The 112,500-nt window shown below is 33.9% G+C and overlaps 7 protein-coding genes and 1 long non-coding RNA gene across 11 annotated transcripts in view; 4 read left to right on the top strand and 4 right to left on the bottom strand.

The window, feature by feature from the left end:
* The window catches only part of dnajb12b (DnaJ heat shock protein family (Hsp40) member B12b), a 17,183-nt gene extending 12,539 nt beyond the window's left edge, over nucleotides 1-4,644 (top strand). The window contains exons 8-9 of the mRNA XM_058794021.1: nucleotides 2,576-2,720; nucleotides 3,791-4,644. Coding sequence (XP_058650004.1) covers nucleotides 2,576-2,697 — 122 coding nt within the window. The 3' untranslated portion in view covers nucleotides 2,698-2,720; nucleotides 3,791-4,644. The remainder of the gene's footprint in view (nucleotides 1-2,575; nucleotides 2,721-3,790) is intronic.
* A 1,429-nt stretch (nucleotides 4,645-6,073) lies between these two features.
* On the bottom strand, nucleotides 6,074-7,765 carry ddit4 (DNA-damage-inducible transcript 4). The gene is made up of 3 exons (XM_058794698.1): nucleotides 7,602-7,765; nucleotides 6,824-7,022; nucleotides 6,074-6,725 (listed from the first exon to the last, which is right to left on the bottom strand). Exons 2-3 carry the CDS (start codon nucleotides 7,002-7,004, stop codon nucleotides 6,238-6,240), a joined length of 669 nt encoding a protein of 222 aa, XP_058650681.1. The 5' UTR covers nucleotides 7,005-7,022; nucleotides 7,602-7,765; the 3' UTR covers nucleotides 6,074-6,237.
* Nucleotides 7,766-18,215: 10,450 nt separating this feature from the next.
* On the bottom strand, nucleotides 18,216-20,752 carry anapc16 (anaphase promoting complex subunit 16). Of its 2 annotated transcripts, none has more exons than XM_058793897.1 (4): nucleotides 20,644-20,752; nucleotides 19,837-19,985; nucleotides 19,373-19,447; nucleotides 18,216-18,611 (listed from the first exon to the last, which is right to left on the bottom strand). In XM_058793897.1, exons 2-4 carry the CDS (start codon nucleotides 19,976-19,978, stop codon nucleotides 18,502-18,504), a joined length of 327 nt encoding a protein of 108 aa, XP_058649880.1. In that variant the 5' UTR covers nucleotides 19,979-19,985; nucleotides 20,644-20,752; the 3' UTR covers nucleotides 18,216-18,501. The 2 variants fall into 2 exon arrangements, with proteins under 2 accessions (XP_058649880.1, XP_058649879.1); XM_058793896.1 differs by having other exon boundaries at nucleotides 20,640-20,740.
* A 259-nt stretch (nucleotides 20,753-21,011) lies between these two features.
* ascc1 (activating signal cointegrator 1 complex subunit 1) lies at nucleotides 21,012-30,387 on the top strand. Of its 2 annotated transcripts, none has more exons than XM_058794697.1 (10): nucleotides 21,012-21,095; nucleotides 22,010-22,134; nucleotides 22,228-22,327; nucleotides 23,447-23,544; nucleotides 23,992-24,170; nucleotides 25,032-25,165; nucleotides 25,256-25,375; nucleotides 27,169-27,287; nucleotides 28,242-28,315; nucleotides 29,634-30,387. In XM_058794697.1, exons 2-10 carry the CDS (start codon nucleotides 22,020-22,022, stop codon nucleotides 29,748-29,750), a joined length of 1,056 nt encoding a protein of 351 aa, XP_058650680.1. In that variant the 5' UTR covers nucleotides 21,012-21,095; nucleotides 22,010-22,019; the 3' UTR covers nucleotides 29,751-30,387. The 2 variants fall into 2 exon arrangements, with proteins under 2 accessions (XP_058650680.1, XP_058650678.1); XM_058794695.1 differs by having other exon boundaries at nucleotides 21,022-21,095; nucleotides 22,007-22,134.
* Nucleotides 30,388-32,653: 2,266 nt separating this feature from the next.
* Nucleotides 32,654-35,089, top strand: LOC131551625 (uncharacterized). The gene is made up of 3 exons (XR_009273808.1): nucleotides 32,654-32,765; nucleotides 33,644-33,743; nucleotides 34,867-35,089. It is a non-coding gene; the product is annotated as an uncharacterized LOC131551625 (long non-coding RNA).
* Nucleotides 35,090-40,471: 5,382 nt separating this feature from the next.
* Nucleotides 40,472-82,815, top strand: LOC131551639 (testican-2-like). Its single transcript, XM_058794721.1, has 10 exons — nucleotides 40,472-40,707; nucleotides 65,154-65,199; nucleotides 73,861-73,975; nucleotides 76,304-76,409; nucleotides 77,982-78,126; nucleotides 78,342-78,455; nucleotides 79,542-79,760; nucleotides 80,051-80,113; nucleotides 81,401-81,538; nucleotides 81,652-82,815. Exons 1-10 carry the CDS (start codon nucleotides 40,546-40,548, stop codon nucleotides 81,798-81,800), a joined length of 1,257 nt encoding a protein of 418 aa, XP_058650704.1. The 5' UTR covers nucleotides 40,472-40,545; the 3' UTR covers nucleotides 81,801-82,815.
* Nucleotides 82,816-86,783: 3,968 nt separating this feature from the next.
* Nucleotides 86,784-95,732, bottom strand: sar1aa (secretion associated, Ras related GTPase 1Aa). The gene is made up of 7 exons (XM_058792609.1): nucleotides 95,567-95,732; nucleotides 91,139-91,208; nucleotides 90,404-90,523; nucleotides 90,245-90,310; nucleotides 89,973-90,076; nucleotides 89,769-89,900; nucleotides 86,784-88,447 (listed from the first exon to the last, which is right to left on the bottom strand). Exons 2-7 carry the CDS (start codon nucleotides 91,194-91,196, stop codon nucleotides 88,331-88,333), a joined length of 597 nt encoding a protein of 198 aa, XP_058648592.1. The 5' UTR covers nucleotides 91,197-91,208; nucleotides 95,567-95,732; the 3' UTR covers nucleotides 86,784-88,330.
* A 1,992-nt stretch (nucleotides 95,733-97,724) lies between these two features.
* ppa1a (inorganic pyrophosphatase 1a) overlaps nucleotides 97,725-112,500 on the bottom strand; it is a 15,700-nt gene continuing 924 nt past the window's right edge. Inside the window, exons 2-11 of one of the 2 annotated variants that reach the window (XM_058793900.1) lie at nucleotides 112,388-112,452; nucleotides 107,226-107,279; nucleotides 104,792-104,911; nucleotides 104,495-104,581; nucleotides 103,355-103,481; nucleotides 103,156-103,283; nucleotides 101,810-101,895; nucleotides 99,470-99,539; nucleotides 98,903-98,942; nucleotides 97,725-98,307 (exon numbers count right to left, since the gene is read on the bottom strand). In XM_058793900.1, coding sequence (XP_058649883.1) covers nucleotides 98,276-98,307; nucleotides 98,903-98,942; nucleotides 99,470-99,539; nucleotides 101,810-101,895; nucleotides 103,156-103,283; nucleotides 103,355-103,481; nucleotides 104,495-104,581; nucleotides 104,792-104,911; nucleotides 107,226-107,279; nucleotides 112,388-112,452 — 809 coding nt within the window. In that variant the 3' untranslated portion in view covers nucleotides 97,725-98,275. The remainder of the gene's footprint in view (nucleotides 98,308-98,902; nucleotides 98,943-99,469; nucleotides 99,540-101,809; nucleotides 101,896-103,155; nucleotides 103,284-103,354; nucleotides 103,482-104,494; nucleotides 104,582-104,791; nucleotides 104,912-107,225; nucleotides 107,280-112,387; nucleotides 112,453-112,500) is intronic. The other variant, XM_058793901.1, reaches the window with a different exon arrangement.

The raw sequence follows: 112,500 nt of genomic DNA on the forward strand, positions 1-112,500 counted from the left end.
CACTCTCACGCACGCATGCACACACGCACGCAGGCACTCATGCACGCACGTGCACACTCACGCACACATGAACACACACACACACGCACGCACTCTCTCACACACTTACTTACTCACTCCCACTCACACACTCACTCACACACTCACTTACTCACTCACTCTCACTCACACACACACTCACTTACTCACTCACTCCCACTCACACACTCACTCACTCACTCACTCACTCACACACTCACACACACACACACACACACACCCTCACCCACTCACTCACTCACTCTCTCACTCACACACACACACACACACACACACACACTCACCCACTCACTCACTCACACACACACACACACACACACACACTCACCCACTCACTCACTCTCACACACATGTTCGTTTTTGTGAAAAGTGGGGACTCTCCATAGGCGTAATGGTTTTTATACTGTACTTACTGTATGTGCTATTGCCCTACACCAACCCTACACCTAAACCTACCCCTTACAGGAGACTACAGGCATTTTTACTTTCTCAAAAAAACTCACGCTGTATGATTCATAAGCCTTTTGAAAAATGGGGACATGGTGTAATGTCATTATACAAATTTATGTCCTCATTTGTCACAAAAACGCGCACACTCACTCACTCACTCTCTCACATACTCTCTCTCTCTCTCACACACACACACACACACTGTCAAGGTCCAAAAATGGAAAAAAAATGTCAGTTCTTCTGAAGTAATATGATTGGTCATGTGAAGAACAAACCAACCCAAACTGAAATCATTATGAGTTTAAGTCCACTTGAGGTCTCAAATATTCACCATGTTCATGCAAGTTTTTTCACATCATGACAGCAGTTTTTGCTCTTATATATATTTTTTGTGGGTAGGTAAGATTTTTTTAAATGTTTTTTAAAGAGTCTCATCTGCTCACCAGGGCTGCATTTATTTGATCAAAAATACAGTAAAAATCTGAAATATTATTATAATTTAAAACAGCTGTGTTCTGTTTAAATATCTTTTAAAATATAATTTATTTCTGTGATGCAGCTGTGTTTTCAGCATCATTACTCCAGTCTTCAGTGTCACATGATCATCAGAAATCATTCTAATATGCTGATTTGCTGCTCAACAAACATTTCTGATTATTATCAATGTTGAAAACAGTTGTGCTGCACAATATTTTTGTGGAAACCGTGATGCATTTTATTTTACAGGATTCACAGATGAATAGAAAGTTCAAAAGAACAGCATTTATTTGAAATAGAAATCTTTTGCAATATTATAAATGTCTTTACTGGTACTTTTGAGCAATATAATGTGTCCTTGAAAGTATTTATTTACTTAAAAAAAGGAAAAATCTTGCTGACCCAAACTTTTTGAAAGGGAAACAAACATTCACTAAAGTGAATCATACAGGTTTGGAGCATGAGGGTGAGTAAATGATGACAGAACTGATGTTGTTGGGTGGACTGTGCCTTTAAGAGCTTGTAGTAATTGTGTAATCATAACTGCGCGAGTTCAGCCAGATGATTCCAGACTAAATGCCAGTTTAAAGCAGAATCAGGTGAGTCTCTCTCATGACTCACTTCTGTGTTTGTGAACTGAAGCTGATTCGTTCACAGAGAGCCGGTCAGAACTGGCTGCTTTCTCACTTCCTTTAATGTCATTCGTCTCACGTTCGATGAATCAGCTTGAGTTCTGGAGATATTTGAGGGAAGTTTACACCCATTTCACTGGATGATTCACTCATGTTTATTCCCAGCATTTCATCATCTGAGTCGACTTTTGACGTATCCTTTTAAATTCTGTCATGATTTGCTAATTTATGCCCATTTGTGACACGTGCTGGCAAAATGAGTTACATTTTCAAAAAAAAAAAAATTTTATTTTTACATTCTCTATTAAAAGACCTTCAAAATGATGTATGATTAAAATCAGCAAAGTCAATTTAGAGAAAAACTGATTCAAAATTTTCTGAAGGTTTCAAAGCAAAATCACCCAGCAGCATTACATCTTTTCTCCCACTTCTTTTCTAGATTAATAATCACAATATAGCTATTGTTGTTTTATCTTTGTTGTTATGAATAAGAACCGATGCAAAAAAATAAACAAATATAAGAAAGAAACAAGTGTATTACCTACTTTTTTCATTTTACATCTAAACATAAGCATTCAAGTAAAAAAAAATAGTAAAATGTAAAAATCACTCAAGTGTGTTCATTAAAAATAAGTTGATTATTAAAACTACAAAAGCAGTTCAATCAAGAGCAGCGAGTGATTCCCTCTTTTCTTTTATTGTTTGATTAACATTGAGACAGACGGATCTAATATAATATTACACATCCCAAACGTTCACTTAAGACGTAACAGATTATGTTTGTGTGAATACTGCTGTAAATCTGTGTGTGTGTGTATCAGGATCGAGCGCTTCAGATGAGAGTACTCTTCTCAGAAAACATACAGATAAAGATACTTTTAGATGTTTAATTGCTATTTAGAGCATTGGGATCGCTAGACGAGGGCTTAATGAACTCATTTTTGTGAAAACCTCACCTGTGTGTGTGTGTGTTTCAGAGGAGGGTCTGCTGTACCGTGCGCGGTATTTCGGGGACAGTGATCTGTACCAGCGGGCTCAGCGGATGGGAACCCCGAGCTGCTCTCGGCTGTCTGAGGTTCAGGCATCTTTACACGGATAGATGAAGCATCCCTGCACTACCTGGTGAGCGCCGCATCCGTCCACACCTTCACCTGACCTCTGAGTCCTGCTTCACTCACATTCACACGACTTTGCTTTCAGTTCATGCGTTCCCTGGGAATCAAACAGAACACTAACATGCGGTAGATAATCAGTGAAGATTATTGAAGCCGCCTGACACAACAACAACACTGGGTTTTTTTTTCTTTTAGTTTTTTCAACCAATGCCAAACTGAGTGTGTGAAAACTGTTTATATTTTCTTTGCAGTAGAGCGGAAAATAAGTAGGAACAATAAGTAAAAAATCAGGAAATTGATTTTTGACTTCCATCAACAATAAACATATTCAATAAATATGAATAACTGTAAAAACAATATATATTTATTAAGGTTTAGTAATAAACTGAAAAAGAAAGTCACCTGGAAAAAAATTTGAATATTTTTGGAAATATTTTTTTTGGGGGGGGGTATATATATACATATATATATGTGTGTGTGTGTGTACACTACAGTGCATTCAGAAAGTATTCAGACCCCCTTTACTTTTTTCCAATTTTGTTATGTTGCAGCCTCATACTACAATTGTTTAAATTATTTTTTTTCTCATTAATCTACACTCTGTACCTCATAATGACAAAGTGAAAACAGAATTTTAGAAATGTCTGTTATAATGTTATATATAATATAATTTTTATATTTATATTATATATAATCTTTATTTTTATATATAATGTATATATGATATGTTACTAATTATGCATATATATATATATATATATATATATATATATATATATATATATATATATATTTATAAGTACTGGTTGGTTTGGTTCAGTGCTTTGTGAATCCCAAAGGAGGGAACGAATGAGAACAATTCTTCCCAAACCACTGCTTGGAAAAGTGGGTCAGTGTTTGTGCTGCAGAAGTTACACACTTCAGCTTTGAGCAAAAGTATCATTTTTGAACGTCTGCTTGGTGTTTTGTGCATTGTGAAATGTTGCATTTTCATCACAAACAATTAATTAAACAATAGGTTATTCATTTTTCTTCAAATAAATATTATTAATATATCAATATTTGTTTTCTGCACAGGTTCCAAAAACAATCTCTCCAGTCTGGAATATGGAAGAACGCCATACGGATTGTAAATACATTTGTTCGAAAAACAGGGCTGAGCATTGCAGCAACTACTGAACTTGACTAGAAAGACTTGCTGAGGGCTGAAGGTGTGTGTGTGTGTGTGTGTGTGTGTGTGTGTGTGTGTGTGTGTGTACATGCATGCATGCTAAGGACCATGTACGTGAGCAAATGTGTTTGTGTGTGTGTGTGTGCGTGTGTACATGCATACTAAGGATTGTGTGTGTGTGTGTGTGTGTGTGTGTGTGTGTGTGTGTGTGTGTGTGTGTGTGTGTGTGTGTGTGTGTGTGTGTGTGTGTATGTGTGTGAAATCGGAGCTGGTGTTTTCGACTCCTGTGGATGAAGGACGTTTCCTCGCTGTCTGAATGTTCTGGCCTGGATTAAAGTTCATGGTGATGTTTCTCTAAATTCAGCCTCATTTTCAGCTCTGGCAGGAATCAACAATCTGGTTCTGCATTATGAAACAGACTGGAGATCCAACGACAATATCTGCATATATTTATTTGAGTTTGTTTAGATCGAAATCATGTCTTTTTAATGATTTATATTTGTATGTTTGAGATTTATCTATGCAGGGATCCTACTGATTAAATTATTGCGTATGCGTCTGACTTTAACTGTTCTGCGTGTTAGGAGTAACTACGGCTGCTGTACACAGGTGATATTTATTGAAGGATTGAATAGGAATATTTATTTCATATGAAGTTTTATTTTCTACATGACTTTAGTGGAACTATTTCATCGCTGACAGCGACTACACTGCAATTATTTCTCTCTGAATACAAATAAAGATTGTACGTGCCACTGTCCACCGAGTGGGTGTGTGAGTTTGCATGAGTGTTCTAGACACATGATTCAGCTCAGTGTGGCATCAGCTGACGTCCTGTGTTTCTGCACGTTCGCAGTCACCCGTCTGGAGAAAAGGAAAACCGGTGTGTGGAATATTGATAAAAACAGCTGAGAGAAAGACATGCTCTTCACTTAAAGGAATAGTTGACCCAAATATGGACTAATAATGAACTATTATGAACACTCTCAGGTCATCCGAGGTTAGGATGAGTTTGTTTCTTCATCATATTTGAATGTCTCAGCAATGGATGCTCTGCAGTGAATGGGTGCCGTCAGAATCCAGACAGCTGATAAAAACATCACAATAATCCACACCACTCCAGTCCATCAGTTAACATCTGGAGAAGACAAAAGCTGAAACAAATCCATCATTAAGATTAAAAAGCATTAAAAATGTCTTAACGCTGGATTTGTTTCAGCTTTTGTCTTCTCCAGCTGTTTGGACTCTCGTTCTGACGGCACCCATTTAGAGCATCCATTGCTGAGACACTGATGGAATCAAAATGCATTATATTTGTTAGATTCCTTCTGAAGTTGGTTGATTGTCATGTGTTTTAATGCATGATACTGTCTAAAGGTGTAACAATGAATAGATATTTGTGAGATCATACTATGCATCAGAAGGTGCATTACAAAGCATAATTAATGCATTATCTTTATAATGCAATATGCTGTAAAATAGCATATTTCTTTAAAATTGTATTTGGATAGCACATAAATATATTGAGCAAAACTAAAGTACTTCGTCAGTGAATCAAATCACATGAATTAAGTAATTAAAGCATGTTGAAGACTTAGAAAAAAAAAAAAAAGTCTGCATGGAGCTGCAATTAAAATACTGTAAAGTAAATAATAAAATTTCTCCTCTTCCTGATTCCCAGAGAATGCATAAATTGATAATGCATGTGTCGCCATTAATGCAACTCAAGTTGCTTTAGATAAAAACATCTGTTGAATGTCTAATATATAATGTAGATGTACAATTGCGGTCATTGGCCTAATGCAGCAAAGTAAAAACACCACACTGATAGTTTCTTTAAAAAGATAATTTATTTTCTGCATTTCGTTCAAGTACAAATAAAAACAGAACCCATTGTATTTGAATATCAAATAAATAAGATGCATGGAATATGCATATGATTGTTTAAAAAATTAAAAGCACCTCTTCCATTTGATCTAAGGGAACAATAACTGCATCCACACACATATCTTTGAACAATCCGGCACTTGAATAACAGAAAAGCATCAAGTTTGTTACATGGAAAATAGCTGCCACATTTGGTTTCCATAAACCTGAGGTAAACATTTCAACAGCAGCCCGAAAACTCCTGCTTCACTAGAACGTCAGCAAAAGTGCAACAGAAACAGACCGAACTGTATTACAAAGTCTTTTTCTTTTTTTTTTAAATATACCCTACATCTGCATTACAAATGCCTTGCAAGTTGGTAATTCACTGCTTTAAACAGTCATACAACGATCAGGCCTCTCATGAGACCAAAGCGCTTCATTTTAAAACCTAGTAAAAGTTCATGACATGTACGATCAGTCAGGATCAGCATTCTTCAATCAAAAGCTCTTCAGAGCAGTATAGTTTTCTTTTAATAACTCTAAATCCAGTGCTCAGTTTAAGTGCACGTCTAGCAACCGGAGACGAAGGCGATCTGCCAGCGAAAAGCCCCTGGATTTTTGGCCAAAAGCCCTGGGAGTCGAGCCTCAGCACAAGTGTGAGCTGGAAGGTGGGTACTAGATATGGGTCAACTGAGATTTCTGCCACAGCTTCACAGCTGCCATCCTGCTCCACGCAAAGGTCAACAAGGGCACCGCGAAGGCCACAGGGCTCGCTGACCGACAGATGCACCAGCTCCTGGCCGATGTGCTCCAGGAGTTTCTCGGGAATCAGCAGCTTGGAACAGTGCAAGACGCCGTCTTTGGCGTCGGTCAGGTTAAGTGCGATGAGCTGCACCACTTCTTTACACAATGCCTCTTCGGTCGGGTCAAAAAATAAGTCTGATTCGGACAGATCGGCTAGGGATATGGAACCTGCGGGAGACGAATGCAAGCATGCATTAGACTCGAGAACTTAAAACACAAGTTGGAAAAGGTATGCATGGAAACTTGTGCAAGAAGTGCATGTTTACCTGCATCTGATGCATCGTCTGTGCTGCTGTGAATGTCTGAATCGGAGTCCAGGCTTTGGCTGCTGTGCAGTTTCTGCATCAGTTTGCTCCAGGACAAGCGTTTGGATGGAGCGTCAGATGTTGGTGTGGATGGGAGACTGGTGTCTTCAGATGAAAGGCTGGAAATCAGCTCCTCGTGCATTGTTGCGTCTTAGAATGACTGTAAAAGATAAGAAGATTTGGTGTTATTCTTCATGCATGAGACACAAGAGCAGCTGGTGCATTGACAAAAAATTTTTATTTTTGGGTTAAGTACAAATGTGTAAAAATTCTTAAATCAAGATGCATTTACAAGCAAAGTGACTACAGATAAAGTCTTGCATTCTGAAAAATGTATTAAGTTTATTCTTTTGTATTGGAAAACTACTTGATGCATAGAACAAGACAAGAGTCTGCCAATAGAGTGAGAAAAATTTTCCTTTTGAATCAAGTTTTTTTTTTTTTTTTTTGGCCCCATTAACAGGTTTCTGTTGTTTTAATAAGCATAAACTCACTAAATATTGAGGGGGTTTTTTTTCTGAAAACAATGTAAAGTCACTAAAAATGCTTGCATAATTGTTCTGGAAACTAAAAACATGCATCAGCCAGTTATTTGACTCATTTTGCAGTGCTGATGTCATTAATATTGCAGCAAATGGTGATGATCAGAAATGCAGCATACTTTTGTCTTGCATTGTACTCCAAGGTTTCAATAAAGACAATAAAAACAGCACTGAAAATCATCAAATAAGACACTCACCGATATTCTGTACTGTAGATCCTCAGGTGTGATGAATTGTCGCTAGTTTCCCGCAGATTAAATAGTGCGTAACAAAGACAAGCGACCAACAAAGCCGTGTAAAGCGGAGTAAGTGCAGCAGCTGTTAGTATCTGCAGTCAGTCCTGCAAACACTGACGTAACCCTCTCTGCGCCTGCTTATATACCCGCTGGCGCTGGCCACGCCCCTGCGAGTTTCCAGCCAATCGGCGTCTATGTCACGTCTTTCGCGTCCCAAGTTCGCCTGGTAACAAGAAGCAGAGCTGGTCAATGAGAGTGTGGCTATTGTGTGCTGAGAAGGAGGTGCATTTCTCACATCACCTTTTGTCTTTAGCTCTGGACATGCAGTGGCATATCTCACATTTGTTTGTGGTTTGATTGGACGATTTAGTGATTTGCATCTCGAATCAAAACAGAATTGTGAAATACTGACTCTATGCGTTTTCACTGAGTAGCCTACGTGCTGGAGCCACACGATGACTGATGACTTTACTAAATAAACACACTGAGATCCATGCAGTCAAATGTTTCCTTATCCAATAATTCATGCCTGCTGGATTTAATATAGGTTTGTGGCATGAGATACTTTTGGAAAGCTGACATATGCTTCATTGTACACAACTTTTGCTGTTCTTCATGCAACTTTTATGACCTCATAACTGTACTTTTAAAAATGTATGTGTCACATTGCCAAACTATTGAAAATGCTGTGACTAGTTACACTGAAAAAAAACAAAATGCTGGCATCTAAATGAACTGGCTTTATTCAAAGACCTAAATGCACTTATTTATACCAACAAAACTAAGTTTTATAGGTTAAATAAATTAGAAATAGTTAACACTTTTTTAATATAGTTTATAAGACCTACAATGTAGAATTTTCCTTATATTTGAATCTAAAGTATTGTTTTAAAAAGTCTTAATAACACACTTGAACACTCTTTAAAACTAAACCCAAGTAAAAACACCAAAAGTTCACTTTAAAGGGGTCTGAATTTTCACATTTGTACTTCTGATGTGAAATGGTGACTAGTTACAATAATAATACAAAAACGGTAACTCAAAACCTCTAAAACAACTGGTTTTATTCAAAGACCTAAACAGATTTGCATATTATTGTAAATAAAGTAGAAATAGTTAAGTTAACACTTTTTATTGTTTATAAGACCTAAAATGTAGACTTTTCCAAATATTTTAGTGTAAAATATTGATTTTAATAACACTCTTTAAAACAAAACCAAACTAAAAGCACCAAAAGTTCACATTCAGGGGTCTGAATTTTTGGGGAGTTTTCACGTTTGTACTTTTGATGGTGAACACTTTACTAAATGGTGAATAGTTGCACTAAAAAACAAAAATGGAAACATCTAAAACAACTAGTTTTATTCAAATCAAAAAATAATTTAATGTCTCGACCTACATACACTGTACCAAGAAAACTGAATTTTATGGGTTAAATATAACAGTAATGCTTTTTTATAGTGTAAAAGAGATAAATATACACTTTCCTTAGTGTTTTTTTAATCTGAAATAATAATTTAAAAAGTCTAAGAACACATTAACCCTGTTTTCACATTTTAACCAAACTTAAAGTACTAAAAGTGGTCTGAATTTGTTGGGAGTTTTCACATGAAATCCCTGAAACTAACACACTTTGGTACATTAGAAAGCTCCATCAAACTTAAAAACTAGTCTTCACTAGAAAGAGTTCATAATAAAGCAAGATGTAATTTGATTAAAACTTTGTCTTTGCGCTAAAGTGGCTGGATTTGGCCGTGCAGTAAAGTGTGCATCGCTGCAGTCGGGGGAGGTTCATGAAGGGTTAAAAGTTTCCTAGTTTAGAACGAGGCCTGTTGCTGGTCAGCAGAGACCGTCCCACACGGACAGGCACATTCCTGTCTTCTGTTTACTAGCCAAGGGTGTGTTTTCCCTCAAATCCTGCTGCAGCTTTTGCATATAATGCATTTGATTCAGTTCAGCCGCGTGAACACACAAACATTAATGGGCCTCAGAATGTCTGTCAGAAGAGTTTTCCTGCGTTAAATGAGTGGTAGACTATAGCGCACGTTTATGTGGTGCTTTTAGAAAGAACGGCTGTTTCTTCACACCTCAGCAGAACTGGGCTTGACGACAACTGAAGATCTGACCTCTGCCAAATGTGCCTTAAAGACGCTTAGTGAATGAAAAAAACACCTCAGTTCTAAAGAAGGATGCAATTTTAGCATGTATTATCACAGCAGATGATTTTTCTGAGCATTAAATTACAGTCACCAGTAAATACATGATTTATTTACCTTTATTTCTTATTTACAACATCTCACAATTCTGACTTTACGCCTCGTGATTCTGACTTTACGCCTCGTGATTCTGAATTTACTTCTTGTTATTCTGACTTTATATCTCGTAATTCTGAATTTACTTCTTGTTATTCTGACTTTATATCTCGTGATTCTGACTTTATATCTCGTGATTCTGACTTTATATCTCGTAATTCTGAATTTACTTCTTGTTATTCTGACTTTACATCTCGTGATTCTGACTTTACATCTTGTGATTCTGACTTTATATCTCGTGATTCTGACTTTACGCCTCGTGATTCTGAATTTACTTCTTGTTATTCTGACTTTATATCTCGCAATTCTGAATTTACTTCTTGTTATTCTGACTTTATATCTCGCAATTCTGAATTTACTTCTTGTTATTCTGACTTTATATCTCGTGATTCTGACTTTACGCCTCGTGATTCTGACTTTACATCTCGTGATTCTGACTTTACGCCTCGTGATTCTGAATTTACTTCTTGTTATTCTGACTTTATATCTCGCAATTCTGAATTTACTTCTTGTTATTCTGACTTTATATCTCGCAATTCTGAATTTACTTCTTGTTATTCTGACTTTATATCTTGTGATTCTGACTTTACTTCTTGTTATTCTGACTTTATATCTTGTGATTCTGACTTTACGCCTCGTGATTCTGACTTTACATCTCGTGATTCTGACTTTACGCCTCGTGATTCTGAATTTACTTCTTGTTATTCTGACTTTACATCTCGTGATTCTGACTTTACATCTTGTGATTCTGACTTTATATCTCGTGATTCTGACTTTACGCCTCGTGATTCTGAATTTACTTCTTGTTATTCTGACTTTATATCTCGCAATTCTGAATTTACTTCTTGTTATTCTGACTTTATATCTCGCAATTCTGAATTTACTTCTTGTTATTCTGACTTTATATCTCGATTCTGAATTTACTTCTTGTTATTCTGACTTTATATCTCGTAATTCTGAATTTACTTCTTGTTATTCTGACTTTACATCTCGTGATTCTGACTTTACATCTTGTGATTCTGACTTTATATCTCGTGATTCTGACTTTACGCCTCGTGATTCTGAATTTACTTCTTGTTATTCTGACTTTATATCTCGCAATTCTGAATTTACTTCTTGTTATTCTGACTTTATATCTCGCAATTCTGAATTTACTTCTTGTTATTCTGACTTTATATCTCGTGATTCTGACTTTACGCCTCGTGATTCTGACTTTACATCTCGTGATTCTGACTTTACGCCTCGTGATTCTGAATTTACTTCTTGTTATTCTGACTTTATATCTCTTGATTCTGACTTTACGCCTCGTGATTCTGACTTTACATCTCGTGATTCTGACTTTACGCCTCGTGATTCTGAATTTACTTCTTGTTATTCTGACTTTATATCTCGCAATTCTGAATTTACTTCTTGTTATTCTGACTTTATATCTCGCAATTCTGAATTTACTTCTTGTTATTCTGACTTTATATCTCGTGATTCTGACTTTACGCCTCGTGATTCTGACTTTACATCTCGTGATTCTGACTTTACGCCTCGTGATTCTGAATTTACTTCTTGTTATTCTGACTTTACATCTCGTGATTCTGACTTTACATCTTGTGATTCTGACTTTATATCTCGTGATTCTGACTTTCGCCTCGTGATTCTGAATTTACTTCTTGTTATTCTGACTTTATATCTCGCAATTCTGAATTTACTTCTTGTTATTCTGACTTTATATCTCGCAATTCTGAATTTACTTCTTGTTATTCTGACTTTATATCTCGTGATTCTGACTTTACGCCTTGTGATTCTGACTTTACATCTCGTGATTCTGACTTTACGCTTCGTGATTCTGAATTTACTTCTTGTTATTCTGACTTTATATCTCTTGATTCTGACTTTACGCCTCGTGATTCTGACTTTACATCTCGTGATTCTGACTTTACGCCTTGTGATTCTGAATTTACTTCTTGTTATTCTGACTTTATATCTCGCAATTCTGAATTTACTTCTTGTTATTCTGACTTTATATCTCGTAATTCTGAATTTACTTCTTGTTATTCTGACTTTATATCTCGCAATTCTGACTTTACATCTTGTGATTCTGACTTTATATCTCGTGATTCTGACTTTACGCCTCGTGATTCTGACTTTACATCTTGTGATTCTGACTTTATATCTCGTGATTCTGACTTTACATCTTGTGATTCTGACTTTCGCCTCGTGATTCTGAATTTACTTCTTGTTATTCTGACTTTATATCTCGCAATTCTGAATTTACTTCTTGTTATTCTGACTTTATATCTCGCAATTCTGAATTTACTTCTTGTTATTCTGACTTTATATCTCGTGATTCTGACTTTACGCCTCGTGATTCTGACTTTACATCTCGTGATTCTGACTTTACGCCTCGTGATTCTGAATTTACTTCTTGTTATTCTGACTTTATATCTCTTGATTCTGACTTTACGCCTCGTGATTCTGACTTTACATCTCGTGATTCTGACTTTACGCCTCGTGATTCTGAATTTACTTCTTGTTATTCTGACTTTATATCTCGCAATTCTGAATTTACTTCTTGTTATTCTGACTTTATATCTCGCAATTCTGAATTTACTTCTTGTTATTCTGACTTTATATCTCGTGATTCTGACTTTCGCCTCGTGATTCTGACTTTACATCTCGTGATTCTGACTTTACGCCTCGTGATTCTGAATTTACTTCTTGTTATTCTGACTTTACATCTCGTGATTCTGACTTTACATCTTGTGATTCTGACTTTATATCTCGTGATTCTGACTTTCGCCTCGTGATTCTGAATTTACTTCTTGTTATTCTGACTTTATATCTCGCAATTCTGAATTTACTTCTTGTTATTCTGACTTTATATCTCGTGATTCTGACTTTACGCCTTGTGATTCTGACTTTACATCTCGTGATTCTGACTTACGCCTCGTGATTCTGAATTTACTTCTTGTTATTCTGACTTTATATCTCTTGATTCTGACTTTCGCCTCGTGATTCTGACTTTACATCTCGTGATTCTGACTTTACGCCTCGTGATTCTGAATTTACTTCTTGTTATTCTGACTTTATATCTCGCAATTCTGAATTTACTTCTTGTTATTCTGACTTTATATCTCGTAATTCTGAATTTACTTCTTGTTATTCTGACTTTATATCTCGCAATTCTGACTTTACATCTTGTGATTCTGACTTTATATCTCGTGATTCTGACTTTACGCCTCGTGATTCTGACTTTACATCTTGTGATTCTGACTTTATATCTCGTGATTCTGACGTTACGCCTCGTGATTCTGAATTTACTTCTTGTTATTCTGACTTTATATCTCGTAATTCTGAATTTACTTCTTGTTATTCTGACTTTATATCTCGTAATTCTGAATTTACTTCTTGTTATTCTGACTTTATATCTTGTGATTCTGACTTTATATCTCGTAATTCTGAATTTACTTTTTGTTATTCTGACTTTACATCTCGTGATTCTGACTTTACATCTTGTGATTCTGACTTTATATCTTGCAATTCTGAATTTACTTCTTGTTATTCTGACTTTATATCTCGCAATTCTGAATTTACTTCTTGTTATTCTGACTTTATATCTCGTAATTCTGACTTTATATCTCGCAATTCTGAATTTACTTCTTGTTATTCTGACTTTATATCTATAATTCTGAATTTACTTCTTGTTATTCTGACTTTATATCTCGTAATTCTGACTTTATATCTCGCAATTCTGAATTTACTTCTTGTTATTCTGACTTTATATCTCAATTCTGACTTTACGCCTCGTGATTCTGACTTTATATCTCGCAATTCTGACTTTACGCCTCGTGATTCTGACTTTATATCTCGCAATTCTGACTTTACTTCTTGTTATTCTGACTTTATATCTCGCAATTCTGACTTTACGCCTCGTGATTCTGACTTTATATCTCGCAATTCTGACTTTACGCCTCGTGATTCTGACTTTATATCTCGTAATTCTGAATTTACTTGTTATTCTGACTTTATATCTCAATTTACTTCTTGTTATTCTGACTTTATATCTCGCAATTCTGACTTTATATCTCGCAATTCTGAATTTACTTCTTGTTATTCTGACTTTATATCTCGAAATTCTGACTTTATATCTCGTAATTCTGACTTTATATCTCGTAATTCTGAATTTACTTCTTGTTATTCTGACTTTATATCTCAATTCTGAATTTACTTCTTGTTATTCTGACTTTATATCTCAATTTACTTCTTGTTATTCTGACTTTATATCTCGTAATTCTGAATTTACTTCTTGTTATTCTGACTTTATATCTCGCAATTCTGACTTTACGCCTCGTGATTCTGACTTTATATCTCGCAATTCTGACTTTACGCCTCGTGATTCTGACTTTATATCTCGTAATTCTGAATTTACTTCTTGTTATTCTGACTTTATATCTCAATTTACTTCTTGTTATTCTGACTTTATATCTCGCAATTCTGACTTTATATCTCGCAATTCTGAATTTACTTCTTGTTATTCTGACTTTATATCTCGAAATTCTGACTTTATATCTCGTAATTCTGACTTTATATCTCGTAATTCTGAATTTACTTCTTGTTATTCTGACTTTATATCTCGCAATTCTGAATTTACTTCTTGTTATTCTGACTTTATATCTCGCAATTCTGAATTTACTTCTTGTTATTCTGACTTTATATCTCAATTTACTTCTTGTTATTCTGACTTTATATCTCGCAATTCTGACTTTACATCTCGTGATTCTGAATTTACTTCTTGTTATTCTGACTTTATATCTCGCAATTCTGAATTTACTTCTTGTTATTCTGACTTTATATCTCGCAATTCTGAATTTACTTCTTGTTATTCTGACTTTATATCTAATTCTGAATTTACTTCTTGTTATTCTGACTTTATATCTCAATTCTGAATTTACTTCTTGTTATTCTGACTTTATATCTCAATTTACTTCTTGTTATTCTGACTTTATATCTCGTAATTCTGAATTTACTTGTTATTCTGACTTTACGCCTCGTGATTCTGACTTTATATCTCCCAATTCTGACTTTACGCCTCGTGATTCTGACTTTACGTCCATAGGTTTATATATTTCCATGTAGCAGACACACAAATAGTGTCATAAGTAGTGTTTGTTCAATCATTATTGCTCATACACAGTATTATAGAAATGTGGTTACTTTGGGGAAAAGCTTTGGCAAAAATACTCCTCAGTATTTATCTATAACTAGGTTGCGAGTTTAATCCTAAAACATGGTGAACTGGAGGGGGACTAAAATTGCAACACCAAGTTGCTTTGGATCAAAAACATGTTGAGTAAAGCTCATTTACAGCCATATAATGATCCTTATGACTTCTATGAAATGCTGCAATAATAGCTGGAAGGTTTCCTGGTTAAAACTTAAAGCTGTTTGTCAATTTGAATGAAAACCTTTGACCACTTTATCTGTGAATAATAAACCGTTTCTTCAGGACAAAGAATTAAGAAACCAAAGCAAATAAAGTTTCGAAAGCTCAAGAAATCTATTACGTGAAGCTCTCTCTCAGAGACTGACTGAAGTTTCACTAGCTGGACTTTTATTTAAGTTCATGCACACATTCCTACGCATATAATGCAATGGAGGTTTGTTGGACGGAAGCCAAACTTCACAGATGTACTTCAGCAGAGGAGGACAAACAGTTCTCTCTGAGTGTAGGAGGAACCGCAGAAACACAGAGACACGTGTTCCCCGTCCAGGAACAAAACATACCCTCCCACTTCATTTACATCTCGCAGTACTGAGGATCATATATTTTATGGGCATTAAGCAAATGACCCAAATCTTGCCATGAAATCAACAACAGAACTCAGTCTGTTATTCTACTGAGAAAAGAGCAATGTTTGTGCAATATGCAAATCTGAATATATGCATAAAAAACTGTAAAAACATGTTCAACTCATGTCACAACAACAAAAGCAATATTTTGCATAAAAAAGAAGCCTATTTGAAAAACCATAAGGATTATCTTCTAAAACCCATTTCACATATATTATTTAAAATGTATTTATATCAATACTAATTAATTAATTTATACTAAATACAAACTATGTAATTATATATATATATATATATAATTGTATTTATATTAAATACTAAATAAATACTACAATATATATACATACTACTACACACACACACACACAATGTAAATTTAGGAAAATTATTTAATAAGTTCATAGAAGTGAATGTAAATTAAACATATTATTATATATTAGTACATATTAGTATATATATATATATATATACACACATATACATCACTGCTTTTGTTGTACTAAAGGAATAAAAAAATCTAAAATCAGTTTTCATTATAAATCTTAGTAGTCATAAATTTCAAATTTTTCCAAATTTTTTTCCATTCCCATTTCATGCAAAATATAATTTCTTTCTTTTTGCTGTGAAATACATTTTTCATGAGCTCCACCCTTTGTTTCCGGCATTAGGACCCAGCGGTAGAGTTAGAAATATCCTTTTGTTGAATACAGAAGTGGACAATCAACATCTCAGCTAGAACAGAACAGAATGTTCAGTACTTTCATTCAGAAACATCTCTGCTGCCTGCTTCAATAAAGGCTGATAAACATCTACTGACGTTCAGTGGTTCATCAAGCATCTGCAGGAACTCAAAGCAATGTTTACACAAGGCTCACATTGCATTGCTTTCCCTATCCAACTCAAGTTTTAACACGAACTTTCACTTTTATTCTTATTTCCACATAAAAGCAGTAATCTCATTTTATGTGATGAACAGGAGAGCTTTGACTGAATGATGTGCTTGTTTTTCTGTAGGAGCTTCAGCTCAAGGACAAAGACTGAGGCTCTTATTTTTTTATCTCCACACAGCTGTCTGGTGTTCGGTCGGTTTGTCCTCCCCCACTCTGTGTTCCTGCAGGACCGTGTGCCACACGACTCCCACGTCTGTCTCTGAAACAAACTGAGTTTTTCACACACATGCTCAGTTGACTAAATAATAACTAGAGAAAAAGCTAATGAAAGCACACACTGACTAAAGTCACTGAAAAACATTTTTGTACTGGTAAAAATGTAAATATGGCACACTTTTGACTTTGCAAAAACACTTTGAATAACAAAATGCATTGACAGGCGCATGACTTGAACTTTCTGAGAGATTTTAACATGGCAGGTGAATAATTGAAAAATCGGGAAAGAAAAGGTGGTTCAGAAGCGGAGCAAGTTTTGTTTACAAAAAAGAAATAAAATAAAAAAAATACAATATAATAAAATAAAAAACAAATAAATAAAATAACCAAATAAAAAACTAATTAAAATGCAATAAAATAAAAATAACCAAAAAAACTTTTGAATTTGAATTGCATGTAATATTTTCATTACACTATTTGGATTAGAGTTTTAACATTAATTTATAAACATAATGTGATGCATATTTGTCAGTCATACATGAATGAAGCAGGTCAGATTTCTGTAATAGTACTAATAAACTCAATGTGTTTTAAATACAGAATAACCAGGTATATTTATTTGTTATAAATGTGTTTCAATCTCATGTATTTTAACTAACTGAATATTGCTTGTTCCACAGATAGTCATATTTAAACCATGTTCATACTTTTAACTGAATAAATGCAATTGTTTTTGCAGACAACAGATTTATGCTGATTCTAAGCAATTTTGAATACATGTATTAATCATTAGGACATTATGTAAAGATATTTTGTAAATTTTCTACTGTAAATATATCAAAACTTCATTTTTGATTAGTAATATGCATTGCTAAGAACTTCATTTGAACAACTTTAAAGGAGATTTTCTCAATATTTAGATTTTTTTGCACCCTCAGATTCCAGATTTTCAAATAGTTGTATCTCAGACAAATATTGTCCGATCCTAACAAACCATACATCAGTGGAAAGATGATTTATTTATGATGTATAAATCTCAATTTCAAAAAATTGACACTTATGACTGGTTTTGTAGTCCAGGGTCACAAATGTATTTAGTTTTTTATATAAAATCAAATGATGCATCGCATTACATTTACTAGTTTCTTAATTTTAAAACTCTATAATCCAATATGCAATTCAAATACATACATTTTATTAATTTATTGAGCACATTAAGAAAGTAAATAAAATCAATGCAGATTTCATGTTAAACTTTATGTAGATTTGAATGCACCTGTGATCATCATTTAAATTAATTCATGCAACATTATAAATTGTGCTTCAAAAGGCTTTTATTGTACATGTATTCAGAGTTCATACATGTAAAAATCCTCACTGTGAAAACATGGGGTTATTTTAAAGTATTCCTAAGACTGTATCCAAAAACACAATACATATTTACACACATGATCACAAACACTCAATGTTGGTGATTATAAACCAGTGCAAAACAACGTACACCTACAGTACATTCATAAGAACTTCAGCTCATTTCATGGGGAAAAAAAACAATGAATATGTTTACAAGCGGAGAAACTGATCCGTCCGTTCTGAATGCAGTCATGAGGTTGTGAATCCCAGGAGCTGCTCGATGGGTTTATATTTCCATTCGTCTGCCTCCAACTGCTCCACCAGTCCAGCCAGACGCTCCATCCGCGAAACCTGCTGATCTGAGATCAGAGACAATCCAGATCAACCATCGGTAAAGCTCAAATTCTCATTCAAACTCTAATGTGTACAGAACTTTAAAGGAATATGTCACCCAAAAATGAAAATTTGCAGAAAATGTGCTCACCCTCAGGCCATCCGAGATGTAGTTTGTTTCTTCATCAGATTTGGAGGAATGTCTCAGCAATGGATGCTCTGCAGTGAATGGGTGCCGTCAGAATGAGAGTCCAAACAGCTGATAAAAACATCACAATAATACACACCACTCCAGACCATCAGTTAACATCTGGAGAAGATTTTAATGTCTAAAATAAGAGTCCATAATCCATAATAACGCTTCCTCCAGTGAAAAAGTGTTCTGGTGTGAATCAGGAGAGAAATCTGCAGATCAAGCAGCGTTTACAAGCCAAAACAGCTCTAAACAAATGTGTGGCTGGATTTTGATGTGAGAGACAACAGCAGATGCACTTTTTCACTGGAGGATAAGTTATTATGGATTATGGACTCGTATTTTAGTTAAAAACATCTTAATGATGGATTTGTTTCAGCTTTTGTCTTCTCCAGATGTTAACTGATGGACTGGAGTGCTGTGGATTATTGTGATGTTTTTATCAGCTCTCATTCTGACGGCACCCATTCACTGCAGAGCATCCATTGCGGACACATTCCTCCAAATCTGATGAAGAAACACACTCATCCTAATCTCGGATGGCCTGTAGGTGAACTATTTAGATGTGTTTTTTCAGTTTTTATTTGAACTCACCATGTTTAACCTGCTTCAGTGTGGATGCAACTTGATAGCTGAACACAGACTCGCATAAAAACCTATCAGATCCATCTGTGGAAAAAGCAAATGTTGCATGCATTGGATCAGCATTGTGAAAATCCTGTGTAACGAACATGCAAACACACATAGGTCACAGAGTCATGCTGTTCTGAGCAACTGCTCCTTTTGTTTCGGTCTCTGCTGAGCTCATTAACTAACAGACGGGAATGACCCCTCGTAACAGCCCCGTCCTGCGCGGGCCGCTGGGCAAATGACCCAGAAACCACGCTCAGATTCGAGACGGATTTCAAAAACAAAAGAGGCTCCAGCGAAAGACCTAAACTGGGAAAAATCTTTCCATAACAGTTTATATAACAGGCATATGTGGCAACCGGATGAGCTTCAGAGGGACAAAAATGGTATTCAGAAATGCTAAACAAAGACGGAAACGGCACACACACCCTCCATCATCTCTCCAGCTCCTTTAGGGTAGGTGTAGAGCACTTTTCTGGGCGGGATGAGCTCCGAAGCGCTGAAGCCGGATCCGGTCACCGAGCTGCCGCTGACTCCTCCAGCCGAGGACGAGGACGAAGACGCTGCCATTCACAATCTACAGATCACACATCACACAAAAACTACATTAAAACACCAGAATATGCCAGTAAATACAGTTCTGCTGATGCACTGAATGAGTTTGTGAACTAAACAATACTACTTTAGTTTATACAAGACTATAGATTACAGATTGATCATCTAGAACTATTCAATCTCTGCCACTGTTTGGGCAAAACCTGGTTTTCTTATACACATAGTTTGTTCTGTTGACTAAATAACTAATAAACAGAGAAAATTGTATGAAAAGTGTATAGAAATTATGTTTAAAAATGTGTAATGCAGTATTAAAAACGTAAACACGACACTTTAGGGCTTTACAAAAGCTTCACGCTTTGAATAAAAGGCATTATATAACAGCCTATAGAAAAACACTATACACACAGAACAATCAAAGAGACACAAAATACAATATTTCATTATAAGAATACTTTTTAACTTTGACATTTTAATTAAAAATACAACACATTAAATGGTATTGACAATTTGAACACTCAAAAGCAACACAAAAGAACAGCAAATCATGCGCCATTATCACTACTCCACACTTAATTACAGTTTCAAGAGCAATATATACATATATATATATATATAAATAAGCATCAAAATAAAGTTAAATATGTGTTAAAATCGTGTAGTATTTGTTGATAACCTGCGTCACCCGAAGCAGCCGCTGTTGTTTCTTCTTCGTTTGTTTACGTCAGTTTGACGCTGATCTGACGTCAGAGCGCCCCCTAAAGTCGCGGCGTGAAGAGGCAAACATGATTTTTATTTCATTTTTAATTTACTATATTTATTTGGACTTTGGGCGTTGTTATTGTACATAATGTTTAAAATGTTCAAATTGTAAGAAAAATATGTACTAAGACGTATCTTGACTGTTAAAATTGTATTAAAAGTACAATAAAGTTAATTTCTCTATGATTTAAATGCTTAGTACATATTTAAATATGATATACATGAAATATATTTCATTATAACATGTTAACGAATATATTATATATTTTTTCCTCTCAGCTGAGGACTTTTAAGCGTGACGCTGGAAGCGGAAGTGAGCGCGGAGTCTCGTCTTCCGTCCAGTTTCATGCAAACAAACAACAGCTCGAAGGTAGAAAGATTAATCATTTAATAATTACCATTCATGCTTTCTTGCGAGTTAATGTTCTTTTTTGTTTTTCATTGGTTCTGAGTTGTTTCACCGTCGTTCTGTGGTTTATTAGTGTTGAAGCAAAGTTCAGCCAGTCATCAGTTGAAGCACATGCACGCAAATATGATAAGATATGAAATATATTTCTGTATTTATAAGACATTTAAACGTCTTTGTGCTGAATTTCAATATTTTCTCCCGTGAGCTGCACATTTTCAGAAGATTTCATGAACAGACTCTTGTTGTCAGTTTTTTCCCACCAAAATGATGTTCGTGACGGTTGTGTTTCCGTGAAAATAGCATAAAAAATTAATAAATTGTTTGGTAATTTTTACTGATGAGTCTAGATAAATCCTTTTTGTTCTGATAATTCTGTAATCTGCTGGTTTTGTTCAATTAATATGAAATGTCATATGTTTTTAAACTGTAAGTTTTAGTGGCTTTCATAAATATTTACGACTCAATTTAGCAGCAAACGAATTAAAAAATAAATTGACTGTATATATTTATACTATATTAAATAGATAAGCCCCAGTCGAAAATATAACACATTAAATATTTTAAATTATTATTATGTTTTTAATTTTACAACTGTTTTGAATTTGTTTTTATTTTACTTATTTTACCTTTGTTTTAATTTGTATTTATCTATATATTTTTTCCTTAAATCTAGTGTTTTATTGAATGTTTTCAATCTACTTGGGAACGTGTTAAGTAAAAAATTAACCAGTTAATGTAACTTTCTCTTTATTGTCTTTGATATGAAATTCTGCAATAATTTAATCAGCAATATTTCGGTCCAGTGCTGTTACACTTAGTTATGCCTCATTAACTTCTGTGTGTAAACGAACTGTGACGTCTTCCGCATCCAGCAGTTTGTTTGTGATGGAAGTCTTACGGCCGGCTCTCATTAACATCAAGGGGAGAATTTACAGGAAAAATCCAGTTCAGGAGGAATGTTATGAAGAAGAAGAGGATGATTATTCATATTCGGGAGAAGGTTAGTGATTTTTAAACTGAATATCAGTCAGTTCCACTGCCATCTATTCATATGTGTCTTTAGTATGTCGTCATATAATGTGTTGTTCCACAGCGGCTGAGCAGTGTCTGGACGAGCCGTGTGACGCATACGACATCGAGCAGACGGACCGAGGCTTCCGCTGCGCCATAGACGTGCCCAGCGTCCTTTACAAGTTAGTATATCTTCTAGATCACTCTCACACTTATGTGAGCCAGTTTCCATCATGGAGTTATAAAAAAGGTGACTTTGACTTGCCAAAATTCTGATTTTATTTCTTGCAATTTTTTTACTTGTTGCAAGTCAGAATTGGTAGATTAAATGCATCAGTTCGTACTTTCTTTCTCGGTTTATAACACATTGGGTGTTTATATTTTGAGTTAACATCTAAGCAATTCTGAATTACATCTTGCAATTCTGACTTTCTCACTGAATTATAAATTTGGAAGAAATAAAGTCATAATTACATGTTATAAATATGAAGATATAAACTTGCAATAAAGAAAAAAAAAAAATCTAAATTGCAAGATGTTAACTCAAATTACAGAATATAATCTCAGAATTATTTATTTATTTATTATTTATTTATTATTTCTTCCAAATTTATATTTCGCTATTTTGAGTTAAGGTTTTGCAATTCTGAGATTATATTCTGTAATTTGAGTTAACATCTTGCAATTTAGATTTTTTTTTTTTCTTTATTGCAAGTTTATATCTTCATATTTATAACATGTAATTATGACTTTATTTCTTGCAGTTCTAAGTTTATATTTAGCAATTTTGACTTAACATCTTGTTTTTCTGACTTTATAACACACAATTCCAACTTCATTTTTCACAGGTTTATATTTCACAATTTTGAGTTACCATCTCACAATTCAGACATTTTTATTCACAATTTCAAGTTTATATGCCACAATGTTTGAGTTAACATCTCACATTTTTTTCTCAGAATTGCAAGTTTATATCTACAGGTTTATGATGCAAAATTTTGACTTTATTTCTTCAGAAATTGCAAGTTTACATCCTTGAATTATTACTTTTTTTTCCTATAAAATCTGGATCTGTTTCCTTCAAGAAGTGTTTTGCTACATTCCATTTCATATTTGATGCACAAAATCACATATTGCATTCACAAAATGAATAGTAAAGAGAAATAAAGTAGGAATTGTAAATAGTAAAAATATATATATTTTTTTCATTCAATGGCAGAAACGGTCTCCCAGCAGCTTTTCAAATGCTTCTTGGCAATTTTTTCAGATCTGAGTTTAACCGTGTTCTTGTGTTTTCTCAGGTATATTATCGGTAAGAAGGGAGAGACTCGTAAACGACTGGAATCGGAGACTAAAACTTCCATCAGCATCCCGAAACAAGGCGTGGAAGGACAGATCGGTGAGAAACAGTGACTTGAACAAACCCCTCGGCCCTGAACTATTAAAGTAATTCATCCCACAGCATTTGTGCTGATCTCAAACCCCCAGGGAATTAATAAAAAAAGCATCTGCCAAATGCATAAACGCTACTGAACTGAAAACAACTCATAATGCCTTAGCTACTGAATAGAAACCTGTATTGAATGATGTCTGTGAGTTATGCATGCTCAAACCACATTATCTTGAGAAACATTTGGCATGTTTCGGTTAGCGTTAAATGAATGTGCATGATGCCTTGTGCAACTAAAAGTGTTCCTGCATAAAAATAAAGGTGCTTCAGGGGTCAGAATGTTCTAGCAGCAGGATGTTATGACAGCAGCGTGTTCTTGTGTGCAGCGGTGAGAACTGTATGTTCTTCCTGTGGTTTTATGGCAATGCACTTCTGTGTGTGTGTGTGTGCGCTCAGTAATCACAGGTGCACACAGAGCGGCCGTCGCCTCAGCTGTAACCCGCGTTGAGGTTTTGATCGACAGCTTTCGGAGGAAGCAGCCGTTCACACACTTCCTGTCATTTGCACTAAACCATCCTCAGGTGCAGCAGGGCTTCCTGCGCTTTCGAGAGCAGGTGCTGGAACGCTGTGGACAGGTGAGAACATTTACTCAAAGTCCACACGCAATCAGAGTCGACCTCACTTACTTCATTAATAGTTGCTTCATGCAAGAATTCAATACGGCATTAATATAACCATAAAATAATAGAGGCATATTATATTTTTATATATTAAATATTATTTTATTATTGATAGTAGTTAACACAAATTTAGTAAAAATAATATAGGGTTAATGTAATAAAATAATGTAATAAAAAGGCTTGTTATAAGATTCATATTATATTATAATATCATGTAATATCATATAATAAAGTTTACAGCAAAATTCACCCTTATTTACCTTCTTAGTTATTGTTCCTGGTCTTATTGTTGCCAGTAGTTAAGACATAAATGTAATATAATATTAATTTTAATATATATTTTTTTATTTAAGGTTAATATAATTTGATATAATAAAATAATGTAATTAAAATGTATAATATACAATTTATATTATAGGATAATATAATATAATTAAATATGATCTAATAAAATCAGAACTCATTCTATTTACTTCCTGGACTTATTGTTACTAGTAATGTAATTGTAATTATTATATTTATATTATCAATATAATACTAATGTTATTGTATTCTTATCTTATTGTTGCCAGTAGGTAATGCAAGAATTTAGTGTACTATTAATATAATAATTTAATAAGTATTATATATATTATTTTGCAAGGAATTTAATGTAATTTACTGTAATGTCATTTAAAAATAATATAAGGTCAACAGCAAAATTCACTCGGTTTACTATTTTCTGAATTCTTGTTCCTGGTGTTATTGTGAAAGAGTTATAGTAGTTATCTATTTGTGGATTTCCTCTTTGAATTGGTTTTAATGTGTGTTGTGCAGGACGCAGGCGTGGATGAGAGTATTTTTCAGAAACCGGCTAAACTCCACCTGACCGTCGGTACTCTGGCCCTCCTGAACGAACAGGAAGTGACACGCGCGAACAAGCTCCTGCAGCAGTGTCAGGACGTTATCAGGTCATAAAGCATCAGAACAGACCACAGGGATGGTCAGCAGAATCAATGCGCTGGTTTGTGCTCATAGATCATGCTGCTTTGTTTCTACAGAGATATAACTGAAGCAAAACCACTTCCTGTGGAGGTCAGAGGAATTGAGTATATGAATGATGACCCGTCGATGGTGGATGTTCTGTATGCCAAAGTAGCTGTTCAAGATGGATCTGACAAGTAAGATACAATTCATTACCTGGTATACAGGTGCATCTCAATAAATTAGAATGTCGTGGAAAAGTTCATTTATTTCAGTAATTCAACTCAAATGGTGAAACTCGTGTATTAAATAAATTCAATGCACACAGACTGAAGTAGTTTAAGTCTTTGGTTCTTTTAATTGTGATGATTTTGGCTCACATTTAACAAAAACCCACCAATTCACTCTCAACAAATTAGAATACTTCATAAGACCAATAAAAAAAAACATTTTTAGTGAATTGTTGGCCTTCTGGAAAGTATGTTCATTTACTGTATATGTACTCAATACTTGGTAGGGGCTCCTTTTGCTTTAATTTCTGCCTCAGTTCGGCGTGGCATGGAGGTGATCAGTTTGTGGCACTGCTGAGGTGGTATGGAAGCCCAGGTTTCTTTGATAGCGGCCTTCAGCTCATCTGCATTGTTGGGTCTGGTGTCTCTCATCTTCCTCTTGACAATACCATAGATTCTCTCTGGGGTTCAGGTCTGGTGAGTTTGCTGGCCAGTCAAGCACACCAACACCATGGTCATTTAACCAACTTTTGGTGCTTTTGGCAGTGTGGGCAGGTGCCAAATCCTGCTGGAAAATGAAATCAGCATCTTTAAAAAGCTGGTCAGCAGAAGGAAGCATGAAGTGCTCCAAAATTTCTTGGTAAACGGGTGCAGTGACTTTGGTTTTCAAAAAACACAATGGACCAACACCAGCAGATGACATTGCAGCCCAAATCATCACAGACTGTGGAAACTTAACACTGGACTTCAAGCAACTTGGGCTATGAGCTTCTCCACCCTTCCTCCAGACTCTAGGACCTTGGTTTCCAAATGAAATACAAAACTTGCTCTCATCTGAAAAGAGGACTTTGGACCATTGGGCAACAGTCCAGTTCTTCTTCTCCTTAGTCCAGGTAAGACGCCTCTGGCGTTGTCTGTGGTTCAGGAGTGGCTTAACAAGAGGAATCGACAACTGTAGCCAAATTCCTCGACACGTCTGTGTGTGGAGGCTCTTGATGCCTTGACCCCAGCCTCAGTCCATTCCTTGTGAAGTTCACCCAAATTCTTGAATGGATTTTGCTTGACAATCCTCATAAGGCTGCGGTTCTCTCGGTTGGTTGTGCATCTTTTCTTCCACACTTTTCCTTCCCTCAACTTTCTGTTAACATGCTTGGATACAGCACTCTGTGAACAGCCAGCTTCTTTGGCAATGAATGTTTGTGGCTTACCCTCCTTGTGAAGGGTGTCAATGACTGTCTTCTGGACAACTGTCAGATCAGCAGTCTTCCCCATGATTGTGTAGCCTAGTGAACCAAACTGAGAGACCATTTTGAAGGCTCAGGAAACCTTTGCAGGTGTTTTGAGTTGATTAGCTGATTGGCATGTCACCATATTCTAATTTGTTGAGATTGGTGGGTTTTTGTTAAATGTGAGCCAAAATCATCACAATTAAAAGAACCAAAGACTTAAACTACAGTCTGTGTGCATTGAAGTTTCACAATTTGAGTTGAATTACTGAAATAAATGTACATTTCCACGACATTCTAATTTATTGAGATGCCTGTATATATGACAAACCTAATAAAAATGACAATATATAGATTTAGTCTATCTGTAAATTTTAGTGTCTTGCTCAAGTTTAGTCGACTGATGGATTAGGAGATAGAAAAGTCCATTGACCTGATAGAAAAACAATGCAAGTCTGTGCGATCAGCTCATTACTCTCTGTGTGTGTGTGTGTGTGTGTGTGTGTGTGTGTGTGTGTGTGTGTGTGTGTGTAGGCTCCAGCAGATCGCGGACAGGCTCGTGGAGTGTTTCGCAGCAGCCGGTCTGATGGAGCGGGAGCGAGTGAAGATTCACGGCACCGTCATGAACACACTGTTCCGGAGAGATCCGTCAGGTGAGATGGCCAACACAAACACGTCACTGATCCCAGATCACTTTCAGATAACACCTCCTTGATCACGATCACAGTTACTGAATCAAGCAGATGCCAAACCATCAGGAACAGATCTAAACAGACCAACAGCGTGTTTATCAGGGGTTTTTTATCAGAATGATTTTATGTGCTTTTGTCACTTTTATTGGTATTTTATAAATGCTCCTATTGAGCGTTAATTTTATTTCAGGCAACATTTCTAGTTTTTGTTTAAGCTGAAGTACAAAAATGGCTAAAACTTAAAGCTAACTATAAAACAAAAACTAATAAAAATGACAAAAGCACATAACAAAATCAGTAAAATCAAAACTATTAAAATATTTTTAGTTAAATCTGAAATAAAATATAAATATTGCATGGAAAAACTAAAATATAAATATCTGATGACAGATCCTAACTTATTTTAGTTGCAGTTTTTGTTTTACATTTATTTTAATTAACAATAATAGTTTTAATTTGTTTAAATGCGAGTATTTATACTTTTTTTAAATGTCTATTTTATCTAAGTTTTAGTAATGTTTGGACTTATTTAACTTGTTTAAACGTAAAACTTAAACTAATGGGACGGACTGTCAGGAATGGCGTAAACAGACTAGCAGTGTGTTTATCAGGAGTTTGTTTGTCAGAATGTTTATCATCGTCGTGAGTGTCTTCATCTCCGTCACACAAAGCTCTCATTCTGCTCTGCGGCACGAGGCCAGGGTTTGACCTGTTAGTGTCCGTCTGTCAACAGTTCTGACCGTTGTTCTGCTGTGTTCATGTTGACGTCAGCCGTCGCTGTGCTGTTTGCAATTTAGTAGCTGAGTAATGTTATTCAGAGCGCTGAACACCACGGGGCGCTTACAAACACAACATGATGACCACATCTCATTACATCTGATATACAGACTCTAACCTGATCTGTGTTTCTCTCAGCGGAGGATAAAGGAGCTTCAGCAAGACCCAACGCTAAAGATCGAGAAGCTTTTAATGCCAAAAACATCTTACAGGTGAGAAATGTAATCAAAAGATTTAGATTTGAAATAAATGCTGTTCTTTTGAACTTTCTATTCATCTGTGAATCCTGAAAAATAAAATGCATCACAGTTTCCACAAAAATATTGTGCGGCACGACTGTTTTCAACATTGATAATAATCAGAAATGTTTGTTGAGCAGCGAATCAGCATATTAGAATGATTTCTGAAGATCATGTGACACTGAAGACTGCAGTAATGATGCTGAAAATACAGCTGCACATCACAGAAATAAATTACAGTTTAACACATATTCACATAGAAAACAGCTGTTTTAAATTGAAATATTTTTACTGTATTTTTGATCAAGAAAATGCAGCCTTAGTGAGCAGAAGAGACTCAAAAACATAAAAACAAAATCTCACCGACCCCAAACTTTTGTATACACTTATAGTTCACATTCAATATAAAATCTTATGAATCCAGACACACATGATTGCAACACGAGAGGAGACCTGATGTAACAGATATAAATAAAGTATTTCACAACTCACACTGATGAGTAATAATTTCTCCCCTTCAGAGTTTGTTGTTGTGTAAAAAAATATAGCAGTAATTGCAGTAAACACATCTGCTGTTACAAAAACTATGGCATTACCATGGAAAATTCATGGTATCCTGATAATACCACAGTATTAAATGATTATTATGCTCATGTGGTGGTATATTCTGTATGTAATATAAACTAAATTCACTATTCATGGTGCTTATGTAATACTCCATGCTGTTACCATGGTACAAAAACACAGTTTTGTATTATATGTCCAAATTAGCCTGTTGTTTGCACAGTATGTGAACACAAAAACACAAGTGAGGTTTCTTAAGCTGTATCTGTCGCCCCCTGATGGCAGGCCGTGGAACTGCAAGTTGTTTTGTAAACACGGTACACTCTCTCTCTCTCTCACACACACACACACACACGCACGCACGCACGCACACGGGCTGTGTCCTAGAGCAGGAGCAGCTTGTCCCGTCCAGAAGAGGCTACGCCTACTTTCTCAGAACTTCTGTTCCCATTATATGGTGAAAACCATTCTGAGAATCAAATCCAGTAAACAACTTCCTTCGCTCTTTGTTAACATCTGCTCTCTGGTTTTCGAGCGCAGAGTGCACAAACAGAAAACTCGCATATGTCATTAAATCGCTCTGAAGTGTCACTTCTGAATCCCCCATCATCTGGTTTCCATAGTAACAGCTGATTCTGTCATGCAAATGTTTATGAATTTCACCCAGAATAATAATGGGCTTGTAAATGAAGCCGTGAGCCTAAACTGAGACTCTGTTTCTCTGCAGATGTTCGGCGAGTTTTATTTCGGCGCGTTTGAGCTGGATTCGGTTCAGATCTCTCAGAGGTTCTCCACTGACGGCACGGGATACTATTCCTCGGCGGGACACGTCACATTCTCATGATGGGACACTAAAACACTGCTCTGGACTTTGCTGATGAATGCATCACAATTCTCTGTTTTGCAATTGAATTATGCATTAATAATCAATGTTATGCACTGTAAATATTAATATAAATAACATAAAGAGCATTTTAATGGAACGGTTTTGCGTGTGCCCTTGAGGGCAGGATCATGTCATGAATATTTCTGGGCCTTTTCCCTGATGTTTTAATTGCATATATTTGCAAAGTGTTTTTAGTCTTTTTTTAGGAGAGTGCTAGCATACATAGCAATGAAAGCAACACTTTTACTGATGTGTTTGTGCAGCATGACATTGATGCACATTATGTGATGATTGAGTTTGTCATCTTTAAGTGAGCTTTATAATGTCACTGTGTTCAGAGTAATGTGGTGTCGTAGGTGATGCTGATGGTTAAAAATCTAAATGAAAGCAACTGCTATAAGATCAAAATACAGCATAATAAAGACCCAAGAGTCTGTGCACTACAGTGAGTTTGATCTCAGGTAAGTGTGTTAGAAAATACTCTACTTTAAAGGGTCCTTTCAGGGATTTTTTTTGGGGGTCTCTTTTGGAGTTTGACCTTTCCTCGTCACTCACTGCTTTCATTATATGGAGTAAAAACACTGAAGAAAGAACATTTGGTGAGTAAATGATGAGTTTGTTTTTATCTCTCAGTTTCTATAAATGCCAGGATTCCAGAAGTTTTAAGGGCTGAATGTTCTTCAAGTTTATCTTTTTTTATTTATTTTTTTAATGAATTTTCATAACTTTCCCAGTCGTTCATGATTTACTGCATAAGGAATAAGTTTATAATTTTAAAACATTTAATTATTTATAAATATAATATAATGTTTTCAATAGTGTATAATATAAAAGAAATTCTCAATTTCTATCCAATGATATATTTTAAGCATAAAAAATGTATATTCATTATACAAATGCCCATGTTTTATTATAAGGATATATAATAGGATTTACTGGGTAAGGATATATATTTATATATAAGGACATTTCAGAGCTTGGCATAAAACCGTATATATATTCATGAATGTTTTATTCATTAAAGATTGTATTAGTTTGCATTTTCCAGATCTAAAAATGTTTAAAAAGAGGCTCCCAGGTTTTTAATGATTATGGGAATCCTGGTTCTTTTTGAGAGAGTGAAATAAAATAGGAACTCTTTGTTTTCTAGTTATTTTAGCTGATTTTAATGCTTGTTTTGTCATATTTGAAGTCATCTTGAGGCCCAGTGACTGAGAAGCACTGTTTTAAAGTGTTTTGTTGTGTTGCTGTCAGTCAGTGTCCAGCAGGAGGCGCTGATATGGACCACAGACACAGAAAGCTCTTCAGGTTAATGTGCTGTTTCCTTCACAAGAGACTGTGTTGCATCAGCATATATTAGGCTAGTGTTTGTGAGGTTGAATTATGCCTGATAGCACACTTCACACTAATACATATGATTTATTACGGCATTAATTTAATAGAATACATCCATGTTTGGAAGCGTGTTTCAGATTTGTGTGTGTATATATATATATATATATATAAGCTGATAGTTCAGACTTGGATGTAGATGTATGATGCACTTTCTTGGCAAGTTGCTTAACAATCCTAAAAGGCTTTAGCTAGAATGATTTTGGCATTGTTGGGGACATAACCCCTGCTAAAAAAAACAAAACAATAGAAGCCCAATTGAAAAAATCACAGAAATTCCAATGGTTTCCATTAAAATACCATTATAAACCATTAGCTTTTTCCAGTAAAACCATTACAAAATTCCTTTTTGTAGTGTGTTTTGGGCATTTTTCCAATAGAATCCATCACATACCAGTAGACACCATTATAGTTTCCATTAAAACCAATACAATTCCCATCATAACCGTTAAAACCATTACATTTTCTATTGTTTTTTTCAGCAGGGAAGGCAGACAACAGACATTTAAAAAAAAAAAAAATGTAACATTATTTTTTAAAATCAAGATTATTGCTAAAGACAATTTAGTAGTTAGTGGCTGTTATTGGTAGACACATGTCAAAGCGTCTCGACTAAATTCTACAGCCTTGAAAATCATAACAAGACACTTTGGCTATTATGGTTCTCTCCTTAAATGTAAAGAGATCAAACAACAGATTAATGAGTATATCCAAATTTCACAAAAAGCTTATGGACATTATTATAATAGGCTACAAGTCAGAAGTGAGTTGCTGTTTTTGTCTCTTCATTCACTTGTTTTATACACAAAGACATTTTGATGAGATTATTATTATTATTTTTTCAATGTTCATCTGATCTCATTTTGTAAGTGACTTTTGCTTTCTGTTTTAAAGATGTTTATTTTTTGGATTGTTTGACCACTCAAAAGAGAATATAGGAAAATATAACTTCATTTGTTTCCTGCTAGCTGAATTTATGCTAAAAATATGGCTGCTACACTTTCCTATAATAAAACCATAATTTTCTTAAGGGATTTGTATTTGTGTATACTTTATTTTTATTTTTTTATAACTGTACTGCCTTAATTGTTTGATGTTTTGTACCATTTAATAATAAAAATTGACTCGTGAACCCGCTCCGATCCGAATCAAAAGATTCACGAACCAGCTCCGACGTTCCGTTCTAAGTCAAATGATTCGCGATCCGATTGGAGCGCGTCGAAGTAGTGAATCATTTTGCGACGCAATGGTTTAAATGATTTGGAGCTTCAAACAGCTCATTATACGTGCTTTTTAAAATCATCACGAGCGATGTAGAAATCTGGTTTTTGCTAGTGAATCGCTTGAACTGAATGATCGAAGTCTGATCGATTGATACGAGTTTGAATCAATCGAAGCGGATCGTCCGTAAATGACTCACTCAATTGAATCGGTTCGTCTGTTGCTCCACTTTTCGCGTCTTCAGTCATGTTTACACGACACTGTCAGAACTACTACTGACTTAACTCGCTAGTTTTATGACATTAACTGACATAAGCGAAAAAAAATCAACTGAAAGCATCCAGTCTCTCTACCATTGAAGTGAATGTTCAGTTTATTAGTATAAATATTTGAGAAATTGTTGTATCTGATTGTATTAGTCTATATATAGAGTGATAGTCAATGTAAAAAGAGCAAATGGGAGAAGCAGATGAACACAAAACAGCAGAACAACATAAAGTTAAAGAGGGTGAACTTCATCATTCAGCTGCTGTCAAACCATTAATATCCAAAATAAAAGTTTTTGTTGACATATGTGTGTACTATGTATATTTATGTATATATAAATACACACACTCATATTTAGAAAATATTTACATGTATATATTTATATTCATATAATTTTTTAATATTATATATAAATATATTTAATACATAAACATAACATATATTTCTTATATACATGCATGTGTGTGTATTTATATATAATAAATATACACAGTACACACATATGTCAACAAAAACTTATTTTGGATGTGATTAATCGCGATTAATCGTTTCACAGCACTATTTTAAATACATAGTCTACCTTATATGTTCTTACTCCACACATGTATTAAATGTGCGTCCTTGAATGTGCACAGTTTTCTAGCATATTTACTTTAACTTCTCAGGTAATATCAATGGTATGACCCTTTTCAGCCAAAATGGATACATACACACATATTTAATTGTTTGATCAAAATGATTGATAGGTGCAATTTAGTAGTCGATGGATATTGGAAGGGAAATGTCATAGTAGCTCAATTCTAAGCCCTTGCATATGCGTCTTTACATTAAATAAAAGCCAAGGGAAATCTGCCAATACATAAACCCACACACACTTAGCATGCAGACAGAGCTGAATCTGCACCTGAAATGCATCTCTTTCAGTCTCGCTCTCTCTCTCTCTCGTGTGTGTGTGTGTGTGTGTGATAAAGGTCAGCACGATGATGTCATCATCATCATCAGAGCCCGAGAGTCTCCTGAGAGCATGAAGAAGAGAGAGACTCGTCCTCCTCCGCCTGCAGTCGCTCATTTGTAAGTTAATGAGATTTGAGCTCAGATTCTCTTCTTGTCGCAGAAGAGCTGAGATTCATGCTAATGAAAGCAGACATAAGTCAGCCTCTTCAAAGACTCTCTAATACTTCACATATTTGGAAAGAGTTCCACTAAAAATGCTTGTTTGCCAGGATGTAATTAGTGGCTCGTTATAAATGGACCAAATGCACCACATTCAGAGCAAATGAGATCATGACTTTAATAAAGACACGACTGCATTACTGTAAGTGACAGGAGACTGAGGAAATCTGGCTCTGAATTATATACACTTGCTTACATTTTTAGCATTTAAATATTTATTAAAAATGATCAAACATTTATAATAAAAAATATAATATTTGAATATTTTACAAAATACTTTAACTCAATTTCTATCCATTAAAATATGAAAATATTTTAGAACTTGGCATAGAAAAATGCGCATTCATTATACAGATGCAAAGCCTTTTGATTTTATTAATTGAAAGTTGTTGTTGTTTTTTTCTCCCAGAACTAAAAATCTTTTTAACCAATGATTTGGCATGACTTTTCCAGAGATTAAAAATATTTTAAGAAAATAATTTAATATTTTTTTAAAGCATGATATCATCAATATTATTCTATCCAATAAAATATTTTAGAACTTAGTATAGAACAAAAATATAATAATTACACAGATGCATAGCATTTTATGATTTTATTAATTTGTATGATTTTTTTTTTTTTTGAATGAATGAATTTGCATGACTTTTCCAGTTCATTATTTACTGGATAAGGATACAAATATTTTTAGAAAATAATTTTAATATTTTTAAAAATGATATTTTTAATATCTTTCATTTATAATGTTAAAAAATTAAAAAAAATTAAAAATACTCAACTTCTATCCAATAAGAAATATTGTAGAGCTTAATTGGCATGAAAATGTATATTCATTATACAAATGCCCATAGCGTCTAAAAATGTTTAAATTGATCGTGCAAATCCTTGTTGGAAGGGATGAACTAAAATAAGAAATACATTTGATTTTTAGTTGTTTTCAGCTGATTTTAATGCTTGTTTTGTCGTATTTTCAGGTTGTTCCTCTGCTGGTTAATTAGTGATTAACTCTCTCTTTCTTCAGTCGTTTCAGGGGACTTGAAGGAGATCTGGGACTAAAGAGATTCACTAATGTGCACAGTATTATGAATGTTTTGAAGGCGAGTGGGCTGGTTTTTGAGCAGGTCCTCTGAATGTGTGCGTCAGATGTCTGTGCTCGAATCATGACTCAGATCTGCTGAGTTTCTCCTCGTGGGACGCAGAAATCGCCTGAGAGGCGTCAGCGTTTCCCTCGACTCACTGATGATCACGGCCTGAACAAAATAAAACACTTCGCTTTCAGAAACACAGTTTATATGCAGATCTGTCTGACTGGCTGCGTGTGAATGCATTTCTCTCTTCTTCTTTTTTTTATACATGGTTTGATTTATCAACATGCTGGGAAGAACAAAAGTACATCAAAGTGAAATTAGAAAATGCAAATGCGATATAAAGTTGTTAAATTTGTTTTCATTCTTTGCATTCTATTCACACGCACACACACATGTATATGTATATATATATATATATGAAATATCTTTTTTATTAATATACTATTACATCCAATTTCACTTTATGTGGTCATTTTTATTAAAATTATTTGTATTATTTATTGGTGTTATAAATGTTTATAATTTTTTTACTCATTTTTATTTTAGTTTTAGTTATTTTATTACTTCAAGTTAAATTTAAAGAGAAATGTTGCTTCGCCTAGTTTAATTTAAATGTATTTTGTTTCCAGATTATCTATTTTTATATATATATATAAAAAAATTTTTTTTTCAGTTTTAAGTATTAAATGCTTTTATGGTTTTAGTTTTAGTCTTGGTTCGCTACAATAATCCTGATTTATTCATGTTTATAATAGCATAATACCACTACACTGTAAAAAAAAAAAGAAAAAAAGTTGAGCCAACTTAAAATTTTAAGGCAACCAGCTTCAGCAAGTTTATACAACAAAAATGTGAGAATCTCCCACAAAAATAAGTTGAGCAAACTTGCCTTAAAATTTTAAGTTGGCTCAACTTTTTTTTTACAGTGTACTTACTTCTAATGTAGTATGTTAGTTGACATCTATGAGAACTTTGTGTGATACTGTGTCTCACAATGCAATACACTAAACTTGATCTTCTGTTTCCAGCGTGACTAAAAGAAAACTCAGGTAATTAAAGCTGCAATTTTTCAACATCTAGTTCTTCATTTGATATTTGATCAGACTGCAAATAGATTTAAACATTTGGGATGTTCATGCGTTTCACTAATTGAATCAGAATCAGCCCAAAGTTGATACGTTTTTGCACAAACTTAGGTTAAATGCAAATGACTTATATTTATTTCTGACAAGTCACTGAATTACACCTGCTGTGTGATACTGCATTCAGTATCGCTTACTATTTATAACATAATTGGTGTGTTGGTGGACAGATCACAAGTGTCAGCTGACAGATGTCCAGTTTTTTAACTTATGGTTCTGCCGTTGTGGATGGGTGCCGCTGTGAGACTGAGTTTGTGTTTGTGAAGGTCCAGCCCATGACTGAACACGGGTGAGTAACTCATGAGTCACTGCTGCCCACAGCAAACCCTCAAAGATGCTCTGTTCAACTGCTCAAGCCTCTCAGAGCTGTTTAGCACCCTGTCAATGACTGAACGCACCGCAGCACTCTTGCATCGTGCCGTTGAGTTTAGCACCGAGTCAGTAATCCGGTTCATCAGGACTGTAAGCGTGAACGGTTATCATAGTAAATAAGCTCCGGTAGAAAGTGAGCAGAACATCTGTGTGGTTTGGCTTCATCTTACAGAAATGCCCTGTGTGATATCATATCACATCCTGATGAAATCTGCAACTGTGTTCTTCCATCAAAAATATTATGATTACAGTTCAGAATTATGTTCCACATCGGTGCCCTAATATCTGAACATCTGGGAATTGGATACAATAGAATTAAACAGTTTTCCTGTTGTTTCATTGATGTGTTTGATAGTTCAGATAATGCGCAGCTTTAAAGGTGATGGTGATGTTTGTGATTTGTCATAAACTAGTATTTATTGCAAAGGCAGATCATGTACACTCTCAGAAATAAAGGTACAAAAGCTGTCACTGGGGCGGTCCCTTTCCAAAAGGTACACTTTTGTACCTATTAGGTTCAAATATGTACACTTTAAGTACTAATATGTACCTTTAAGGTACCAAAATGGACCCTTTAGGTACAAATACCTTTTGAAAAGGTACCGCCCCAGTGACAGCTTCTGTACCTTTATTAGTATTTTTTAAATTCATTTTATAGTATTTTATAGTGTGTATGTTTGTATGTGTGTGTGTGTGTGTGTGTGTGTGTGTGTGTGTGTGTACACACACACACACACACATAATGTTATGTATATATATATATATATATATATATATATATACACACACACACACACACACACATAATGTTATTGGAATGTATTTATGCACACACACACATTTGCACACATATACATATATATATTGAATTTATTGAATATATTGAATTTATTACTATTATTATTACTATATAACACAATATATAGTATATATATATATATATATATATATATATAATGTGTGTGTGTATAAATACATTCCAAAATACACAAAAATGCTAAAAGAATAAATACTAAATATCTTACTATATATTGTGTTATATAGTAATAATAATAGTAATAAATTCAAAACACCCAATAAAATATTAAATATTCTATATAAAGAAATATTAATAATAATATGTGTATAGATAGATAATTATATGAATACTTAAAACACCCTTACATAATACATACAAATATATAATATTGCACACATACTCAAAAATACACTAATCATTTCTCTCTCTCTCTACACACACACACACACACACACACTATATAAATTCACCATTCTATAGTGATTTGACTATTTAGACTTGTAGTGTAAATATGTGTACATTACATTTAAATATGAACGTATTTACACTACAAGTTAAAAACAATAACTGCATGAGTCGAGCTGTCATCCCAGATCATACTGACAAATCATTGTGGATATTAGACGATCAGGGTTTTGCAGGATTTCTTCTCCCATGGAGGCCACACTCTCAGCTCGGGTCTTTATGTTATAGTTGAATGTAATGAGCAGCTGAATTTCTCTTTCATCATTTGATGGTGTCATTGATTTTCATCATGTCCTCCAGGTTTGCAGTGAGCCGTATGAACTAAATGATGTTTCTCTTTCAGCTGAATAATACCGCCAACAGACGCTTTTATTTCATATAGAGAGGCAGTGAACTCCAACCTGATTTCACATCTTCCCACTCAATAAATGAGCGTTGAGTTAAGGCCGTGGGCTTCTTCTGCCCACTTGCAACCTCCACCTCTCATTCACAGCGCTTCTGCAAACCTCAGAGTGTTTCTCGTTTATTATCTTTGATGAAATGCAAGCGCTTTATAGTCGCACATCATGTCACAGAAAATCCATTCACATCTCTTTATTATCAAAGAGCTGTTGATGTCTGCTTGGTTGAAATATAATATTGTGGATTTATTGCCAATTAGTAAAAGATTCAATTAATAGCTCACATACATAAACCAAAACTGTACATTTTGACACCTGGAAAGAGTTTGAATTACTAAACGGCCTATTCGGCAACGGATTGCACTGTTGCACATAAAACAGGATTATTTGAAAATTTTGAAAAAAAGTATACAAGTGAATATGATATATCTAACAATTCTGACTTTATCTTGCAATTCTGAGTTTATATCTCGCAATTCTGAGTTTATATACACATAACTTAATTTCTGAACTTTATTTGTTTTGTTTTCTTTGTATGTTTGTATGGATTACCTGGGTTGTTACCGACATCCGGTGAAAATTTCAAGTCAACAGCACCTTTAGAAATATATAGTGAGAAAAATGGTGACGTGTTCAATGCTTATTTTACCCGCTGTATCATAATTCTGAGTTTGTATATCTTGCAATTCTGAGTTTATATATTTTGCAATGCTGTTTTTTTCTTCTCAGAAATATGAGAAAAAAAGTCTAAATTGTGAGATAAAAGGTCAAATTGACCTTTTTTTCCCATTTCTGTGTGTTTCCTTAGAAATATGCTGTGTAAACAGACATTTGAACTGCAGAATAATCTTTAAACTCCTGTAGATTACAGAATGTGAACGTGTCTATTTCACACACACACACACACACACACACACACATGCTGGATCTGTGTGTGGATGATAGTAACACACTCTCACATCGTCCACACACACACACACACACAGCTCTTCAGCATCAGGCGGGGAAATGACAGTATAATCTGAGATTATTGAATCCTCATATGCTCATTAGACTAATCTCTTGAGTATTCCACTAATATTCCACTAAAAATAGATGAACTCGGAGCTGAAATCATCTGTTTCTGCATGCATGAGATTGTGAATACCCTGGTTTGGTTTGGGTTATTCTTATGGTACTGTGGTGGTACCGTGGTAAAATGATGGTAAATGAGGGGGCATTTGATATAACAGGTGCCATTTGTGTTCCTAAACTTCTTATGCTCACTAAAGCTGCATGTCTTTGTTGACCAAAAATACAATAAAAACTGTAATACTGTGAAATATTATTACAATTTAAAATAAATATTTGCTAGGTGTATATATTTAAAAATGTATTTTTTCCTATGAAGACAAATCATATTAGTATGATTTCTGAAGAATCATGTGACGCTGAAGATAATGATGCTGAAAATGTACCATATTTGATTATATTAGTTTTTACAGTATTATTGATCAAATAAATGCAAGCTTTGGACTTGATTAATGATGATCTTATTCATATCCTACACTCTCAGAAATAAAGGTACAAAAGCTGTCACTGGGGCGGTACCTTTTGTGCCTATTAGGTTCAAATATGTACACTTTAAGTACTAATATGTACCTTTAAAGTACTAAAATGGACCCTTTAGGTACAAACATGTACCTTTTGAAAAGGTACCGCCCCAGTGACAGCTTTTGTACCTTTATTTCTCAGAGTGTATAATGGTAAAGAATACATTGAGGCTATTATGTTAAATATCTAAAAATGGTGTTATTATTATTATTTTGCATTTTTAATCCAAGACAGTTTTTCCTAAATGTCAACATTAGCTAATTGATGTATTTTTTATTTATTTATTTTTTATTTCGCATTATTGATTGCTGGAATTTATGTTTTATGATTCCTGTGGCTTTGCTTTTCTGTTAACTTTTCTATCCATTATAGGCACCCCATTTTAAAGAGACAGCAGGTGGGGGGAAAGTTGAATTGATATGTGATATCATGTTGATTTTCTGGTTTGTAAATGGTTGTTAATAAAAAAAAAAAAAAAAAAAAAACATTCGCTAATTGATGACAAATCGAATTGATCTGATCAAAAGCGATAGTAAAGACATTTATAATGCTACAAATTATTTAAAATAGGCTAAAAACCGTTAATTGGACTTTGTTCATCACAGAATCCTGAAGAAATTAATCACGATCAGCATAAATGGATGTATTGGTTTGCTTGAGGTCAGCGGCGGGAGCGCGCAGATGCTGTTGACGCAGCTCTCTCTCTCTCTCTCTCTCTCTGTGTGTCTCTCTCTCCTTCTCTCTCTCTCTCTCTCTCTTCAGTCCGCTCGTTGCGCGTCACCTGAGCAGACATCAGACCGTCGCCTCGGTTCTCCGGTGTTTATTCGTGAGAAGCGGCTCATGATGCGAGGTTTATCCGTTCTTCAGCTGCTGCTCGTGACGCTGAGCGCGAGAGAAGCGCGGGAGATCGGCGGCGGGAATTTCTTGGAAGACGAGCAGCAGTGGCTCTCAACGGTGCACCGGTACAGCCGCACCGTCAAACACTGGAACCGCTTCAGAGACGTGAGTTATCCGTTTAAATCACAACTCAACGAATATTCTGACTTAACTGCAACATTGTAAGGGTGTGTTTTTAAAGTCCGTTTTCTTTATCGACAAATATCCATAAAGTCTTGACTACAAAAATGCTATTGAACGTTTACCGTTACTGACAGGAATAAATATTCCGTTCGTTGACCCTAAAAGCGGGGCATGTTGTCACAGTGAAAACCATATTGGCACTGATTTGAGAATAGTTTTATTTTTCTGTGTGGAACAAATGCCAAAACATGCGAATTTATTACGTATTTTAGGCTGCCAGAACAATGTCAAAGTCATACAACAATTATAAAAAGGAAAACAATAAATCAGTTCATCATGTTGAATTTTTGAATATTTTTTGTTTGTTTGTTTGAATATTGATGTATGTCGAACAACAAAAAAGCTGAGAGAAAACCTGATGTAGACATATAGGTTATAGATCTTGTGACAACTAGCCCCGGTCTCTGCTATTCTTCTGCAATGCAAACTTCAGAATGAAGTGATCTATCTATCTATCTATTTATCTATCTATCTATCTATCTATCTATCTATCTATCTATCTACAAATAACAGTCTTGTCTCCCGTTGTGTTGCTTTGATGTTCATATTCATTTTAGTCTTCAATTAAAGATGCACAATATATCGATTTGAAACATCGACCCACGTATTTTTACTTAATTAAATCGATTAAATTCGATTACATTTAAATAATTTAATGAAAGTAAAATGTATTTACTGATGTCTGTCAATCATGAATATTAATAGCCTATTCAATATATTTAGTGGACTCTCATTTCTCGATTACTCATCTACAGTAAGGGGAGAGTCACTTTTTGACTTTCCCAAATTGTGTAAATCCACTTCGTGTTCAGAGTATAATTTTTTTATCCACAGTAATTTCACACTTGTCTAGTACAAATATGTCGCTTTGTTTCATAAGTGTATACGTTTTTCTTAATTTACCCTCAAAAATTGGAAGTGAAATGTGACAACATGCCCCGTAGGTGGGGTACATTGTAACATCTGAGGGGCACGTTGTAACATGACCATATTGCACCCTAAAATGTTATCTGATCTTATGAAAAAAATATACAAATATACAAGACAAACTAAAATATTTTGTCAATAAAATAAAATAATTATTTATTTTAAATAAAATAATGGCGTTTTTTAATAATTAAAAGTAATCTGATTTTTGAGTTTGACAATGAAAATATTGCAACCATGCCTGGGACGGCCCACATAAACGAGCCAAAATGCTTTACATGTCTTGAAATAATCAATTCTGAACATTAACCAATGATTGTCAGTCTTTATTCACCTGTTTCTTGTCATTTCTCATTAAAATGTATTAAAGTAAATAGTGTGAATTACATCTCTAATGTCATAGAATAGCACGGCAGGGCAGATTGTAACGCAGTGTTACAACATACCCCGTCTGTGCAACTTTAATTTAAAACCGGTTAGTGTCTTCTGCTAGTTATCGAGGCATTAAAAAACGATCTAAACTGATAAATAACAGATTGGAGATTAAAATAATAGCAGATTTGTCTAATTTTAAATTAGTAATAAAAACTGAGATGAAAAATGTTCAGCGATATCTTCAAAAGAAGATATCTTTTGAATTTTGGCGCACTTTTTTTCTCTATACAATGTTGATATGGTAACTAGTAAATACCGTAAATTTTGTTATGCTAGCATGTGTGGAAATATTTCAAAAACGTGTGTTACGACTAACCCCGCCTTACTTTGTGCCCCGCGCTCCCCTACCTTTAATTTATAGAGACAAAAATACTTTAAATGTTACTTTTTCATTAGAACAGATTTGTCCATCTTTCAAAATGTACATAATAATGTTGTGATGCCTAAATGCTGATAAAACTATTAATTTAAATTTTTAATGTTTTTTAAAAGGTAAAATTTTTAATAGTAACAAATAATATGCAAATAATTATCCAATAGTCATTTGTGACCAGAATTTAAATGTTAGTGCATCTCTAATTTTAATCCATAGAATATAGTTTTGATCAGGGTTATGGTTAACAAAAACTAAAACCATAAAAAAAAAACACGTTTTTGTTACTTGAAATAAACGTTGACGTGAAACAAAATACACAAACACTTCATTTTCATTTTTGTTTGAGTTGAAGTACTAAAATATAAAAAAATAAACTAAACTAATTAGTAAAAATTTATAATTACTGTATAGAAAGACAATAACATGACAATAACACTGCTCACCTCAACATCATTCGAGATCATAAACGCAATTCAGTATATGAAAAATGGCAGGAAATAGATACAGATAACCTTGTTTTTGCAAGAGTAATGTATGCTAATAATAAACATACTAAATTAATGAGCTGTTACTCTGAAAATGATTTTTTTGCCAGAGCAGTGAGTACACATTCCCTGCTCTTTTCCACACATAATCTCAGCTCATCTCTGTTAGGAAGAGAGAGAGAGAGAGAGAGAGAGAGTGGGAAACGAGTGAGAGCTGGTGAGAAATGACAGCTGAAGTCTCGTCTGCTCCCTGAGGCTCTGCTGTCTGGATGAGTTAGCGCTACAGAGACAGACATTGTGTGTTTTGTGTTTATTTATTTGTGAGAAAGACACCTTGGGAACCGTCCGTCAGTGCAGGACTGACTCAGGTGACAGAGATTGTGTGTGCGTGTTTATTTATTTGTGAGAAAGACACCTTGGGAACCGTCCGTCAGTGCAGGACTGACTCAGGTGACAGAGATTGTGTGTGCGTGTTTTTAGAGCAAGAGTTTTGGTTTAGGCTGTGTAGTCGGTCTCTGGTAACCTCATCAGGTTAGCAATGATGTGATTAGTTAGCTGAAGGACTGCGTTATGGTTCTGGCATCGACACACTACGGGTTTTATTGTCTTGTTTGGGTCCATGCTTGTCTAAAATGAAACATCAAACTCATTTCTGACTCATCATTCTGATCACCTACAGAATGAACAGGTTTGTTTCTTTCTTAGTATAGTTGCTAAACACCATTTAAATCTTATAGAGCCATAAAGACAGTATGACCATCCAAGATGTAGATGAGTTTTTCTTCATTAGATTTGGAGAAATGTGTCATTGCGTCACTTGCTCAGCAATGGATGCTCTGCAGTGAATGGGTGCCGTCAGAACGAGAGTCCAAACAGCTGATAAAAACACCACAATAATCCACACCACTCCAGTCCATCAGTTAACATATGGAGAAGACAAAAGCTCAAACAAATCCGTCATTAAGACGTTTTTTTTACTAAAATAAGAGTCCATAATCCATAATAACGCTTCCTCCAGTGAATAAGTGTTCTGGTCTGAATCAGGAGAGAAATCTGCACAGATCAAGCAGCGTTTACAAGCCAAAACAGCTCTAAACAAATATATGGCTTGATTTTGATGAGAGAAACAACAGAAGATGGACTTTTTCACTGGAGGAAGTGCTATTATGGATTATGGACTCATATTTGAGTTGCAAACGTCTTAATGATGGATTAGTTTCAGCTTTTGTCTTCTCCAGATGTTAACTGATGGACTGGAGTGGTGTGGATTATTGTGATGTTTTTATCAGCTGTTTGGACTCTCATTCTGACGGCACCCATTCACTGCAGAGCATCCATTGCTGAGACATTCCTCCAAATCTGATGAAGAAACAAACTCATCCTAATCTGAGATGATCTGAGGGTGAGCACATTTTCAGCAAATGTTAGTTTTTTGGGTGAACTACTTGTTTGCATGTTTATGAACTATTCATCAAGCATATTTACCTTTGAACTAACTTGGGCTCAAATGCTAAAACACAAAGGTAAAGTAACAAAGATAGAAGACGGCTCATTTATGTTGCTTTCTAAAATACTATCTGCCACTAGAGAGCTGAATACACAAGGATATGTTGGCGCATGATTAATGTTGTATGAATCAATGAACCTCGCATCTTTCTGTTCAGTCTTTCACGCTGGTCAGAGGTGAAAATTGGAGTGTTATAATGTAAATTACGAGCTGATGCATTGTGATTCATTCGTCGCACACTTGCCATATGCCAGTCTAGAGGTGTGTTTGTGTGATTAATGCTTCTGTGTCTGTGACAAGTTTATTAACACTCCTAACACTGTAAACAGTTTATTAGCCTCGTGCTACTCTTTAAAGTTAAAGCTTCACGTCTACAAAATACACTTGAGACTTACAAGACTTGTCACAGCTGAGGATGAGCATTTGAATGCATGGGTTTGTTGCGTTTTACCTTTTTGTTACTGTCAGGGTTCAAAATGAAGTTTTTGCCACACTGCCATTGGTGGGCGAATTAAGTATTTCTTGCCAGCCATGAAACTGTATTTTGCATGATTTATGCTCATGCATTTATCTTGCAGTTTAGGGATTTAGATTTAGGTATTTTTTTCCTTGCAACATTGCAGATATAAAAGAACTGTCACAAAGCATGTTATGTTTAACGTTATGTTGTTTTTATGTGAAGTTATTTTGTTAAGTTTTATGTCATTTTGTGTTGTTTTGTTACATTGTGCTTATGTTTTGTGTTACTGTTTTACATTATGTTGTTTTGTTGCGTTTAGTTTTATGCTGTTTTCCTGTTTTTTTTTTTTGCAAATCAAAGGAACTATTTTTGAAAATTTCCTCATTCCGACTCATTTTGCCAGCACGGGTCACATTTATGTTTAATGCTGTGCTATGTTATTAATAAATAAAGGTATATGAGGAATATTCCTCAAGTGTAATAACTTCAGGCATTCTGGGTAAGATTCTGACAATAAACTTTAGTAGATTTAGTTGATTTGAACAACACGTGTCTCTTACATCAGTGACACGGTCAGATTGTTATTCTTACAGATTTAAACCATGTGATATTGCAGTTTACCAGGCAACTTGCGAGTAACTCTGTTTTGTTTACTCTACAAGCCAAAGCCAATTTGATTTGCATTTTGCTGCATGCTAATTTTGGATCCTGCGCTATACTACTATATTATACTATACTAGAAATGCAGCAGTATTTTGAAATCTGTCTGCTTCAGGTGATTCACTGAGGGAAAAAGTTGACTCCATAAGCAGCTGACTGATGCTCCTGTCACGTTATCTCCTGATTTTGCATAATGTGATGCAAATCTCAAACTTCAGAACAGATTCCAGCACAATTAGCTGAAGCTGCTGAAGGGAAGCGTCACTCAAACGTTACGGCGCAGACTGAGTAATATCTGTGCACTGAAGCAGTGACTGATTAATAGCTCTGCAGCACGGCATCATTGTTATTAATAACAGCACTATTCCTGAGACAGTCGTTAGGAAAGCAGCGTCTCATCACGATCAATTATGCCAAGAAGAATCGTATTATCTTGCAGTCATGTTTCAGACAGATTTCTTGACTGATAATGCGGTGTCTTGCAGTTGTATCGCAGAAAAATATGGGGAATATGCTGAGAATGATTTGTTGCAACTGCTGTGAATAAATTAGATGAAGGGTATTTTGTTGCCTGCAGCTGTCTAATTCATGGTGTAAATACTAGAGAACATATTATAACTGATTTTGGCCATTTTGTTTGTAAATGGGTTTTTGAATGATAATATTGTGGTTTTGCTGATGCTGTACAGCAAGTTGAGGGAACTAGTCAATTGAGTTTACAGTTAATCTGCTCCTCTGAACCAGACAGAACAAACCATGCACAATCGCATTTGCATCTTCTGTAATGTGGTGTATTTCTGAGTGAAACAGAATATCTGAGGAAAAATGCAGTTTGAGAGTTATTGTCATTAGAAGCAATTAATTGGACGAAGATAAAGGTTCAAAGGGCTGTGTATCATTTCGTATTAAATTCAAATTGTCATTTTTTGTACAAGAAAATGTAGTAAAAAAAGATTTAGTAATCATAAAACAGTACGAATTAGATCGTTAAAAAAATATAATATTTAAAGACTATCTTAAAAGAGTTAACTGGAATGATATTCAAAATATCTCAATAGTTGATGATGCTTTTTAAAGTTTTATTTCTTAAAGTAGTGGACAAAATTGCACTGCTTAGACAGGTGAGAGTTAAGCAAAGAGATAGGACGGATCAGAAAATATTGGAAATATAAAAAAAACAGGAATAGGGCTCTCTCGATTTATAGGAGTACTAAGAATCAGGAAGACTATCTAAAATTTAAATAAAAATATAAAGGAGGCAAAAGGTAATTTTATTAAGAACAAATTCAAGAAATCAAAGAAGATCCTGAATCTCTGTGGAAGGTGTTGAATAGGTTTCATTCAATTGGTAAATCAAAATTTTCTGTATCAATGGTAGGTTTAGATATTGATGGCAAGATAGAAATTGATAAAAATAAAATTGCTAATAAATTTAATTTATTCTTTTCATTAATTGCTAATAGTCTATTTGATAAGCTTCCTCTGTCCAAAGGAAATTATGGGATTGATTTTGTTAAGAGATTTTATTCAAAACAAGGGTGTTGCCAAATAGTTTTTCTTTTGCTAAAGTTAGTGTAAATCAAATTACTAAAATGCTTGCAGAGCTTCAAGTGTCTAAGTCAACTGGGCTGGATGATATTCCAGCTAGATTCTTAAGAGATGCTGCAGATATTATAGCTCCAACTATTACATTTATTGTTAATCTTTCCTTGGAAAATGGTCTATTTCCATCAGCTAAAATCATTCCGTTATTCAAAAAAGGTAACAGATGTGATCCTGGAAACTATCGTCCAATCTCCATTCTTAGTGTGGCCTCAAAAATTTTAGAAAGAATTGTGTATAAACAGATGTATGAGTATTTAAGTAAGAGTAGTTTAATTTATGATTTTCAGTCAGGTTTTAGGAAATCTTATTCGACTGATACTTCTTTACTTTATTTAACAGATTTTATAAGGAGGCAGATAGATGAAGGTAAAATGTGTGGTATGGTACTTTTAGACCTCCAGAAAGCATTTGACACTGTAAATCATTCAATACTTTTAGACAAGTTAAGTGTCATGGGTTTTTCATATAAAGTGATAGCCTGGTTGAATTCTTATTTAACCGGGAGAGATCAGAGGGTAGATATTGATGGGGTTCTTTCTGAGGAGTCCCACAGGGAAGTGTTTTAGGCCCTCTTTTGTTTCTTTTATTCATAAATGACATGCAAGCAGTTTGTGATTGTAATTTGTTTTTATATGCTGATGATTCTGCTTTATTAATTTCAGATAAGGATGTTGGTAGGATAGAAGTGAATTTGGTGAGGAGCTTTGTAAGGTAAGAGACTGTCTCTCTGAAAACAAACTGATGTTGCATTTAGGTAAAACAGAATCCATTTTAATTGGGTCCAAAAAGAATTTGAATAAGGTTTCTAAGATGTCTGTTAAGGTGGGGGATTGTTTAATATCAAATAGAACTTCTGTTAATTATCTTGGATGTGTCCTTGACAATGATTTAAGTGGTGTAAGCATGGCTATGAAAGTCCTGGGTGAGGTCAATGCTAGAACAAAATTTCTTGCCAGACATGTTAGTTTTCTTGGTAAACAGATTATAAAATTACTTGCATCATGTTTAGCGTCATGTTTAGCATCATGTTTAGCATCATTTCAAATATAGGCACTTTTTCTAGGGTAAATGAGCAACATTGTTATAAAACTAGGCAAAGTCTTATGGATATTACATTATGTCGTTTTAAAACTACGTATTTAGAGATTCTGCAGATATTGTAGCTCCAGCTATTACATTTATTGTTAATCTTTCCTTGGAAAATGGTATATTCCCATCTGATATGAAGTTAGCTAAAATCATTCCGTTATTCAAAGAAGGTAACAGATACGATCCTGGAAACTATCGTCCAGTCTCCATTCTTAGTGGTCGTAGGTCTTTTAGATATTCTGAAGCACTTTTGTGGAATAAGTTCTGGATATTAAAGGTATTTCGAAGATGGTTAGTTTAAAAACTACGTGGTTATTTGTGACTGTAAATTTTTGTAAATGTGGAGTTTTGTTGTAATTTTTGTATTTATAATGCAGTGCCAGTGCACCTGTTACTGGGAGTGGAGTTTGTGCTTTACATCAAGGACCACAATGGAAACAAGTTTTATTTTAAACTTTATTGTGTTATCCTTGACGAATTGAGTGCATTCACTACTTTTTTGTCAAATAAAAAGAAGAAGAAGAAGGCCTAAAAATGTCTTGAATCAGAGCAGAAAGTCTTAAATTCATAGAATCATGGCATTAAATGTTGCACGCACTGCCAAAAAAATTAATATCTTCCTCAGTAAACTCAGTCCTTGTTTATCAATATCTCAATATCCTTAAATCATGATACATTTGATGCATGAAATGACATAAAATAAGTCTTGTTTTATGAGAAATTGTTCTTGATTAAGCCAAGAAAAAATATGTGAAATGAAAACTTTTCTCTTTGAATTGATTTGATTTTTCTGAGCCCCTTAGCAAATATTTGTTCTTGTTTTTATCATAAACTCACATCATTTTGATCAGTTTCTTATAAAACAAGATGTATTATTGGCACTTTGCTTCTGAAGTAATTTGATTTAAGAATCATTAGACATTTGGAAATGGAAAACAAGACCAAAACATTGAGAAAGAACCAGTTTTTTTAGGGGTTTTTTGCAGCGTGATCAGAAGATAGAGTAAATGTTATTTCCATATTCTAGAGTTTTTGTAAAATCAATTGAAAAGTGATGAATGTCTATTGAAAGTTGTGTGTTTCAAACTTTGAAGCGTTGCTGATAGAAGACGTTTACATTTAGAGACCATATTGACATACTGTGTGCAAAGATTTTAAAAGGTCTTACATTTTCCTTCATCAACCTGCAGAAACCTGGATTAATCTTTTGGGATAGTATTGCTCATTCGTAAGTCTCTTTGTATAAAAATTGCAAAATTGAGTTAAGTAATTAATGTATTGCACTTTTTAACTAGAAAAGTTTGACAAGAGAATCTTTGAATGTTGGCTTGGCAAAGGCTTGTTTGAAAGTTTTTGAAGGTTTATAGATCAGTAAATGCCATCAGTGTGTTGTGGCCAATTCAGATTCCAACTTATGACTTGAAAAAGAGCCAATTTAATTGTTGTGGTACATGAAAGAGAAAAGAAGGTCAATGCAAGCAGAAAAGCGTGCTGAAATCACACCGATAGAGACGCATGTTTGTGGTTTTCCTCTGCGTCAGACCTCACTGTAGGTGTTGAAGTCTGTGCTCTAGGGTTTTGTGTGTGTTAATGAGAATCTCGACTGCTAAAGTGAGTCATTACTTAAAGCCTGATTGTCTTTTTGTGTTTGCTGAATCAGTTGTGAGATGACTTCATTTTGGGATCGTGTTTCTCTTTGTGTCCTCATAATCTGCTGGTGTGTCCTAATTGTGTTGTTTATGAATATGTTCTGGTGTGGCATCTGCTATAAACTGATATCCCAGCATATGTTGTGTTCTTCTGTTTGCTGTTAATAACAGCTCTGATGCTTTAGGACCTGTTGTCTGGTTCTCTGTAAGATTTAACCCTGGTTATCCTGGTCCCAAAAGTAGACGTGGTGATATAATGTCGTTTAGTGACAAACTAAACCGGCATCACCCATGATGAAATGTCAGTGATGTTTTGTAGTATGTTTCAGAATCTAGGTTTAAAAATGACCCTGGATTAACGTTTTGCCCATATATGGTAAACGGTTCAGGAAGTGGGTGTGGCTTGAGCTGTGTGTAATTGTCCTCCTCAAAGCTTTACTGGTAACTGGGGGTTTATTTTACATTCGGGGCACATTATAGACAGAAGAACAGAAATCTTGTAGCTGTCAGAGACAGTGGGATGGCCTTGTCTTATCTTTTAGTTGTTATGGCAACCATAGGGATGTCTCAAGTAGGGTTGGGTAAGTTTTAAGGGTACGGACCGAATTGTGTCAGTACTACCGAGTATCGATTCACGTTAAATCATTCGGTACCAAATTTCGGTACCTGAGAACGCATTTGGGCGCTTACGAGAGAGAGAGAGACAGAGAGACCCTGTGACTTGTCACCCCTGCAACTTCTTAAAACACAACACACAGGGCAAACCGAAATGTTCTGAAGTGTGTTTACATTTCTAGGGTCATATGGTTTGTACAGTATAATGTACGTCTTTATATATTCTATTTACTGACAAATTTAAATAAAACAATTAAATGATAAAAATAATCACTACAACCACATTAACGATTTAATTGTAGAAAAAAATAAAATTATTATTAAAACTTTTTTAAAGGTATATTCACACAATTTTTCTACCATGTATTAATTTTAACAGTAAACCTCTGTTTGTTTGCCAAAAAATAAAAGGGTTTCATTTTGATTTGATTAAAAATAAATAAATGTTTCATGCCTTCATTTGATTATCAGAAAAAATAAAACACAAGAATTTCTGAAAGAACAAAAAAGAAAAAAAAAAACGTAGGGTCCTGTTGTTCAGAATGTTGAAATTGAGAGTTTTGGACTTATTTTTTCACTGAAATAAATGTTTTTGTTATTACACAGAGAGTAAAGTACCGAAAAAAGGTACCGTTGGGTACCGGTACCGAATTTCAGGTGCCGATACCGGTACCGTACCGGTTCAAATGTGAACGGTACCCAACCCTAGTCTCAAGTGTTGCTAGTGTTTTAATGGCATCGATTTATAATAAGGTCCTAATGCATGCATTAACTAGCTATACGTTTGTTACAGTATTTATTAACGATCTTTAGAACGGCTGTATCTGAGTGCATCTCATTACGCTTTCATCAACTTAACATTACAGGTTATAATGTTTATTGTAGCTATATGGCGTGTGTCGCCAGCTTGGCTTATTGTAGTTCTAATATACTGATATAGGTAAATCATTATGAGTTGTTATGTGTAGTTGTGTCAATGTTATGTACTGGCCATGTCATGATTGTCCAAGAAGAATTTCCCAGAAATGGGACAATAAAGTATATTCAATTCAATTCAATTCAATTCAATATGGGCGCTTAGCTTTTCTTGTTGTTTAATACACTCGGCCAAAATCTCTGATATGAAGCGCTATATGCACAGGATATTTAAAACGTACGAATGTATTGGCTACAACTAGACGGCAAATGTAACTCTTCTCCACTCTTCAAACACACAAAACATTTGCCTTTAATTAGCCAGACAGTGTTTAAGTAAAGAAAACGCTGTTCTTATTCAAACATAAGTTATTTATTTACACTTGCATTACGAACAAGGCTGTGCGCGGCGCTTCATTCAGGCGGGGAGAAGTTACGAGGTTTCGGAATCAATATTCAGAATCGATTCAGAATCGTTGAAGAGAGAATCACGATGCATCGGAGGATCGATTTTTTTCTCCCACCCCTATTTGAGACGCTCTGATTTTTCTAAAAAATGATTTTTGGAGAATCAAGTAAAGCTGAGCTGCTTCAGTCCAGCAAGGAAATATTACTAACAATTGCAAAGTTATTCAAAGTGATTCATATTTTGCTGTCAAACAGACTGTATTTTATTTATTCAGATGCAAACTCGTGTTCTCATTAGATCTACAGCATGCCAGTTTGTTCAGGAAGTTAATGTGGATGTAAATGCATAAACTCTTGCTTGATGGTGCTTAATTCTTAATGATGCATCTGCTCTCAGAACCTGGCCTTTAAAGTTTCATCAGGAGCCTTTCACCCGTCTGCAGCTCTCAGAAACGCTGTATAAAACCGGCACACATACTGAAGGGGACATTGAGGAGTTGAGCCGCAAGCCGTGTTTGTCCTTCTGCATATGCTTGCAGTCAGACAGCAGGGGATTGTGGGTAATTGCTCTCGCTCAGGGTGATGTGGCCGATGTGTCTGCCCTCCACTGCCCACATGTTTGCTGCACTGACGCAGGTTAAAGGTCGTTTTAAAAGGGACGCGTCCTGGTTTCAATATATCGTATAGATAATACACATTAAAGCAAGTTTTTGGCATTTTTATGCACATTTTATGCCTGTTATTTAATTATTTTAGACTGAAACAGAGTATTCTGTCAAATAAACAATGTAAGACTAAAGCATCTGTCAGGGTTTGGTTGGACAATGAAAAGTGTGTCTGTATGACAGGTGCTTGGAAATAAAGATGAATTTATGACGTCCGCTGAAAAGAAAGTTCTTTCAGAGGTGAAATAGGTTGTTACATTTTTATTCAAGATTATGCATTTTATTTCATATCAATGCATGTTTTTTTTTTTTAAATGATGCTTTGATGAATCATTCATAGTAAGTTCAGAAACATGAGTTTAGAAAATTAATAGAATAAAATTAATTAATAGGATATGTTTTAACTTCATGTCGACTTTAACAACTTAATTAATTTGTTTTTTTTTCCAGTTGTGCTACTTTTAAAAAAAAAATCTGTTATATTTTTTCAGTCCAGTTTTACACCTGAAAAAAAAAGGAGTAAATTGTAAATTTCACAACTAATTTTTAATTAAAATGAAAAGAAACAGCAAGTGACACATTGAATGTTTTTTTATTTACAACTTAAGAAAATATATATATATTTTTACAGTTTACATATGCAGTTTCCAGTGAGTTTTTGAGAGAACATGTGTAAATGTAGTTGTCATTTCACTTTAGGATTGGTGTTGTATAGCAGGAGGTCTGTTTATCTCACTGTGCTTGTTGATTTTTATTATGTTCGTGCATAAAGACAGGTTATTGTTAGCTGAAATGCACCATTTAGTAAGCAATGGATAGTAAACACACACACACACACACGCACTATGATCCACATCAGTTTGTCAACACACATTAGCATAATGTCACACACACTCTCAGATTCATGCATATGCAAGAAATAGCTTTGCTTTTCAGCAGCCAGATTTGTGTGTGTGTGTCAGCTTATTAATATTTCCAGAGACAGACAGTAATAGTTACACAGATATCTGGCATATTGGCTCTGTTACAGAACCAGAATTGCAAGTGCAAAAACATACTGGATATATAGTCTGGCAATTCAGTGTTAGTATGTGGTCCTGTTGAACATGCTTTAAGGAATATATTAGAACAAGAACAAGCAAAAACTCACTTAATTTTGACTTGTTTTTTCTGAAAACAAGACAATAATTTTTTTTTTTTTAGATATCTTGGCTGGAAACAGGACAATTATTTTTTGCAGTGTAGTTCACCCAAAATTACAATTAGCTGAAAATATACTCATCCTCAGGCCTTCAAAGATTAGGATGAGTTTGTTTCTTCATCAGATTTGGAGGAATGTCTCCGCAATGGATGCTCTGCAGTGAATGGGTGCCGTCAGAATGAGAGTCCAAGCAGCTGATAAAAACATTTAAAAGATAAAAAGACGTTTTGATCTAAAATACGAGTCCATAATCCATAATAACGCTTCTCCAGTGAAAAAGTATTCTGGACTGAATCAGGAGAGAAATCTGCAGATCAAGCACCGCTTACAAGCCAAAACAGCTCTAAACAAATATGTGGCTGGATTTTGATGTGAGAGACAACAGGAGATGGACTTTTTCACTGGAGGAAGAGTTATTATGGATTATGGACTTATATTTTAGTTAAAAATGTTTTAATGATGGATTTGTTTCAGCTTTTGTCTTCTCCAGATGTTAACTGATGGACTGGAGTGGTGTGGATTATTGTGATGTTTTTATCAGCTGTTTGGACTCTCATTCTGACGGCACCCATTCACTGCAGAGCATCCATTGCTGAGACATTCCTCCAAATCTGATGAAGAAACACACTCATCCTAATCTTGGATGGCCTGAGGATGAGTATATTTTCAGCAAGTTGGTTGCAAACCTCAGTATTCTTGCCATTAAAACAGTGTTATTATTCAGGTAGAGGGATATAAACATGCCAGAAGTTTAACTTACTTTAACAGACTTGTAGCAAGACATTCACTTCTCAGAGTAAAGGAGTTTTTGATTTGTTGTGAGTCAGATCTGATAGGATGTCAACATGCGGTGGATTATTTCACAGTCTTTTCACTGGACCGAGCCGCTGTTCTTTTGACAGTGAAAGCCTTTCTTGTCTGTTTCTTGTGAGCAGTGTATAACTGCGGTCTCATGCGGTGAAGCATTTTGTGCAGCGTTCAGATCTGAAAGTCTTCATTTGAAACCCTCTCGGGTGTCAGATCGGCTTTCAGATAGCTGGGAATAATTTCAGGCGGTGATATGATCTCAGACTGAAGTCGTGAGACACAGACGGATCTCCAGGTATTTCGTCTTTTGAAGAATCGTAAATCATGCCTGACGTGAGCGCGTGGCTTCAGAATATCAAACCTAATAAAGGAGCGCTTCTACCTTTCTCCTGGAAGTCTTTTATGTTCAGGTCTTCTCTGACGCAGCGGGTTCAGGAAGTCTTTGTGTTTTATGTGTTAGAGCTAAAGACACATTACCCTCAGGATGATGCTGCTTTAGTGCCTTTGAGATAAAAATGTTTTAGAGGAAGTTCTCATTTAAATGATTTAGTTTGATGTTTGTTCTACAGTCATTGAAGGGGAAGTGTTGGACAAGCAGGGCCAGTATTTCCTGTAGAATTAAACAGAAATAAAAAAAGAATGTAATAATTTTTTATTTATTTATTTATTTATTTTGTCACATGACATCATTAAGTGAATCCAGGGATGGATGATATATACAGTATCAGGTTTTATTTGTTTGTTTATTTATTTATTTTTGTACATTTTATTGCTATGGTTATATTCCCTAATTTTATATCATCAGCAAAGATACAGCAATAATATAGCTAATATTCATTGTATCACTCAGCCCAAGGTGAATCCTGCCAAGCAGTGCCATTTTTAGTATAATTGAGATTATTTTATAATATATAATATATTTATATGATTTTTATTAATGTTTTGAATAGTTTTTATTAATTAAATTTTTCTCTTTTCATTTTAGTTTTAGTTAAAGTTTTAGTAATTTTGCCATGTGTTTTGTCATTTTATTATTATTATTATTATTTTTTTTAAATATATAGGTTTATGAAGTTTTTATTCCTATTCATTATAATTTTACTTTTAGTACAGTGAGAAATGTTGACTTGGGAAATACCCGAAATAATTATCTTCTTAAATATTTGACTTTATTTTGGCATTTATTTTATTTCAAGTAATGAAATTTAAAAATTAAAAAAATATTTCACATAAAAAAAATTTATGGGCTTAATTGTCTTGTAAATCATGTGAATTCAAGCAGTTCTTATCTGTCCTGGTAGACTTTATTTTCTTTGCTATATATATATATATATACAGGTGCTGGTCATATAATTAGAATATCATCAAAAAGTTGATTTATTTCAGTAATTCCATTCAAAAAGTGAAACTTGTATATTATATTCATTCATTACACACGGACTGATATATTTCAAATGTTTATTTCTTTTAATTTTGATGATTAGAGCTTACAGCTCATGAAAGTCAAAAATCAGTATCTCAAAATATTAGAATATTACTTAAGACCAATACAAAGAAAGGATTTTTAGAAATCTTGGCCAACTGAAAAGTATGAAAATTAAAAGTATGAGCATGTACAGCACTCAATACTTAGTTGGGGCTCCTTTTGCCTGAATTACTGCAGCAATGCGGCGTGGCATGGAGTCGATCAGTCTGTGGCACTGCTCAGGTGTTATGAGAGCCCAGGTTGCTCTGATAGTGGCCTTCAGCTCTTCTGCATTGTTGGGGTTCTCTCTGGGGTTCAGGTCAGGCGAGTTTGCTGGCCAGTCAAGCACAGTAACACTATGGTCATTGAACCAGCTTTTGGTACCTTTGGCAGTGTGGGCAGGTGCCAAGTCCTGCTGGAAAATGAAATCAGCATCTCCATAAAGCTTGTCAACAGAAGGAAGCATGAAGTGCTCTAAAATTTCCTGGTAGATGACTGTGTTGACTGTGGACTTCAGAAAACACAGTGGACCAACACCAGCAGATGACATGGCAGCCCAAATCATCACAGACTGTGGAAACTTCACAATGGACTTCAAGCAACATGGATTCTGTGCCTCTCCACTCTTCCTTCAGACTCTGGGACCTTGATTTCCAAATGAAATGTAAAATTTGCTTTCATCTGAAAAGAGGACTTTGGACCACTGAACAACAGTCCAGTTCTTTTTCTCCACAGCCCAGGTAAGATGCTTCTGACGTTGTCTCTGGTTCAGAAGTGGCTTGGTAGCCCTTTTCCTGAAGACGTCTGAGCGTGGTGACTCTTGATGCACTGACTCCAGCTTCAGTTCTCTCCTTGTGAAGCTCTCACAAGTGTTTGAATCAGCTTTGCTTGACTGTATTCTCAAGCTTGCGGTCATCCCTGTTGCTTGTGCACCTTTTCCTACCCAAATTCTTCCTTCCAGTCAACTTTGCATTTAATATGCTTTGATACAGCACTCTGTAAACAGCCACACCTTTCAGTAATGACCTTCTGTGACTTACCCTCTTTGTGGAGGGTGTCAATGTTCGTCTTCTGGATCATTGTCAAGTCAGCAGTCTTCCCATTATTGTGGTTTCAAAGAACAAGAGATACCCAGAATTTATACTGTAGGGATGGTCATTTATTCAAACTCAAATGTAAATATTCTAATATTTTGAGATACTGATTTTTGACTTTCATGAGCTGTAAGCTCTAATCATCAAAATTAAAAGAAATAAACATTTGAAATATATCAGTCTGTGTGTAATGAATGAATATAATATACAAGTTTCACTTTTTGAATGGAATTAGTGAAATAAATCAACTTTTTGATGATATTCTAATTATATGACCAGCACCTACATACACACACACACACACACACACACACACACATATATATATATATATATATATATATGCACACACACACACACACACACATACATAATTTTTTTATATATATATATATTTTTTTCTGTTTTTTGGGTTAACGTGGCAGAATAACTTTGTATGTAGATTTGTATGTCGTATGAAAGTCACATTACCTGATTACATGATTATGTTTATTTCTTTGAGTGGCATTTAGTTTTGATCTTTGCATTTTTGTATTTTAATCCTGTTTTGAGTAAAATGTGAAGTTTGATTCATGCTTTTGGGGCTTGAAACCATGACTAACATTATACAGTAAGTGGGAGCCAGGGAAAAATCCATCCTGTGAAAGTAGTGAAATGTCATAGCTGCTCTTGCTAACTGATTATTTCTGGTTCAGACTGTATGTGAATGGTGATGATGATCTGCAGTGCATCAGCAGGATCTTCTGCACAGTGACTTTAGTTGGATTTCTAGTCTCTTGTTCCTGTGGAGTTGGAAGCAAATCTAAAAGAGCAGCTGGCAGCTTCAGACTGTGATGTTGATTTATTCTGGCCACATGATAAGAGCCGCAGGCCGGAGGTTGTGTGGATTCTGCCCGGGAGGAGTCAGACACGCGCTCGACTGAAGAAAATGTCCAGTTTCATGGTGCTCGTATGGCCGGACTGATATGAAACCGTGGTCTGTGAAGAGCCTTAATGCATTTCTGACAGGATGCGGCAGCAGGTCTTTTATTTCTCAGGCCATGTCTGTCAGTAAATGGCAGCGCAGCAAGAGCGAAAGCGAATAGAGAAAGAAAATAGAGATGGGGAAAGTGAGTGAAAAACTCTGCAGGGTAGTTGTGACAGTGTTTCAGAAAGAGATGTGATGCACACTTATACTCTGTTCTAAAACACAGTGAGCCGCCTATATAGACAGCATTTTAAAGCAATTCAGGACACTGAGGCTGTTCCAAAAGATTCTTTTAAACTTTTTGTTAAATTACATTACAATGCACAAGCATGCATTTACATTCCATTTACATTTAGTCATTTAGCAGAAGCTTTTATCCAAAGCCACATACAAATGAGGAAAATGGAGGCAATCAAAATGAACAAAAGAGCAATATGCAAGTGCTATGACGAGTCTCAGCCTAACACAGTACACATAGAAAGGATTTTTTAAAATGATATAATAAATAAAAAGAAAACGGACATAATAGAAAAAGAATAGAACAAGTTAGTGTTAGAGGCCTTTTGCTTTTTGTTAATTGTATAATAAATAAAAAGAAAACAAATAGATAGAATACAAAAAGAATAGAGAAGCTAGTGCTAGTTTTTTTGTTTTTTAAAGAAAACAAGCAGATAGTATATGAATATGTGATGTTGTCTGATTTTTGAGACTTATTTCGGTCAAATTCAAGGCAGCATCACATGTAAGCTTGCGCATTGCATTCCTGTAGCTCAAACAGTAGATTATGGTGCATGCAACACCAAGGTCATAGGTTCAATTCTCAATGAATCAGTAATCAAACATATACCTTAAATGCAATAAAATTAATTTTAGATAAAAGCATCTGCCAAATGCATAAATGTAAAACAGGGTTATTATAGTTAACTAAAATTGAAATTAAAACCTAAAATAAAATACTAATAAAAAAATTACAATTATTTAAAAAAAATTAAACCTAAAATTAACAAATTAAAAAAAGAAAATTCTAATCTGAAATGAAAACATTTTCATTACTCGAAATAAATAATAATAATAATTACTCGAAATAAATAATAATAATAAATAATAAATCTCAACTGAAATAAATATATTTCCAGGGCAGTATCTCATTTTAATTTAGTAGAACTTGATGTACTAAAATAACTAAAATTGAAATAAAAAATTATAAAAGCTATATAGACATATTTTAAAAAACCCTACTGAAAATGATAATAATACACAAAAATACAACTAAAATTTTAACTAAAATTGAAATGTAAAATAAAAAGTGATTCAAAATATGAATAATAGCATCTCAGTAATACTAAAACAATAACACTGATGTAAATTGTAATGCATTGCAAAATGCTCTATAAAAGTGAAGGAAGTTCTTACTAAGTTGTAGTTTATTAAATGCTGAAATATATATTAAATATAAATTCTTATTAGTGTTTCACAAATTAATTATGGGTGAAGTTGACTTCTGAGGTTGTATTTCATTTAGGATGCTGTCTGTGTAGACTGACCTGATGTCGGAGCAGAGGTAATCGCACGAAAGCTGCAATGAAAATATTATTTTCTCTGAGAATGAAACCACAACAAAAGTGTTACTGCAGAGAGCAGCGTTTGGGGAGAAAAAATCTTGCCCACTTCACAGATCACAGGCTGACAGGCAGAGAGGCTCTTTTGAGTCTTGAAGAGTGACGTGTAGCGTCTCACTGCCAAAGCAATTTGTGCAGCGCTGCATTCTGTGCACGAGGCTTCATTACAGGAGCTGCTGGGTCATCGGCCCGTCACTCAATCTTTCAGTCATCCCACCCATTTAAAAACAGATCATTCAGTTTTTTAAGTTTCAAACCCTCTGCTTGTGACTCTCGAAAAACAAAAATATTTAGATTTATGTAGTTGCATTGAATATAATACTTCCATCTATTTGGATTACACAGTTTTAACCCAAACACAATAATAATAAACATAATGTGATGCATATTTGTCATGTATATTGTAATAGATTTCTGTAATTGCACTAATAAACTGAATGCGTTTAAAATTCACAGTAATCAGGTTTATATGTTTATCATCAATTACGCCATTTTTTTTCAATATAATGAATTTTATTTTAACTGAATATCGTTTGTTTCACAGCTAGACATATTTTAAGCATGTTCATTATTTTTTTAACTGAATGAAATATATATTTATGAAAATATTTATTGAACAGATTTGTGCTAAATGTAAGCAAGTAAAATAAATGCATGTTGAAAATATGATTATTTAAATAAAATCAATGACAAATGTCTGACAAAATCATGCATCACTTTAAGCTTATTAGTTTATTTATGTTAAAACTGTGTAATACAAATAACATAATAATGAGTAAATAATGACAATGTTCATATTTGATTGTATGATTCCTCAAAGTATCGTGAGATTTTATTTTATTTTAGCTGACTTCAGAGTTGCAATTCCAATAGAAATTTAATATGCTATATATATATAATTTTTTATTTTATATATATATATATATATATGACGTAGGTCTGTGTTGCCTATTATTATTATTATTATTATTTATTTCGAGTAATGAAAATGTTTTCATTTTAGATTAGAATTGTATTTTTATTTTTAAAATTTGTTAATTTTAGGTTTTAATTAAAAAAAAAATTGTCATTTTTTATTAGTATTTTATTTTAGGTTTTAATTTCAATTTTAGTTAACTATAATAACCCTGTTTTACATTTATGCATTTGGCAGACGCTATATATATATATATATATATGTATATATATGCATATCTATTCCATATCTACTATAATATTACAAAATATAAAATATAATATGTTGTTTGCAAAAAAAGTATTTTGGCCAGAATAAACTTTTTTAAAACTATTTTTGAATGGCTATCAATGAAAAAAAGTGGCTTTTTACTCACATAATGATGTAGTTATAGCATCCATCAGCAGCAACTAAACCTGGCCGATTACTCAGCACATGTTTGGACATTTTGTGATGTCTGGACACCCGTATTAGCAGCAGCCATTGAAAACCACATATTGATGGAGCACTAGTGTCAATCTGTCTGTTTTTGGTTTGTTTTACGTTATGTTCATTCTCCAGGGCTTTGTCTGCATCTAACTGAACAGTGCGGCTCCTAAGCGCTACAGAATCACAGATTGATTGTGTTGGCAGACTGTGAATGTCGGTTTAGTATGCATGTGCAGCGTGAAGCATGCAAATTTCATTGGAACTAAATTTCAGCTGAGCTTCCCAGTAGGATTCGCTCCAGGAGCTCGACAACATTATAATGAGAAGCTGAGCTGAAGTGGAACTGCTGTCAGTCTCTTTGTGTCTGATGATGACACGTTCTCTGTTCGTTCTTCAGCTTCTGATTCAGTCTACAGACGCCGGTTCTTCTGAAGGGCAAACTCACGTCTTACACGAGTAGAGTTTTGAGAAAAACCCTGAGCATCTGCAGAGGGACTGAGAACGTATATTATTTTTTTCAATTTCATTAATTATTTATATTATTTATTATTTTCTGTTTATTTTATTCCTTTTTCCAGTTCAATATCAAAAAACAAACAAACAATTAATTTGACTTTTTGCTGAAAATCCACTCTTCTGCAGCTCTGACTACAGTTACAGTACTTTTAAAATGTGTTCAGTCTTTTTTGTAGCTTGAAATGGTCATTGATTGGAAAAAAAAAAAAATCTGCATCAAGAGTCTTCAAATATTTATTGTTTCACAGTAAAAAAAACAAACAAACAAAAAAATATAAGATATAATAAATAATAGCAATATAATAATACATAATAATATAATACAAGGATATAAGTATATAATGACAAAATGTAAATTTTTGATCGAGTGGTTCCTTAAAAAATATTGTAACATTTTATATTATTTTTATTCCATTTCATTTCATTTTACACATGCAATTCCGCAAAGTTGAGGATATAATAATGAGTAAATAATGACAGTATTTTTTTTTATTGAATGATTCCTTAAAATATTGTAAAATATTTATTTTATTTAACTATTTCTTGAATTATTGTAAGTTTTGATATTTATTTTATTTTGACTTCAGAATTGCCAACCCATTCTCACTCCCAACTCGTCACATATTGAAGCTTGGTCAGGACCACTTGGCGTCGCTTTTTGACGCTCAAGGTACCCTTTAGCGTCATTTTTCGACTTGCAGGGTCCTCCATTGCTTTAAATAGGAAACCCTTAGCGTCAATATGCCGATGCCATACTGGGAATTTTATCGTCATAATTAAATTATATATTGGGTAATAACATTGCCATTATTGCATATATGTTGGGGTGTGATTTTTCAATGTAAACAGCCACAACAGTTTTATTTATATTACATTATTTACACATTTATGAGCACATAACCCAACCCCTGTCCCTAACCCTACCATTTGTCAATAAAACACAAGATATAACAGGCAAATACAACTACCGTCATAATTTACTTAAAAAATATTAATATTGCAAGTCTTCCGAGGCAAAACAATTGATTTGTGAGAGGAATAGACGCGATCGCCGTCTCAGTCCGTCGTTAAGCTCATCCTGTATGCTGCAGTCTGTGAGCGAAATCAAAAAATGCCACCAGAAGAAGCCTTACGTCAGCCTTGGTTGTGAAATGCTATTGGCTCTTGTGTGTCTCGTGACAGATTGCGTCATGCTGCGGGACGGGAGTATCTTTTTGAATGAGATGTGAGCACGTTAACAGAGCGGGATCATTTTCAGCAATTAAAACCTTATGTTTTTCTCTCTTCTTCTCATAAAGACTTCGTATGGCTTCTGAAGACTTGGAATGCAACACGACTTGTTTGTAATGCTTTTATACTGCTTGTTTATGCTCAGTTTTTGCAATAAATACCTGTGACTGCACTTATATATTCCTGTTACGTGTTTTATATTGTTCAGAAGTGGGTAGGTTTAGGGTAGGGGTGGGTTAGGTGCTCATATAAAAGTATAAATTTATATAAAATTATTTCTATTTTTTACAAATGCATGCAAACCATTAAACTAAGACAAACAACTGAAAACAACGGAGGAGAACGTGTTGTCATTTTCCATAAGCGTCTTGACCTGACGCATAAAGCAAGCAATTGAAAGCAATGGAGATCCTATTTTGTCATATACTGACGCCTAGGGGCACTTTTGGCGTCTTCATAGTGACGCGAAAGGCGTTTGACCATGCTTCAGTTTTTGACGCCTTGGGAGTGAGAATGGGTTGGAATTGCAGATGAACAGAGAGGCAAAGTTGAAGATCTTTTTTCAGTTTTTTTTTTAAATGTTACTTGTACATGAGCTTTTTAAAAAAATTTGTATTAACTTATTTTTATTTTGAACCGCAACATTGCATAACGTACAGTATCACAGTTTAACATGTTAGTCCTTTATATTCCAGCTACATTGACAGTAGTTCAGTCTTAATTATATTGGACATGTTATGCAGAAAATGAAAACATCCAAGTACACCTAGGAAAAGCAGAAAAAAAGAAAAACATTAAAATAAATAAAAATAAGGTGGATAGAGAAGGGGGATGACCATGCTTGTAACAGTATAGCTCATTATTGAAATATTAAAGGCATAGCAGGGGCCCACCTCTTTAGAAAAGTTGTTTTTTGAAGTCGCAATGCATATGTGACCCTGGAGCACAAAACCAGTCTTAAGTCGCCGGGGTATATTTGTAGCAATAGCCAAAAATACATTGTATGGGTCAAAATTATAAATTTTTCTTTTATGCCAAAAATCATTAGGATATTAAGTAAAGATCATGTTCCATGAAGATATTTTGTAAATTTTTTACCGTAAATATATCAAAACTTCATTTTTGATTAATAATATGCATTGCTAAGAACTTCATTTGAACAACTTTAAAGGCGATTTTCTCAATATTTAGATTTTTTTGCACCCTCAGATTCCAGATTTTCAAATAGTTGTATCTCAGCCAAATATTGTCCGATCCTAACAAAGCTTATTTATTCAGCTTTCAGATGATGTATACATCTCAATTTCGAAAAATTGACACTTAAGACTGGTTTTGTGGTGCAGGGTCATATATGTGATTTGTTCCGTTTCGTACAGCTCCCACACTTTTTGAATCCTGGAGGGTCAGGTTTTAACCTTCTGCATGTGATGCATTTAATAGCTCCGGCATGTAGAATTTGTAATAAGTATATTTTGGATCTACCCTCAAAGCCCTCTGGGCATACACCTAGGAGGGCAACCATGGGATCTTCGGGGATTTCATGATGGAAGATTTCTTTAAGAGCATCAAATACGTCTTTCCAATAGTTTCTTAATTTTGGACATGACCACAAAATATGGGTGTGGCTACCGACGTTCTGTCCACAGTTTCTCCAACATTTGTCAGAGTAGGAAGGATTCCGTTTTGCTATTATCTGTGGGGTTCGAGTACATGAGCTTTTAGATAACGTATATTATTGCCAAAAAAACTAAACACAATAAATTGCTCTGGCAGTCCTTGCTGAACCTATTCCTTTTAAGAACACTGAGCTTCAGTAATACCCGGAGACTCTCTGTCCGCTGTGATTTACCAGATCATATTAATAGATGACAATTAAAGCACAGTGTGGAGCTGTCCTCTTTCATGTGTTTCTAAATTTACATCTCATTTTCTCTCTCTTTCTTCATACCTGCTTTCCGCCGGCCTCACGCTGCTGAAGGAAGTGGAGGTTGGTATCTGTGTTTCTCTGTGTGTGTGTGTGATGTCTGTGTTTCACTGGAGGCCCTCAGGGGCCCGACTCATTAACAATCTGGTTTACTGACAGTATATGTTCAAGCCAATAACATTAATCAAACATCTCCAACACCCTGATTCATTTGACTGATTTACAATTTCAACTGAATTTTAATTAAATATTGTGTGTAACAAAGGAACATTTTAGCTGTTTGTTCTAGATCAGGATAAAATACCAGATTTTGAATGTGTTTTATTTTACGTCATACATGTGATTATATAATGATTTCTCATCAGGATGACTACATCCGTACGCTGGAAGGTCCACAGGCTTCAGATGAAAGTGAGTAACACAACATACTCTTCGCTTATAAAATATCAAAACCTGTCACGTCAAAATCAATGAAAAAAATAAGATCGAATATTTTGCTCAGAGAAAATGAAGCCTAAATGAATCTTATGTGTTTATACTTTTTTATTTTTATAATAATTATCTAAGTATTTTTTTTCATCACTCTAGTTTTTTCGTAATGCCTTTAAAAGATGATTCAAACCAAAATTGTATTTTTTTGTATTTTTTTTTTAATTAAAATTCACATTCACATTTCAATAATGAGACAATTGTCATGAAAATATTACAATGCAAAAACAGTTCTTGATGAGACTAAAAATAATCTTTTTTTTTTTAATCAAAGTGAAATTTCTTTTCTTTTTTTGCCTATAATTTTGGAGAGACATTACCATAAATAATTATATCTTTAGCACATTAAAATTAAAGTTGAAAAGGATTGTCAGTGGTATTTTAGTATCATTGAGATACTACTGTACTTTTAATTAGTTTTTATATATTTTTAATTTTAAAAGTTTTTGTTGTGTTTTTGTCTTTTTTTTTTATATCTACATAGTTTTTATACATTTTTTATTTCAGTTTTAATGCAGTTTTTTGTTTTTAACACAGCAAGTTAAACAATGATAAAAGGTACTTTTTTATATTTTAGTTTTTTTTTATATTTTATATTATTTCCGTTAATGTTTATTTTAAGTAATAACATTTTTTTTTCCAGAGCCAACTCAAAAACTAATCAACTCTAAGTATTTCTTAAAGTAAATCTGTAAAGTAACCAATATTTCTGCTTTGCTCAGGATAAATCCGCTCGGTGTGCATCCGAAGCGCTCTGGAGCTCTGACTGCATTTCCATTTTTACACAAATATAATCCGTCTTCACTCATAAAATGCATTTATTCTGCTGCTCGTAACATCAGAGAGGAATCGCTGCTCTCTGCAGACGTTCTCATGCTTCAGTCCCTGAAGCTCCAGCGTCAATCTATCCATCATGATATAGAAAAACAATTAAAGATCACAACCATGTGCTTTTAATGTGCACTGAAAAAAACATTTTGAAACAGTTTTCACTTATTTTTCACTCAGTAATTATCAGGAAAAAAAATTATAGATGTATAGATGCAGACATTTACATTTAGTCATTTAGCAGATGCTTTTATCCAAAGCGACTTGGAAGCAATCAAAATCAACAAAAGAGCAATAATATGCATATGTGTTATAACAAGTCACAAAAAAATATTTTTAGTCAAATTTAAACGCCTCATCCTGTAAATACTGCATACGTCTTTGTAGTTCTCTTGTGTCTGATTTATTTGAGCGTTTTTACTTTGTAGCTACATGATGTTCTTCTGGTGGCTGCATTTTTCATATTTATCCCCAGACAGCTCTGTTTGAACACGTTGTAATCTGTCATGCTCGCGTCTGCTTACAGTGAATATTTCATGCCTATATGGAATTCATAAAAGCTCTAATATTGGAGAATGTGTCTGTCTGCTGCTGGCCAATGACTGTAAACTAGTGCTGTCATATTGACTTCACGACCTGCAGACAATTATGCAGTAACTGTCTGAAATCCCATCTAATGTGGCAGTAATTACAGGCCCAGCGGGACTCAACACACATCAGATCACGGATCAGAAAGGGCTTTTGTTTGAGAGCGCAGATAAAAAGGGTGAAAACGGGATCTTGAGGTTTTTACAGGAGCGGCTTTGCATAATTTAATTCAGCAGCTCCCTTTGGTCAGATTAATTGATTTATAGTTGGATCTAGTGTGAATCTACACTATAGTATTGTTTCAACTAGAGCTGCCAAGCAATTAAAATGTTTACCTAATGTGCTGATTAATTATATTGCACATTACTTAAAAAAAAAAAAAAAAGAAATTACACCAAAAGATCATTTAAAGTCATTATTGTGTTGAATAAAGCATTGAATATCCATTTTAAAAAGTAGCTTTAAAAAGTTTTTTTTTCAGCATTCATAAATAAAGATAATAAAATAGGTATTAATGTTTTTTTACAAAACATTAAATGTTGAAATATGAAATGATTGATGAAATTATGATGAAATGCCATTCATCATTGCCATTAGGAGGCAGCGAGTCTTAATGAGCGAGTCATTGAATCATTCATTCAACCGGCTGATTCATTCAGAAACAAAGCAAGTGACTCTATTTATGAATGAATCACAGAATCATTGGCTCACTCAATTCATTCAAAAACTTAATGTATTCAGAAACGAAGCAAGTGAGTGTCTTTTATGAATGAGTCACTGAATCATTGGCTCACTTGATTTGTTCTTTTAAAGAGCTGATTCATTCAGAAACGAAGCAAGTGACTGATATTATGAATGAGTCCATGAATCATTGGCTCACTTAGTTTGTTCAAAGAGCTGAATAATTCAGAAACTAAACAAGTGACTGTCTTTATGAATTGTTTCACTCAATTTGTACAAAAAGCTGATTTTTCAGAAACGAAGCAAGTGAATTTCTTTATGAATTAGTCACTGAATCATTGGCTCACTCGATTCATTCAAACGCCTGATTCATTCAAAAACTAAGCCAAGTTACTGTCATTGTGAATGAGTCACTGAATCATTGGCTTACTTGATTCATTCAAATGGCTGATTCATTCAAAAACTAAGCCAGTGACTGTTTTTTTTATTACATAGTACATCAAAAAATTAAGACAATACAATTATAAACATAAAGATTAAATAATAGAAAGACAAAAAATATATACAGACTTGTTGCCAGGAAAAATCCCCATAATACTATTACATCTCAAGAAGACACAAAGAACGAAAATAAAGATACAGTTTCAATGCTTTCAATTGAACAGAACTTTGGATAGTTTGCATATACTTGTCTAAGTCCACTTTGAATAAAGAAAAGAGAGGTTTAGAGCCTGTAAACTTTTGTTTGTGAATGTGAAATTCAGCAAACACAAATTAACGATGTAATATTTCCTTATATTCTCTTTTGAGTGTTCAAATAATCCAAAGCAAGCATCTTTAAAACAAAAAGAAAAGTCACTTACGAAAACAATATTGAATAAACATGAAAAAAATCTGACCAAAATTGTTCTGTATGGTGCATTGCCAAAACAAATAAATTAAGTCTTCTTCAGAGGAATGACAAAAACAGCAGTTCACTTCGGCCAGAGACTGTGTTCATAAATGAGTCATTAAATCATTGATTCACTTGATTCGGTCAAAACCGTGTAAGTAACGAATCATCAACAGGGCAGTGCCTTAAATGTCTTAATCATTTTAACACATTGCTATGTCCAAAATTAATCACACCAAATTAACATGTTAAACATATTACGGCTCTAGTTTTAAAAGGATATTTCACCCAAAAATGAAAATTCTGTCATTAATTCATTTGTGTTCTGAAGATGAACGAAGGTCTTACAGGTTTGGAACGACGTGAGGGTGAGTAATTAATGACAGAATTAAAATGTGTGGGTTAACTATCCCTTTAACATCATGAATGTTTGCGCAGCCTCATGCCGATGCGAATAAAACTCGCAACACATCTTTTTACCTTGGGTTATGAAGATCTAATCATCTCTAGCTGTCATTGTGAGCCTTTAGGAATCAGAATGGGATAAATACGCCAAAAATATGAGTCAATGTGGACGGATGGGCGGCTTACAGCAAGAGTCCTGCGTTAAATCAAACGCCTTTGGCACTTTACACCTCTTTCTCTGTGGCTCTCGGTGTGGCGGCTCTCATAAATTTATGAAGCTTGTAAGTGTGCTACAAATCATAGCGCAGGAATTGCAGCGCTCTCGTGTTTCTATGGAAACACCTCCAGCGCAGCTCCGAGGCCTGCATACGGTCACACAGAAATCACAGGCATTACTCACCTCACGGGGTTTGAGCGTAATAATAACCCACAGCACAGTATGTGTACTGATGTGAATGTACAGTCAGACGGTCACTATCATAATACAAACCCCAACATGAACATATCATCACACCACAGTACTGTAATGTGCATGTCAGGGTTTCACAATCATGCAAAATGTGCAATTTTAAAATTGTGACTTTTTCCAATTCTGGAAAAGTCATACATTTTCTATAGTCAGTATATGTAGTATTTTATATATTTCAGCTGAAAAATGTTTCATCACCTGTATATGAATGAATTGTCCATTAAATTATTATAAGTAAATGGTAAAGTTTATGAAATCCTAGATATAAAGTAGGGCTGCAACTAACGATTATTTTAATAATCGATTAATCTGTCGATTATTTTTTCGATTAATCGATGAATCGGATTAAAAAAAAAAAAAAGCATTCATTTCCAACCCTTTATTCAAAAACAGAACTAAAATCTTTAGAAAGTGCACAAACATGTTGCTCCTTGAACATCCCTGAGCTGTTATAATAATAATAAAATAAAATAAAAATGGACTAACACAAAAAACATACACATGTATGCAAAAAATTAAATAATTTAACAACACTGCGTCGTTAGCGTTGGTATTGTATCAGACACCTGCACTTAACATTATATGAAAATCATGCTCAAATGGAGTTAATAATGTTTTTGACCAGAGAATGACGGAGATGGAGTGTTTTGTCTGTCGTTAGAACGGCTGTAACTGTTATGCAGTGCATAAGTGCATTAAGTGCATTATGCTTTCATCAACTTTTACAGGTTATATAACTTTGATTGTAGCTATATGGGCGCTTAGTTTTTTCTTGTTGTTTAATACACTTGGCCAAAATCTCAAATTAAGCGCTTATGCACATAATGCACAGGATATTTAAAACGTATATAGACAGCAAATAACTAATTCTTCTCCACTCTTCAAACACACAAAACATTATCCTTTACTGACATAGTGTTTGAGTAAAGAAAACGCTGTACTATTCAAACACCAATTATTTATTCACCCTTGCATTGCGAAAAGCAGAGATCTCATCTTCTCCAGGCTGTGCGCGGCGTCAATCTGAACGGAGGCGGGGTGAAGTTACGAGGTCTCGCTGAGAGCTCGATGATCCAATGGCGTTAAGTTTTACTGACAAGTTATTTTAATGCTTATAATTGGTTTACTATTTTTAAAACTCTCTGATTTAAAATAATAAAACGAATTATAAGCGACTCAAGTTTGGATAATTTTTCACAGCACCTGACTGGGCTAGAGTATGGCAACTGCCATACTCTGCCATACGCAAACGCCGCCCTGCTCCCACACCTTGGATGACTTGGGTCGCACGGATTTCTCTGCCTCCGCCATGTATCTTTCCTCTACCTCCGCTCGTTTTTTTTTTTTTTTTTTACTTTTTGTTTTTATTTATGAAGCGCCAAACTCTGCTAGCATCCGTGCGCGAGAGAGACCGAGTGTGTTCACTCCGCTCCGCGCTCAACTAAAGTTTTTTTTTTTTAATAATCAAACGTCTCCGCGTCGCGCGACACAACGAATCGATTATGAAATTCGTTGCCAACGCTTTTAGTAATCGATTTTTACCGATTTAATCGATTCGTTGTTGCAGCCCTAATATAAAGTTTCAAATAATTAAGTTAAATAAAATTATAGTAAAATAAAAAGTAATAAAAAACTCCATGTATTAAAATATGTTTTATTTAATATGTAAATACACTGAAAAAAATGATTCATTGAATTTACTCTATTTTTTTTAAGGTAAGGGGTTGCAATCAATTTATTTTAGCTACATTTAAATAAACAAATTTAGTTGACTAACTTTCAGCATATATTTTTTAATTAAATATAGCTAAAATAAATTGTTTGGGACCACTTACCTTAATTTTTTTTTTCAGTGTACACAGTGTTACACATTTAAAAATAAATATATAATAAATAAAAACTAAATATTAGATGAAAAGCTTAAACTTAAAAAACTCTTTAAAAAAATAAATAAAAGTTATCTTGGTAACTAATAAAGTTGAAGTGCTAAACCTAATAAAACTCAAATAATTTAAAAATATTATTTGATTATACATTTGTATTACAAATATTATTAAATTAATAATAAAATTAATAATAAAATTAATAATAAAATTAATAAATTAAAGCTAAATAGAAATATTCAATCTAATAAAGACAAAAGCACATAACAAAACACATAAATAAACTTTAAAATTTACACTTAAAATTATTGGTTAGTTTGTTAGTTAGTTAGTTAAACATTTCGTCAATATAATTTTTAATCATTTTGATTTGTCTTTCTATCCAGTAATCATGAACTGAAAATGTAATTGAAATTAATTAGTTAAAAGATGTGGAAACCCTGTATATACTGCTGTTTTCTAATATACTGTCATAGTATTTATATTCCAATGTACTTTAAAGTCCAAAGAATATTATGGAATAAAATAATTGTACTGTTTCCAAATATATATATATATATACAGTATGTATGTTCTACAGAACAGAGCAGAAATATCCTGTCAGGTTCACGGTTTGTTTATCAGTGAATAATCTGAATAATGATCAGTTGTGGCTGCCTGCGGTGTCATTGCTGATATTTGTATGAAAACATGTTTTCTGTGTTTTCTCTGGGGAATGGATGTTTCTGCGTGTTGTTGTTCTGTCTTTGGCCTGTAGTTGTTTGTTTGCGCTCTTGTTGATCAGATTATCATCACACACAGAAAACAGATGGCATATTCTCCAGCCCCATCCCTTCTTCTCTTTCCTGAGGTTTTTTTCTCTCCTCTTGTGTAGTTTTGAATTATTCATAATCAGTGCTCAGATAGATGAAAAGAGATTCAGAATTTCAGTTTTCCAGAAGAGCGTTTGATGAGATCTGCTTTATTTAGAGCCTCATATTCCTGTAACATTTAGTAGTGATCTGATCAACATTATTCCTTGGTGCAGACTTCTATAATAAGGAGGAATTCACTAATGTGAGTTGCACCTGATGTTGGTTTAGCTCCTGATTCGCTAATTGAATTATGCAAATCAGGCAACAAGTCGATCAAAAGCCATGCTGAACGTAGTTTCCTCGCAGGCCGCTTCTGAGAGCAGGATCTGATCCAGACACCTGCAGCAGCTCTTTAACATGCGCTGAGTGCATCGCCCGCTTATAAAGCTCTGCTCCATCATCTGATCATCATCTGATGAAGAACCTCTGCTGAGATCAATACAAGAAGAAAATCAAATGCTGCTTTATCCATCATAAGTGAAATGCAATTATTCTTATTTGAGTTTTCTGAGTGTGTATATCAGGGTTGCAAAATGTGCAATAGATAGATAGATAAAGAATAATAATAAAAAAAGTAACTCCATGTATTAATCTTTTATTTATTTAATACTTTAATAAATATTAATAATAATATTATTTTGATAAAGGATATTAATAAATAACACCCCACGTTTAAAAATAAAGAAATAATAAATAAAATATTATTATCCATCATAAGTTAAATGCAGTTATTGTTATTTGAGTTTTCTGAGTGTGTATGTCAGGGATAGATAGATAGATAGATAGATAGATAGATAGATAGATAGATAGATAGATAGATAGATAGATAGATAGATAGATAAAAATAAATACATTAAAAATAAGTAACTCCATGTATTTTAAAAATATTTTTATTTAATACTTTAATAAATAATAATGATATAATTTTTATAAAGGATATTAATAAGTAACACTCCACGTTTAAAAATAAAGAAGTAATAAATAAAATATTATTATCCATCATAAGTGAAATGCAGTTATTGTTATTTGAGTTTTCTGAGTGTGTATGTCAGGTATGGATAGATAGATAGATAGATAGATAGATAGATAGATAGATAGATAGATAAAAATAAATACATAAAAAATAAGTAACTCCATGTATTTTAAAAATATTTTTATTTAATACGTTAATAAATAATAATAATGTTATTTTTATAAAGGATATTAATAAATATCACTCCACGTTTAAAAATAAAGAAATAATACATAAAATATTATTATCCATCATAAGTGAAATGCAATTATTGTTATTTGAGTTTTCTGAGTGTGTATGTCAGGTATGGATAGATAGATAGATAGATAGATAGATAGATAGATAGATAGATAGATAGATAGATAGATAGATAGATAAAAATAAATAAATTAAAAATAAGTAACTCCATTTATTTAAAAATATTTTTATTTAATACTTTAATAAATAATAATAATATTATTTTTATAAAGGATAATAATAAATGACACTCCATGTTTAAAAATAAAGAAATAAAAATAAATTAAAAACTTAAACATTTAAAAAATCTTGCTTAAATAAAAAGCTAAAGCTGAAGTACTAAAATTGTTAAAAATCTGAAACTGAAAAACTGAAATAAAAATAAATTATGGCTAAATAGAAATATATAGAATATCTAATAAAAATAACAAAAGCAAATAAATAAGTAAAGCTTTAACTAAAAATAAAAACAAAAGGTAGTTAAACATTCTGTCAATGTAATTTTTATCCACATGTATCACAAACAACTGAAACTCATGAGAATTCATTTGTTAAAAGATGTGGAATAACCGCAGATAAAACTCAAATACTGCTTTGTCCTCCAAAGTGAAATGTAATTTTTCATATTTCAATTTTCTGCATGTAAAAACATTTAATCTTACATTATACTGTAAGCGTTTTGAATGCACATGTTGATTTTGAGTTCTCCCGGGTCTGACGGTGGTTTTTTGCAGGTCTGGACACCACGAAGGATCCGTGTCAGAAGGTGAAGTGCAGTCGTCATAAAGTGTGTGTGGCTCAGGGATATCAGAGAGCAATGTGTGTGAACCGCAAGAAGCTCCAGCACAGGTCAGTCACAATACAGTTCTCATCACCACGGACATCTTTTCTTTGACCTTTACAATGAAACGTTAAAAAGAACATCATTTATTCAAAATAGAAATCTTTTCTAACAATGTAAGTCTTTACTATCACTTTTTATCAATTTAACACATCCTTGCTGAATATAAGTATTCATTTCTTTCAAAAAAGAAAGAAAAAAATGTTATGACCTCAAACTTTTGAACAGTAGTGTATATTGTTAGAAAAGATTTCAGTTTTGAATAAAAGCTGTTCTTTTTAACATTTTATTCATCAAAGAAAATCCTGAAAAATTCCTATCGCACAACTGTTTCTAACATTAATAATAAATCAACATATTAGAATGATTTCTGAAGATCATGTGACGCTGAAGACTGCAGTAATGATGCTGAAAATACAGCTGCGCATCACAGAAATAAATTACAGTTTAACACATATTCACATAGAAAACAGCTGTTTTAAATTGAAATAATATTTGACAGTTTTACTCTATTTTTGATCAAATAAATGCAGCCTTGATGAGCAAAACAGACTTCTTTCAAAAACAATAAAAATCTTACTGATCCCAAACTTGAATGGCAGCTTATGTATATATAAATTTAAAAAAGAAGAAAAAGAAGTTTGCATACATGCTTTTTGTTGAGTATCATATTTTATACATTATTTTATGGCTCATAGATTTTTATCATGTTGATCATTTAGAGGCCTTAGAAACATGTATTAATTCTGAAACAAAAATCATAAAAGTTAAAAATAAAATCAAACACTTTAGTTAAAAATACTAAATATACTAATTATAATATTCACTTTTGGTCAAAAAGAAAATGTTTTGAAAATATTTGTTTAATATAATAAATTAATATGTTCTAATGTTTTCACTTTAGTATAATGAATGAGAAGTATTAATGTTAAAGGTTTAACTTTTACCTGTTTGATTGATTGAGTTATTTATTGTCATCGTGTGTTTTTTGTGAATTGTATTAAATCCAAATTATGGTCAGTTTGCCCCGGAACATATTGATTATAGCCAGAATTTCAACATAATACAAGAGATATCGGTTAAATTGAGATTATAAGATACTCCGTAGAAGATTTAATGATCCAATCATGTGCTGAACGTTTATTGCTACAGATATTACAGTAATGTATTTTGAACATGAACATCTATTTAAATAAAAGTACAAATGAACTCAAATGTACTTTTGTGTTCAGTGTTAATGGCTAATGTCTCTTTCAGTCTCTGTTCATTTGCTCTTGACTGATATTATCCACAGAACAGCAGAGTTTATGAACCCACCAAATATTTCTCATCTCTGTGTGTGTGTGTGTGTGTGTGTGTGTGAGACTTTCAGCATTTATCTGGTCCTCAGAGCTTCAGTGTAATTGGCAAAAACTAATGGGTCAGAACATTATAACCCGCCGTGTTCATATCTGCCGAAACGATCATTCATCTCTGAGTGTGTGTGTGTGTGTATGTGTGTGTGATAGTTTTTATTCTTCACTTTCACTGTTCCTCAGCAGAGGAATGATCTTCACAAGCCTCCAAAACATCTCACATCTTCTGAGGAGCATTTATTTGTTCATCTTTCAATCATCATTGGATTGCATTGCATTATATGTTTGGATCATTTCAATCTCATCTTACTAAGACATTATTGGAGATATAGAGCGACGACTTATATTTATATCATTTTATGTCAGTATCTGCTGTACTGTTATAAAGAAGTCATTGATTTACATTACAAGCATCAGAATTACATCATAGCATCTGCAGCACTATATCAGACTATATGAGCCATAAAAACCCGATAGGGCAAAAAAACACATATGCAAACCTTTTTTTTCTATATTTTGCCTAAACGTTCAATAAAATGTTCAGTTTCTAAAAAAAATTCTGGCTATTATTTCAAATATCTCCCTCCTTCATTAAAAAGCTTCTTTCGTTGTAAACATCATATGTCACACTGTATCCCAGAATGCAATGTGCTCGGCTTGTCCTTCCATGTCTGCTTCTGTTTGTCACTATATACTGTGCAGTATGCAGTTAACATTACTTTCATGCAGTAATGTTACAAATGTACAGCACAAATGTAGTAAAGTTAAAATAAAGTTAAAATAAAGTTGAATAAAATCACATTTAATAAAGTTATGTTGTAAAAAGGGTATTTTGTTTTAATGTAATAAAACAAGGAAAAGTCAAAAAAGTGAAAAACATTTTTTATGTAAAATAATTGACAAAACAGTCTTGTTATTGAATATGGAGTCGTTGAAAGCAGAAACTGGTGGATTGAGTTGGTTTTGTTGTGTTTGCTGTAGAATCAGACAGTCTGGACTGAAGCCTCACGCTAACAACTGTAAACCCTGTTCAGAGACGCCCTCGACACCTGTGTGTGGATCAGACGGACACAACTACGCCTCACAGGTACACTCACACACTCTCTCACACACACACACACACACACACACACATGTTTGTTTTTGTGAAAAGTGGGGACATCCCATAGGCGTAATGGTTTTTATACTGTACTTACTGTATGTGCTATTGTCCTACACCAACCCTACACCTAAACCTACCCCTTACAGGAGACTGTGCATGCCAACTTTCCCCAAACAAACCTCATTCTGAGTGATTTATAAGCGTTTTGAAAAGTGGGGACATGGGTCAATGTCCTGAGATGCCACCTTCACCTTGTAATACCTGTCATACCCTCATCATCATACACATCTATGTCCTGACTTTTCACAAACACACACACACACACACACACACACTGCTCTGTGCTGCAGTGAGAGCATCAAGGCTTGAGCTGGAACCGATCAAATATTTATAAGGGTGACCGCAGGAAACAGCGATTGCTCATTCAGATAGAAGAGAGAGAGAGAGAGAGAGAGAGAGGGAGGCAATTTTCTGTCTCTTACACACAAGGTCAAAATTAAAAACAGTGCATGAATCAATACAGTGACCAGGAGCAGAGCCGCCCGCCTCGTTCATCACACGCATGCGATCTGCAGAGTTTACACCGCGCTGCAGATCCATCGATTCTGTGAGGATCACTGCGGCTGCAAGAGCACTCACTCAAGTTTGGACACTTCTCCTCCTGTATACTATAAATATTATCTTGAAGTCACCCTGAGATTTTAAGTTAATATTTAAAAAATGTAACTACTCATTCACATGTTCATGGTTCTCTGATGGCCATTTGATATGCAGGTAATAGATAGCCAATTTGATTGGTTTTTATTTATAATTATTAATTTTAAAATATATTTTGTATTTTTATTTTTAAATATTTTATTCAAATTATTTTTTATATTTATTTATTTTTCATTTATTTTTAAATAATCATTTTCAATTAATTGGTAAATATTTGTTTTTGTTTTTATTTATTATTATTTATTTTTAAATATTTTTACAATTTATTTTAATGTTTAATTATTTTATTTTAGTTTTAAATACATTTTTTAATATATATATTTTAATTATTTTATTAAAGATTTTTCTAATTTAGCTTTAGTATTTTTTAAATATTCATTTTCAATAAATTTTAAATATTAAAAAATTCTATTTATTTATTTGATGCTTTTCACTGTCTGCTGCAACTCATTTCAGAAATGTTTTTGTTTATAAAATTATACACATATTTACATATTTTATTATATACATTTTTATTATTTATGTTTTTTATAATGTATTTTGTCTTATTTTAGAAAGTAGGCCATATCATCAAAAGGTTTTTATTAACATTAAAAAAATGAACTCAATCAAGTGTGTCAAAACCTTTGAGCAGCAGCTCTTTCTTCATCCTCAAAACATCTTACACATCCAAAAACACTCGTTCTTAAGTCAGAATGGTGAAAAACCATCTTCAGCCGCTTGTATCTGCTTAATTATATATGTGAGTGTTGCTTTGAGACATGAACACACTGCGGTTCTTTCAAATGAGGCTCTCTCTCGTGTGTGTGTGTGTGTGTGTGTGTGTGTGTGTGAGATCAGTGTAAGCTGGAGCAGCAGGCGTGTTTGTCGGGGAAGGATCTGTCTGTTCTGTGTTCTGGTTCCTGTCCTTGTATCAGTGCTGGACCTCCTAAAGCAGAACCCACGATCAAGACGAATCCAGAGACGCCACCCGAAATCAAACAAGGTCCACACACACACACACACACACACACACACGCACACACGCACACACACATTACTCCATCAGCTCTCACTGTAAACGTGCAGAATGATGTTTGGTGTCACAGTGAGTTCAGACATTCATGTTTTATGAAGCCTAGTTAGTTGAAATTTTAATGCATTTGAGTGAGTTTATTGTTCCTCTGCATTATTAATCTGCTGGTGTTTCTGTCTCTCTAGAGCTCTGCACTGGTCAGGATTTAGCAGATTTGGGCGACAGACTCCGAGACTGGTTTCAGCTTCTTCACGGAAATGCAAAACAGAACAACTCTGGAAGACAAAGCACAGCGTCAGGTGAAAACACAACAGAGTTTACTGCACTGTGAAGAAGTCTCTTCTGCTCACCAAGGCTGCATTTATTTGATTAAAAAATACAGTAAAATTGTGAGATATTATTGCAATTTAAAACAGCTGTTTTCTATGTGAATATCTGTTAAAATATAATTTATTTCTGTGATAAAAGCTGAATTTTCAGCATCATTACTCCAGTCTTCAGCGTCACATGATCTTTCAGAAATCATTCTAATATGCTGATTTATTATTAATGTTAGAAATAATTGTGCTGCTTCATTTTTAACATTTTTTGTTTTCACCAAAAATAAAAAAATAAAAAAGGTAATATTTTTTATCTCACAATTCTGACTTTTTTCTCACAATAGTAAGTTTATATATAACAATTCTGTTAATATTGCACAATTTTGACATGTTTTTTCAGAATTGTTAATAATTTAACAAGAGATTTACTTGTTCATGGTTCTCTGATGTCTGTTAATAGTAGTTATTATCAATGTTGACATGCAGGTTTTTTAGTTATAAATATTTAATAAAAAACATTTTTTAGTCCATTTTTAAATATTTATTTAAAAATATATTGATCTGACTATTCAGACTTTTTGTCTTGCATTTCTGAGTGTACATCTAATTACGAGTTTATATCTTGGAATTTTTTTTTTTCTCAGTACAAGAGAATTTAGTAAAAATCTGAATTGTGACATAAAAGTCACGATTACCTTTTTTTAAAATCCTGTGGTGGAAACAAGCTTCTCTAGTTTCACGTTTTTGTTGAAACTGTGATACATTTTATTTTTCAGGATTCACAGATGAATAGAAAGCTCAAAAGAACAGAATTTATTTGAAATAGAAATCCTTTGTAACATTAGAAATGTCTTTACTGTCACTTTTGATCAACCATCCTTACTGAATAAAAGTATTGATTTCCTTCAAAAAAAAAGAAGAAATTTTTAAAAGTCAGTGTCCCCTCCTCTTCTTATGATCAGTTAAGTATATTATCATGTATTATCTCTCTTGAGCTTTCATAATGCATACTGTTACACTGATTATTTTTTTAAGTTGTTGGATTATCGTTCTGTTCCTCTGCAGTGTTTGACCGGGGGCTCGTGGCCGGCTGTAAGGACTCCATCGGCTGGATGTTCTCCAAGCTGGACACCAGTAATGACCTGTTCCTGGATCAGTCGGAGCTGGCTGCCATAAACCTGGAGAAGTATGAAGTGTGTATCAGGCCCTTCTTTAACTCTTGCGACTCCTACCGCGACGGGAAGGTTTCCACGGCAGAATGGTGCCTGTGCTTCTGGAGAGAGAGTGAGTGTGTCATGTGCTTTTCTTGGGAAATGATCAGCAAAATTATGTTTCAGTGCATAAACAAATAACCACTGGGGAAAAAAGTAATAAAAGTATTTTAAAGTGATTAAAAAATATTTTAAAGAATTATTTAAAAAATATTTTCTCTGATGGTTCTTCTGAACCATAAAATTGTATCATTTTAATGTTAATATATAATTTTTTATTTTATTATTTTATTTGATCTTACCACATGTGTGATTTGAGAGATGGACTGCTGTGTAATTATTTTTTTCACATATGTTTTGCAGAACCTCCATGTTTGGCTGAAATCGAGAGGATTCAGATGCAAGAGCCGTCTAAGAGGAAACCGGGTAAATGCAATAAAATAGCAAAAATACAATTACAAGAAAATGATTAAAAATGAAGACACTTGCGGTTAAGAAAGGAAGGATATAATATGTAATGTACAGTATATGTGCAATGGATAGAAGATAGAAGACTTTTTTGAATACATCAAACCCATATAATCAGACTTGAATGGAAAATGGATGCAATGTGTTTTCTTTGTGAGTTACAGGGAATTTGTGCATTCTATTGAATATAGTTGATTGATGACATCAATATGGTTAATATTAGTTAAGTAGCTAAATGAATGAATTAATAAATACATACATACATGCATACAAAAATAAATACACACAATTTAAAAAGACTAGGAACATGAATTAAGAGAGTAAATAGTTTTAATTTATGTTTTAAAATTGTACAAATTTTGTAACCATATTAATGTTTTTGTATTTTGAAATAATTGGTTGAAATAATGCCAGTCTTGGTCGCTGTATTTATTTTCCTTGTTTAACTACCTAAGAGTAAGAAGGGAAATAAATTAATTAATTAATTAATACAATTAAAAAGACCAGAAACATGAATTAAGAAAGTAAGCATTTTAAATTAATAGTTAAATTGGTAAGCATTTTGTAACCATATTACTGTTCTTGTATTATAGAAATAATGCCAGTCTTTTCTGTAACTAACTAAAAATAAATAAATAAATAAAAATCATTAAATGTAAAATGTATTAAATATAAATAAATAAAATTAAATAAAAATTAATTGTTAATAGTTTTGAAGTGGTAAACATTTTTTAACCGTATTAATGTTCTTGTATTATTATAAATATAAAGTCTTGATCACTGTATTCATTTCCCTTGTTGAACTAGCTAAAATTTAATAAATAATTAAATATAAACAAATGCAGTTAAATAATTAAATAAATTAATAATAAATAAATAAACAAATAAAAAAATTGCAAAGAAACTGTATCACTGTAAAGTCACTTTATTTATTTAGTTTTAATCTTGTTTAATTAGCTAAAAATAAAGTATAATGAAATATAAATAAATAATAATTGCAGTTTATTTTTGTTTAATATTTAATTGAATATTTATTAAATAAATTAATAAAAGTAAATAAATACTAACACATAAATAATAATGAATAAAAACAATAAGTAAGTAAAATAAAAATACCAAGACATGAATTAAAAAATTAAAAAGTCTTAATTTCACACTAATACCTGTGTGTGTGTGTGTGTGTGTCTGCGCATGTGTGTGTGCGCGTGTGCGTGTGCGTGGGCATGTGTTTGCGTGCGTGTGCAGACATGTACATCCCCAGTTGCGATGAGGATGGTTATTACCGGAAGTTGCAGTGCGACCGCAGCCGTGACGAGTGTTGGTGTGTTGACCCTCACGGATCCGAGGCCCCGGGGTCCCGGATCCATGGAAACCCCGACTGCGGTGAGTGACCGCCATCAAAAATGGATAATTTCGATTCATACAATGCATTGTTGGCTATTGCTACAAATATACCCGTGCTACTATGTGATTGAAACTCCGTCTGTGTGCCGTAGACGAGTTGCTCAGCTCCGGAGATTTCAGCAGCGGCGTCGGCTGGGAGGACGAGGAGGAGAAAGACACGGATGAGAACGCAGAGGAAGAAGAGGAGGAGGAAGAGGAGTCCGAGCCGGGAGAGAGCGATGACGGCGGATACATCTGGTAAAACGGCTTCAGCGTCTGCTGCCCGGTGCACCGACAAACCACCCGATTTACTTCTGCTTCCTGAAACATTCCACCAGCGTTTGAGTTTGCATTTCAGTGTTTTTCATTTCTGTCATCGCTTTAACGGATGCAGGGGCGGACTTAGTGATTTGGGGGCCCTAAGCAAATTTCAGGTATGGGGCCCCCCCCCAACACAATAACTATATGTGTCCCTGCAGCACAAAAGCAGTCATAAGCAGCACAGCTATATTTGTAGCAATAGCCAACAATACATAGTATGGGTCAAAATTATACATTTCTCTTTTACGCCAAAAATCATTAGGATATTAAGTAAAGATCATGTTCCATGAAGATATTTAGTAAATTTCTTACCGTAAATATATCAAAAGTTAATTTTTGATTAGTAATATGCATTGCTAAGAATTCATTTGGACAACTTTAAAGGTGATTTTCTCAATATTTAGATTTTTTTGCACCCTCAGATTTTCAAATAGTTGTATCTCAGCCAAATATTGTCCGATCATAACAAACCACACATCAATGGAAAGATTATTTATTCAGCTTGATGTATAAATCTCAATTTCCAAAAATTGACCCTTATGACTGGTTTGTGGTCCAGTGTCACATATGCTCTTTTACGCCTAACCCTTATTTTGCTCTCTCTCTCTCTCTCTCGTAGATTATAGCTATAACTAGTTTATTTACCCCTTCACAACTTAAGTCCATAATTAGTGAACCTGATGCTGTTGTAAAACCATATTAGGCTTCCTTAATTTTTTTTGGATCACAAAAGAAGACATTATAAAAAAAATACTTGCATTACTTGTCCATTTAATGAATTGTAAGCTTCTTTAATCTTTTCACAAAAAGGATTCAAATGTCATATAAATTATCCCATGCAACTCGTTCCGTATTCTAAGTGTTATTAAGGCATACAGTAGGGTTTGCCAAGAAACAAATTTGAAAATATAATCTATTAGGCTGTTAAGAGAAAATCTCAAGTCATCGCTTTCGTGCATTTAGTGAACATTTGAGGCTCTCCATAACACAAATACACACTGGAGCGTTTGCCAAATATGTTTCGCCAATATCAGATGGGCCCCCTGATTCCCCGGGGCCCTAAGCGCCTGCTTACCTTGCTTATTGGTTAAGTCCGCCCCTGAATGGATGCAAGATTCAGATGCAAGAAAGACTCAAACTCTGCGACACGGCAAACACGAAAGCCTGGAGTTTGATGCATCATCATTACCAGGGTATTACGGTTTATTTGAGGTGATTTATGCAACAGAACTTGTTTTCTAAACCTCTGGAGATCAGGTTTACACTCACTGTACAGACCTTCATCCGTGTGAACGTGACTATAATCATGAGTTTCAGCTTCTGTCTCTCTAAAAATCATGTTTTTTACGCTCTTATGCACTAAAAATGATAAACATAATGCATATTCCCTACATTAAGGCTCAGACATGATCAGAGAGTTACTGATATTTCATATATGCTCATATGCACATTTATGACGTTTGCTCTCTGGAGCAGCTAAAATAGTCTCAAAATTAATTCTCTAATTCACATTTGCAAAAAAAAGAGAAAAATTGTAGAAAATTGTGCCAAGATACTGTATTTATGAATTGTGTTTGCATTTGCAAATCAAATTTTGTGATTATGAATAAGGTTATGAATTTATCAATTGTAAATATATCAACTTTTGTGAATGTGAATTACAATTTATGTGTAATGTATTTATTATAAGTATACTGTATATTTGCAAACATAAATTGATAAGCTCATAATCAAATTCATATTAACAAAATGTGATTTGCAAATACACAAATTTACATCCACAAAAAAAATATGAATGTTAATTTGCTTGAAGATGCTGTATTATACTGTATATATTTGCAAACATAAACTGACAAACCCTAATTTCTATTCACAAAATATGCATTGCAAAATTTAAATTCACTAAGAATAAACTTAATTCTTAAATATAAAAATATGTTTGCGCCTTCCTGAAAGTTTCTACATCAACGGATTGACTTCTTTGTGAATTTGCTTGCATTTAAGTTTATTATTATAAGTATATATTTATAATTTATATGTGAAATATTTATGTGTTTATTATAAATATAAATTTGCATATACTTCTAATTTATAAGTATGTATTTATTATATTATATATTTGTATGTATTTATAAGTAACTTTTATTATAAGTATAAAAACTCATAACCTTTCATATTCACAAAATATGATTTGCACAAATTTACATTCGCAAAGTATTATAAACGCAAGTATGTTTGTGTCTTTTCTTACATGTTCACAAAATATAATTTGCACAATTTACATCCACAAAATAAGATTGATTATGCATAATGGATTTTCTTTTGTGAATGTGAAACAGCGTACGCATTCGTGAATCATATTTTGTAAATGCATTAATTTTGAGACTATTTTAGCTCCATTTTGCTCTGCCGATAAAAATATTTGCAAAAGAATGAATGTAGCAAACACAGACATGGAGCGATCCAAACCTTCCAGAAACATCCGCGCTCTTTAAACCGCACCTGTCCAGTCAAATTACTGAAATGTAATGAACTTAATTATGATGACTGACAACTGAAATGCTTTGGTTTCACACTCATCTCAGTCTCTGAATCAGAACTGACTCCGGTTTCTTGAATGTACAGCTCAAAGCGTCTGTCTGACATGAATGTGTCTTTGATTCACATCAGGTTGTGTTTTATCTGAAGCCTGTGGGACGTCAAAGGTCATGTTTGCTAAAACAAAACATGAAATGTTATGAGTTATTGGTTATGTAAATGTTCTCGGCTTTATTTTTCATATTGCATGATAGTTCGCAGCAGAAAGCTCTTTTATTGGCTCGTTCTCTGTAAAATAGCAGTTAAAGCGTGATGTGTGATGTTGAGAAGCTCGGCTCCTCGAAATCTGTGAAATAAAATGTTGTAAATAACTGAAGCGTCTCTCTGATGCATAATCAGCTGTGTTCGTGTGTAAGGATGTATTTGATGTTCTCTACATCTTAAGAAACTCCGGAGGAGAAATATCTCACGATGCAGCACGTTCATTGACTTGAGTTTGACAAAGCGTCTGAAAATCAATATCTGGCAGCGCTGCTGTTTGCAGTGAACAGAATTAATATACAGCCTCGGAGTCAGTGAAAACACTGCTGTAAAATCAGATCATTCATGCTCATTAATGCATCAAAAATATTATTCAGAATGAGTTTGAATGTGATATTACTTCTGTTTCATTCATCACACTGGAAATGGAAGAAATGTTGAGTGCAGTGCATTGTGGGATACTGTATTCCAGCTGTATGCTGCAGTTTCCCAAATAGTAGAGTAGAGATACAGTAATTTGCATATGCATCAGGGTTATTATTATAACTAATACTAAAACCATAAAAAATGTTATTTACTTGAAATGCAATAAACCTTAACTGAAATAAAATAAATATTAAATAAAACTTAATTTACTTGCCAAGATGACTTTTCTCATTTTTTAGCTTAACTTTATGTACTAAAATAACTAATTAAAATTAAAACTGTAAAGGCATTTAAAAAAGCTAAAAGCAAAATTACGAAATGTTGAACTAAAGTTTAAATAAAAACAAAGTATAAAAATAAAAACTAATTCAAAATATGAGTAAAAACGATAACAGTTATTAAATTACTATTACTAACAAACTATAATAGCAGCTAAATAAATAAAAATGCTAAAAGTTACTACAAGATTTACAAATTACTACAACTTTAAAATAAAAACAGTAATTCAGAATATAAATGAAAACTAATAGTTACTAAATTACTAAAAAACTACATTAGTTACTGAATTAATAGAAACAATAAGAATTGGTAAATGAGAACAAAGTATTAACAAAAACTATATCAAAATATTAATAACAACTATAATAGTTACTAAATTACTATTACCAAAAAAACCGAGTTACTAAATTACTACAACTTTAAAATTAAAGTAAAAACAAAGTTAAAAAACAAAACAAAACAACTATTCAAAATATTAATAAAAGCTAATAGTATATCAGTGATACTAAAACAACACTGCTGTGCAGAAGAGATGCTATATACTGCAGGAATAGTAGTGTGCATTTACAATTTATGCATTTGGCAAATGCTTTTATCCAAAGCCAATTGCATTATTGTAAAGGTGGACATTGATTTTATTTCATGCATTCAAATACCATGCACTTTTGCTCATGCGTTCCCTTGGAATCGAACCCATGGCCCTGGTGTTGCTGTTTGAGCTACAGTGTGGTAGTTTGTTTTAGTTGAAAATCAAGCAGAAGAAACCAGAACGCTTTCAGCATCATGCAGCGGTGATGCAAGTGTTGCATACTCTCATACATTCACATTTGCAGTTGTGTGCTTTAACCAGTTTACAAATTCAAGCAGTGTTTTATTAACACGCTGAGGCTCAAACACACATTTATAGCCAGTGTGAACATGCTCGCTCTCTTTAAACTGGTGTTTGTGACCATTGCTGTGTATTTGTTCTCATGATAAAACTGTGCTGGGAGATCTGGAAATCACTGCTGCCTCCTGCTGTTCTGCAGTGGAACTGAGCTTTAACACAGTTCAAAGGAATATTTCTGGGTTATACTTGATTTTTAAGGTGTCTTTGTTACAATTTAATTATACAACTGACTACTGAGTAATATTAATTAACATGTACTTACTGTAGATTTAGGGTTAGTTGCGTGTAATTATAGTAAATTGCTGTTATTACTTTAAGTACATGTAATATGGACACTAAATTGGTGTAAAAAAAAAAAAAAAAAATCAATAACACTTTATTTTAAGGTATTTATTTTGTATTGTGATTGGTTTAATTTATTTTCCTTATTCAAATAAATTGAATATTTGCTGAATATGTACTCATCTATAGGCCATCCCAGATTAGGATGAGTTTGTTTCTTCATCAGATTTGGAGGAATGTGTCAGCAATGGATGCTCTGCAGTGAATGGGTGCCGTCAGAATGAGAGCTGATAAAAACATCACAATAATCCACAGCACTCCAGTCCATCAGTTAACATCTGGAGAAGACAAAAGCTGAAACAAATCCATCATTGTCCTTGTTGAAGTTTAACAGACCTGGTCATTTTCACTCTTAAGTTCAGCTTTCTGAACTTGAAAATCAAGATAATAACAACAGTAGAAACATTCTTCAAAATAGTTATAGTTTATAGATGTTTACAGTCTGTTATGATGGATTCCTGTACACTCAAGTCAAGGCTATAAACAATAAAAACACATTTATACTTCATTATACAATATTTACACATTTGCAAAAAATGATCACGTCTGTGCCGTAGGTGCTCTCATATCAGACGAGCCAAAGCTTCACCTGATGATCAACAAACGCCAACGACATCTGACGACAGATTGACATTCAGCACTATATGAACATTATCTACAGTAAAATATATATATATTACAGCATACTGTACATCTCAAACACATCAGCTCTTTATAATGCAGAAAGAAGCTAAATAATACTAACACTCAAGTATAACAGTGCAATGTGAAAACTCCCCGATCAAATGTTGTCTTAATATTATTCAGAAGCTGCAGAAACTGAAAAAATCACATGTGCTTTGATTATTATTTAAAAAGCAGTGGCTGGATTCCAGGCTCGCAGGCCTTTAATACAGTAAGAGCATGTGCTTCTGCGTTTAAAGCTGCAGTGTGTCAATTACAATACGACACCCGCCACCTTTAACATGCAGAACACAAAACCGATCAATAAAATAACCACTAAATACACAAAATGATCAAATCAACAGCTCTTATTTATAGAAGCTTGTTTCTGCCACAGGATCAAAAATTTAAAAAGGAACCATGACTTTTTTTATCTTTTTTTCTAGCAATTCTGAATTTATATTTTATAATTCAGAAATTTTTTTCCTCACAGTTCTGGCTTTTTCTCAGAATTATGAGAAAAGAGGTCCATATTGTGAGAGAAAGTCAGAAGCGCGAGATAAAAAGTTGCAATAGTCTTTTTTTATTGTTTATTTCATTGTAGGGGGAAAAAAACAGAATTGCAAGATGTAACATTATTATTCTGAGAAAAAAAAAAAAAAAAAGTCAAAATTATGACTCTCTTGCAATTCTGACTTTTCTTCTTTGTGAGGAAAAAAGTCAGAATTCTGAGATATAAACCAGAAATCGCAACAACAAATGTCAGAATTGTGAGATGAAAAGTTACCCTCGTTTATGGCAGAAACAAAACAGAATTGCGAGATCTCACAATGCATACTTTCTTCACAATTTTAAGAAAAACACAGAGAAACTTAGAACTCAGAGAAAAAAAATGGCAAAATTGTGACTTTAGAAACTCAGAATTATGACTTTCTTTCTCGCAGTTCTGACTTTTTCTTTAATTTGTGAAAAAAAAGTCACAATGACCTTTTTAATTTTTTTAATCCGTGTCAGAAACAGGTTTCCATACTTATTGCTGATAATAAAATCAAGTCAGGCCAGAAGGGATGAAATCAGTCGATGTACTGCGAGAGCCAGCGGAAACCTTCGCCGTAACCCTGCTTCTTCAAGACGCTGCACATAAAGACCTCCAGCGGCCGCACGTTCAGCTCCTTCAGCGACACGCTACCCTGCAAACACAACACCAGTCACAACTCTGTTCAACTACATACAAACACGTTATGATGCTCACTGACAAATCATCATTAGTGTTTAATATACACAACCAGTTTAATGTTTTTTAAAGAAGTCCCTTCTGCTCAGCAAGCCTGCATTTATTTGATCCAAAGTACAGCAAAAGCAGTAAAATTTTGAAATATTTTTACCATTCAAAATAACAGTTTTCTATTTAAATATATTTTAAAATATAATTTATTCCTGTGATTTCAAAGCGGAATTTTCAGCATCATTACCCCAGTCTTCAGTGTCACTCTAAATCATTCTAATAAGCTGATTTGCTGCTCAAAAAACATTTATTATTATTATTATTATGTTGAAAACAGCCGAGTAGAATTTTTCAGGTTTCTCAGATGAATAGAAAGTTCAGAAGAACAGCATTTATCTGAAATAGAAATCTTTTGTAACATTATAAATATCTTTATCATCACTTTTGATCAATTTAAAGCATCCTTGCTAAATAAAAGTATTCATTTCTATAATCCTTATAATCACTTAAAAAAAAAATTTGTTGATTGCTGTGCATCTGTGCATTATTCTCCACATATAGCGCGATCTGAACCCCAAACACAAAAAAACCCCGGTATTGTCCACTTTCAGGGCATCGTGAGTTCATGTTTTACTGCAGAAGCCGATAAGCGCCCTTGTTGTTTGTGAACAGAAGCCGATAAATCCACTTTAGCGAATCAGCGCGCTGTATTCAGGTCAGGTGACAAGGCTACTCTCACTCTGAAAAGACGCGCTAGCTGAGAGGAGTTTCATCAAAGCTGACTAGAAATATTTTACGTTTATATATTAAATATATTTATATATGATATAATTTACATGAATATAAATATATACATGCAAATACATGTAAATATTTTCAAAATATATGCTGTATGTGTGCGTTTATATATACATAATAAATATGCACAGTACACACATATATTATGTAAACAAAAACTTATTTTGGATGCGATTAATATACACACACACACACACACACACATATATACACACACACTGATTCCAAGCTTTTGAATGGTATAGTGTATAACGTTACAAATGCTTTTTATTTCAGATAAATACTGATCTTTGGATCTTTCTATACATCAAAGAATCCTGAAAAAAATGTACACTTTAAAATACATTTAAATAGAAAACAGTTATTTTAAATAGTAAAAATATTTCAAAAATTTGCTGAGCAGAAGGGACTTCTTTAAAAAAACATTAAAAATCTTACTGTTCAAAAACGTTTGACTGGTAGTGTGTTTGTGATCGGCTGGCGCTGACCTTCCCAGTGGTCTGTCCGTCCAGAGCGAACACCTCTCGCAGACTCATCTCGCTCACGGCCTCCGGGCGGTCGATCTTATTCCCCAAAACCAGCACGGGCACGCCGGAGATGGTCTCGTCTGACAGCAGAGCCTGAAACACAGACACCGAGCTCAGAGAGAGAGGAACGTCTGCCTGCGATCGACTGAAGCAGCGCACACTTACATCCAGCTCCAGCTTAGACTCCGCCAGACGCTCGTGATCCGCACAATCCACGAGGAAAACCACACCGTTGACCGCAGGAAGGTAGTTCTTCCACACTCTCCGTGCTGCAGATGAACGACGACATAAGGACAAAATGTATATATTAAAATCATTTCTTCTTTGTTTTCCACTGAAATTTAACAGGTCCGGAATGACACGAGGTGAGTATATGATTACAAATTGATCACATTTGGGAAAACAAATGAATTAAATATTGAAATGATAGTTCTGACCTTGTACATGACCACCCAGATCAAACGTAGTGAATGTCATTCCTGCGATGGTCAGCTCCTCTGATGCTGAGAGAAACACAGTCAGCCCTGAGCAATGCCTGATGGGAATTATTCATCTCACAGCTCTATTGTGCTTTAATTGTAGTAATGGAGTCTTACTGGGGTGTAATGTGGGCACATGTTGTCCTAATCTGTCGTCTTTGAGCATGTGCAGCAGCGTCGTCTTCCCAGCATTATCCAGCCCAAGAAAAACCAGCTTTCCAGACTTCTTATACAAACCTGCAAGAAACAAACACAATATATATAGGATTTGTTTCACAGAAGTAAGTTTTTAAAGAAATTAATGCTTTAAATTCATGAAAAGTGACAGTAAAGACATTTATAATGGTACAAAAGATTTCCATTTGAAATAAATGCTGCTCTTTTGAACTTTCTATTCATCTGTGAATCATGAAAAATAAAATGCATCAGTTTCCACAAAAATATTGTGCAGCAATAATCAGATAATAATCAGAAATGTTTCATCAAATCAGCATATTAGAATGATTTATGAAGATCATGTGACGCTGAAGACTGGAGTAATGATGCTGAAAACACAGCTGCGCATCACAGAAATCACTGATATTCACACAGAAAACATATTTTGAATTATTATAACATTTCAGATTTTTTTTACTGATTATTTAATCTAATAAATGCAGCCTTGGTGAACAAAAAGAGACTTTTTTCCAAAAACATTATAACATCTTACCAAACCAAAACAAGTTTTGACTGGCACTGTACAAGCAGTCTGTAGTCTAGTTAGTTCTTTTTCTGACTTTTTTATTTGAATAATATTTGAGCGATTAAATCTCATAAATCAGTCAAATGTATGTGATCTTCATCTGAACTCACCTAAAAACTGCAGCACTCCACTGAAGCCTCTGTAGATCCAGTCAAATATAAATGACATCGCAGATGTTTCCTAACAAAAACACAGAAAAGATGACTAATATTTTACACAAAAATAACCAGGCTGGTCACTGAAAGGCTGTGGGTTTGAAAGTTCTCAAAAGAGAAACACTAGTGTACTAATAATCTACTGTAAATATATGCAGAACAAACATGTGTAACGTTACATAATACTATAACACTTCTATCACATGGTGATACTTTGGTATTTTCTGTTACTTTTTGTCCCATGTTTTTGACATTTAGGGCACTATATCATAATATTAGTATGTTACAGTTAATATGTATATCTTAATTAAACCCATTTTTGTGTGTGAGTCATGAAAATAAATGTCACACAACGCTAAAAAATTTATAAATAAGGGCACTATATCATAATATTAGTTTGTTTTTTCAACACCCATCAATGTGCATGTAAATATTATGGTAAAAATTCAGTACCATGGCATATCGAGTTACAATAACATCTGTACTGTACAGCGCATCTGGAAAACCTTATTCCAAAATATCATTATTTTCCTCAAAATTCTACAAACATAATGACAACGTGAAAGAAGTTTGTTTGAAATCTTTGCAAATGTGTATTAAAAAAAAAAAAAAAAGTAATTATAAATCACATGTGCATGAGTATTCACAGCCTTGGTTTGCTTGGAATTGAGTCTCATCAGACCAGAGAATCTTGTTTCTCTCTGAGGGTCCTTTAGGTGCTTTTTTTTTTGCAAATTCCAGGGTCTGTATTCTTAAAGCTTCTAAGAATCCTCTCAGAAAGCTCCTAATTTAGCTTAAACATTTCTATGTAGGAGTCTTAGCTTAAGAGAGATTCAGGACAGCAACTCTGAGTGAGGAAAAGACAAAACATTTATCTTAATGAGGAGGCAGAGCTGACCCCGTTGCTAGGTATGACACAGCCTTTTGAAGAATGTGATTGGTTGGTTGTCCAAGAAGGGAAAAAGAGAGCCTGTTTTTTCCTGTTTTACTGTACTCTCTCTCTCTCTCTCTCACACACACACACACACACGTGTATATGTGACCCTGGACCACAAAACCAGTTTTAAGTCGCTGGGGTATATTTGTAGCAATAGCCAAAAATACATTGTATGGGTCAAAATTATCCATTTTTCTTTTGTGCCAAAAATCATTAGGATATTAAGTAAAGATCATGTTCCATGAAGATATTTTGTAAATTTCTTACCATAAAAACTTTATTTTTTATTAGTAATATGCATTGCTAAGGACTTCATCTGGACAACTTTAAAGGTGATTTTCTCAATATTTAGATTCTTTTGCTCCCTCAGATTCCAGATTTTCAAATAGTTGTATCTCAGACAAATATTGTCCGATCCTAACAAACCATACATCAATGGAAATATTATTTATTCAGCCTTCAGATGATGTATAAATCTCAATTTCGAAAAATTTACACTTAAGACTGGTTTTGTGGTCCAGGGTCACACACACACACACACACACACACACATATACATATACAGGTGCTGGTCATATAATTAGAATATCATCAAAAAGTTTATTTATTTCACTAATTCCATTCAAAAAGTGAAACTTGTATATTATATTCATTCATTACACACAGACTGATATATTTCAAATGTTTATTTCTTTTCATTTTGATGATTATAACTGACAACTAAGGAAAATCCCAAATTCAGTATCTCAGAAAATTAGAATATTGTGAAAAGGTTCAATATTGAAGACACCTGGTGCCACACTCTAATCAGCTAATTAACTCAAAACACCTGCAAAGGCCTTTAAATGGTCTCTCAGTCTAGTTCTGTAGGCTACACAATCATGAGGAAGACTGCTGACTTGACAGTTGTCCAAAAGACGACCATTGACACGTTGCACAAGGAGGGCAAGACACAAAGGTCATTGCAAAGAGGCTGGCTGTTCACAGAGCTCTGTGTCCAAGCACATTAATAGAGAGGCGAAGGGAAGGAAAAGATGTGGTAGAAAAAAGTGTACAAGCAATAGGGATAACCGCACCCCGGAGAGGATTGTGAAACAAAACCCATTCAAAAATGTGGGGGAGATTCACAAAGAGTGGACTGCAGCTGGAGTCAGTGCTTCAAGAACCACTACGCACAGACGTATGCAAGACATGGGTTTCAGCTGTCGCATTGAGCCACTGTTGAACAACAGACAGCGTCAGAAGCGTCTCGCCTGGGCTAAAGACAAAAAAGACTGGACTGCTGCTGAGTGGTCCAAAGTTATGTTCTCTGATGAAAGTAAATTTAGCATTTCCTTTGGAAATCAGGGTCCCAGAGTCTGGAGGAAGAGAGGAGAGGCACACAATCCACGTCGCTTGAGGTCCAGTGTGAAGTTTCCACAGTCAGTGATGGTTTGGGGTGCCATGTCATCTGCTGGTGTTGGTCCACTGTGTTTTCTGAGGTCCAAGGTCAACGAAGCCGTATATCAGGAGGTTTTAGAGCACTTCATGCTTCCTGCTGCTGACCAACTTTATGGAGATGCAGATTTCATTTTCCAGCAGGACTTGGCACCTGCACACAGTGCCAAAGCAACCAGTATCTGGTTTAAGGACCATGGTATCCCTGTTCTTAATTGGCCAGCAAACTCGCCTGACCTGAACCCCATAGAAAATCTATGGGGTATTGTGAAGAGGAAGATGAGAGACACCAGACCCAACAATGCAGAAGAGCTGAAGGCCACTATCAGAGCAACCTGGGCTCTCATAACACCTGAGCAGTGCCACAGACTGATCGACTCCATGCCACGCCGCATTGCTGCAGTAATTCAGGCAAAAGGAGCCCCAACTAAGTATTGAGTGCTGTACATGCTCATACTTTTCATGTTCATACTTTTCAGTTGGCCAAGATTTCTAAAAATCCTTTCTTTGTATTGGTCTTAAGTAATATTCTAATTTTCTGAGATACTGAATTTGGGATTTTCCTTAGTTGTCAGTTATAATCATCAAAATTAAAAGAAATAAACATTTGAAATATATCAGTCTGTGTGTAATGAATGAATATAATATACAAGTTTCACTTTTTGAATGGAATTAGTGAAATAAATCAACTTTTTGATGATATTCTAATTATATGACCAGCACCTGTATACACATACATGGTTTGTGTGATCTCTTTGCTTATAGAAGGTTCTGACAGACCCAAATCATCACTGCTGCATAGTTGCATTTTTCCATTAGCCAAATATGTTAATGTAGTGATTACTTCCATTTCTGGCATTATGGTATTTCTGCGCAGTGTTGGAGATGTAAGCATGTCTCTAATAAGATCGGTCACAAACACATTTTTCACACATTTCTTCTCCCTCTTCACGTTTCGTCCATTTTCTCCACCTTCTGTAGGTTTCTCCCATCTGCATATATGATCACGGAGCTCATCTAGAGTGACCATCAGCTTCTTGGTCACCAGTCCAGACGAGGCCCTTCTCCATCAGTCGCTCGGCTCTAGGACGAGTCCTGGTCGTTTCAAACTTCTTCCATTAAGTGTAACAGAGACCACATGCTTCAGTGAACCTTCAATGCTGCAGAAATGTTTCTGAACTCTTCCCCAGATCTGTGCCTCGATGCAGTTCTGTCTCGGAGGTCTACAGATGATTGGACTTCATGGCTTGGTTTGTCAGCTGCGGGACCTTATATAGACAGGTGTGTGCCTTTCCAAATCACGTCCAATCAGCTGAATTCTCCAAACAAGTTGTAGAAACATCTGAAGGTGCACATGATGCACCTGAGCTCGGTTTTGAGCGTCGTGGCAAAGGCTGTGAATACTTATGTACATGTGATTTTTGTCATTTTTAATACATTTGCAAAGATTTCAAACAAACTTCTTTCACGTTGTCATTGTGGCGTATTGTTTGTAGAATTTTGAGGAAAATAATGAATTGAATCCATTTTGGAATAAAGCTGTAACATAACAAAATGTGGAAAAAGTGAAGCGCTGTGAATCATTTCCAGATGCACTGTACTCTATAGTGTACATCACTGACAGCTGATCTACTGTATGTACTGTACACTGTGTCAGCTGTCAGTCATGTACATACACATCAGTTTTCTGCTTGAATATGAATATTATCTATAATGTTATTATTATTATTATATATGAACTTATCGTATAATACTCGTGACAGCACGAACAGACCAAACACACACAGATCAGAGTGACAGAGTCATCAGGTGCAAGATAACACACACACACACACACACACACACACACACACACACACACACACACACACACACACACACACACACACACACACACACACACACACACACTCCGTTAATCCCAGGCCTGAATAAAGCCTCGACCGTTTCTCTCTCTCTCTCTTTTTCTGTGTGTGTGTGTGTTTCTGTGTGTTTTTATCACCGCTTACCGTTTCTCAGACGCGTGTCGCGGCTTCAGTGCGTTGTCGGTGAATTCTCCGGTTTCTGCCGTTATTCTCTGAAAGCGCGCGAGCCGCGGAGCGTCTGTAGTAACCCGCAGGATCTCTCACATGAGCGCGCACGCCAGTCTGACCCCACTTCCGCCTTGAGGTACGTCACACGCGGTGCGCGATCTCATTGGTCAGAGAATGTTGCTAATTTTACAGTTAAATAACATAATTAAAACACGTTTTTGTGTGTGTGAGTCATGAAAATAATGTCACAATGCTGGAAAAGTAAAAACGAATAAATAAATAAATAAATAAAAAATGTTTCTCGTCAAAATCACGATGTCTGGGCACATATAATTTAACCTTAATAAATATTTTTAATAAATATTTTAAATTATTTATTTATTTATGCGCTAATGTCAATAAGATTTGAGATACTGATACTGATTTTGATACTGATTTTCTTCCTGTAAGCATCACCCGGAGACTTTAGTGCGTTTATTTATTTATTTTTATTAATTTATTTTTGCTTTGTCATTACTCTAAAATGATTTTCCAGATATTTTTTTTTTATTGAGAACATTGTCAAAGATCTTTCTTTGCTTCAGGAAAATGTTTTGTATGGATTTATTAAATGAAAAAGACCAACAACACCAGAAAAACCATTTTTTTTTTTTTTTTCTTATTTTGCCAACAAAATATTATGCACATAAATGCAAATTTTCAAGGCAGAGACCACTTTTTTTTCTGCTTGCTGATTTACAGCAGTATTTTGGGACTATTTCCAGTTCACCTAATAATTAAGTAGTAATTAAAAAAGATTGAAATATGCAAGTCTTTTAATCTTTTCCTTTTAATATGATTTATTTTCATTAGTTACCCCGGTCCATTTATTTAATTACATTTTTTAACTTCTCGTGTATTGTAACTGCCAGTTTCTTTGAGGTTCTCAATTAAATCTTTAAAAAATGTACAAAAAAGTAAAAATGTGAATACATAAATAAAAAAAATACAAATATATTTTTTTAAAGTATTTTTTTAACTGTAATGCTGCGCCCTCTGGCGGAGTGTGTGTGTAACTGCAGGCGAAGATGGCGCAGGTAGAGAGTGATCAGCTGTTTATTTGTCTTCTGCAGCAGCACAATGTGATCCTGTCTGGACCTGATCATGAACTGTAAGTGCAGTTCTTCAAAACGAACGCTTTGATGCGGATTTAATCACACTTTTATGGCTGTAGAACGCCAAACTGTGCGAGCAGGTGTGTTGCACATCCAACCACTGACCGCTAGATGCCGCTGTTTACACATTTATTCCAACACCACATGCTGCTCAATCTGTTCAATGTTTTATTTAATATGCTAATGGCATGCAAACAGACAATCATGCATACAGAAATCAGTGATGTGTATCTGGTTATGAACACATATACATGTTTAAACTCTCACTAATGGGAAAAAAAAACACTCATATTAACGATCAGAAACAGTAGCTATAACAAAATGTGTTATACTAGTATATATTAAAAAATATGAATATGGGTGAGACGATTCTTTAGTTAGGATTTGAAATCTTAAATGTTTTCAGTCTGCATCTCATATTAAAACATTTATCACACGCCCAGTAATAAAGATCAGATCTTTGCCATAATCAACCTTTAATATTGTGTGTGATAGTAATGACAAGCTCAAAATTAAAACTTCAATACTTGCTTAGTGATTAAAGAGATGCGATAAAAAGCTTAAAGCCATTATAATTCATTCTTTACACTGGTGTTCAAATGTTTGGAATAATTAAGATTTTTTTTGGAAAGAAATCTCTTCTGCTCATCGAGGCTGCATTTATTTAATCAAAAATGCAGTAAAAATTGTGAAATATTATTTCAATGTAAAACAGCTGTTTTCAATGTGAATATCTGTTAAGATGTAATTTATTTCTGTGATCAAAGCAGAATTTTCAGCATCACATGATCCTTCAGAAATCACTCTAATATGCTGATTTGCTGCTGAATTATCATCAGTGCTCAATAAAGCCTTGGTGAGCAGAAGAGACTTAATTATTCCAAACATTTGACCGCCAATGTAAAACTATAATTGTTTTTTGTTTTGTTTTTCTATGTATAGGGCAGGAAATTTCCCCAATTCAAGGAAGCTCGCTCTCGTGCATTGTTCTCATGATCCTCATGAGTCGTATTTTTCCCGTATACATCAGTTACGCAGAGTAACAGATGCTGCTGTGATGCTGGTCTCCATGGCAACGGGGCATAAAGTCAAGAAATAACATCAGGACATTAGCAGCAATTACCTGTAGAACCACAATCAAGTGTTTCTGAACAATTATAATCATTAAAGTCAGCTACAATTAGATGTTCCTTTAACATTCAGATGCAGAAATGGACATTGAAATGACGCATAATATGTATTGTATTTCAGTAAAAGAGCTCTTGACAACCGCAGATGTGTATTTATGAAGTCACATTGCTTTATTCTGATTGAGTTTGCTTTGAAAGGCTTCATACAGTATTTTGCACCGACTATCTAACATCCAAACTTTATTTAGGCCTTTATGAATCAAACTACACTGTGTTTATCAGTAACTAATACAATATACGACAGAATTATGACAACCGTGAGTCTGCTGTTGTTGATGGATGCGTGTAATAAAACTGTTTTCTGGCCATTTATTCTTCCCGTCAGCGCTGATGATCATCATCTATGTCTGTTCGTAATAGAACCATTTATCAGCTAGAAAGAGAGAAAAAATATTATATAAAAAATCCATCTACTTAAATGAAAAAACTTAAGTTCAGCTGCAGACTTAAGACTTATTAAAACATATTAAACTGACTTATATAATATAAATAGAGTTCAATATTGCATAACGTAAAAAATGAAGTTTAAATTATTACTTGAATTAAAGTAATGCAAAAACACATGTTGCCATGATCATATAATTTTTATTTTATATAATCAGATGTGTAAATATATTATATTGTTTTATAATATATAATATTATTAAATATTACAATTATATTAATTAATTAATTAATATTAAAATATATAAAATAATCTTTAAAATTATATACATACAGTATAATTTTTTTAGATTATTTTAAATTATACATTAAACATTTATATATATATATATATATATATATATATATATATATAGTAGTCAACATTTGAAGTGGATCAAAACCTTTAATCAAATTTCTTGTCTTAGGATAACTTTGATGAACTGACTAAATGTAGACCTTATTAGATATTATTACTGATTTTACTGTACATTATGTCATACTCATCTAATAAAAGGTATAGTTTGTGGTTCAGGATCGCTCACCTGAGCTCGGCGGCGGCTCTGCAGCACCGTACGGAGGAGCCTGAGAACAGAAGGTAGATCTTACACGATTAGACCAACAAAAGTGATCATTCTGCCATCATTTACTTACTTTCTTTAATGGAACATAAAAAGAGAGACATTTCTGAGACGCTTTAGACAATTTCAGCTGCTTTCAGTCGAGAAACTTAAAGGAACAGTTCACCCAAAAATGAGAATTTGCTGAAAATGCATCATTGCATCAGTGTCTCAGCAATGGATGCTCTGCAGTGGATGGGTGCCGTCAGAATGAGAGTCCAAACAGCTGATAAAAACACCAAACACTTGAAGGCTTTTAGTTGAAGTTTAATCAGACGTCTGAGAAGACGATCAAACTCTCACTGCACTGTTCAATCAAAGTCATCTTTAAACAATTTGCCGTTGCATGACTGGTGATTAAATCCAAACAGACCCCTGGTATTTGTTGGATAAGAATGCAATCAGCAGTTTATTATGCTCAAAAGTTCCCAAAGGTCTGAAGGCTTCTGGAAACTGAATTATAATTCTGTGTGTGAGACAGAAAACACTCACTGAATCCACGACGGCTTGGGCTTCACCTGCGCAGCGGCAGAAGGGACTGTCAGAGACGCAGGTGTTCATACTGAAGAATATAGATTTCAGACACAAGCGGAACATTAGAAATCAAGTCAAAACTAAACTTCCTTCAGTCTAGAGTCGTTGGAGGTGAAGCGAGCTAGACAAACCCAGACGATCAGCTGGTGATATCTAATATCTGTTCTCAAATCTGCCATCAGAAACATGATTTTCAATCCGAGCGTGACCATAAAGGCCATCTTGCTGACAAATTTCTATGTAGGCATGTATATATAGATCAGATGTTTGTGTGCCTGCATATTTCATTCTGATTACCTGTTGCTGAAGCTGAAATAGCCAATAGCAATAAATAAATTCAGGAGGTGTGCATATGCTTTAGATTGAATAATAATGCCTTCCTTATAGAAAAAAAACAACCTCTGAAATGCTCCCTATGTAGACAGCACACTACATTTTCATGCTGCTGTCAGGAGTTTCATTTCAATTAAAATCATTTAATTTTCAGCAGGGTTGCCAAGTTTGAATTTAATTAGGCTGCTTTTAAACTCTCACTGCTGATTGATTTTTCCCCGCAGGTTAAAGGTTTGACATATTGCATGAATTATATTTGACAGAAATGCATGTATTGAAGTACTTTATATTCCAGCCGTGATAAAGCTGTGCTGGGTGATGAGTTTTGTGAGGGACGGTCAGTGATGTCTTTGAGCTCTTTTATGAAAACAGACCGTTTATGATCACTAATAAATTGAAATTGGGTTTTACTAAAAATAATAATTTACAGACATTTTACAAAATATATTTACTTATTTTTTAAAGCATTTAAAAATAAAAATGAATTAGTATATATGATAAAAATAAATGTTTTAAAACATTTAAGAACATTTATGCATTTTTTAAAGCACTTAAAAATAAAATGATTTCGTATAATTTACAAGAAATAAACATTTTAAAATTTTTAAAAATATATATAGCATATTTATGCATTTTTTAAAGCACTTAAAAAAAAAAATGATATATACTAAAAAAAACGTTTTTAAAACATTTAAGAAAATATGTAGTATGTTTATGATTTCTATTAACATGATTTAATTTACTAGAACTAAACATTTTAAAATATTTAAGAAAATATATACTATGTTTGATTTTAAGGCACTTAAAAATAAAATGATTCAGTATATTTACTAAAAACATAAAAAGATAAAATATTTGATAATTAAAAGTTTTTGTTTATGATTACTTCTATTATACAGACATTTTCAAGTTGAAACTGGGTTTTACTAAAATAATCTTTTAAAACATTTTAAAAATATATATTTACTTATTTTTAAATCATTTACAAATTAAAATGGTTTAGTGTAATTTACTAGAAATAAAGATTTTAAAACATTTTAAAAATATTTTATATGTTTATGATTTTAAAGCACTTAGAAATAAAAACGATTCAACAATTTACTAAAAATAAACACTTTAAAACAAGATACAGTATATTTGCTAATTACAAATATTTTTGTTTAGTATTATTATTATTATTATTATATAGACATTTTCAAATTGAAATGGGGTTTTACTAAAATGTATCAATTTAAAACATTTAAGAAATTATATAATATATTTATTTATTTTAAAAGCATTAAAAACTATGTAGTATATATATATATATATATATATATATATATATACTAAAAATAAACATTTTAAAACATTTAAGAAAATATACAGCATGTTTATGATTTTTAGAGCGTTTAAAATGATGTATAGTGTATATATATATATATATATATATATATGATTACCATTACATAGAGATTTTCAAGTTGAAAATGTGTATGCTGCATAACTGACTGTAATATGTATTTTAGATATGGTAATGGCATATTTGGAGTTTGATAATATGGATGGGGTCACTGGGCTTGTTTTGTTACACAGACCTGGCAACCCTGATTTCAGTCTGTCTTTATTGCTGTAGTTTATTTACAGGCTGACGGTGTTGTTGAGCATCTTAATGCTGTTTTCTGTCCTCCAGGATCCTTCAGATGCGTGTCCTGAAGTGGAAGTGTTTGTCTGAGGATGTTTATGAGCTCAGCTCTGTCCTCTTTTATCAGAACATCTCGAACCCTGTTTCTAATCTGAACATGCAGAAGCCATTCAAACTCGTCACTCGTGATATGCATGTTTTTGTGCAACATCACAGGCTCTGAGAAGCTGAATGCATCACGTGTGTTTGGACAGAATGACTGTCATCTGAGGCCTTTCTGTGTGGATTATACTGGAGTTTGAACTAAAACTCAATTATAGACTGAGCGACCGATGTCTTACCAGTTCAGCTCTCCAGCGTCTGTGTTCTTGGAGATCAGAGCTTTCCAGAAACTATGAGTGTCCTTAACCGTTTTAATGGCGAAATCCTGCAGGTCATGAACCAGAAAAGACATTTTAAAACATTAAACAACAACAACAAAAGAGAGAGAGATGCTATATTTGCACTTTTTAATGCATTAAAAAATAATTTTATATATTTACCAAAAATAATCATTTTAAAACATTTTAAAAGGATATGTTTTCTACGTTTTAAATCATTTAAATAAATAAAAAGGGTTTAGTATATTTAATAATACTAAAATTAACCTTTAAGAAAACATTAAAATTATCTTTTAATATATTAATTAAATATAATTATTTTAATATATTGAAGAAAATGTATAGTATGATTACGTTTTTAAAGCATTTAAATTTTTTTTTTACTAAAATCAACATTTTAAAAACAGTATAATTACTAATTTAAGCATTTAAAAGAAATGTTTTGTATATTTACTAAAAATAAACATATTAATAAAAAGATGTAGTATGCACTTTTTAATTCATTATACTTTACATTATATTACTAGAAGTAATCATTTTAAAACATTCAATAGTATATTTACAATATTTTGTAAACATTTAAGAAGAAAAATCACCTTTATTTTTAATAGTGTAGTATATTTACTAAAATGTAAATGTATTGTGTTTTAAAGATTAAAAATAAGAAAGATACATTTACAGCAACATTTTAAAACAACAAAATTAAACTTTTTACTTTTTTTTTTTTTAAAGAGAATGTATTGTATTATATAATTTTATTATATAATTATATATTATATAATCATATAACATAAATTACTAAATTTTTTAAGATAAGTGGTTGCAATCAATTTATTTTAGCTACATTTAAAAAAAAAAAAAAAAAAGTTGAATGTTAGTCAACTAAATTGGTTTATTTAAATGTTGCTAAAATAAATCGATTGCAACCACTTACCTTAAAAATAAAATGTAGTAAATGCAATGAATCATATTTTTCCCAGTGTGTTCGGAGTGAAGTTTGACTCAACAAGCATGTTTTTTCAGTGACGTTTTTTCTTGATGTTTTCCGCCGAGCTTCTGAATGTTTAGCAGCTCGTAGTTTTGAAAAGTTTGCAGAAGCGAGACGCACCGCTGATCTCAGATCTCTGAGAATGCGTCTAGTAATTTAATCATTGCCACGATCACCTCTTGAAAAAGCAATTTTGAAAATTACATGCTTGGATTCTCTTGTGACATGATGGGAAAACATCTTCATTACTGGCCGTCAGGAAGAAGTCATTAATCAAATGTCAAATCCTGTCTTTCATTTAAGCGGCGGCTCTATTTACCCTGTTCTTAAATTCACCATTGAAGGCAAATTGGTTTTCTGGCTTCCCGTCTGGCACTTTGTACATCCGGAACCAGTCGAGTGTGGCCTCCAGGTATCCGGGCTTCAGTCTGCGGACGTCCTCGATATCTGCGAGTGACAGAAGACGCTGAGATTCAGCCTCATGCTTATCACAAACACACAAGCTAAAGCTCTCAGACCGTTGAAGTCTTCAGCCTCGGGGTCCTCCATGTTTATGACCATCACTTTCCAGTCGGTTTCTCCTTCGTCGATCAGCGCCAGAGTCCCCAACACCTTCACACGGATGACTTCTCCTCGAGAGCAGACCTGATGCAAACACGTGAAGAACACGCTTACAGAACGCTGAAGCTCCAGGAGCTCGAAAGGCAAGCATGATTACTAAAGAAAGATGTTTCGAATCATTCTGATTCAGAATGATTCAAATGAATCGTTCAGATCAAAGTGTGAAGCGGTTTGACCGAATCATTAAAAACAACTGACTCAAAAGAATGATTTGCTCACAATTCATAATTTACATTGAGAGCAATGTTATTCAACGCTTTTACTCTAACAAAAAAAAAAAAAAAAATTCTAGATGGTGAAATAAATCATTTAAATAAATTATATGTATATGTGTATTAATTATAATATATTATATAAAATAAATTATAAAATAAAAATAGACCTAGAATAAAAATATAAATATACATTGCATGAGTTTGAAGAGAAAAATGACATATATACTATAATAATAATCATTATATATAATGTAATAATATTTAAATTTATTTTATGTTGTATATTATTATATATAATGTGAAAATAATTAAACAATATAAATAGACCCCTCTCTCTCTCTCTCTCTCTCTCTCTCTCTCTCTCTATATATATATATATATATATATATATATATATATATATGTTTTTTTTTTTTGCATGAGTTTGAAGAAAAATGTTCACTGTAGAAATGTTCATGAGTGTGAAGTTGATCATTTTATTAGTCTAATTTCCATAACTTTTATTTAGTTTTACATGGGTTTGAAGAGGAAAAATATGACATTATATGCATAAAATACAGGTTTCTGGACTATTTATTTATTAATTTATTTAAATGTATAATCTTTATTTATTAATTTATTTAAAATTCAGTTGAGATCCAGAGAAATGTTATGTGGAAATGGTCCAGAAACCTGTTATGAACAGCAAGAGTTTTGAGTGAATAAACTTAGGGGACAATAAATAGGGACTGTATATGACAGACAGTAAAGCATGTGAGAAATATCCCGTAACACTGATGTGATTTGTGCTACAGTAAGTGTGTTTCTGCCGCTGCTCTGTACCGTATTCCCGATGTCGCAGACGTCGATGGGATCGTTATCGCCGCAGCATCCCGTGTCTCTGTCCCGGTGACCCGGATCCTCCCACGTCTGCAAAGCACAAAATCATCCGTCTGTGCATTTATATGATGTGAGTGAGCTGAGCACCAGCGCTGCTTGGGTTGGCATCTAAACATGCATGAAATCTCCCTCTCTGAGCTCGCTCATGCATCAAACACACTTTCCCTGGAGCTTTCCACACTTTAATTCTGTGTGCTTCTCTTCTAAACGTCTGAAAGAGCTGTTAGACGTGACACAAACCTGAGGAATGGCTCCATAGTTCCAGATGTAGCCCTTATGAGGAAAGACATTGCTAACGTAACGCAGATTCCCTTTCTTCATGTCCTGCTTCAGTGGATTGAGAGCATCTTTAGTCGCAATCTGGAGAAACAAAGGGAATATCTCAGAATTGATTCATTTACTCACACTTGTTTCATTACAAACCTGTTTGACTTTCTGTCTTCCATAAAATGTAAAATAGAATGTAAATACAGCTCAGAAATTAAATGCAGATTTATACCATCAAGCTCCAAAAAGCAGCATAAAATAACTCGTCCCATGCAGCCAAAAAATAAAAATAAATAAATAAAATTACATATATATATATATATATATGTATATTTTTTTTCAAGACATGCAAAAAATTAGAAAAATATTTCAAAATATATTAATTTCCAATTATACCAATATATTTTTATGCCATTTTTTAAATATTTTTGAAAATATATTTAAAAATATAAATATTGAACTATATTGAAAAATATATTTTGCTCAAAAATATACTAAATACATTCACATATGTCACATTTGAAGAAAAATAAATATTTTGTTGTCTGTAACGTGTGAACATGTGACATGTTTTATATAAAAATACAATACATATAAAAATGGAAAGATAAATTTAGCATATATTTAAAATGTATTTTGGCTGAAAAAAAAAAAAAAAAAAAAAAAATATATATATATATATACAGTATCTATATAAGAGAGAGAGAGAGATGGTATATTTGCACTTTTTAATGCATTAAAAAATAATTTAGTATATTTACCAAACATAATCATTTTAAAATATTTTAAAAGGATAATATAATATATTTTCTATGTTTTAAATCATTTAAATAAAAAGGGTTTAGTATATTTACTAAAAACTTTTTCAAAGAATTTAAAAATAAAAATGATTAAGCATAATTACTAAAATAAACCATTACGAAAACATTAAAATGATCTATTTAATATATTAACTAAATCTAATTATTTTAATATATTTAAGAAAATGTATAGTATGATTACTATTTTTGAAAGCGTTTTAAAGAAAAATTATTTTGTATATTTACTAAAAATCAACATTTTAAAACAGTACTTACTAATTTAAGCATTTAAAAATATATATATATATCTCATATTAATGTGTGATCATTTCAAAAATGGCAACTTTGTTGAAAATATTTTCTCTAATCAAATTTGATGCATATCCAGTTTGCTTTTCTAATTACGTTCATTTCTACTACAAGTATTTGTGCTTTAGAAGATCTTTAAAAAGTTTGTCCTCATTTCTCCATGTCTGAAGACAGTAATTCTGCTGAAAATGATGTCTGGATGTTGATTGATGGGTTATTGACGGGTTTCTCTGTACTGATAAATCAGAATGGTAATAAATGTGTATTAAAATGCAGTAAATCCAGTCACCAAATGAATCCTTTAGGACTCCAGAAGCTTTGAAATCAATCGAGCGCAGACCGGCTGTAACGCAGCAGAAAATATCTCTGCGCATACATACAGTAAGTCATATTTTTGATCTTTTGAAAAGAGTCTGATGATCAGACCTTTGGTAGATTTGGTAGTCGGGGTTGGTTTTCCAAACGAGCCTCCGGAGGCAGAAAATCAGCCTATTTCAGAAATCATTAGTGGAAGTGTGAGAAGAAGCCCGGCCTGAACTGGTCTTTACATGCAGAACCAGTCATGATGAAGCACACAAATCAACTACTATATATGTATAATATTACAGTTTTAGATATAATACAGATGCACTAATATTATATGACTTCATTAAAAGTACTTGTTTTCAATTTGTATTAAAAATAGTATTCAAAATATAAAAAGTACAGATGGATAAAGCATGTTTATTATGTATTCTAGCACTAGTCCGTGCAGAATTTTAATATTTACTGTCTTGATCTGCAAATAAGCAAATGTTTTATTTTAGTACCAAAACATTAAACGTCAATATACTAAATTATCAATTAAGTTACTGATTATTCAAGAGTGATATATCATTTAGTATTTTAAAATGGAGAAAAACAAAATGATGTGATAAGGTTTAAAGAGTTTGAACAATTCAATTTACAAAAGTAATACATAACAAGCATATACAATGCAAGTAATGTTGCTACTTCAATGTTTCAAATAACTTTTGTGAGAATACAATGACAAAATATGGGTGAAATAATATGCATCGTTATTTAGAGTAACAGATATATTTATGTAAAAAGGAAACATTATTCTGATCAGTACTTATTAAAATATATAAAAGATAAAGTGATCATATTAAATCTTATTATATTTTAAATGATTAAAAACGTCCGTGGGTTTGAACACGACGCAACGCTTAAAGAAGTTTCGGCCTCTCTGGGAATGATTTTCTTTGCATTCATTCTAGTGCAGATGAGATAATTGTAATGTGAGCCAGATTTTTTACCTCCATCTTTGCATTTGTCCATCTAGGAACCTCGACGACAGCATGGAAGATGTTCTGAAGAAGAAAACAGATTTGGTCAGATGATCACAACTGCATTTACAATCAGAGGATAAAGCAAATTTTATGAAATCCTTCGATCCCTCTAGAAACGACTCTATAGATACACTTTTCTTTCTGTTTTAAAGATGCTTTCTTTAGATTGTTTGACTACTCAAAAGAGAATACTATTATGATCATGTGCTTGCCTGTGTGTATGGAGGCCTGCAGGAGAGTGGAGTGTGTTATTATAGTCATGTGTTTGGCTGTATGTGCTCAAATATGATGAGCTGCTATTAAGAGAAAACATGAGATGATCTTGTGCTGACATGTGATACCTCTTTGTAGTATTATCATGCTGACATGAGGAGATATAGACTAGCCATAGTGGCCTGAATGATATGTATTGTTTATGGAAACCTATATTAAGAATGTGCAGAGCGTCTTTCGGCTTCATTGTCTCTGATAATAAAGTCTATCGCACTCAATCCGTGAAATGATTCACGAACCCACTCCGAAGTTCTGATCTGAATCAAAAGATTCATGAGCCTGCTCCGAAGTTCTGATCTGAATCAAAAGATTCATGAGCCTGCTCCGAAGTTCTGATCTGAATCAAAAGGTTCACGAACCCACTCCGAAGTTCTGATCTGAATCAAAAGATTCATGAACCTGCTCCGAAGTTCTGATCTGAATCAAAAGATTCACGAACCGCTCCGAAGTTCTGATCTGAATCAAAAGATTCACGAACCCACTCCGAAGTTCTGATCTGAATCAAAAGATTCATGAACCTGCTCCGAAGTTCTGATCTGAATCAAAAGGTTCACGAACCCGCTCCGAAGTTCTGATCTGAATCAAAAGATTCATGAACCTGCTCCGAAGTTCTGATCTGAATCAAATGATGTGCGAACCTGCTCCGAAGTTCTGATCTGAATCAAAAGGTTCACGAACCCACTCCAGTTCTGATCTGAATCAAAAGATTCATGAACCTGCTCAAGTTCTGATCTGAATCAAAGGTTCACGAACCCGCTCAAGTTCTGATCTGAATCAAAAGATTCATGAACCTGCTCAAGTTCTGATCTGAATCAAATGATTCATGAACCTGCTTCAAGTTCTGATCTGAATCAAAGGTTCACGAACCGCTCCAAGTTCTGATCTGAATCAAAAGATTCATGAACCTGCTCCAGTTCTGATCTGAATCAAATGATGTGCGAACCTGCTCCGAAGTTCTGATCTGAATCAAATGGTTCACGAACCCGCTCCGAAGTTCTGATCTGAATCAAAAGATTCATGAACCTGCTCCGAAGTTCTGATCTGAATCAAAGGTTCACGAACCGCTCCGAAGTTCTGATCTGAATCAAAAGATTCATGAACCTGCTCCAGTTCTGATCTGAATCAAATGATGTCGAACCTGCTCCAAGTTCTGATCTGAATCAAAGGTTCACGAACCGCTCCAGTTCTGATCTGAATCAAAGGTTCATGAACCTGCTCCGAAGTTCTGATCTGAATCAAAAGATTCATGAACCTGCTCAAGTTCTGATCTGAATCAAATGATTCATGAACCTGCTCAAGTTCTGATCTGAATCAAATGATGTGCGAACCTGCTCCGAGTTCTGATCTGAATCAAAAGATTCATGAACCTGCTCAAGTTCTGATCTGAATCAAAAGATTCATGAACCTGCTCCGAAGTTCTGATCTGAATCAAAAGGTTCACGAACCCGCTCCGAAGTTCTGATCTGAATCAAAAGATTCATGAACCTGCTCCGAAGTTCTGATCTGAATCAAATGATGTGCGAACCTGCTCCGAAGTTCTGATCTGAATCAAAAGATTCATGAACCTGCTCCGAAGTTCTGATCTGAATCAAATGATGTGCGAACCTGCTCCGAAGTTCTGATCTGAATCAAAAGATTCATGAACCTGCTCCGAAGTTCTGATCTGAATCAAAAGATTCATGAACCTGCTCCGAAGTTCTGATCTGAATCAAAAGATTCATGAACCTGCTCCGAAGTTCTGATCTGAATCAAAAGGTTCACGAACCCGCTCCGAAGTTCTGATCTGAATCAAAAGATTCATGAACCTGCTCCGAAGTTCTGATCTGAATCAAATGATGTGCGAACCTGCTCCGAAGTTCTGATCTGAATCAAAAGATTCATGAACCTGCTCAAGTTCTGATCTGAATCAAAAGATTCATGAACCTGCTCAAGTTCTGATCTGAATCAAAAGATTCATGAACCTGTTCAAGTTCTGATCTGAATCAAATGATTCATGAACCTGCTCCGAAGTTCTGATCTGAATCAAAAGATTCATGAACCTGCTCCGAAGTTCTGATCTGAATCAAATGATGTGCGAACCTGCTTCAAGTTCTGATCTGAATCAAAGGTTCATGAACCTGCTCAGTTCTGATCTGAATCAAATGATGTGAACCTGCTCAAGTTCTGATCTGAATCAAAAGATTCATGAACCTGCTCCAAGTTCTGATCTGAATCAAAAGATTCATGAACCTGCTCAAGTTCTGATCTGAATCAAATGATTCATGAACCTGCTCCGTTCTGATCTGAATCAAAGGTTCATGAACCTGCTCAGTTCTGATCTGAATCAAAAGATTCATGAACCTGCTCAAGTTCTGATCTGAATCAAAAGATTCACGAACCCACTCAAGTTCTGATCTGAATCAAAAGATTCATGAACCTGCTCCGAAGTTCTGATCTGAATCAAAAGGTTCACGAACCCGCTCCGAAGTTCTGATCTGAATCAAAAGATTCATGAACCTGCTCCGAAGTTCTGATCTGAAACAAATGATGTGCGAACCTGCTCCGAAGTTCTGATCTGAATCAAAAGGTTCACGAACCCGCTCCGAAGTTCTGATCTGAATCAAAAGATTCATGAACCTGCTCCGAAGTTCTGATCTGAATCAAATGATGCGCAAACCTGCTCTGAAGTTCTGATCTGAATCAAAAGATTCATGAACCTGCTCCGAAGTTCTGATCTGAATCAAATGATGCGCAAACCTGCTCTGAAGTTCTGATCTGAATCAAAAGATTCACGAACCCGCTCCGAAGTTCTGTTTTAAAGATGCTTTCTTTAGATTGTTTGACTACTCAAAAGAGAATACTATTATGATCATGTGCTTGCCTGTGTGTATGGAGGCCTGCAGGAGAGTGGAGTGTGTTATTATAGTCATGTGTTTGGCTGTATGTGCTCAAATATGATGAGCTGCTATTAAGAGAAAACATGAGATGATCTTGTGCTGACATGTGATACCTCTTTGTAGTACTATCATGCTGACATGAGGAGATATAGACTAGCCATAGTGGCCTGAATGATATGTATTGTTTATGGAAACCTATATTAAGAATGTGCAGAGCGTCTTTCGGCTTCATTGTCTCTGATAATAAAGTCTATCGCACTCAATCCGTGAAATGATTCATGAACCCACTCCGAAGTTCTGATCTGAATCAAAAGATTCATGAACCTGCTCTGAAGTTCTGATCTGAATCAAAAGATTCATGAACCTGCTCTGAAGTTACTAAGTGCATAACGACTTTGCACTTGATATATTTAATTAGGGGATGAAAAAATATCTAATTCTGTTTTTTAGCATTATTGTAAAATGAAATAGGTTTTTTTTTTTTTTAAAGTAGAATTTTTTCTTCTGCTTTTGGTGTGTAATATGATTTGATATTATCTTGGCATGAATGCATATGTGCTCTAAATTATTATTTTCATGCACGCCTTGAAACTGTTGTTACTGTTTTGCAGATGTGCGTGAGAGACTTTATGCATTAAATATATTCATCACTTACTGTTGAAGCTTCTTCATATACATTTGCATTGACAAAATCATTTTATATGGTGTGTATAAAATGTACTTTGATGTGCGAAATATTTTTCTCTCAGTCCTTTACACGTTTCTACACAGTTTGTAGGATGAAGGAGGTCACACACTTTCTTCTGTTTTTCATTCTGTCTGCAGTGTCTGAGTTCATGTTCCTGCATGATAATTCTGCTGTGTGTTGTTTATGTTGATCAACCCCCCCATGATCTTGAATAGAGGAACCTATTCCCATAATTCATCTGACATATTAATGTCATTATGAACTCTAAGATGATTATCGTGAGAGAATGCATCTAATTAGATTTAATTCACACACATACCTCAGGGAGAGAAACACACACAATACATATATATCTATACACACACACACACACACACACACACACACACATTTGTTTTTGTGAAAAGTGGGGACTCTCCATAGGCATAATGGTTTTTATACTGTACTTACTGTATGTGCTATTGTCCTACACCAACCCTACACCTAAACCTACCCCTTACAGGAGACTGTCTGCTATTTCAGATTTTCAATACACTCCATTCTGTGTGATTTATAAGCGTTTTGAAAAGTGGGGACATGGAGTAATGTCCTGAAAAGTCACCTTCTCCTTGTAATACCTGTCATACCTTTGTCATTATACACATTTATGTCCTCATTTGTCATAAACACACACACAAACACACACACACACACACACACACAGAGAGAGAGAGAGAGAGAGAGAGGAATGTGGGAATATTTATCGAATTGAATTATTATCATTTGAGATGTCCTTTATGTTCATGTGCAGTTTATTGTCATTTGTTTGTTTTATCATTAACATGTCAGTTAATTTAGCTGACGCTGACGAGGGTCCAGGTTTAAAATGTTTTGGTCCTTTTATTTTTATTTACTGAAGCAATTCTTAACAGTCATAACAAACTTAATTAATCCAACAGTTTTGACAAAATCTAAACAATTCAATCATTTCAGTACATTTAACTAATTAAGCCTATTTATTTCCTGTTAAGTATAAATTATATGTAACTACTTAGGTGTTTTCTTTAAAGTAAGTCTGATGTTGTCAAATCAATTAACAGCCAATTAACAGATTTGAATCTGATCTGAATCATACAAAAACAAAATATGAGCTGTTTTTTGCTCTCGTTTACTGTATGTAGACTGCATCATAGATGTGCGAAATCAGTCTGCGTGTTTCACAGGGGTGAAGGGAACAACTTCTGTTCCTCATTAAAACCCGGTTCAGAGATCTGAGGAATGAATGTGTAAATCAGGATTCAGATATTCCATACCTTGGCCTCGTCTGCATAGATGGGAATGTCATGAAATGGAGATATGTATTTCCCCTCTGCGTTTTCTGTGAGACAAGATAAAAGAGCTTCACAAAGGATCTAAAATACTCAGA

The sequence above is a fragment of the Onychostoma macrolepis genome, chromosome 12, assembly GCF_012432095.1.
Source record: "Onychostoma macrolepis isolate SWU-2019 chromosome 12, ASM1243209v1, whole genome shotgun sequence".
Classification (NCBI taxonomy): domain Eukaryota; kingdom Metazoa; phylum Chordata; class Actinopteri; order Cypriniformes; family Cyprinidae; genus Onychostoma; species Onychostoma macrolepis.

Coding starts and splice junctions, on each gene's coding strand:
- ddit4 (XM_058794698.1), bottom strand. CDS start 7,004: ATGCACGAGGAGCTGATTTCCAGCCTTTCATCTGAAGACACCAGTCTC. Junction 6,726..6,823: donor AGACGATGCATCAGATGCAG/GTAAACATGCAC, acceptor CGTCTCCCGCAG/GTTCCATATCCCTAGCCGAT.
- LOC131551639 (XM_058794721.1), top strand. CDS start 40,546: ATGATGCGAGGTTTATCCGTTCTTCAGCTGCTGCTCGTGACGCTGAGC. Junction 73,976..76,303: donor CGCAAGAAGCTCCAGCACAG/GTCAGTCACAAT, acceptor TGTTTGCTGTAG/AATCAGACAGTCTGGACTGA. Junction 76,410..77,981: donor GACACAACTACGCCTCACAG/GTACACTCACAC, acceptor GTGTGAGATCAG/TGTAAGCTGGAGCAGCAGGC.
- anapc16 (XM_058793897.1), bottom strand. CDS start 19,978: ATGGCAGCGTCTTCGTCCTCGTCCTCGGCTGGAGGAGTCAGCGGCAGC. Junction 19,448..19,836: donor AGCTGGAGAGATGATGGAGG/GTGTGTGTGCCG, acceptor CTTTTTCCACAG/ATGGATCTGATAGGTTTTTA. Junction 18,612..19,372: donor ACTGAAGCAGGTTAAACATG/GTGAGTTCAAAT, acceptor CTCTGATCTCAG/ATCAGCAGGTTTCGCGGATG.
- ascc1 (XM_058794697.1), top strand. CDS start 22,020: ATGGAAGTCTTACGGCCGGCTCTCATTAACATCAAGGGGAGAATTTAC. Junction 24,171..25,031: donor TGCTGGAACGCTGTGGACAG/GTGAGAACATTT, acceptor TGTGTTGTGCAG/GACGCAGGCGTGGATGAGAG. Junction 25,376..27,168: donor GTTCAAGATGGATCTGACAA/GTAAGATACAAT, acceptor GTGTGTGTGTAG/GCTCCAGCAGATCGCGGACA.
- sar1aa (XM_058792609.1), bottom strand. CDS start 91,196: ATGTCATTTATATTTGACTGGATCTACAGAGGCTTCAGTGGAGTGCTG. Junction 90,311..90,403: donor TGTGCCCACATTACACCCCA/GTAAGACTCCAT, acceptor TGTTTCTCTCAG/CATCAGAGGAGCTGACCATC. Junction 89,901..89,972: donor AGTCTAAGCTGGAGCTGGAT/GTAAGTGTGCGC, acceptor TCTGTGTTTCAG/GCTCTGCTGTCAGACGAGAC.